Below are 144,179 nucleotides of genomic sequence, written 5' to 3' on the forward strand. Positions count from 1 at the left end.
TCCCTGCAAGTGATATACTTTGGTAACCTGAACATTCTTTTACAGGATGATTTTTAAACTTGCTTACTTGAATAATGAAATCTGGAAATGCCTAAGACTGGCATTTGGGAAAACAAGGACAATGTAATATAAGTCATGACACTGTAGCTAGCCCCCCCAAACCATCAAGCAGATCTTTTATCAATAAAATGTGAAGCCCAGGGCTTTAAGCTTTATCCGCAAAATAAATCAACTCTATAATCTCTTTTGAGTCCATAATCAAATAATTTGATTTTATAAACCAGGCACTTGAAACTGAAATAAAAAAATTTAACAGTCTTTTTAGTTACAAAAAAAAAAAAAAAGACCACATTGTTTTTTTTTTTTCAGTCAGTGGTCTGAACTCGGAAGTTCTCTGGTGGAACCAGCCTGGGCTCTATACAAAGGGAGTTTACTTAACTAAAGTAGTATAAACATTTTTAAGGCAGTCTCATTTTTAGGACACTGCCAAGCAGAGATTCCAATAACATCACCTGGCATCATCTCTGGTACATTACTACCTGTAAAAACACGGAAGTATTATTATTTTTTTCTATCATAAAAATATAATTACTATGATATAGTGGAAATGTCTAACTGTATTAGTTTAGTAAAAAGAAAGTATGACAAATGTAGCAGTGGCATTGCGTCGCATCATCCCACAATCTGACATGGGCTTAACTCTCCCCATGAAGAGAATAGATTAACATATTTATAATCTAAAACGAAACATCTAGAGTGGGTGTTCCTTAGTTGAATCTGGAAATTAGTTAATTCCAATTCCTTGTTTACTCCAAACCATTATTGCTTTTGGCAAATTTGTCTCGGTGAGGAACTTCCCAAATAAGAATATCACCACATGCTGTCAAGCAAAAATGACACTGAAAGAGAAAAATGGCTATAGGCAAAATAAGGGATAACTTAAATTTTGATGATTTTAGCTTAAAGCCTGTGGGAATATGCTTAGCTATAAATATTCCTCATAGATGTGTCCACCAAATACTGTTCCACTGCTTCAGAAAAGAAAATCGCGTTCTACACAATCTCTCTCAATAACTTTCCAGATTTAAATATATGATTACTTAGGTATCTTACGTCAACAGCGGACAGTAAAAACCTCACTTACTCTCTTTTAACAACTTGGTACCTGTTTCTTCCAAATGCCAATTTCACTAATTGTTTTTCCTCACTTAATATCCAGAAACTTATTATTCCTCATTTGGATCTATATTTCAGTTATAGTTTCACGTTTTGCACATGTGTGAAAACAGTAAGAGCTACATGAAAATGTTTCTAATTCTCTTGTTCAACAGTTCCTCAAACCCCTAGCTCCTTTCAGTTAAAGTGTTAAAATTTTAGGACTGTTTTCTCTGTGTGCTATACTAGAAAAGAATGGCTGTGGCATTGTATAGTAATGCATTTTTCAGGGCCTACAAAGCTACAGGAGACTAAAACAGGATCTGAGAATCTTCAAAATGAGAGCCATTAAACAGATAACTGACCTCTATGTGGATTAAGATACGTAAGAGAATAAACTAATGAGATAAAGACAAAAAGACAGATTTAATACAGCTCCCAAAAGCTCCCAGGAACAGTTTAGATATTTTGGGAGAGTCTGGCTCAGTAGTGAGAATGTAACCAAGTTACCAACGTAAGTACACTTGGATATGGAAGATTTTGCCATTTGTTTTGAAAACCAAAGGGCATGTGTCATAACATGGAACAAAATTACTGTAAACCAGAAAGGTTGCCAAAATATTAAAATCTAAGACTGAATGAGGCTATGTAAAATTTTAGAACACTTTGTCTCACTGAAATTGAGAACTTTAAAAACTGGCAATGTAACTAACTGCATAACCAACTGCTTAAAATAAAAATTAAGAAAATCACTTCTAATTCAAATGACAAAACCATTTATATATATTTGTGGGTGATAACCTCCATCTGCACCCATTTCTAGAAAATGTAAAATGTAAAAAAATAGAAACCAATATTAATCCCTTTGTTTCTGAAAATCATTGGTGTGCTAGATGTTTCCATTGTTAGTAGAACACCATTAGAAATGCAAAGAACGACTGCAGGAGCTCTAACATGCAGCACATAGGAAAATATCTTTGTTCACTTCTAAAGTATGTCACCTCCATTGGCAGAATAAAAAAAAGTTTTTCTAGTATAAAATGTTTAGTTTAAAAAAAGGCAATTTATCCTGCATCCTAAAATTTAAGCCCTTTAAAATACCAAAAAATTACCCTTAGAATTATTATTCTAAACTGAAATATTTTTATGGTTAGTCATACTAATAATTATAATCGATGGGGTATTATAACTGGCTTTCGTCTTTTTGCAATGTTTTCCATATATTCTGGTAAAAACTATACATCCAGGGAGCCCTCACACAGATGAATTTTAAATAAATCTAATTAAATACTATGTACAATTATTCCTTGCACCTTAGTTTCCTAAAACAGACCTATAAGCTAAATATTCTTAAACCATGTATCAAGAAAAATGCAGAGCCTCACTGAAATAGGAAATACAAGGCCTTTGTAGCAGTTTATGTTAAATACTGGTTAATTACCTGTGTTGATACGATTTGAGCAGGAGACAATTAGCCACGTATGCATTTTCACAGTATATTCAAATTTCCCATAGAACTTGGGAATCTGTACAATTTGTAATTACCAACGAGAATCTAGAATTTCCACTTGGGAAGGAATAGGCAGTGCTGGCCATCCTTTATCCTGAGAACACGGTCAGAGTGCCTGAGAGCTGCCAGAATTGTGCAAGGCTCTCTTATCTTAATGGAGAGCTCTCAGGATAGGGGATGTGGTAACCTTCTTTCAACCAACAAATCCTGAAATGATTCGTACACATTTCTTTTTTGCAAGCCTAATCTTTCCTTCCTTTTTTTTAAAAAATTTCTTAAGTTTTCAGAACTGAGGGCAATGACAAAAATTTCTGGCCATAATTACCCCTATTCTTTGTCTTGCTAACATGGGATTTTAAAATTGACTTTGAGATTTATCTCCTGGTAGGTTGAACAGTTTTCAAAGATCATAGGACATTAAAAATAAAAATTCCTGACCTTTCCAGTTGAGACACAGTAGTACTGTAATAAGTATCACAGTCTGGTAGAAAGCAATTCAACTCTTTCAGTAAAGAAGCATAAATGGTGGAAGCCCATCATAACCTGTATATGTTGATTTTCCCAAAAAATTAATGTATACTACTACCTATGTTTGGGAGCAAAGGGGAAAACAACAGGTTCAGGAGTGAGGTAAAGAGTTGGAAACAAGGACAACAGGATATGGGAAGAGACAGAATCTTAGCCTACAAGAATCTTAATGAGTTTACTTTCCCTTCCTTTACATTTGTGAGGGTAAAAAAATACAGAATCAGCCAATTTTAAAAAATGAAACAATTAAATCACATTATAATTTAAAAATATATTTTATTATTAAGGTCTAGTACCTGAACAAAGTTCAGACTTGTGTTTTGACTAAGGAACTGTATTTTGTTTCTCTTTTCTAATCCAAATGGGTGCTGTCATAATTACTAAACTGTGGGTATATACATAGAAAAAAAGTTACTCTGAGGTCATTATTCATGGACTCAAAAATACTCAGGGTCAGGGTCAGTGATGCTTTCATGGCATCAGATAAAAAGTATACTCCCGTCAAGAGCATCATATCAATGTCCACTATAAACTAAGATGTTGCACTTTTTAGCAGCAATATAGGTGATATTCATTAATTTAAGGTTTTTAGTTTTTCTTTAGTCTTAACAATTCTTTTGTTTTAACCCCAACAGTTTTATGAATCATAGATCATTTTATAATCTTATATTTTACATTATTGCTTACATTGTGTAGATAACTATAGTAACTGCCTTTAATAAACCTGGAAATATCTAAAAATATTTTGGAACAAGGACAGTGCATCACTGTCATAGGGGATTTTGTAAACAATCTTAGTTGGGGTAAGAACATAGGTTTAACAGAGAATTCTTTATTTTGTCCAAAACAGCACAACAAAAACATCTCAAACAGTACATAAACCCATATATAAAATATAGACTATCTCCAATATTTTTCTTTTGTAAGGGAGCTAGCCAGTATATGCAAGAGAAAGTATTGTTGATGGGGCAAGAGGAAAACTGATTGGGCAATGAACTGATCAGCCAGACACTAACATTCAAAGACCAGGTAAACATCAATTTTAATCAGAAAAGCAGTATTAAAGAGAGTCCCTATGAGCTGGGATTTAGGCTCCTCCCACGGCAGGCCTCTAGGCCTGGTCATTTTGTGCACAGCCTGACTCTTTTCAGTTACGATTTTTTGCCTTCTTTCATGGATGAAGGGAAGACGATCTGGAAGAGTGGTACTGTAAAGGTTCAAGGACTGTCTAGCCTGACACCAATTTCTCACCCAAAAAAATCATAATAGAAATAAGAAAGCTTAAAAGAGTATGTTGGATTCCAGAAGTATTTACTGTAATAATTTTAAAGAAAGCTATACCATAAATACTTCCCCAAATCACAGGCTTTACAAACTATTGTACACTATCCTGAGTATAGAAGTAAGCGTCTACTCAGGTCACTTGTCAGATTCCATTAGAAACTTGTTTCTGGTGTCCCTTTCACATCAGGAAGGTCAACAGTCACCTGACTTCCTCTTGACCTAATGATCTGTTATCAGCCTACTTTTAACAACAGAAGAAGAAACTGATATGTTTTAAGTCAACTGTTTCTCCTTAAGTCTTATAGTTTCTATTATGTTTCAACGTCATGTTTTTGTGTACTTACAGAAGCAATCTCTCAGTCATGAAAAAACATCAGTTGCAAGGCTTACAAAGTAAAAAGGGAAATTCTTTCCCAAACCCTTTTTTTGTTTAAAAAATTAAAATTAAATATACAAGACCAAGCACAGGCACTTTCCAAAAAACCAAAAATGAAACCAAACCACGAAATCACTCAATAGTTATAGAAGACAGCTCCGATTTCGGGGGGTCGTCTCTGGCTGCCTCGACACAGGCACTGGTCTTTGGCTGCTCCGGCAGTTCTTCCTCCTTGTCTGCCAGCCCACCAAGAGACCCCAAAGGAAAAGTGCTTTCGCAATTCTGGGTTGAAGAAACCTGTGAAATGACAGGCATTTGGACAGAGGAGTTGCTTTCAAAACTGTGTTCTCCAAGATCATACTGAACGAGTGTCTCTTCTTGCTCCTGGTTTAAGTAGTCCGGTACTAGGAAATCACTAGATAAGAGCAAAGGAGGAAATAGAGTTAATTTTCACAGCAGCAGTAGATAAGATACAGTAAAAAGACGTGATTTGTAAAACAAGATCAGGATTTTTTCATTTCACTGATTCTTGAATGGAAGTCTGTTGTATGAAGATGAAAACTCAGGAACATTCAGCTTACATACTTTCCTAAATATGAGCCAAAGCCATCCAGCAGAACCAAAGTATGTCAGCTCTTCCTCCCACCAATAGATAAGATTTGTGATCAGTTTCAGCATCACTATGGACACCTGAACAGTCTTTCTTATTCTGTGGAGCGGAGCTTCTGTTTATAAAACAAATGCAAGTAGCATGTTCACTTACGTAACGGTCACTGGATTAAGTTAGGCTTGACTTTTCTTGGCTTACTCATAGGGTAAGCAGCTTTGTTACTTCCTGGATAAAAGCTGGTTAACTAACTCATTGTACATCAATGACCTTATACATGAAATTTTCAATATATGTGAAAATATACAAACTATATCATATTAAACTATGTTGAATATGATATGCATAATCTAGGTTTAGGAACAGGACAACCAGATGTTCAGAATTAGGAATGATCACATTAAAATCAGTGCCTGGTTTGAAGGGAAAAACAAAATCTATGCAGGAATAACCCACAATGTACTGGAAAATAAGTCTTTAAAAATAAAGATGATTTAAAATGGAAAGGATTTAGAAAGATTTCAATTTATAAGAAACTAAGGATTCCCACAGATGTCCAATTCTGATAAAACATTAAAAATAAACAATGGAATTTTACATCTAGGGGAGACCTTAGGGATCATCTTGTTTAAAGCTTTCATTTTATCTTCTCTAAGTTTCAAACTTTCTCACCCATAAAGAGACATGTTCAATAACAAAAGCAGTTGGTGGCAGAACCAGAACAAGAAACAGGTTTCCCGATTTCCCAGGATATCCTGTAGTTCAGAATGGTTAACTCTATTGTAAGTTATTAACATTAAAAGCATGGAGCTCTAAATTGAAAGAAAAAAGGAAAAAATTTCATTTGATCTAAGACACGCCTGTCCATTAGAGTTGCTGTTAATGTCTTATATGTTCTTATTGGTAAATGTATTTTTCTTTATATAGAATTTAGAAAAAATGAGAAATGGTCAAGAGGTTAACATTCAGAGTCTGAAATAATCCAACATCACCAAGTATAGTCGATAAATTCTACAATAAGCTCTACTTAAGATCCACTGCAGAATTACTTCAGCCTTTATATTATGGGGGAAAAAATCAAGAGGGTAGGCAGTCTACATCTGTAGGAAAAAGAGTTTCAATACCAACTATAAGAATATTTATAACTTTATATATACAGAAGATTCAGCAAAATTTCATCAGATCAGGAGATCAGAGTATGGATAGTGGGACTTATAAATGAATGTGATCAATTAATGGGCAACCTGATTAAACCCATAGCAGGCTGCCCTACAAGCAGGAAAAGAGAATGTAGAAAGCAGTTTTCCTGGTAGGTTTCTGCCGTGCACCTCACCTGCTCTGGAAGTAGTTTGCTAGCTCTGACGCTTCATGGTTCAGACTCCGCAGGTGCACGATTAAATTTCCAGAGTTGGTGAACATGGCGCCACATGTTTTGCACTCGTAAATCCGAGGCTTGCGGATAATATGCCGGGAAACCCTCATGTGGTGTTTATATTCCCCGAAGGAAGTGAAAGTGGCACTACATATCTGGCACCGGAAACAGCGTTTACCTTCATGCTTTAGGCGATGCATCTTTAGCGAGTAAGCCCTGGTGAACTTTTTCCCACAGCGGTCACACTGAAAGGGTTTAATTCCTAGAAAATAAAGCAAAGCAAGATAGCATTTAAAAACAAAATAAAATAAAAGGCCATAAACTTAACAAATTTCTGAACTATAATTCTGTAGCAATAGATAATTTGAAAAGACAAAAATTACTAGCAAGAAAGAATTCTAATTCAGTATTTCAGAAAAGGAACCAGAACATTTGACAAGTTACTAATGCATTAAAAACAAAAAAAGACAAAGGAAAAAAGAAAGAAAAAGGGAAAAAAAAAAGGCCTGGGGAGGGTAAGCCAGGTAATGTATACTCAAGCTGGTTTTTGAATACCCTTCTAAATCATCTGTTTTACAGACTTTTAAATACATTTAAACCAGAGCATTTAACAGAACCAGAATCTCCATGTAAAAGCATTTATCATTTCATTTCACTGAAGTAGTGAGGTTTATATTGAAAAGAGGTGAAAATGATCAGAACCTACTTTCTATTCCCTATCTCAAAAATGAGAAGAAAAAAGGAAAATTTGAGTATCTCTGGTCATAATGATCATGACAGAACCATCATTTCATGAATTGGCTTTCTGAGTATTTAATATAATACTGATAGGAAAAAATATGTAGAATCCACTTGCCCATCAGAGGTCAGTGTTTTACTTATAGGAATTTGTTAAGCCTTTATGCAATCACTGAATTTAAGTTTCAAATCTGTTTTACACATCATTTATTGTCTTATACTAAAAAATACTACAAAGCTGACTAAGAAGGGTATAAAGAAATTTAGGGTTGCAGAAGTAACCTATTATTAATTTTTTAGCTTTTCATTTACTAATAACTTCAAACTTACAGAAAAGTTACACGAACAGTACAAAGAATACCCACAAATGTCCTTTTAACCCCATCTGCTTTACCATCTATGCTCATGTTCCATCACACATAAAACACACCTAATATTTCCACTATCTTATCTCTCTATGATTACACACACGGGCACACCTCTATTAAATTTTAATCAGAAAGCTAATGCCGTGGCAAAAGGCTTTTGGACACTGCACCATTTCAGCATCAGACCCACACTAATCTGTTCTCAACTGACTTCCCAAGTTTTTTTTTGTTTGTTTCTTTAACTCGAAAGCACCGTTTTCTATTTTAACTGGGATTCCAAAAGGCCAGGTTTTTGTGCACCGGGGAGATGGCATTACCTGAGTGGATGAGCATGTGCTGCTTTAGGTTCTGAATGCGGGTAAATCGCACCCCACAAGTTGGACACTGAAAAGGTCTGTCTGGACCATTCGGGCTCGGCCGTTCTGTACTGCTGGTAGAAGGAGCAATGTAGAGTTGGTAGGGATACTGAACATTTTCCAATCTAAAAAAAACAAGCCAAAGAAGGCAACCAGGCTCTGATTTTAAAGTTGAATGAACATTTCTGTAGATCAACTTTAAATAAACAAAAGAAAAAAAATGTATTTAAAGATCTTTTGAAACAGGTTCATTGTTAGGTCAAGTTTCTATCACATTATGAAAAACAACGTTATCCAGAATGTCCAGCATCTTAATTTTAGCATGGACATAAGACTACGGAACGTATAAAACTATTTGACCTTAGAGATCCTTTACCTCTCTAATCCTTTCCTTCCCACTACTGTTTTAATTTAGGTCTTCATCAGTACAACCCTGAATTACTATTTCCCTCTCTCTAGCGCCACACCCTTCTTTATCCTCCTCCTCACTGTACCCGTCGTATCTGATTAAATCACCCATCTGCTTTAAATCCCACAACAGCTCACTGTTATCTCCAGAATAAAGTCTAAACCCCTTTCGCAAGTCATAAGACTCCTCAAGATCTGGGCTCTGTGTTCTTTTTCAATCGCATTGCTGACACATTCCCCAAACATACCCTGTTTCAAGTGTTCCTCCAATGTGCCATTATCTCTCAATGCTGGGCTTTTGGACATTTAACTTCCTTTCCTTGCTTACTTTCTTTGCATAGATAACTACTACTCACTTTCTGAAATGTACCTTCCTCCAGAAAGTCTTCTTTGATTTACTGGTGGTTTAAGTGGGTGCCCTACTATGTCGAGTAACAGAACTCTCTGCAGATCACTTCCGATGATCTGTTTACTTGTCTATCTTTGACCTATAGTGACGTAATCTGATTTACTTAAACTGTAAACAAGATCATTCTGGCTATTCTGTGAGAATGGGTTGGATTAGGGAAAGAATGCAATCAAAGGCAAAAGATGGTGGTGACTTGGATGGGGGTGGGTGTAGACGAGATGGAGGAAGAATGGACAGATCAGGGATATATTCTGCAGGGAGAGTTGACAGGACTTGCTGAAGGACTAAATATGGGGGTGGGGAATGAGTGCTGAGCAAAAGAAGGATCAAGAATAATTCCTAGACAGATGAGAAATAAAATAAAGAAAAAACATAATAGGGGAAATGGGATGTTTTGGGTGTCCTTTTTCACAACTATATGATACTGTGAGCCACTGACTGAATACTTTGGATGGTGTGTGAGTATATCACAATAAAATTGCATTTTTCTATTAAAAAAAAAAAAGATTCTCAGAGATTTTGCCTAAAAGATTGTGGGGGAGGATGATGCTGTTTACTGAAATGGGAAAGAAGGGAGGAGCAGGGTTTAGACGGGGAGTTGGAAGTAAGAGTCCTGTTTTGGCTGTATTAAGTCTGAAAAAATTCCCTTTATACATCTATGTGGAAATATCAAGCAGTGAGGGTCAGTGCTGGAGCTAACGACTTGGGAATTATGGGGCTTTACATCAGGGTCCAGCACACTGTTCTCACAGCAGACCTGATGGTAAGTATCTTTGGCTTTGCAGGCCATATGTTTTCTGGTGTAACTATTCAAGTATGCCATTGTAGTGTAAAAGCACCCACGTCAAGATGTAAACAAATCAGCAGGGCTGTGTTCCAATAAAATTTCATTTACAAATACAGGTGTTGGGTTAGAATTGGCCTGTGGGACCTAGTTTGCAAACCCCCGATACAGACAATATTTAAAGCAATAGAATGGGGTAGTTTTGGAAATCCTCTCGCAAAAAGCGTATAGTGGCCTAATTTCTAATTTGATAATATCACCTTATTACTCTAAAAAATACATTCAAGTAATGGTCCAAAATAAAATGGCTCAATTTAGTCGTAAGCACAAGCCTTACAAGAAAACTATGTACTAACCGATCATCGTCATCCGCGTGGGCATTAGTGCCAGAAGTGCTTTGCAGCGAGGGTAAGCCCTCTGTGACCCCTTCATCTACTGAGCCTGTGAACAAAGAAAGAAAAGAGGGTATCTGTCAATATTTTGGCATAAAGAAAGCCAAGATACTAACTGCGAGGTATGTCTCCAAACTGCCAACATATATTATCTAATGTATAGCTCACTGTTAATCAAAGTAGGAGTGTTATATGGTATTTTAATCTTTTACTTTAAGTGTTTATGTGATTTAAAAAGAAATCATAGGTAATAGCCTTCCATTACTACTTAAAATTCTTTTCTTTGATACAAATTTCAGAAAACAAGCAGAGCAATTCAAAGTCAAACTGAACAAAAGTCCACATAAAATTAAATGTTATAACAACTCTTTAAAGAAGCCCTGACACTTTTTACTTTTTAAAACTAGTTTTATTATGAAATGTAATTTACATACAACTCTGATGGACATTTAAAAGATGGTTCTAAAGCCAAAAACTGTGCAACACTGCCAGTATCCCAGTGCTGCCCATTAGTCTTTGCCTGTCACCAGCCTGCCTTTCCTTCCTCCCTCCAAGTGGTGACTGTTAGCCTGCCTTTTATGGTCATTGTTTCTTTCCATTTAAAATAGTTTTATCTCAAATGCATGGATCCATAAATGAGGGAGCGGTTCTTGTTGCCCGGCCACGTCCTGTTGAGGGCTGCTTTGCACTATTGTGGCAGCGCTGAGTAGCAGGGTTGCAATAGAGCCCCTCTGGCAGGTAAGCCTGAGAGATTTACACTGCCATGTAAGGGAAAGCCTGTCCATCTCTGCCATAAACAAAAGTTTAGAGCTGTCTCTTTTAAACTTTATATATATTGAGTCATACTGCATGATTTTTGTCTTCTTGCCTTCAACACTGTGGAATAATTCATATCACCTGTAGCTGTATGATATTGCAATTTATCTATTTTCCTCTTGATGGACTTGACTTGCAGGTTGTTTTCAGTTCTGTGCTTTTTACGATCAATGTTGTTGTGAATGTTTGCATACAAGCGATTTAGTGTGTGCATGCTTTTTTTGAGGCTATGTACTGCTGGGACTGCGTATCTTCAGCTTTACCAGAAAATGTTCAACTATTTTCCAAAGTGACTGTACTAAACGTGTTTACCAGCAGCATGTACAAGTTGTGCTGATCTACATCCTCACTTGTATTATTGGATTTTTACATTTCTGCCAATTTTGTGGGTCTGTAGTAACATTTCACTGTGGTATGAATTTCATTTCCCTTATTACTGAGGTTGTGCCACTTTATGTATTGATTGAACTTCTTCAATATATGTGAAATGCTCATTCAGGTCTTTTGCAGTTGAGTTGTCCACCTATCCATCAGAAGAGTCCTTTTCACATTACAGATAAAGCCATTTGTTCATTATCTGTTACAAGTATCTCTCTCCCTCTGTGGCTTGCTTGTATTTTTAACTCTCTATGGTTTATTTTGATGACCTAAAATTTTAAGTTTTAATTTAATTGAACTTACTAATCTTTTCCTTTACAGTTACTGCTTTTTGATCTTTTTAAAAAACCATTCCCTATCCCAAATTATCTTATGAAAGATTTTTGTTTTGCTTTTACTTTCTTTTTTCTTTTGGTTTGTTTTCTATTTTATTTTATTTTTTTGCTTTTTCTATTTAGGTCTTTTCTTTATCCATCTGGAAGTAATTTCGTGATCCAGTAGACCCAACACATTTATCGAAGTCTGTTTTTTCTCCTCTACTCTGCCACCTCTATCATAAATCAAGTGTACACAAATGCATGGGTTTGTTTCCAGGTTTTATCAGTTCCATTTGTCTGTCCTTGTATTAATGCCAATCTTTAGTTACTACAGGTTTATTATAAATACTGACAGCAAGTAGAGCAATCCTTTTCTAGCTCTTTTGCTGCAATCTGTTCCTATTCTTTTTTAATGGTTACCTTGGAAATTATAATACATGTACTTAACTTATAAAAGTCTAAAGTTAATCAAAACCTTTTCGTACTCCTGGATAACATAAGGCTCTTCAACCACTTTAACTTCATTTCCAACCAACTCCCACCCTGCAACTTACAGATTACTACTGTCTGCAATTTTACTTCTTGTGTTTTGATTAACCCCACTAGGCATTATTACTCTTTTCTACAAGCAATGTTTATTCATATCTGTTCAGTTTCCCTCTTTCTATGCTCTTCACTCCTTCTGGTATATGAGACCTGCCCTCTGTGCTCATTTACTTCTGCTTGAAGCCCATCCTTAAGAATTTTCTTTGTGTGTGTCTGAAAATGTCTATCTTGTCTTCATTCTTGAAAGATATTTTCACTGTGTAGAAATCTAGATCAACAGTTATTTTCTTTCAGCACATTCAGGATATCATTCTACTTGGTTTCTGAAGTTACTAAAAAGTCAGACCTTGTTTTGAAGGTATTCTGCTATGTTTCTCTGGCTGCTTTTAGGATTTGGTTCCTTTTTTTCTGAATTTTTCTCTAGAACGTCTAGGTTCATATTTTCTTGTCCTAGTCCTGCTTGGGGTTGTGGGCCACTTACCTGTGGACTAGTGTCTTTCATACCCTGCAGTTTTCCCTATTATTAATATTTTGCATTAGTGTGGTAACTTTGTTACAATTGATGAAACATTATAACATTCCACTGTAGCCTCCACTATTGTGTCTCTCTCAGCAGCATTCATGTAATTTATTTCTCTTCTATTCACTAGTTCTCTCTTCGACTAGGCCCAATATGCTGCCAAAATGTTCAATGAATTTTTAATTTTAGTTATTTTATTTTCTGGGCTTCATTTTATTTTTAATTAGAGAAACTGCAGAAAATAGAGTTCCCATATATCCCTTATCCCCTGCAGTTTTCCCTATTATTAATATTTCGCATTAGTGTGGTAACTTTATTACAATTGATGAAACATTATCATAATTATAGTATTAACTATGGTCTGTAGTTTACATTAGGGTCCAATGTACATTCTTAAGGTGTTAAAAAATTGTTTTTCTTGTACATTACGTACAACCAGAAATTTCCCCTTCTAACCGCATTCAAATATAATTCCGTGGCATTAATTACATTCACAGTGTTGTGCTACTATGACCACTATCCAGCACCAAAATTTTTCCATCACTCCAAACAGAAACTCAGTACCAATAAAAGCATTAACTCCCTATTCTCTACCTCCACCATGGCCCCTTGTAACCTGTCCTCTAGTTTCTGACTCTATGAATGTACTTATTCTACTTATCTCATATAAGTGAGGTCATACAGGATTTGTCATTGGTTGTCTGGTTTATTTCACTCAATTTGATATCTTCAAGGTTCATCCATGTTTGTCACATGCATAAAAGAACTTCATTCCTTTTTACTTCTGAATGATATTCCATTGTATGCATATACCATATTTGCTTTAACCATTCATTTGTTGATGGATACTTGGGTTGTTCTCAGCTTTTGACAATAGTCAACGATAACACTGGTGTGCAAACCTCTGTTCGAATTCCTACTTTAAGTTCTTTTGGGTACACACTTACAAGTGGGATTACTGGTCATATGGTAATTGTATACTTAGGCTTTCAAAGGAACCACTAAACTGTCTTCCACAGTTGCTGAGCCAATTTACATTCCCAGCAACAACGAACCAGTGTTCCTATTTTTCCACAACCTCTCCAACACTTATTTTCCATTTTTTAAAAATTAGGAGCCATTCTAATGGGTGTGAAATGTATCTTATTGTGGTTTTCACCTGCCTAATGGGTGATAATACTGAACATTTTTCCATGTTTTTTGGTCATTTGTATATTTTTGAAGTGTCTATTCAAGTCTTTTGCCATTTTCAAATTGGGTGGTTTGTCTTTGTATATACATAAATCTTTACATATTGTGGGTATTAAACCCTTACTGGATATGTGGTTTCCTAATATTTTCTTCCATTATGTAGGCTGCCTTTTTACTTACATGGTAAAGTCCTATACGCAAAAGTTCTAAATTCTGATGAAATTCCATTTATCTATTTTTTCTTTTATTGTTTGTGCTTTTGGTGTAAAATCTATGAAACTTGCCTAACAAAAAGTCCTGAAGATGCTAACCCGTGTATACTTCTAGGGGTTTCAAGTTTTGGTTTTTATATTTAGGTCTTTGACCATTTTGAGTAAATTTTTGTACATCGTGTGAGGGAGGGGTCCACCTTTCTTCTTTTTTTAAAAAATCTTTTCCTGGTATTTAATTAATTAAATTTTTTACTTTTTATTTTGAAATAAATTCAACCTTACAGTAACAGTTGCAAAAATAATACAACCCCCCCCCACACAACTCCAGCCTACCCCAACCCCCTCCACCAATACCCAGATCTACCAACTTTAATATTTTGACACTTTACCATTTTTCTTTCCCTCCCTCCCTCCCTATCTCCATCATCTATTGCTCTGTCTTCTGAAAATATGAGCACGTTGCACACGTCCTTGAACAAATAATTCACATATACATTTCCTATGAACAAGAATATTCATTTATGTAATCACATTAAGTGTAGTTAAGAAATTCAAGAAATTTAACATTGATATAAAGCTTACATTCTATATTTCATTTTTTTCTTATGTCCCAATTGTTTCCTTTTGAACCTTTTCTCCTCTATTCTTAGATCTCATCCAGGATCATCTATGGCATTTAATTGCCATTATCTATTTAGACTGTCTTTTTTTCAATTGTGGAAACATATATACAGCATAAATCTTTCCATTCCAACCCCTCCCAAGCATTCCATTTAGTGGGATTAATCACATTCACAATGTTGCAATGCTATCACCTTCCCACCATCCATTACTAGAAATTTCCCTTCACCCCAAACAGAAACCCTATACTTATTTCTTATTAACTCCCCACTGCCCCTTCCCCCACTTCTCTTAACCCATACTCTACTTTCTATCTCTATGATTATATTCTCTGATACTTTCTTTGTGTTTACTGTGGGGCTTAAATTTAACATTCTAAATCTATAACAATCTTGTTTTCTTTGATATCAACTTAACTTCAATAGGACACATAAACTATGTTCCTATACTCCTGTTCCCCCACCTTTATGTAGTTCTTGTCAAAAATTACATATTTTCCATTGAGTCCAAAACCACTGATTTATCACTATACTTTATGTATTTTAGATCCTATAGAAAGTAAATAGTGGAGTTACAAATCAACAATACAGTAGTATTGGTATTTATATTTACCAGGTGATCTTTGCTGGAAATCTTTATTTCTCCATGTGGTTTCAGTCAATTGTTTAGTATCCCTTCCTTTCAGCCTGTGCAATTCCCTTTATCATTTCTTATAGGACTGATCTACTGGTGATGAAGTCCCTCAGCTTTTGATTATCTGGGAATGTTTTCATCTCCCCTCATTTTTAACCTCCAGATGTTTGTGAATTTTCTAAGTCTCTGATGGTTTATTGGCTTCTAATTGTATTCCATTGTGGTCAGAGAATGTACTTTGAATAATTTCATTTTTTTTTTTTTTAATTTATTGATGCTTGTTTTATGTTCCACTGGAGAAAGTTCTGTGGTCACTAGAGAAGAATGTGTATCCTGGTGATTTGGGATGTAATGTTCTATATATGTCTGTTAAATCCAATTCATTTATCAGATTGTTTAGGTTATCAATTTCCTTATTGGTCTTCCGTCTGGTTGATCTATCTACAGGAGAGAGTGATGTGTTGAAGTCTCCTACAATTATTGTGGAACCATCCATTGTTTCCTTTAGTTTTGCCAGTGTTTGTCTCATGTATTTTGTGGTACCATGATTGGGTGCATAAACATTTATGATTGTTATTTCTTCTTGTTGAATTGCCCCTTTTTTAGTATGTAGTGGCCTTCTTTGACTCATAACATCCTTGCATTTAAAGTCTATTTTATCTGAGATTAATATTGCTACTCCTGCTTTCTTTTGGCTGTAGCTTGCATGAAATATTTCTTCCATCAGTTCACTTTCAATTTCTTTGTGTCCCTGTGTCTACGATGTCTCTTGCATACAACATATTGATTGTTCATAATTTTTGATCCATTCTGCCAATCTATATCTTTTAATTGGGGAGTTGAATCCATTTACATTCAACGTTATTACCATGAAGGCATTTCTTGAATCAGCCATCCTATCCTTTGGTTTATGTTTGTCAGATATATTTTTTCCCTGTCTCTCTTATTGTCCTTTAATGAACCAATACTGAATCTCTTTAGTACTGAACCTTTCTCTATATCTCTCTCTTTCCTTTCTCTGTTTCTCTGTTGGTAGGGCTCCCTTTAGTATCCCCAGTAGGGCAGGTCTTTTATTAGCAAAAGCTCTCAGCATTTGTTTGTCTGTGAAAAATTTAAGCTCTCCCTCAAACAAGAAGGAGAGCTTTGCTGGATAAAGTATTCTTGGTTGGAAATTTTTCTTTCTCAGAATTTTACATATGTCATGCCACTGCCTTCTCGCCTCCATGGTGGTCGCTGAGTAGTCACTACTTAGTCTTATGTTGTTTCCTTTGTATGTGGTGAATTGCCTTTCTCTTGCTGCTTTCAGAACTTGCTCCGTCTCTTCAGTATTTGACAGTCTAATCAGAATATGTCTCAGAGTGGGTTTATTTGGATTTATTCTATTTGGAGTTCGCTGGGCATTTATGCTTTGTGTATTTATACTGTGGAGAAGGTTTGGTAAGTTCTCCCCAGTAATTTCTTTAAATACTCTTTCTAGACCTTTATCCTTCTCTTCTCCTTCTGGGACACCAATGAGTCTTAAATTTGGATGTTTTATTTTATCTATCATATCCCTGAGGTCCATTTCTAGTTTTTCAATTTTTCCCCATTCTTTCTTTTGTTCTTTCATTTTTCATTCTGTGGTCCTCGAGGTCGTTGATTAGTTGTTCAGCTTCCTCTAGTCTTGTACTATGAGTATCCAGAATCTTTTTAATTTGGTCAACAGTTTCTTTTATTTCCATAAGACCATCTATTTTTTTATTTACTCCTGCAACTTCTTCATGCTCTTCTAGGGTCTTCTTCATGTCCTTTATATCCTGTGCCATGCTCTTGTTGTTTGTCTTTACTTCTTTCATTAATTGCTCCAAGTACTGTGTCTCCTCTGATCTTTTGATTTGGGTGTTTGGGTTTGGGTTATCGATATCGTCTGTTTATTTCATATGCTTTAAAATTTTCTGTTGTTTTTGGCCTCTTGGCATTTGCTTTACTTCATAGGGTTCTTTTAGGATATGTAGAATTATTCAAAGACTAATCTCTAAGTTTTCAAATCTATAGCTTGGTGGTGTACACTTTCTCTAACTAACCAGCAGATGGTGTCCATGAGTCACCTATTCCCTCAAGTCAGTTCTCCCCAACTTTGTCTTCGTGGTGTGTAGCGGTCTGATTCTTGTGGGGTTCAATTGGCGCATCAAGTTTGGGTGTGTTGTTGCTGCTGTCTGCCTTGAATGTGGGGCGTGTGTCTGAACGGTTAGGGAGGCAGGGCAGCTTTAATAATCAAACCTCCCAGGTGTTCCTGGAGATTAAAGGCTGTTGCAAGAGTCTAAACCTTCCTTTCAGTCTCGCCACAGATCGTCTCTGCCACTGACCCACAAGTCCTTGGTATTGATGTATGGTCCCTGGGATTTCCAAGTGGGTCCCTCTTCCAAGCCGCGCCCTTCTGCCCTTCTAGGACCTCTGCTGAGGGAAGGCTATGCTACATCACAAGAGCACGCTGTCCCTCAGGGGAAGTTCTGGGCTGCCAGGCTGTGTAGGTGCATTCCCAGCCTGCTGTAAGGATGGCTGAATGCGGTGTGTTAATTTCCCCCTTTTGGCACAGCCCCGCTACCCGAGCTCTGGGACAATTACCTGTGGGTGCACGAAAGGCTATTGTCTGCGCCTGATATTGTGGTGTGTTCATGTGTTGCTGGAAACCCTTCCTGTCACCCTGGGTTTTTTGGCGTGGCTCTGGGCTGTGGCGCCTGCACCAGGCAGGTGTGTTCCCAGCCCGCCGGGAAGATGGCTGCAAGGGGCGTGGCTTTTTTTCCCCTTTTGGCTCACCTATGCCTGCCTCACTCCAAGACAATTAGCAGTGGGTGTGTGAAAGGCTATCTTCCACGCCAGATATTGAGGTGTTTGCACAGCCCATTCCTGCCATGCTTCACTGTGCAGTTCTTGCTGCTCTATCTGCAGCCACTTTTGGGTTTTTTGAAAAAGAACTAGTCTGCCTCCAAATGCCAACCCACAGTTTCCCCACACTGCAGCGTGGCTGCCGGATATTCAGCAAGCTTACTCACTTGTTTCAGAATGCACACTCCCGGTTTCACAAAGTGCACGGTCCCTGTGGATTTAGTAGACCTTGTCCGGCTGAGCATCGCTGGAATTGTGTTCTGGGTCACTTTCTGGCATTTATCTAGTATTTTTCATGGAGGCGTTTTTTTGCCGTCTCTCCTAGCCGCCATCTTAGTTTCTCCCCATCTTTACTCTTTTGCATATGGATAGCCAGTTGTCCCAGCACCCTTCACCAAAGACACCCTCGTCAAAAATCATTTGGTCACAGATGTGAGGGTTTATTTCTGAACTCAGTTCAATTCCATTGGTCTACACATTAATCCTTATGCAGTCTTGACTACCATGGCTTTGTAAAAAGCTTTAAATAGGGATGTATACGTCCTCCAACTTTTTCTTTTTCAAGATGGTTTTGGCTATTTGAGGTCTGTTATCCTTCTATATAAATTTGATGATTGGCTTTTCCATTTCTGCAAAGAAGGCTGTTGGAATTTTGATTGGGATTGCACTGAATTTGTAAATCGTTTTGGATAGAACTGACATTTTACCAGTATTTAGTCTTCAAATCCCTGAATACAAAATGTCCTCGTGTTTTATTTATGTCACCTTTGATTTCTTTTAGCAATGTTTTGTAACTTTCATCCTTGGTTAAATTTATTCCTAGATATTTGATTCTTTCAGTTGCTATTGTAAATGGACTTTGTTCTTGATTTCTCCTTCATATTATTACTAGTGTACAGAAGTGATATTGATTTTGCACATTGATCATCTGCCTCATCACTTTGTTGAATTTATTTATTAGCTTTAGGAGCTTTGTTGTGAACTTTTCAGGATTTTCTCTAGGATTGTGTCACCTGCAAAGAATGCAATGTTCCAGTACAATGTTGAATCAGTGGTAACAGTGAGCATCCTTGTCTTGTTCCAGATCTTTTGCCAATTTGGTGGGTCTGCAGTAATATTTCACTGTGGTTTGAATTTCACTTCCATTATTATTAATGCGGTTGGCACCCCTTTCTGTCTATTTACTGAACCTCCTCAAAAATGTGAAATGCCCATTCCAGTCTTATGATGTTAGGTGTTATGCTCTGGGTATGGTGTAAACTGTGGGTTTTTCATATATGCCTTTATCATGTTAAGGAAGTTTCCTTCTCTAGTTTTCTAAGTGTTTTTCTCTAGAAGGGGTGCTGGATTTTGTCAAATGCCTTTTCTGAATCAATTGAGATGATAATGTGGTTTTTCTCCAATTCATTATTGTACTGTATTACATTAATTGATTTTGGAATAAATCCCACTTGATCATGGTTTAGAATTCTTTTAATGTGTTGTTGGACGCTGTCTGCTAGTATTTTGTTGAGGATATCTGCATCTATAGGGCAGGGGGTTGAGGGAGGTGAAAGAGTTTGAGAAGGATTGGTGTTAATTCTTCTTGGAATGTTTGGCAAAATTCACTAGTGAAGCCATCTGGTCCTGGGTTTTTATTTGTTAGGATTTTGATTACTCATTTAATGTCTTTATTGGTTACTGGTCTGTTGAGATCTTCTATTTCTTCTTGAGATATTAAGTAGTTTGTGTGTTTCTGGCAATTTGCCCATTTCACCTATTTTGTTGGCATATAGCTGTTCGTAGTATCCTCTTATGGTCTCTTATTTCAGTGGGGTTTGTAGTAATGTCCCCCTTTTCATTTCCGATTTTATAGTCTTTTGTGTCCTCTCTTTTTAAATTTGTCAGTCTAGCTAAATGTTTGTCAATTTTATTGATCTTTTTAAAGAACCAACTTTTGGTTTTGTTGATTCTATTGTTTTGTCTGTCTTCTGTTTCATTTATCTCCACTCTAATCTTTGTTATTTCCTTTCTTCTGCTCATTCCTGGGTTTAGTTTGCTCTTCTTTTTTTGTTCTTCCAGTTTTGAGGTAAGGTATCTTGATTTGAAATCTTTCTTCTTTTTTAATGTAAGCATTTAGAGCTACGAATTTCCCTCTCAGCACTGTCTTTGCGTCCTCCCATAAGTTTTTAATTTTTTTCTTAAAAAGTTTTTTTAAAATTGAAATATACTCATATACCATATAATCATCCAAAGTGTAAAACAACTGTTCACAGTATCATCATATAGTTGTGCAATCATCACCACAATCAATTTTTGAACATTTTCATTACTCCAAAAAATAAGAATAAAAATAAAAGTAAAACGAACACCCAAAACATCCCATACTACTCCTCCCCCGTATTATTTACTTTTTAAAAATTTTTTTATTGAGATTGTTCACATACCATACAACTATGCAAAGATCCAAAAGTGTACAATCAATTGCCCATGGTACCATCATACAGTTGTGCATCTATCACCACAATTACTATATTTTTTTCAATTTTTAGAACATTTTCATTACTCCAGATAAGAAAGACAAAAAAAAGGAAACTCCAATCCTCCCATACCCCTAACCATATCCCCTCTATTACTGATGCATAGTTTTGGTATAGTACATTTGTTACTGTTGATGAAAGAATGTTAAAATACTACTAACTGTAGTATATAGTTTGCAATAGGTATATAAATATTTTCCTATATGCCCCTCTATTATTAACTTCTATTTATAGTGTCATACATTTGTTCTAGTTCATGAGAGGGATTTCTAATATTTGTACAGTTAATCACAGACACTGTCCACCACAAGATTCACTGTTCTATGCATTCCCATCTTTTAACCTCCAACTTTCCTTCTGGTGACATACGTGACTGAGCTTACCCTTTCCATCATATTCACACACCATTCAGCACTGTTATTTATTCTCACAATGCTACCATCACTTCTGTGCATTTCCAAACATTTAAGTTCACCCTTGTTGAACATTCTGCTCATAATAAGCAACTGCTCCCCATTCTTTAGCCTCGTTCTATATCCTGGCAACCCATTTTTTTAAAAGATGGTTTTGTTTACACACCATAGGTTCTGTCCTAAGTAAACAACCACTGGTTCCCTGTATAGTCACATATTTATGTATTCAGCACCATCACCACTATCTATATAAGGACATCTCCATTTCTTCCACAAAGGAGGAAGAGTCAAAGAAGGTAGAGAGACAAAAGAAAAAGAAAAGAGAGAGACAAAAACATTTGACAGCTAGAAAGCAACAAAAGGAAAGATAGTATTAAGCCAAAGTAGAATAAAGAGTCAGACCACATCACCAATGCCAGGAGTCCCATACCCTTCCCCTATGTCTTCCCCCACCCATTTGAATTTAACTTTGCTATATTGCCTTTGTGTGTGTAGGCTTTCAGGTGCCTTGTTCTCCAGTTCCTGAGTGTTTTCTTCTGCCTCTTGAGATCTGCTGTTGTATGCTTCCATTTGTGTCTTTCATCTCGTGTTGTGCCTTTCATTTCCATAGATTCTGCCAGTTTTTTTGAACTTTCGATTTCTACCTTATGTATACGCAGTGTTCTCATTATACGTTTCATCTCTTTTGCCATATCTTCTCTGAACTTTTTGAATTGATTTAGTATTAGTTGTTTGAATTCCTGTATCTCAGGTGAAGTGTAAGTTTGTTCCTTTGACTGGGCCATAACTTCATTTTGCTTAGTGTAGGTTGTAGTTTTCTGTTTTCTAGGCATTTGATTTCCTTGTTACCCTATCAGGTTTTCCCAGACCAGAAAAGGCTCAGGTCTCACAAGGAGGCAATAGTATCACATCTCCCTGAGGGTGTGTCTTAGAAGATTGATACACCCTGTGAGGTCTCAAGTCACTGTGCTTTTCCGCCCAGCAGGTGGCGCCTGTCAGCCTGTAGCGCCAGAATGGTGTAAGGAGGTGTGGTCCGTGGCTGTTTTCCCCCAGGCTCTGGGGTCTGGTTCTGAATGGAAGGCGGGTAGTAGAGCTTGGCACCACCTTCTTCTTCTTAGGGAAAATACACCCCCTAGGGAGACATCATTTACATTTGAATAGTCTCTCTGACTCTGCTATCTTCACCCTTGTCTGGCTCAGAGCGCTGGAACTGAAAATGGCTGAGGCTTTCTCCACTGTGCAGAAAAAGGGACAGAAAGCCCCCTTCAGGGCCAGTCCGCGGCCACCCTCCGGCTCTCCAAGGTCAGTCATCACCAAAAGCCTCTGCCTGCTTGTTGGAAAATCGTATCTTGTATTAAGCAGTCTGTGTTTGTCAATTAAAACACCAGTTGGAGCTCAGCTGAGCTACATTCGCTTGCTCAGAGAGTGCTGCGCTCTAGCACCGCCAGGCTTTGCAGTTTGGGCCGAGGAAGGGGGTGGGGGTGGGGCTCCTGGCTTGGATCTGCAGTTTTTACTTACAGATTTTATGCTGCAATCTCGGGCATTCCTCCCAATTCAGGTTGGTGTATTATGAGTGGACAGTCACATTTGCCCCCCTTTAGTTACTCCAGATTATTTATTAGTTGTTCCTGGTTGTTTATTAGGTGTTCCAGGGGTACAAACTAGCTTCCACTCCTCTCTATGCTGACATCTTCTTCCGTCTCCTCATTTACTTCTTGTCACCATTTGAATACTCATTTGTCCATACACTGGGTAAAGGGAGTGTGAGCCATAAGGTTTTCACAATCACACATTCACATCATATAAGCTATATGGTTATATGATTGCCTTCAAGAATCAAAGATACTGGACTGCAGTTCAACAGTTTCAGATGTTTCCTTCTAACCATACTAATAAACTAAAAACTAAAAGGGGATATCTATATAACACTTAAGAGTTACCTCCAGAATGACCTCTTGACTCCACTTGAAATCTCTTAGCCACTGAAACTTAATTTTGTTTCATTTCTCTTTCCCCTTTTGGTCCAGAAGGCTTTCTTAATCACACAATGCAGGGTCCAGGCTCATCTCCAGGAGTCATGTCCCACATTGCCAGGGAGATTTATACCCCTGGGAATCATGTCCCATGTAGGGGGGAGGGCTGAGTTGGCCTAGGGAGAGAGGCCACATCTGAGCAACAAAAGAGGTTCTCTGGGGGTGACTCTTAGGCACAATTACAAGTAGGCTTAGCTTCTCCTTTGCAGCAACAAGCTTCATAAGGGCAAGCCCCAAGATCGAGGGCTCGGCCCACTAAGCTCGTAGTCCCCAATGCTTGCAAGAATATCAGGAATTTCACAGCTGGGGAAATTTTCCCCCAGTCCCTCAAGAGGGCTTTGTAAATACTTTTTATTCTCTGCTCAAATTACTCTGGGTTGTATCAGGGCTTTGTGCTAACCTGTACAAACCAACCAGGTCTCACTTCCTAGTCAAGGTTCCATGTAATTAGGGTATTTGAGTAAACTGACCATATAAATTAAATTATATACTGTACTACAGAAAAAATATATTTTGCACCATATAAACATCTCTTCCTTTGGTCTCACACAGAAGCCAAAGTTTTAAAACACAGCTGATATCCTCTATCCTTTAGTCTGATCTACCCCAATCTCAACCAAGTCCACTTCGTTCATACCTCCAATCAAAGTCTAAACTTCTTTTCACCCTGTTTAACAAATGACTTGTGGGGCAATACCAACTCACAGCTGCTCAACTCTGGCTCTGAATCCCAGGTGAGACACAGACACCAGAAGGTCCAGAGACTGGCCACGTCACACCCAAACAGCTCAGAATCTCAAAATTTAGAAGTAACTGTTACTACTCATGAATAGATGCAACTGCTGCAAGAGCTTACAATCTAGGAACCTTTACACAAGCCTTCCCCTTATAACCCATGCTCCTAGATAAAATTCTCAGAGTTTGCACATTATTATTAGTCCATATTAATGAGGCATTATAATGTCTGTCTTTTCATTTCTGGCTTATTTCACTGAACGTACTGTCCTCATAGTCCATTCACTTCGTTGTATACCTCACAACTTCATTCCTTCTTGCTGCTCCTTCATGCAAAAACACTTCATACATTTAATCACACTTGATGACCATTCTACGTTTCGCTAAGGTATACAGTCCCAGTCTTCATCTTTTATCTTTCCACCTGGTGTCATACATACCCAACCTTCCTCTTTCAACTGTAGTCACAGTCCTCTTTTTTCAGTGTACTTACAATATTGTGCTACCATCACACAATACTATACTACCCATTTCTAGAACTACACAACCAGTCCTCTAGAACATTCTATATTCCTTCAACATCAAATGCCCAATCTCTACCCTGTCTTCTGATATCTTCATTTCTACACTCTTTTCCAGACCTCTCTCTCCTGTCTTTTCCTGTGTGTCTGTAGCACACCTTTTAATATTACCTGTAGAGGAGGTCTCCTGTTCATGAACTCTCTCAGTGAGAGAGTAAATATTTTAAATTCTCCCTCATTTTTGAAGGAGTTTTGCTGGATATAGGATTCTTGGTTGGCAGTTTCTCTCTTTCAGTATCTTGAATATATCATACCACTGCCTTCTTGCCTCCATGGTTTCTGCTTTGAGATCTGCACTTAGTCTCATCGAGCTTTCCTTGTATGTGATGGATTGTTTTTCTCTTGCTGCTTTCAGAATCCTCTCTTTGCCTCTGACATTTGAAAATCTGATTAGTGTTCTGGAGTAGGTCTGTTTGGATCAATTTTGTTTGGGGTATGCTGTGCTTCTCGGACCTGTAATTTTATGTCTTTCATAAGAGTTGGGAATTTTTACTGATTATTTCCTCTACTATTCTTTCTCCCGCTTTTCCCTTCTCTTCTTCTCCTGGGACACCTGTAACACATAAATTCATGTACTTTGTGTTGTTGTTCAGTTCCCTGAGATCCTGCTCATATTTTTCCATTCTTTTTCCTATCTGTTCTTTTCTGTGCAGGATTTCAGATGTTCTGTCCTCCATCTCATGATCCTTTCTTCTGCCTCTCCAAGTCTGTTGTTGCATGTCTCCATTGTGTTTTTCATTTCTTTTACTGTGCCTTTCATTCCCATAAGTTCTGCCATTTGTTTTTTCAAGCTTACAAATTCTTCCTTATGATCACCCAGTGTCTTCTTTATATCCTTCATCTCTTTAGTCACATTCTCTCTCAACTCACTGATTTGATTTAAAAGATTTGTTTGAACATCTACAATTAGTTGTTTCAACTCCTGAATCTCTGTTGAGATGTTAGTTTCTTCCTTTAACTGGGACATATCTTTCCGTTTCTTAATGTGGCTCGTGATTTTTTGTTGGTGTCTCAATATCTGATTTTCTTGGTTTATTCTGGAGGTTGTTTTCTCTCTTTCACCTTAGGTTTTCTTGTTGGCTGACGCTGATCTCTATCTTTTCTTTTTTCTCTCCCTGGACAGTTGTCAGATTGGCTCTGCCCCCAGGTCTTCCCCCCAAATCATGCGCCTGCCGTGGCCTGCCACAGGGTTGGGAGGTAGGCCCTGGGCGCCCCAGCAAGTTCAGAGTGTGGTAATACAAATCTGCTAGCTTCCAGTGGTGCTCTATTTTCTACCAGCTAGCAAGACCTGGGTTTATTTTGGGGCCCTGCTTTAACAGTTGGGTCTTCCCTATTTCTCAGCCAAAACAGGGCTGGGTTTTCATACAGGGTGTGTAGACCAACTCCTGTGCTCCTAAGAAAGGGTCTGAAGCTTCTTTTAAGAAGTATTTTCTTCCCTTCCACATTCTGGACTATCCAGCAGATGCTGCTGTTCAGTAACTTAATCGTTCTGAGGCTGTTTTTTTTTTTTTTTCTTTTTTTTCCTTCATTTTATTGAGATATATTCACATACCACGCAGTCATACAAAATAAATCGTACATTCGATTGTTCACAGTACCATTACATAGTTGTACATTCATCACCTAAACCACTCCCTGACACCTTCATTAGCACACACACACAAAAATAACAATAATAATTAAAGTGAAAAAAGAGTAATTAAAGTAAAAAAGAACACTGAGTGCCTTTGTCTGTCTGTTTGTTTTGCTCCCCTATTTTTCTACTCATCCATCCATAAACTAGACAAAGGGGAGTGTGGTCCTTATGGCTTTCCCAATCCCATTGTCACCCCTCATAAGCTACATTTTTATACAATTGTCTTCAAGATTCATGGGTTCTGGGTTGTAGTTTGATAGTTTCAGGTATCTACCACCAGCTACCCCAATTCATTAGAACCTAAAAAGGGTTGTCTAAATTGTGTGTAAGAGTGCCCACCAAAGTGACCTCTCAGCTCCTTTTGGAATCTCTCTGCCACTGAAGCTTATTTCATTTCCTTTCACATCCCCCTTTTGGTCAAGGAGATGTTCTCCATCCCACGATGCTGGGTCTACATTCCTCCCTGGGAGTCATATTCCACGTTGCCAGAGAGATTCACTCCCCTGGGTGTCTGATCCCACGTAGAGGGGAGGGCAGTGATTTCACCTTTCAAGTCGGCTTAGCTAGAGAGAGAGGGCCACATCTGAGCAACAAAGAGGCATTTGGGAGGAGGCTCTTAGGCACAATTATAGGGAGGCCTAGCCTCTCCTTTGCAGCAACAGTCTTCCCAAGGGTAAATCCTGTGGTAGAGAGCTCAACCCATCAAACCACCAGTCCCCTATGTCTGTGGTCATGTTAGCAACCATTGAGGTGGGGTATCTGAGGCTGTTTAGCCTCCCAGCACAGGCTGTGTCTGACTCAGAGGAGTGAAACTGCAGGATTCCTATGCCCTCACTTTGCCAGCCAAAATCTGGCTCGATGTGGTGCTCCCCCTGTGGCAAAGTACTCCTCAGCCGACCCAGGACTCCAGCTGCCTCCAAAGCAAGGAAACAGTCAGCTGCTTGCTGCTGCTTCCCTAAATGGTGGGGAAGGGCTTTCAGATCCAGGGCTAGAATCAGTCTTTCCACATTTTCTCAGTCTCTTTGTCCTTCACTGATCTGTGCCTTGAAATGTCCTCCCCGTCCACCCAGTCTTCAAACAGGGTATTTTTCACTGCAGTGAGATTTTAAAATCTGTATCGCTGGTAGAAGGGTTCCGGTCTGCTGTTTCTATGCCTTTCCCACACGAAGACCAAGTGAGGGGGAGGGGAGAGGACTGGCTCGTCTGGGACAGAAAATTCCTACCTGATTATTTCTTCTCTTTCTTCAATTTGGCATTTGCAGGGTCTTTCTCCAGTCTATATCCTCCTCCACAGTTTCAAACAATTCATAATTGTAATTTTTTTCTGTTGAATCTCTGGAGAGTTTTCAGTAGCTGTTTATGTTGCCATGTTGATGATGTCACCGCTGTCCCACAAGTTTTTGTATGTTATTTTCTTTGTCATTTGCCTTAAGATATTTCCCAACTTAGTTTGTGATTTCTTCGACCCATTGGTTTTTTGAGTGTGCTGTTTATTTCCATATATTTGTGAATTTTCCTTTTCTCTGTTACTGATTTCTAGCTTCATTCCACTGTGGTTGGAAAAGATATGTTGTATTATTTCAATATTTTTGAATTTGAGATTGTTTTGTGACCTAATATATGGGCCATCCTGGAGAATGATTCATGTACACTCATAAAGAAGGTGTATTCTGCTGCTGTTGGGTGAAGTGTTCTATATATGTCTGTTAAATCCAGTTAGTTACAGTATCATGCAGGTTTTCTATTTCTTTACTGATCTTCTGTCTAGATGTTCTATCCATTATTGAAAGTGGTATACTGAAGTCTCCTACTAATAATGCAGAACTATTTCTTCATTTAAATCTGTCAATATTTGCTTCATATATTTTGGGGCTCTGCCTTTAGTTGCATATATACTTATTAGTTGTTATGCCTTCTTTCTTAATTGACCCCTTTATTAGTATATAGTGACCATCTTTGTCCCTCATACAAGTTATTGACTTAAGAGTCTATTTTATCTGATGTATAGCTACTCCAGCTCTATTTTGGTTACAATTTGCATGGTATATCTTTTTTCCATCCTTTCACTTTCAACTTACTTGCATACGTGAATTTAAGGTAAGTCTCTTGTAAACAGTATATAGTTGGGCCATGCTTTTTTATCTATTCTGCCAACTTTTGTCCTTTGACTGGAGAAATTAATCCATTTATATTTAAAGTAACTACTGATAATGTAGGACTTGCATCTGACATTCTGTTATTTGTTCCTTAATTCTTCTCTTAATGCCTACTTTCATATTTAATTTTTTGTACTGTACCATTTTTGAGTCCCTTCTCATTTCTTTATATTTGAAAATATATTTTCTTTGTGGGCTTAAATTTAACATCGTAAACCTATTTACGATGTTTAATTTGAAAGCAACATCAACAGCATACACATACATACACTGTTCCTGTACCCCTCCATCCCACCTTTTTGCTGTACTTGTTACAAATCATGTATTTATACACCATATGTCTGAAATCATAGATGTATCATTACTTTTGATGCTTTTACATTTTAGAACTATACCAAATTATTCCACACAATAATCCTGGCATTTATAATTACCCTTATGGTTACCTTTTTCAGAGGTCTTTACTTACTTACACTGTTGTGATCCACTCTATATTTTCCTTTCCTTTCAGTGTGAAGGACTACTGTTAGCACTGCTTGTAGGGCAAGTCTTGTGGTGACGAACTCCCTCAGCTTTTGCTTATCTGGGAATGTCTTCATTCTCCCTTATTTTGAAAGACATTCTCTCTGGATATAAAATCCTCGGTTGGCAATCATTTTCCTTCAGCATTTTAAATATTTTGTCCCACTGCCTTCTTGCCATGATGAGATAGCAGCACTTAATCTTATTGGGATTCTCTTGCCCATAATTTCTTCCTTTTTCTCTTGCAATTTTCAAAACTTGTTCCTTGTCCTTAGCTTTCGTCAATTTGACAACATGTCTGAGCATGATTCTCTTCAAGTTTATACTGTTGGGGGTTCACTGGGCTTCTTGGATGTGCTCATTCATGTCTTTTATTAAATTTGGGAAGTTTTCTGCCATTATTTCTTTGAATATTCCTTCTGTGCCTTCTCTTTTTTCTCCTTCTGGGATTTCCATAATGCAAATACTGGTAAGCTTAATGGTGTCCCACAAGTTTCTTAGGTTCTGTTCAATTTTTAAAAAATTATTCTTTTTTTCTTTCTGCTCCTTAGTCTGAATCATTTCAACTGTCTTGTCTTCAAGTTCACTGATTCTTTCTTCTGCCAGCTCTGATCTGTTGAAACCACTGGGGAAATTTTCATTTCAGTTATTGTGGTCTTCAACTCCAATATCTGTTTGGTTCCTTTTTAAAAATTTCTGACATTCTCATAATACGCATTGTTTTCCTAATATCCTTTAGTTCTCTCTCTCTGTCTTCCTTTATCTCCTTGAACATATAGAGGATCATTTTTTTTTAATCATCATTTTATTGAGATATATTCACATACCACGCAGTCATACAAAACAAATCGTACTTTCGATTGTTTACAGTACCATTACATAGTTGTACATTCATCACCTAAATCAATCCTTGACACCTTCATTAGCACACACACAAAAATAACAAGAATAATAATTAGAGTGAAAAAGAGCAATTGAAGTAAAAAAGAACACTGGGTACCTTTGTCTGTTTGTTTCCTTCCCCTATTTTTCTACTCATCCATCCATAAACTAGACAAAGTGGAGTGTGGTCCTTATGGCTTTCCCAATCCCATTGTCACCACTCATAAGCTACATTTTTATACAACTGTCTTTGAGATTCATGGGTTCTGGGTTTTAGCTTGATAGTTTCAGGTATCCACCACCAGCTACCCCAATTCTTTAGAACCTAAAAAGGGTTGAGAAGATCATTTTTTAGAAGTCTTTGTCCAGTATGTTCAAAGTCTGGTCTTCCTAGTTAATGGTTTCTGGATTTTTATCTTGTTCCTTTGGACTGATCATCATTTCCTGTTTCTTTGTCTTGGAATCTTTTGTTGCGTGATGTACATTTTAACATTTTAAAGTGTTAATATTGGATTTTAGTCCCTGAGCTGTTGGTTCCTTAAGTTTGTATGCAACTATTGATCAGACATAGATTTCCTTGAGTGTCAGGAGCTAACAAAAAACAAACACCTTTTACAGTCCTTGAAAATTGGCTCTGCCTTGGCTGGTGCCCTCCTTTGGAGTTCAGCCCTCATGTGTTTCCTCTTGTCCCAGGCTCGTGCAGGCTCACGATCTTAGGAATTCTCTCATATACAGGAATTCCAATGCCCTTCTACCCCCATGAAATAGACTTTCTCCCCCTCCCAGGTGCTCTATTGTATGACTTAGAACAGGTAATCCTTTGCCACAGGCTGCTTTGACTTAATTGTTTCTTACATGGCTTTATAGTTGTTTGCAAGCTGCTTCTGCCAGCAAGGCAAATCCTGGGAGGGCAAGCCAGAGAGGAGTTCCCTGCTTCAGTCTTTCAGTATGTTCTTCCCTCTAGAACAGGGCCAGGGACCCACAATGGGAGAGTAGGCTGGCTTCATAATGGGTAGGGAGGGGCCAGCAAGGATGCCATGACCTTCTCCTACCATTTTTAAACCTGTTTTTTTTTTTTTTTTTTTGATCCAGCATTTGTCTAGTTACTGCAACCCTTTTAACTGTTTTCTGGAGTTTAGAGGAAGACGGCTCTGCCAGTTTTTGCTAGTTGTTCAGATTCTGTGGGGGAAGAGCACCAAGAGCATCTTACACTGCCATTTTGGTTGACTACTGGCTCCTCTTGTTATTTTTTTATTTCTAACTTTCTAGTTAGAATTTTCTCAAATCTGCTGTCATTTTTTTACAGTGTTCTGTTCTCTGCAATTATTGTTCAAGTGTTTTGTTTATTTCTTTAAATATAGTAAGCATATCTGTTTTATATCTGTGTCAAAAAACTATGCCAATTGACTAGGCCAGTTTGTTTCTGCTTGTCATTTTTTTCTTTCCCTTTGCCTTGTTTCCTTGTATGTCCTGGTTATTTTTGACAGTGGTTACTGCCCTTGAAAATTATTAGCAAGGAATTTACTGAGGTTACAACAAATATGCCCTCTTCCAGAGAAGCTTACTGTTTGCTTCAACTAAGCCCCTGGGGTGCACTACCAGTCAGGGACCAATCTAAACCAAATTCACTCTTTCAGAGTCCTTGGCTTACCCCATGATAGGCATAACCAGGAGGTAAATCTGCAAGAGGTGGTTTCCATGGCCACCGCTCCTCAGGGAAGTGTTTTCTGTCCTTTCTCTTTTACTTTGCCCGGTCTATCCACTGCCATGGCATCTTTTTCTAAAGTCCCTTGGAGTTTGGAGGAAGGGGAGCTGGTTTAGTTCTGGTTCAACCTTAATCTGTGGTATATTTGGGGTCCCTACTTATGTGTGGAGCAACCTCTCTATGACTACACAACCTTCATATACCTGGGCCTTGGTTTCCCTTCCCCTGGCCCTCTGATTGGTGAAGCAAAGCCCAAGCTACGTTTTGGCAAATGTCCTAAAGGTAAAACTGGTTTCAGTGCTTTGATAATCTTTTATCTCTCTGGGTTCACGCTTTTGCTCCAAATTTAACCTGGAAGTTCCTTTACCATCCTTTTACCTTTTCAAACACTTTTAAGATGGCTTTTTAAAATCCAGAATTTCTGGTTGTTTTTAGTGGACGCGTAGATCCAAAGAACCTGGTCTGTCTGCAAATACTGTGTGCAAATAAGCTGTGTTGCACTAAATGAACAAATCTCAGCTTCTAAAGCTACTCAGTCCCTTTAACAGCAAGCTAGCTTATAGCTACAATATTTTAGTGAAAATTAAAATGTGTTAATTTTAACTGTATAAAAGTTTGTCTACAAAAGGGGGATGTGAAAGGAAATGAAATAAGCTTCAGTGGCAGAGAGATTCCAAAACGAGCCGAGAGATCACTCTGGTGGGCACTCTTACGCACACTTTAGACAACCTTTTTTAGGTTCTAAAGAATTGGGGTAGCTGGTGGTGGATACCTGAAACTATTAAACTACAACCCAGAACCCATGAATCTCGAAGACAGTTGTATAAAAATGTAGCTTATGAGGGGTGACAGTGGGATTGGGAATGCCATAAGGACCAAACTCCACTTTGTCTAGTTTATGGATGGATGTGTAGAAAAGTAGGGAAAGCAAACAAACGGACGGGGGTGCCCAGTGTTCTTTTTTACTTCAATTGCTCTTTTTCACTCTAATTATTATTCTTGTTATTTTTGTGTGTGTGCTAATGAAGGTGTCAGGGATTGATTTAGGTGATGAATGTACAACTATGTAATGGTACTGTAAACAATCGAAAGTACGATTTGTTTTGTATGACTGCGTGGTATGTGAATATATCTCAATAAAATGATGATTAAAAAAAAAAAAAAAAAAAAAAAAAAAGTTTGTCTAACACCATGTCCATATGAACACTTCAGAAATATCAACTTCTGAAAGACACATAGCATGAAATTTCCTTCTGATGAAAATTTATAGAATCCAGTATTTTGGTTATCCCCTTTGGAACACTTGAATTAGCTGATATTATTAGGAAACAAATTTTCCACAGAAATAAAACTTTCCATAAAACTAACCTAGTTCCTTTTAAGGCATCCAAACTTATTTGTGCTGGAAAATGTTTGATGGGATTATTACATTTTGCCTTGACTTCTTAAGAATACTAAATATTTTTTCTTATATCTTGATGACTCATGGTAATCATCAAGAACACCAATTACTATACTATGTTCTAATATACTGATGTATTTAGAGGCTTTTAAAAGTAGGCAGAACTATGTGTGTTTACATTTATCTCTAACTGTACCCCCTTTTTTCCTTACCTGTTTCTCCCCAGTCCCATCCCTTCTGGTATGTTTAGCATTTCTGTGCCTGCTTTTCCTCTTTTTCATCCTGTCACTATCAGATGACACATGCTTTTCCCTGTGTCTACTCCTGAACTTCTATTTTTAATCTAGATGTGGGACTGGGAACTCGATAGTGAAGCATTCCATTTAAAAAACAACTGTTTACTTGTCAGTATGTTCCTGTTACCACTTTTTTTTTTTTTTTAAAGAAAAAGGAACCAAACACTAATATTTCTATCTGACCTACGATTAAAATGAGAAACATTCTGATACTTAGACCTAGTCACCCTGGACAGAAAAATCTACTTTAAAATGTAACCATACTGTGAACTTCTTATTCAGAGTGCAGACGTTATAAAGTTACAGGCAAAGACTTGACAAAAAGGGCTGGAGGTATGATCAAGGGAGGCCATACTACTTAGGAGAGGGTGGAGTCTTGGTTAGGTGGAAATAAAAACCCCTCTTAGATTGATTCTAGTATTATCAAGGGTTTGTTTAAACAGCTGATCAAAAAGAAGTTAAGAGTACAAGATACATCTAGCAGATGGTCCCTCTTAAAACAAATCCACCCTTATATTCTAAAATGTCATCTAAACCTCAGCCTCTCAATCCCTAATTTGATGGACAGTGACAATGGAAAATAAAACAAAGGCCCTTTCCCCCAGCACACGGCTACTAAATGCAGCAAAAGTTAAAAGTAAAAAGCACTCGAAGCTAAATTAAGAGTTAAAACAAAATACATTTTTAGAATTCTGTCCATACTGTGGATGTTATAACATGTAAAGTAGTGCTATATCACTTATGCAACTATTGGCAACAATAAAACTTGTAAACTTTGGCCTGAGATGATGGTTTTTGCTACTGATAACACAAGTAATCATATCAACTGGAATGTGAATTCAACTGGTTTAACAGCAGGATAAAGGCAATATTAATTCCCTGAGGTGATAGTGATGCTTCTGAAATTATTAAAATGAAGTACTCTTTATACTTTAGAGATCCTGCCCTCAGTGCTAGTGAAACTAAGAATTCAGGACAGAACCTTTCAACTTGTGGAATTTATAGAGACAATCAGCTTTTTATGGTAAGGGCTAGGTTATGAAGAGAGAGGACACTCTCCTACTATCTCCTACTGAGCATTTACCACATGCCAGGACCTGTTCTCAATGTTTTAAATATAGTATCTTATTTCATGCTTAAGAGAAACAGCACCTGGCCTTCATACACTGTCCTGGCACTTACACACAGGGGCAGGCTGGTGCTTAGACTAGGCCATGGGGTTCTCAGATGGACATAAAACAATCTCACAGATCACCACCATATTTTATTTAATATGATGGTAATTATATTTTAAATCAATAGTTAAAATTTCAAAATTTATTACCTATTTGTATATTTACGTATCTGTATATAGCTAAATGCACACATAAGGGTATATTAATAAATCCTTACTATAGATAGTAACATGAGCAATGGAACAAAATTAGAACTGGAGTCTTTTAAAATTAAATTTTAACTTTAATGACTAAATTATTTTATAATTAGATTAGAGGAGGTCCCTTTTGGTCACCAAAATAGTCTGTCAATTCTTGGTGCTTTTGGACATACTTATATGATTTTTAAAAAGATTTCTTACTTTTGAAAAAGAGTTAGGTTCCTAATCACCACTGTTTATTGCTGTGTGTTTTTACAATGTTGCCTATAATTATGTCTTATCTACAGATACTTATGACTTACACCTTGTCTAACAACTGTTGTTGGTTTTGCTTTTTCTAAATCCAGAATAATAGAACTGTTGAGAAGTCTTTTATGCCAAAAGTTTGGTTTTCCTAAAATGGTCATTAGGTAACAAAGATTTGCTTCTTTACTCTATAAATGGAAAGACAGTAGGAATAATTTGGTTTTTCTAAAATTCTCCAAATTTTACTTAATCCTAAACTGCTATGAGAACTCTTATCAAACCTAGGATGATATTTTTCCTAGATTTATTATACATACATAAGCACATAATATGCTAATATAAATATATTTCAAGAAATATATACTCTTCAAGTTAAAAGAAATATACCTGTGTTTAAGCACAAAGATATAGTAATGTTCTACAACAGATTTTTCCAATCCTCCTTTTCCCTTTTTGTTCACAAAAGGTCTGGATAGGAACTAGGGTTACTGACTCAGTTCCATGAGGATCATTGGTGTTCTGTTTATTTGAGTCTTTTGTTAGATACAATAGCTAAGACATATCTACCTTGTTTAAGAGTTATAGCAATAATAGTGAAACTTGTTAAAACTTCAGATGATTTAATTTACAGTCTCCATGAAACTAATGGTTTTGCCATGCTGTACAAACTCTTCCATTGACAAAAAAAATGCTTACCACTTGTATCTAGTGCCTAGTCCCATGAACTATTGTTGCTTTCCCCTTCTTATATCACCTTCATCTTCAACACTCTAAACCCAACCATCCTCCTTCCTTTGCCTGAAGGAGAGTTCCATGACTGCTTAATCTCTATTATGGAATTATCCATGCCTAACCCTAACCTTCTACAGTTGCCCTTAAATATCCCTGATTTAATTAAGTTTGTTGATGGTTCATAATTAACAAGAAAAAATAAAAGCACTGAGGTCCCTTTAGACACCTCCAAATGGGCTATGAGTATGTTCTGGTTAATGTTTATTCTCAGATGGATTGAAGCTTTTTCTTGTTCATGAGTTATGGCTATAATACAAGGAAAAAGTTACTTGATTTTATATTCCTGACTAGGGGAATCCCAAGTTGCTTCTCCAATAACAAGACCAGACATCACATTAATATTATTATTAAAGAACTCTTAAGCATTATCATTTACTCAGACTCACCACTGTCTTTATCATCCACAAACTTTTCAAGAAAAATAAAGAGGAAAAAATGGAATTTTAAAGCTATAAGTATCAAAGCACTTAAAAACCCTCGAACTTCCAATGTTGTCCAAAGTATTTCCAGGAGCCTTAATGATAATAAGATAAATCTCTAGAACCCACAAGTTATCTCCTTATGAGTTAATACTAGGTGTGCTGGTTTGAATATATTATGTCCCCCAAAACTCCATTATCTCTGATGTAATCTTGTGTGGGCAGACATATCAGTGTTGATTAGACTGTAATTCTTTGAATGTTTCTGTGGAGATGTGCCCCACCCAACTGAAGGTGATGACTCTGATTGGATAATTTCCATGGAAGTGTTACCCCACCCATTCAGGGAGGGTCTAAATTAAATCACTGGAGCCATATAAATGAGTTGACAAACAAAAGGAACTCAGTGCAGCTGCGAGTGACATTCTGAAGAGGAGCTACAGCCAAGAGGGACACTTTGAAGAATGCACAGAAGCTGAGAGAGTAGCTGCAGACGAGAGACAGTTTGAAGATGACCATTGAAAGCAGACTCTTGCTCCAAAGAAGCTAAGAGAGGACAAACACCCCAAGAGAAACTAAGAGTGACATTTTTGAGGAACTGCAGCGTAGAAGAGGAATGTCCTGAAAGAAAGCCATTTTGAAACCAGAACTTTGGAGCAGACACCAGCCATGTGCCTTCCCAGCTAACAGAGATTTTCCGGACACCATTGGTCATCCTCCAGTGAAGGTACCCTTTGTTGATGGACACTTTATGGCCTTAAAACTGTAACCCTGTAACCAAATACACCCCCTTTTATAAAAGCCAATCCATTTCTGGTGTTTTGCATTCTGGCAGCATTAGCAAACTAGAGCACTAAGCTACCTTTTACATTTGGGAATTTTATTTTAATCTTAGATTCTATCCTATTAAAAGCCGATATGACTGAATACTGCAAAAGATTCATATGAATTACCACTTAGAGGTATAAACTACATTTTGAAAACATAAGCGGCCTCTGAATGACTGAAAATCTGGAGTTGGGTCTTCTGGAAAAGACACTAGAGAAAAACTGGCCTTGAGTATTGGTGGAAACGACCTTATCCGGTAATGTTTACACCTGACTCAGTAGTAAAACTCTAAGGTATTGATCCCTGGATTTGTTTCCCAACTTAACATACATCACATCCTCCTAACTACTGAACATTCTTTCCACTGGGAGACCTTAAACTAATGAGAGCCTGAGGGATTCTGTACAAGATATGACTTCAAAAGTGGACAGCTTCTATCCACAATGATGAAACAACATTATTTTTCTGATTCTTCAGTACTCTTTTCCGTCCCTTTGCTTTTTTGGTTGTAATCTTGCCAATTACAACCAAGAAGATTGCTCATTTTCATCTTATAATTTTTAACTCCCTAAGATCTCCTTCTGCCACATAAGGAAAAACAAAATTCTTATATATTTTTTCTCAGACCACAGCTACTGCTCTGAATTTAACAGATAACTGGATTTATTACTCCCCATTTGACCTAGCTGACAAAAACTTAATAGCTGCTCCTTTAAACACTTCAGAAGATAGATTCCCTTTATAGGAGCATTCTGGTATTGAAGTTTCCCTCACATCATTAATCCCAGTGCTCAGTCTTGTAAAAACTGGACCTTGACCTCACATTACCAAAATGCTTCTGCTGAAGTCATTATAATCCTATCTGAAAGACCCGGACAATTAAAAACACACTAATATTGGGACTCTTCTGACGATGAGAGTCCATTTGTTCTCCCTGGAGACACTTTAGCCTGCTTTGCAGTAACTGTTTTAACTCCACTCAAGGAATATGTCTATCTTAAGAGACACAAAATTGGCTAACTCCTGTTGTGATAAGTGATACTTACACTGCCACCACTAGTGTACTACTACTTATATGGACATTAGAGTTCCATGTACCTGCTGCTGCTAACTTAGCCTGCGTTATCTGGGTGACTGTGAGAAATTTTTAGATCTTAAGGTACCACCCCAACTACAGGTGCGTTCACAGTGGTTTCTGGCTGGAGGGCACTGACATACTTAATAGATAGGTACCAATACCCTCATTTTATGGGTATGGAACTCAAGTGAGGTTAAGTAATGTGCTCAAAGTCACATATCTAGTGTCAGAAATATAGTAGAATCCTCACCTGTTGGACTCCAAGGCCTGAACTGTTAGACTATACTGCTTCTCCAGATGAACAATGGTGCAATTCCAGCTTTCTCCCATTATTACCCTAGCTGCCCACCACAAGTTTATATATTCACTACTGCCACTGAAAAAAACTGTCAAATTATTTCTTTGCCGCTTTTTTTTTCTTTCCCTTTTATGGCAGAGATTGTAGAGTCTTAAAAACTGAAATGCAGTGTTTCTTTGTTAGCACAGTAGATGACATTATCTTGAACTATTATATTTGTATTTGGTGTATATAGATTATTGAATACTTCAAGATAAATAATGAAGCCATACCATGAAACGCTTCTCACATAAAAATTTTCCTTAAACTCTATCAGAAATTGATGGCCTATTCTTTTTGAGTAACTAAGACCCAACCCAAATGTAGCAGTCATTTTTTTCCCCTCTAAATTTGCTTTATTACTTTTATTTGCCCTCAGTGAGGGTGGGGGGAGGAGGCGGGGAGTCTGCTTTTATAACCTTCTGCTGGAAAACTGGCCACAAAGGGAACTTAAAAATAATAGGCAAAATACTATGGCTAACCAAATTATTGTTATTTCAGAATTCATAATGAATATATTAGACATTATATTCTCAGTCCCTAGAATAACTACCTCTTAGATATTTTCTTTAATAAATTAGTAAGTGAAATCAAGTACTCTCTATTCAATATGAAAAAAAAAATACCATGCACATCTTCCTTTTCTCCCTCCCACATGTACTGACTGTCTAGTATATCCCAGTAACATACTCCTTTTGTATGGTTTTGTTTTAGTCTGAAGATTTAGAGTTAAGATAGATTTATTGCTGGTGACAAGCAACTGACATGAAAACAAGGGGAAAAGTCCCCCTTTGGATTATTTAATTATATGACATTTGGATCAGAGAAGTTGTTCCTATGTCCACTTTATATGTTCTACATTTAAAATATCATATACTATAAATTGTATTTATGTGAATGAAAGGTTTATTTTACTTATGTTCCTTCTCTAGCTATGATCTCCTGCCAAATATTTTATTGGATGTGTGGCTGCTTGAGTTTTCAGAAGTATCGTAACCCATATTTAAGAATATGATCTATAGTGGGTAATTCCTGGTTCTCCAATCATTTAGAGAAATCCTCTTTATTATTCTTTCCTGGCTTTTCTTCTTTCCATTCCCAATGATTAACACAGATATTTCCAAAGGAAGAGTCCTTTAGTTTTGGCTCTTAGGTATATATTTCTCGTTGAGATTTAATCTGTCATGGCTAAAATAAAAAAACCCAAAGAGTAATCTTCAGTTTTGATCTCACCAATCTGCATTTTCAACTGTTTCATGGCATGATATTGCTTGGTCACTGAATTGACCTTGCTGATTTTCTCTTAAAACTGGGTTTTCGCCTCCTTGCACTGATTTTCTACACTGTAATTACCATATTTAATGGGTTCTAAAATGCCACCCATTATATGGTTACCATTATTTTTTGTACCACTAAGAAAAAAGTAACTGTAAGTGATCAACTGTAAGACAAACATGGATTTCAGAGATAATAAAACATGAAAAATTGTGAGTTAGAGTCAATGAATATAGTAAAATGTTATCACTGTTTTCCTAGTCATCCAGAGTACTTGACCCCCTCCTACTCCTTTAATCCACATATTCAATATCACCAGGTAGTATTGAATTTTCCTTTATAAAGTCTCTTAATATCCATTTTCTTTTCAGTTCTCCTCTAAACATCTCCATTCATAATGAAACAACCGTGTTGCAAATGGTTTCTGAGTCTCTTGTCTCTGCTGAGCCAAACCCCTGCATACCAATACCAAATAAATCTTCCTAAAATATCTATAAATGTTTTATTTTTAATTCCCCTTAAAGTAGGCTTGCTTCCCTTACTCACTAGGATAAAATCCATGTTTACTTGGCCTAGCTGTGGCAGGCACTGCCAACTGCATAACCAGTATCTACTCTCCTCTAATTTTGTTTGAGGCAGTTATATTCCCAACTAGTATACATGGCTTCCTGGGTTCTCTTGCAGCTAAGAAAGATCAGGTGACATGATCTGGCAGAAGTCTTACAGGGATTTCTGGGAATATTTGTGCTTTCCTAAGTGCTGTACCTTTTTAGAATGACAGGATGAAATGAAGTGAGCATTTTATAACCATGTCACAACAAGCATATGGATGAAACTGACAAAGTGAGAATAGTGGATTATAAACAAACAAGGAGCCTGAATCACTGATCACACTGGACAGCCACTGTACTTCCCTATTTATGGACATTTTATGTGATAGAAGTAAAATCCTTTTTGGTTTAAATGACTACAGAAGGGATTCTCTTATATGCGGCTTAATGCAATCTTAACTGAAACTAGCGTCCCAGGCTCCTCACAACCTGCTCTCAAGGTGTTTTTTCTGTCTCATGTCCCATTCCTCCCCACACTTTCAGGCATCCATGCTTTATTCACAACATTCTGCACTGAACTGGCTGCTTATAAACATGCAATGACCTTCCACACCTCTGTGCTTTTGCTTTTACACATGCTAGTTTTTTTTTTTTTTTTTTTTTTTTTTTCATCTTCACAAAAGTGCCATTCCCTCCCCTGGGCAAATTCCTACTTACTGAGTACGACCTATAATAAAAAACTCAAACATACAATGTTAACTTGTTCTTTGTGAACCCTTAACACTCTGTTCATATCTCTAGCTTAGCACTTCTAATATTTCATTTCAACCATTTATTTATGCATCTGCTTTGTCAATTAGTCTAATAACTCCTCAGCTGCAAGGACTGTTTTTTTTCATCTTGCATCCCCACTGTATGGCACATGGTAAGTTTTCACTGAATATTGTAATAAAAAAAGATTAACTGGATTTTCTTAAACTTTTTTTTTTTTTTTTTTTGCATTTTCAATTTTGATTGTGATTCACAATTTATACCTTCTGCTTTTGCCACATCAGATACTATTTAACTATATTCTTTCTTTCCCAATCTGGAACTTAATAAAAAAATTGTAACGCTAATAGCATTAAAGAAAATCCAATTTTTGTGTTTTGCCCTTTTTTATACTTCCTATAGGTATCTAACAGGCACTTAAAAGTTTGCTGAATTGACTTCATAGTATCATGAAAAACACAGAAGACATTATACCTATGGAGGAAGACTGTGGACTGATCAGAAGGTCCTCTTGAACTTGCTCACTTCCCGGTACTGTCTGCTGATCACTGAGTGAACTCTGAGATGCACTGACAGGCTGGGACACTTCCTCATGGACCTCCTCATCACTTAACCTTTCTACTTTGACCTGGACATCTTCGTCAGTACCCAGAGGCAAGCTAGATTTTGTGCTTTCACAAGTCACATAATCAGCCACTCTTCTACCTGGCTCCGATGGGCCAGGTAATTCTAAAGTCCGGGTATTTTCTGCCTGCTTAACCTTTTCAGGCTGAATCCTTCGATCAATTCCAAAAGGAAAAGTCCAGGGAAAAGCTAAAGAAGAGTCAACTGGTTGATTTCTATTTTCTGAGTAGGAAGCTGAAGAATTTAATACCTGGGGAGAACTTGTTTGTGTGCTACACTTTACGGGACTTTCAGGAGACATAACTATGTAGCTTTTGCGCTTTCTCCGGGACTCCCGGCAAACAGGAATGGTTCGTTCTACCACACTGCACTCTGAAGACACTGGAGAAATGCTTCCATCTCGAGAAGTAAAATTGCAGTTGGAATTATTTTCTTGTCCAGCATCTAGACCCTTTTCTGGTTGGCTGTTGGGTGTATTCCATAAAATGCTTGATTTCATGAACTCTGAGCAGGTGCTAGCAACACTGAACATTTGCATGTAGCTGGCGGCAGCGAGAACATCAATAATATTTTCTGTGTTAATGGACAGAGTGGCTGTGTAAGCATATTCTAAAAGGGGTATAAAGCCAGTCACTGTAACATGATGTAAATCCAAGACGTTCTTGTTCTCATCCTCAGCTTGGCCCACAAGTTTGGTGCGAAAGAAATCACTGCAAGCTGCTAAGACCACCTTATGTGCCCGGAAGATTTTGTCCTGGACACGTATAGTGATATCACAAAAATGTCCATCATTTCGTAGCATATTTAGCTTTCCAAGCATTTCCTGGCTGTGGGAAGAGGAGCTATGAGTAAATGTTTTCACACCCATCTTCTCCTTTCTCTTCTACAGATGCTCTTCAAGGATGCAAATGAATCAGAAGTGTCCTAAAAAAAAAATACATACAGTAAAGCATTAATTGATGGTGCAGTAGTTAAAAATGGAAAGTTATTTAGATTGTTTTCTTGAGGCCACTGAGCTAAATAAAAATGCTGAAAGATGGCAGTGAGAGAAAATTCAAGGTAGAGAATGTATTAAAATACATTCCCCTTACCTGCCCCCCAAACTATCAAATCAGTGGAGTTTCTGAGTTCATGTTTTTAAAGAGTTGCATAGTTTGACTAATAATAGTTTATAAATAATGACAATTAAAGAGTGCTTTCTATGTGCCCGACACTGTTCTAAATGCTTCCCCTTTGATAATTTATTTGATCATTACGGTATCCCTGTCAGGTAGGTACATTATTCTCCCCACTTAAAAACAAAGGGTTAAATACCAACAATAGCATGCAGCACAGACTTCTAACAAAGTGCTCTCTGAGAGCAAATAATGGAATGCCTAATTTTGATGTTCAAGGTGGAATAGACATCACAGGGGAGATGCTATTTGGACAGGGCCTAATGAAAGTAGATTGAAGCTGTATATACTCCAGAAAAACACGTTCTTAAATTTAATCCATTCCTGTGGGTGTGAGACCATTGTAAGCAGGACATTTTGATGAGGTTACTTCAGTCAGGATGGGTCTTAATCCTATTATAACTAGGGTCCTTTATAAGCAGAGTGAAATTCAGACAGAGAGAAGCAAGGGGCTGGACATCGACGGAACCCGGAAGAGAAGGGAGAGATCAGGTGACACCTCCATGTGCCTTGCCATGTGACAGAGGAGCCAAGGCTTGCTGGCAGCCAGCTCCAGAATGTCAGTCAGTCATCAGTCGTTGGGAAGAAAGCGTTACCTGATGACACTGATACGGACTTTCTTTAAGCCTCAAAACCTTGAGCAAATAAATTCCCATTGTTTAACCTGACCCATTTCATGGTATTTGCTTCAATGGCCTAGGAAACTAAAACACCACCCATTACATTAGTATTCCTTGGAATGTTCTATGCAAGTAAAGGAACATGGGAAAAAAGAACAGCAACAAGTAAACATTTCAACCGAATAAATATAAACAGGCCACTGAATATTCTAATCTGGTAGATAAAATGATCAGTCTGGGACTGTGCCCTGTCTGATATCATAGTGGAAAGGGTAAAAGGCAAAAAGCACTGTGCTAAGGCAGCCAAGTAAGGCCACTCAAATAATTATTTTGACCATAATGAGAGACAAAATATAAACCTGCTCCTTCCTCATACCCTTCCCCAAGACAAGTAATCACAAAGAGACATGAGTAGCTAGGACTGGCCTAAGCAAATCATCATTTAATATACTTGCTGATTTATCTATCACAGGAATGAGAGGAGGATGAAAAAAACGGAAAGGCTATATATCAAGTTTTTTCTTTTTCATTTGCTTCATCCCAGTAAACTGGCTTCTGCCTGAAGACTGTGTTTAATTTGACTGGGATTGTGATTCAGTGAAGAAACATGCCTTCAGAGCAAGTGCATGAACAAAGGTGTGAAGGCATGACATGAAATCACATATTTGGAGAACATGTGCTAAAGAGTGTTAAAAGGGAACCACCTCGATCAGACACCCAGGGGAGTGAATCTCCCTGGCAACGTGGAATATGACTCCCGGGGAGGAATGCAGACCTGGCATCGTGGGACGGAGAACATCTTCTTGACCAAAAGGGGGATGTGAAAGGAAATGAAATAAGCTTCAGTGGCAGAGAGATTCCAAAAGGAGCTGAGAGGTCACTCTGGTGGGCACTCTTATGCACACTTTAGACAACCCTTTTTAGGCTCTAAAGAATTGGGGTAGCTGGTGGTGGATACCTGAAACTATCAAACTACAACCCAGAACCCATGAATCTCGAAGACAGTTGTATAAAAATGGAGCTTATGAGGGGTGACAATGGGATTGGGAAAGCCATAAGGACCACACTCCACTTTGTCTAGTTTATGGATGGATGAGTAGAAAAATAGGGGAAGGAAACAAACAGACAAAGGTACCCAGTGTTCTTTTTTACTTCAATTGCTCTTTTTCACTCTAATTATTATTCTTGTTATTTTTGTGTGTGTGCTAATGAAGGTGTCAGGGATTGATTTAGGTGATGAATGTACAACTATGTAATGGTACTGTAAAAATCGAAAGTACGATTTGTTTTGTATGACTGCGTGGTATGTGAATATATCTCAATAAAATGAAGATTAAAAAAAAAAAAAAAAAGGGAACCACCTCAATCTCGGTTTCAGTGGAGGCCTCAAACAACAGTACTACTTCCAAAGTTGAGGTGCAAGATCTCCTCGCCAAGGAGATAGTGGAAAATTACTTTCAACCTTGAGTTACAACCACCCATCTTCGACCTTCTAAGAGTTAAAGATCAGGAAAAGGTTTCTGGTGAGAGAGATCACTGTGTTGTGAGTTTCAAACCCCACTCCACTCTGTCCTACTCCTCTGCAAGGGAAAGGCGTTCCAGGTCTATAGCAAGGTGGGCCACATTTGAAAAAAATCTAAAGGGCAATTCTGATTTAAACACTGGTGAAGAAAGTAGTACAGGGTTAAAAGCACAGACTCTGGAGCCAGTATGCTCTGCATCCTGGTTCTACCATTTATAGCTATGGGACCTTAGGCAGGTCACTTAAACTCTCTGTACTATAGTTTCTTCAGCAGTAAAACAGGGATAATAGAATCTATCTCATAGAGTTCTGAGGATTAAGTGACCTAATACATACAAAGTGCTTAGAACAGTGCCTGGCAGGCAATAAATGCTATATGCTATATAAGGGTTAGTAGCTGCTGCTGCTTCTAAATACTATTCAAGACCTTTTCTTCTTATTCGGCTCTTGTCTCTCCCAATCCTGGAGGGGCCAGAAACCATAGCAAATAGGAAGAAGTAAAAGGTCAAAGTTGGGAAACACAGAAGCCAGCCAAACCCCACTCTTCACTGCAGCTTGTAGTTGGCCTGAGGTGGAAAAGGAGGAAAAGTTTTGACTTTGAATAGTTCATTAGTTCTTGGACAGATTATTTTTATTTCCTGCAAGTGACCAGAAAAGTTATTAAGATTTGCCCTCCAGGGAGACGGGAAGAACTAACCCCACAAATTAAATTTTGATGGAGAGTGGAAGACAAAAATAAAGACTGATTATGAGGAACATCCTGCAAATCATACTTATTCAATGCAGTGGTTACAAATACACTGCACAAACTCTGACAGAGCTGGAGATAGACGACAGAGGTTAGAAAGGAAGATTAGGATTAGACTGTGATATGCCTTGCATGTCACATATTTGCTACATGCATTTTTCAACACATCTGTGGAAACTTAGTCCCATGATGTGCTCTAATAAAAAATTACATAGACAAACACATTTTCGAAATACTGAAATATCATAATGCAGCCATACTTGGAAAAGATGAAATTATGTGATCTGAAGAAGTCTTAACATAATACTGAACAATTCAGAATGCTGAGTGGAACTTGAAATATTATAAATTAGTTAATTCTGTTAAAAACATATCTCACGTATCTCCATGGCTGTAGATGAATATTTAAGTGTGTAATTATATAACTAATCTGGAGCTCATCTAAAATTCTCAAGTAAAGATACATACTACTTAAAACAGTGACTACTTTAGAATTTATACAGCAAATAAATGTTTGCAATTTGAACTGTTTAGTAATTCAGAAATAGTTTCCTTCCTACCCTTTTTAATTCCAAACTACTGATGAAATATTATACATGTTTTTGAAAGTGACAGTTGCTGAATAATACAGATTAGGGGAAAAAAAAAAACCCTATGATTTTGATTTGTAGTTGGGCTGAAAAATTCTTTACCAAATAGTGGTAAAGCCTAGTGCCTAGTTGTTAAAGTGGAATGGTTTAAACTGGACAAATCATGGGTTTTGAATTGACTCCTCCATTTATCAGCTAGGCATTAGAGCTTAGTCAAGTTACTTTTCCTTACTATGCTTTACTTTTTTCAACTGTAAACAGAAATAATGGAAATTGTGCTTCCAGGGTATCAACAGGATTAAATGAGCAAATTCTTACATGAAGTAAGTATTCAATAAATGTTAGCTATTACTAACCCAAAAAAAGTATGACTAAAAATGAAATTGGGATCAAATTTCAAAAGGTCTGTATCTACTTATATGAAAAAGCAAATTTTGTATATGTATATTGTGATATAAAGATTAGCTGATAAAAAGGAGAAGATCTGAGATTCAAATGGAGTAGCTGTTAGCATGTAAAGTGAGGTGGCTGCCTAAAAGGAGTAAGGAGAAAGTAATGAGACAGCTAATCTCAAAAATAATTTGGGAGGATAGAAAAGCTTGATATTTAATAAGAATTTCCATGTTTAAATATCCAGCCTCACCTCAAGACCAAATGCTAACTTTCCAAGCTATATAAACAAGGTTTTACTTATGTTAAAACTGCCAACTGATATCAATTCATTCCCACCCCATATTGTAATGAAAATCAAACAAGGACAGAAAAGAAGGGTAAGAAGAGGGACATACTAAGTTTAAGATGCCTCTTAAAGGAACATCCAGGTGGACATTTGCATGTGAAGTTTTCTGTACTAGCTGACTATTTTCCATGTGCCAGATGAAACACTAGGGGCTTCAGATGTTATGTAACATGAGGTGGATGATAATGCTCTCTCATTTGACAGATGTAGAAAGTGATTCCAACAAATCATTTCAACAAATTAACTGGAAAATTAATTTGTTCAAGTTTACCATGTTTATGTCATACTGAGGTCCCAGAACCTTATTTCAATAGATATGGGTAGCCTCTGGGGAGCAGTATAGTTGGATTTACATTTTAGAAAGAGTAGGCTGGTGGTAGTATAGCGAGGAGATTAGAGAGTGATTCTTACAACAGTACAGGTATGACACAGAATAAAAGTGAACTGAGTTAGCAGCAGTGTGGATTGAGAAAACGCATCTGAGAAGTATTTATCAGGGCAAGATTTTGTGCTACGGGTGGGGTGGGGTGATGGGGTTGGAGAGTAGCGAAGGGTAAGATCCAAGTCTGACCTGAGATTCAACATGTATGATTGAGTGGATGGCATTTTCACAAAATAAGTTAGGAAATACAGGAGCAAGAGCTGGTTTTGGCAGGGGTTAATGATAGAGGGGAAAAAATACTTCTATTTTAGGCATGTTGTGTTAGTGATACCTCCAAGGGGAATAACCAGGTGTAAATTTGTATATGAAGTTGTCCATTCTAGTCTGGAATTCAGGGAAGAAGTTAGAGCTGGACCTAAACATTGGATTTTACATGAGTCACTGATAAATTCCTTTCTGTTGGATTTGTTAGAGCTTAAGACTTCTGTACTGTTTTGAAGCTGCTTTGTACCCCAGAAAAGGCCACTTTTTTTTAATCCATTCTTTTGGGTGCAGACCTGTTGTGAGTGGGACCTTTTGGTTAGGTTAACTCAACTGAGATGTGACCCAGCCCAATCAAGGTGGGTCTCAATCCTTTTACTGGAGTCTTTTATGAGAGGGTAAAGGACAGAAAAAGCAGAGAGAAAAAGCTCCCAGAAGAGCTGAGAGAGGAAGCCACTGAAGCCAGAAGCTGAAAGCAACAGAACCCAGAAAGAAGGACCAGCAGACACCAGCCATGTGCCTTCCCATGTGACAGAGGTGTCCAGATGCTGGCAGCCTTTCTTCAGAGAACGTATCTTCCTATTGATGCTTTAATTTGGACATTTTCATGGACTTAGAACTGCAAATTTGTAAGCTAATAAATCCCCATTGTAAAAGCCAACCCATTTTTGGGAAATTACATTCCAACAGCTTTAGCAAACCAAAAAAACTTCTAAAGAATGAATGCAGGGAGGAGCAGACAACTAAGTTTTGAGGAGCCTGGAGCAGGCAAAGGAAAAGGATTCTGTGAAAATGTTTTAGGGCATCTACTTTGATCTGTTCCATATTTTAGCATAATAATATTATGAATGGATAAATATATGTCATGAAATTTATATCTGGTTTGGCTGTATGAATTGCTCCCATCTATCCCTCATCAGTGCTTAAAAGTTGAAGAAACAGTTGCAGTTCGAATTTATAGTCCTGAATTTAAAACAAAAGCATTGATATGAATTCATGATATAATCTTAATAATGAATATCTGTAGCATCCTTACAGGAATGGCCAATTCCAGATCTGGAGCAGTAAATGTCTAATATAACCTTGCAACATCTTACCATATAGGAAAGAAGCTATCAAAGGTTACTAGGGGTGTGTCAGGATGCAAATCATTTGAGAAGGCTCCCACTGGCTAAAAATGGGACAATGAACCAACACAAATATGGTTACACCTATGAGTTCATGACACTAGAAACAAACAAAAAAAGCTAATTTGTCACCTTTAAAAGATGCTACTGAACCAAATAACTATTTTGAAAGCAGTTTTTTTTTTAAAGGGAAAGAATAAAGCATTTATTCTGCCTTTCTAACACAAATGGTATCACCAGATAATTAAAGAGATTATTATGAAGGAGAATTCTCTTTATAGAAATATTCCAGGTAATATAATGAAGGATATCAGAATTCGAATGTCACCATTTTGCAAGCACCGCCCCCCCCTCCCCAATGAATAGGCATTGCTCATCAATGATTAATAACTTCACAAAAACACAGAAAGGAGGCATGGCAAACAGACTGAATTAAATTAGATCAAACGTCTAAATCCAGTTCCCAATTCACAGGCAACAGAGGTGACAGGAACATGATAAACTATACCACTGGGATGCGAACAACAAAATCTAGTGTGTGAGAAACTCTACAGGATAGTTTTTTCAATTAATAAAAAAAGGACAAAGGGGGAACTTACAGACGAAAGGATTTTATGAACCAATCAACTGCACTCTGTGTTGATTTGAAATTATATTAAAGTTTAAAAAACATTTATGAGATAATTCAGAATTTGTTTACTATTTGATAATATCAAGAAATTACTGATATTTAATTTTTTGATAAAGTTAAAAAAACATTGAATGATTGTGGAAAAAAAGGTAAATGAACAATGGGGGGAGGAAGGGAATGGAATGTTTTGGATGTTCTTTTTTATTTTAATTTTTATTTAATTTTTTGGAGTAATGAAAATGTTCAAAGATTGATTGTGGTGATCAATGCACAACTATGAACAACTGATTGTACACCCTGAACAACTGTATGTTATGTAAATATATCTCAATAAAAATGCAATTAAAAAATGTTGTAGGGTTAAAGGAGATTTTTCAGAGATAAAGAAAGTAGAGAAAATTCAATAGGGTAGGAGCATTTGAGTAGAATGTTAGTAGATGCAGTCAAATTAAATACTCTAAGTAAGATCTCGCAATAGATGCTAAGAATATGTTACTTTCCTCCTTCTTCCTTTTAACAGAAAAACCAAATCCATCTAGTTTGTGTTTTTGTTCTGTTGAATCACTCCTACCAAATGCTCTATTCTAAGCACATTTAGAATGTGGTCTAGAGTGGAGAACAAGGTTTTTACACTCATCTGCTTAAAGATGAACATTGAGATTGCAAGCAAGTTACTTCTGTGTCCCAGTGATAAAACTACTATACTAAAACATTTCACATGTACCTGAACAATCACCTAACCTCTGTAGACCTTCATTTCCGTATCTGTAAAATAAAGAGATGAAAGTAGATAATTCAGATAGTCTATGAAAAGAAAAAAAAAATACTGATAATTTTCTCAATGTGACAATACTGTGATTATGTTTTTTAAAAGGTCTTACCTTTTAGAGAGAAATAATGAAATGTTTACGGATAAAATAATATGACAACTGGTATGGAAGGGGCCAGCCCAAGTGCACCCTGTAGCCTTTCCCTGTGACCCACAATAAACCTTGTGCTCAGGATCAGATGTGTCAGCCTGGTGCCTAGGGTGGATGATGAATGTACAGTGACTCACTCCTTGGGGTGTCTTGTAAAACAATCCTTAGCAGATGGTGGTCTGCTGGTACATTCCTACCCCTTTTGTCTTGAATACATGTAAACATTCATGGAGACTGCTTGGCTAAGTGTGTGCATTTATGGCACTTGGCCAGCCCCACTGCTATATCTGGTCTTAGTGGGGACAGTATGGAATCCATCACCTTTAGCATGAGAGGGGTGTGTGCAGACCATCTCCCTATGTAGGCTGTGAGGGGAGACTTTGCTATCCATGGAGGACCAACATCCACCAGTGAAACTGATCCTGCTGTCTCTTATCTATATGAGCAAAGTCTTGTTCTATCCAGTGCCTGTGTAAGTCATGCTTTTGTTGGTGAACTTGACCCATGCAAACCGTGGCCTGGGTTGAGAACATGCTGACTGGCACCATTATGTTCTTGCCATCCTCCATCAGTAGTACTCCTCCCCTGGAGGTGGTAACAAGTGCTTATTTCCCAACAACTGGGATTTGCTTCAACTATTGGAGGACACTGAAAAGTAAACAGTAGCAGGCAGACTGGAGAAGACAACCAGAATTTGAAATACTACCAAACTGGCAATGAGTTTATCACTTTATTTCCTTCTGGTAAATTCCAGCCTAAACCCATTACGTGGACACTGGTCAGAACAGAAAGAGTAAGAGGCCTTCAGCTCTGGCTCAGGGAGTAGGAAAAGAGTCTTCCAAAGGTCAGAGAGAATGGAGGAAATCTCCTGTTCGACTTTGTTTTTCTTTTCTCTATTTTCTCACATCTTGACTTCCAGACAATTCCGTCATGGGGGCAGTGGTGTCAGTGATAGCAGCTACAGTGAAAACCTATAGCCCTAAAATGTTGAGGGAAGGGAATCTTTTCCGATTGTAAGAGCTGAGGATAGGGTGAACCCCAGTTGCTTTTTGTCCTCTTCTGCCCTCATGCTGCTGGGCTCAGGATATGGGTGCAGTTGCAAGGAAGTGTGCAGCACAGTGGAGTGAACAAATCCCCAGCTTTCTGGCCAGAGGACTGAAAAGGGAGGCTCAGGAAAGCAACCCCATAAAGCTGTTTACGAATTTCTAGGCCTACCTCCAAACTGGACTTGCATGGATCTGATCCTGAACAGGATACCAAAGATTTTGAGAACACAACTAAAGGACAGACCACTATCCAAATCCCAGACTGGTCACTGGCTGGTACACACATGGAACAGAGCCAGGGAGCAACGAAAAGCCTTTGAAAACAGAAATGACTTTGAGACTACAATCCACAGAGGGCTGGTTAAAACTTGTGACCTGAACCCAATCAGGCTGACTGCCTTATAGAAAAAGTTATCAACTTTCTCCATATGACTTAAAGAGGACTCAGAGTCTCATACAATATTCACAACATACAGAATACAACCCAAAATTACGTGGCATATGAAGAACTAGGAAAATCTTAACTCACACAAGAAAAGATAGGTGACAATGCAGACATGATAGAGACTATCTGACAAAGACTTCAAAGCAACTTTTAAAAAAATGCTCCAAGAAGAAGAATAATCTTGAAACAAATGTATAGACAGAAGTCTCAGTAAACAGATAAAAGAAATAAAGAATAAACAAATGGAAATTTTAGAACTGAAAAATACTATAGCTGAAATAAAAAATTCACTGAATGGACTCACTAGCAAAATAAATGGAGGTGACAAGAGGAAACAGTCATTGAACTTAACGACCCATAAAAAAAACTACACTCTGGATAACAGAAAAAATAAAAAGATTGAGCATCAGAGATAATACCAAAAGGCGTAAGTGGTGCTGAACGAATATACAAAAGAATCATGGTTGAAAGCTTCCCAAATTTGGCAAACATCATGCAACTACAGAGTCAAGAAACTCAGTGAACCCCAAACACAATAAATTAAAAGAAATACATGCCCAGGCACATCAGAATCAAACTGCTGAAATCTAAAGACAAAGAAAAAATCTTTAAAGCAGATAAGAAAAATGATGCATTAATTGGAGGGAGACAACACTTCAAATGATTGTAAATTTTTTTTTATCAGAAACTACATAAGCCTGAAGAAATAGCACATTTTCAAGTGTTGAAAGAAAAGAACTGTCAACCCAAGATTCCATATCCAGTGAAAATATCTTTCAGAAATGAACATGAAATAAAGACATTCCTGGATGGAGGACAACTAAGAGAACTATTTGTTTCCAACAGACATGTTCTAAAAGAATTGCTAAAGGAAAATTTCCAGACAGAAGGCAAATGAAACCAGAAGAAAATTAGGAATATTAGTAATGAAGGAAGAGCACAAGAAATAGTAAATACTTGGGTAAATAAATGTGGTGGAAAAAATCTATCCTGGATTTCTCAGTGTTCCTCTAAAGTTTCAACCTCCTGAGCCACAGAAATTGATATACTATGAAGAGAAATAATTTTTGCCTTTATTTCTCCCAGAAATATTTTAGTTTTCACATGCCACAAGCATTAGATCTATAGCCATTTATTTCCCTAATGGTGGAAGTAACTGCTTCTATCTAAAGGATAATAAACCATCTCTTGCCTCCCTGGAACCAAATGGCTACATTCAAAGGTAGGAACCTGCATTAAGGGAAAAGGTGATTTAATAGCCCCAAGACCTCCTGAAGGACTTAGAACACTATCTTCCTATATGTTTACATTTCAAAAAGGAGAAGACCCTGGATTGTAACTTGGAGACACTATTATTATTTTTCTTCAGGAGAGGTTTATTTAGATTCCAAAGGGGAAAGACCCAGGATCCTTCCCTCTCTCTGAGGAAAAACTATCTCATTTCTATAAAAATGGAGAAACTCACATTTTTTGGGTGACTTCCCTTCAGTGAAATCTCACTGCGTGTGTAGGTTTTATCAATCTGGCTTTTGTCACACTGTTTGCAAGTCTAGGTGTGATGGGACTAATGCTGCCAATGTTAGGTCTGGCTGCCAATTTTTGTTAAGTAAAAGTTGTGATCTCTAACAAAGATGCCTGGTGTTTCTGTGTGTGCACTTGTGTTTGTTGTGTGTATCTGTGAAAGTAAGGTAACATCTCAGACTCTTCAGTTTCTGACTTAACAAAGTAAGACTCCTTCTTTTACAGAGTTCTTTGAAATAAGTTTAACTGTTGAAAATAAAATTTGTATCAGCGTCTAATGAGGTTTCAACATACGTAGATGAAAGCAAAAGACAACGAAAACATAATGGGGGAAGGTTAAAGGATCCACTTGAAGTGGAGAAATACTGATTTTAAGTAGATTAAGAAAAGTTAAGTATGTATAAAGTAAATTCCCAGAGTAACCAAACAAAAACAAAACAAAACAAAAACAAAAACCTGATACAAAGAGACTGTCAAAAACAACAGAAATTAAAAGGGAATACTCAAATATGTTTTTATAACCAAGAAGGAAGCAGAAAGGGGGAAACAAGAATAGAAAACAGAAGGAATGAGTGGGAAAAAAGTAATAAAATGTAAACCTAAACCCAAATATAACAATAACTACATTAACTATAAACAGCCTGAACAAACCAATTAAAAACTATCAGAGTGGATGAAAAAAAGAAAAAAACAATGTGCCAGGTATATTATGTCTATAAGAAACTCACTATAAATACATTTTACGTAAGTTAAAAGCAAAAGCCTGGAAAAAGAGCATGCAAAAGAAAGGCGGAGTGGGTCAATTCACTAAGAATTTAAGCAATTCTAAATGTCTACTTACATTAGAAGACAGCTTCAAAATACGTGATGCACAAAAACTGACAGGAGGAGGCTGCTTTGGAGAAGATGGTGGAATAGGGAGCTACAAGAAACAGTCTTCCTGTGCACAGGCAGAACCATCCAAATCAACTGTTCTGGGACTCCAGAGTCCAGGGGAGCAGTGTACAGCATCCAGGAAAGAGTGGTTCAGGGAGACTGAGAAGCTGCGGCAAGAACTGTGTGCATCACTCCCGCAGTGTTGGCCAGCTCCCATACCCCATCCTCAAGGCAAACAGCCTCAGGTATGGTCAGTGGCTGGCTGCTGTGGATGGAGCGGGGAGTGAAGGCTTTCCTACCCTGGAAGGAGGGTTAGTGAACAACAGGGTTAAGTGGTGAGCATGGCTTCTGACTGGTGAGTTTGGACTGCTGGGTTCTGGCTCTCAACACCAGTTCTAGCCTGCCTGGAACAGGGATCTCTGCAGCCATTGTTTCAACACAACCTAGTAGACACTGAAAAAATACAGTCCTTCCTTAGGGACGCTGGGAAAGGCTTGCCAAAGAGTGCCATCTTCTGGAAAGGTCAGGAAAGTGCAGCTTTGGGGAGAGGACGAGGAGGAGGAGGAGGAGGAGGAGGAGAAAGAAGAAGGAGGGAGAAGGGAGAAGGAAGGGAGGAAGAAGAAGGGAGGAGGGGGAGGGGGAGAAGTAGTAGTAGTCAACATTGTCATTCCTGATCCTCTCCACATGGCTCTCTGGTACTGGTCTGTGCTCCCTTTGTGGGTCCCTGGCCTTGTTTTGATCAGTTAAACATGGGGAAGTCTAAAGAACTAGAATAAATTGAACCAAGTGTCAAAGAGAGCCTTAACACAAAGCCAATCAACAAAACCCTAGGCAAGAAAGAGAAACTGACCATCAAGATAATCTGATGCCTAGACATCAGCAAAAAATTACAAGCCATACAAAGAAACAGGACGATACAGCCAATCAAGGAACGAATTAAGTTGGAGACACAGAATTTGGAACAAATAATCAAAGATGTTCAAACAAATCTCCTAAATCAATTCAAGGAGATGAAGGAAAATACGGCTAAAGAGATAAGTGATATTAAGACAACACTGGGTGAGCATAAAGAGGAATTTGAAACCATGCAAAGAAAAATAACAAAACTTATGGGAATGAATGGCACAATAGATGAGATTAAACATACACTAAAGGCATACAATAGCAGATTTTAACAGGCAGAAGAAAGGATCAGCAAACTAGAAGACAGGAATCCGAAATCTTATAGATAAAACAGATAGAGAAAAGAATGGAAAAAACTGAGTGGTCACAGGGAGTTGAATGACAACACAGAGTGTGCAAACACATGTATTGTGGGTGTCCCAGAAGAAGAAGAGAAAGGAAAATGGGCAGAAAGAATACCTGAGGATATAATGGCCCAAAATTTCCCAACTCTTAAGAAAGACAAATACATGCCCAAGAAGCACAACATACTCCAAACAGAATAAATCTAAACAGTTCTACTCTGAGATACATACTAATCAGAATGTCAAATTCCAAAGATAAAGAGAGAATTCAGAAAGAAGCAAGAGAAAAGCGATTCATCACATACAAGGGATGTTCAGTAAGACAAAGCGCCAATTTTTCATCAGAAATCATGAAGGTAAGAAGGCAGCGATATGATATATTTAAGATACTGAAAGAGAAAAACTGCCAGTCAAGCATTCTTTTTTTTTTATCATATATTTTCATTGTAGAATAAAACACATATACATAAAAGTGATAGCTTTCCAAGTGCGATTTAACAAATAGAGAGTAAATTTCAAAGAATATTATAGGTTACAATTCCACAGTTTCAGTTAATTCCTTATTATGAAACATAACATATATAAAAAAAGGTATTATCTTTCAAAGTATGATTTAACAGGTAGATACATAAGAAATTTCTAAAGTTATTACGAGTTATAGTACCATAGTTTCAGTTATTTCCTTAGTGTGAAATATAACCTATATACAAACAGGTATAGCTTTCAAATTAAAATGTAACAAGTAGCTATAGAACAAATTTCAAAGGATGCTATGGGTTACAGTTCCACCATTTCAATTCTTTCCTTCTAACTATACTAATACCCTAGCAACAAAGAAAAATAAATTTATATATAAAGTAGCCAAGGATTCTTTATTCAACAAAACTGACCTTCAAAAATGAGGGAGAATTTAAACTATTCACAGATAAACAGAGACTAAGAGAGTTAGTCAGCAAGAGATCTGCCCTATAAGAAATAATAAAGGGAGTTTAGCAGCATGAAAGGAAAAGACAGGAGAGACACTTGCAGGAGAGTACGGAAATGAAGATTATCAGTGAGGGTAACTAAAACAGTAACAAGAGAGACAAAAACAACATATAACATATAAAAGGCAAAGGATACATAAAAGGCAGTTGAAGAAAGTACAATAACACTGAATGTTAATGGATTAAACTCCCCAATCAAAAGATTCAGGTTTTGGCAGAATGGATTTAAAAAAATATATCCATTTATATGCTGACTACAAAAGACTCCCTTTAGACCCAGAGACACAAATAGGTTGAAAGGATGGAAATAGATATTCAATGCAAACAGCAGGCAGAAAAGAGTTGAAGCTATACCAAGATCAGCCAAAACAGACTTTAAATGCAAAACTGTTAAAAGAGACAAAGAAAGACATCATATTTTAATAAAAGGGACAATCCATCAAGAAGAAATAACAATCATAAATATTTATGCATCTAATCCAGGGTGCTCAAAACACATGAGGCAAGCACTGGCAAAACTGAAGGGAGAAATAGCTGTCTCTACAATAATAGTTGGAGACTTCAATATACCACTCTCATTAATAGAACATCTAGACAGAGAATCAATAAGGAAACAGAATTTGAAACAATCTTGGTGGATTGTCCCTTTTATTAAAATATAATGTCTTTCTTTGTCTCTTTTAACAGTTTTGCATTTAAAGTCTGTTTTGGCTGATCTTAGCATAGCTCCCTCAGCTCTTTTCTGGTGTGATAAATGAACTAGATCTAACTGATATGTACAGAACATCCTACCCCCAAGTAGTAGGATATACATTCGTCTCAAGTGCTCATGGATCATTCTCCAAGATAAACCACACACTGGGTCACAAAATAGGCGTCAATAAATTTTAAAAGACTGAAATTATACAAAGCACTTTCTCTGATCATAATGGAATGAAGCTGGAAATAAAAAACAGGCAGAGACCTGGAAAATTCACAAATACATGCACGTTAAACAGCACACATAATGAGTGGGTCAAAGAAGAAACTGCAAGAGAAATCTGTAAGTATCTTGAGATGAATGAAAATGAGAACACAACATATCAAAACTTATGGAATGCACTGAAGGCTGTGCTAAGAGGGAAATTTATAGCCTTAAAATGCCTACATTCAAAAAGAAGAGCTAAAATCAAAGACCTAATTACACACCTGCAGGAACTAGAAAAAGAACATCAAACTAATCCCAAAGCAAGCAGAAGGAAAGAAATAACGAAGATTAGAGAAATAAATGAAACTGAGAACAACAACAACAACAATAAAAAACAATAGGGGGAATGAACAAAACCAAAAGTTGTTTCTTTGAGAAGATCAATAAAATTGACAAACCCTTAGTTAGGTTGACAAAGACAAAAAGAGAGAAGATGCAAATAAATAAATAAATCAGAAACAAAAGGGGGGAAATTACCCCACAGAAATAAAAGATACAAGAGGATATATGACAACTGTATGTCAACAAATTAGACAACTTAGATGACAGGGACAATTTTCCAGAGACACACAAACAACCTATGCTGACTCTAGAAGAGATAAAAGACCTCAACAAACCAATCACAAGTAAAAAGAATGAATCAGTCATCAAAAACACCCCAACAAAGAAAAGTGCAGGACCAGACAGACGGCTTCACAGGTGAATTCCACCAATCATTCCAAGAAGAATTAACACCAATCCTACTCAAACTCTTCCAAAAATTTGGAGAGGAGGGAACACTACCTATCTCATTCTATTAGGAATTCACCCTAATACCAATGTCAGATAAAGTAACTATAAGAAAAGAAAATTACAGCCCAATCTAATTAATATAAAAGTAAAAAAACCTCAACAAAATACTTGCAAATTGAATCCAACAGCACATTGAAAGAAATAAACACCATGATCAAGGTATACAAGAGTGGTTCAACACAAGAAAATCAATTAATGTAATACACTACATTAACAAATCAAAGGGGAAAACCACATGATCATCTTGATTGATGCAGAAAGGGCATTTGGCAAAATCCAGCATCCTTTATTGATAAAAACATTTCAAAAGATAGGAATAGAAGGAAACTTCCTCAACATGATAAAGAGCATATATGAAAAACCCACAGCTAATGTTGTACTCAATGGGGAAAGACTGAAAGCCTTCCCTGTAAGATCAGGAACAAGGCAAGGATGTCCATTGTCACCACTGTTACTCAACACTGTGCTAGAAGTTCTAACTAGGGCAGATAGGCAAGAAAAAGAAATAGAAGGCAACCAAATCAGAAAGAAAGAAGTAAAACTTTCACTATTTGCAGCTGACATGATCCTATCTGTAAAAAGTCCTGAAAAATCTACAACAAAGCTACTAGAGGTCAAAGATGAATTCAGCAAAGTAATGGGATACAAGATCAACACACAAAAATCAGTAGTGTTCCTATACACTAGTAATGGGCAATCTGAGGAGGAAATCAAGAAAAAAAATTCCATTTACAACAGCAGCTAAAAAAAAAAAAAAAAAAAAAAAGATCAAATATCTAGGAATAAATTAAAGCAACAATGTAAAAGACCTGAATACAAAAAACTACAAAACATTGCTAAAAGAAATCAAAGACCTAAATAAATACAGGGACATTCTGTATTCATGGATTAGAAGACTAAATATCATTAAGATGTCAATTCTACCCAAACTGATTTACAGATTCAATGCAATCCCAATCAAAATTCCAACAGCCTACTTTGCAGAAATGAAAAAGCCAATTATCAAATTTATTTGGAAGGGTAAGGGGCCCCGAATAGCCAAAAACATCTTGAAAAGAAGGAAAAGAAGTTGGAGGACTTATACTTCCTGAGTTTAAAAACTTATTACAAAGTGACAGTGGTCAAACTTCTGGGTACTGACATAAAGACAGACATATTGATCAATGGAACTGAATTGAAGGTTCAGAAACAGACCCTCATATCTAAGATCAAATGATTTTCGACAAGACTGCCAAGTCCACTCCACTGGGCCAGAACAGTCTTCAATAAATGGTTCTTGAAGAACTGGATATCCATATCCAGAAGAATGAAAGAGGACCCCTATCTCACACCTTAAACAAAAATTAACTCAAAATGGATCAAATACCTAAATGTTTGGTATCAAATGGTCAAACCCTAAATATTTGGCCATGACCATAAAACTCCTAAATGAAAATGTAGGGAAGCATCTTTAAGATCTTGTAGTAGGTGGTGCTTTCTTAGACTTTACACCCAAAGCACAAGTAATGTAAGAAAAAATAGATAAATGGGACCGCCTCAAAAGTGAGTATTTTTGTGCTTTAAAGGACTTTGTCAAGAAGGAGAAAAGTAGCCTCCTCAACGGGAGAAAATAGTTGGAAACCACATATCTGATAAGGGTTTAATACCCAGAACATATAAAGAAATCCTATAACTCATCAATAAAAAGACAAACAACCCAATTTAAAAATGGACAAAAGACTTGAATAGAAATTTATCCAAAGAGGAAATACAAATAGCTAAAAAGCACATGCAAAGTTATTCAACATCACTAGCTATTAGGGAAATGCAAATCAAAGCCACAATGAGGTATCATTCTGTACCTACTAGAGAGGACACTATAAAAAAAAAAAACAAAAAAAAAACAGAAAACTACAAGTGTGGGAGAGCATGTGGAAAAACAGAAACATTTATTCACTGCTAGTAGGAATATAGTGATACACAGCCTCTTCGGTAGACAGTTTGGTGGTTCCTCAGGAAGCTAAGTAGAGAATTCCATATGATATGGCAATCATGCTACTAAGTATAACACTCAAAAGAACTGAAAGCAGAACAGACATTTGCATACCAATATTCATAGTGGCATTATTCACAATTGCCAAAAGATGGAAACAACACAAGTGTCCATCAACCGATGAGTGTATAAACAAAATGTGGTACATATATACAATGGAATATTATTCAGCTCTAAGAAGAAATGAAGTCCTAATGCATGTGACAACATGGATGAACCTTGAGGACATTATGATGAATGAAATAAGCCATACCCAAAAGGACAAATATTATATGATTTCAATGATACGAACTAATTACAATGAGCAAACTCAAGTTGATATCTAGAATATAGGTTACCAGGAGATAGAATGAGGGTTGAGAATGGGGAGTTGATGTTAATTTGTGCAGAGTTTTTAATAAGGTTGATTGTAAATATTTGAAAATGGATAGAGGTGATGGTATAGCACATTATCATGAGTGTAATTAACAGCGCTGAAAGGTGCGTGTGATTGTTGTTCAAAGGGGAAGTTTAGGGTAGTGTAGTCCCTAGAGGGAAAGCTAGAGGGTGAAACATGGAACCTGTTGTGGCAACGAATGTGGTTACTAGTACAAATATAAAAATTTTTTTCCATGTAAACACTGGACAAACGTATGTCACTACTACAAGGTGTTAATAACAGGGTGGCATATGGAAAAAAATACACAATATAAACTATGGACCTTAGTTAATAGTAATATTTTAATATTCTTTCATCAAGTATAACCAAGGTAGGACACCAATGCTAAGTATGAATAACAGGGTGATATAAGGGATATGGGGATTTTCTTTTTTGGAGCAATGAAAATGTCCTAAAATTGATTGTGGTGATGAAAACACAACTCTGTGATAATACCAAGAGCTCCTGATTGTACTTCTGGATGGACCGTATGGTGTGTGAATAAAACTGCTTAAAAAGAATATATATATGTGTGTATATATAGATAGATAAAGAAGGAGAGAGAGAAATACTTGACAATAAACAGCAAAGAAAGAAAGAACAGAAAAAGAAAAATGAAGCTACAGAAGGCCATGGTGAGTTCTTAAAAGAGGATAGAGGGCTATGTGCTTAATTATGGAAAGTCAGTTTTTACACATGCTCCCAAGATAAAATAAGATTTATATGTTTTTGCAATGCTATTATCTATAAAGAAAAATCCAGAGAGGCAATTACAAATAAAAATATCTGACTAAATAAAACAAAAAGAGTTGACAGAAGAGAAAACGGCTTCCAGCATGACAGTGTGAGGGGCAGTCACTGATCTCCTCACCAGTGAAACTGGTGAAAATTATTATTATTATTTTTTAAAACAAAACAAAAACCCAACCATTTAAAGCCTCTGTTACTGGATCAAGGTGCTAATTCTTTGCCTGATGCACTCAAATGACCAGTTCCTGAGACACTGGGGTTTAAAAGAAAGAAAGAGGCTATAGCTGTGCATGAAGAAGGAAAGCAGATGGCCTATCAGACCCAAAACCTGTCTTTCTAAACTGCAGTAATTTTGATAGTTTTATAGTATCAAAACATGGGCAGGTTTTAGGATTATAAGCACACTGGCCCCAAATGATGTAATCAGAGCTGATTTAATTATTGAGTATGCACAGACTGATTACATGCTTAGTTACAAAACATATGTAAGAAAATGGTGGCCTTAGTATGATGATGGGTATGATTTTTAGTATTATAATGAGGTATAGGTAATCGAAGGTTAAAGTCTAAGCTACTGCACATGTCAGGCAGGCCCACTTTGGTTAGATCCAGCTTCTGTTATCAAGATAACTTTGGACTCTGGGTTGCCCCAAGACCCTTCATTAATAAACATTAGGGGCTGTCTTTAGTGATCCTAAAACTTTAAAGTCGAAAAACTGGATAAATGGGTACAAGTGAAGGTTAGTCACAAGGTTTTTGCAATTGCAAGGGCACAAGGTAAAGGCTATACAATCATTATCAAAGATCAAGGCAGCTGCATTACAGTTCAGATTTCAGATATTTCCCTCTGTCTACTCTGATACACCTGAAAGTAAAGAGGAATATCTATATAATGGTTCAATAATCATAATCAGCCCTTAAATCCTGACTTCTCAGTTACATGACAATGGTCTTAAGGATAATCAACAAATTAAAAAAAAAAAACCTAAGAAAATCAATGAAAATGCAGTTATAAGAAAGGTGAAATCTGTGGCATTTTAATTCCTCACTCCTGTCACATTCTCAGCTCAACAAAGCTGAGTGGCATAGAAGCCTCCACTCCAGACAACTGCAGTCAAGAATACAGGACTCCCTCCCCTCCCAGTTCCCAGCCATAGGGCTTTTTTCCTGGAAGGAACAGGATATCAGTATTTCTCATCTTGTCTCCAGCTACCTGTTCCTGAGGATAAGGCCCACGTTTGAAGGGTGGGGCTCTCTTCTTCCATATAGCTCCCGCTGAGGTAATGGAGGCTCTACTTTGGGTGCAGCATGCAAAGAATACTGAGCCCCTGATCAACCTTGCCCTGGCTCATGAGGTGGTGATTCCAGGCCAGCAGAGGCATGCTGAGAGGACCTCAGAGTGCTGCCCTCTCCTCCACTAAGTGCTCAGCTACTAGTGCTGGGCTGTCACTCCGAGAGCAGCATGCCACTGTCCTGGTTTCAGAGCCCTGGCACAGAGATTTTGCCTGGAGGGAGAAGCAGGACATAAAACAGACAGCTCCTCGTCTCTTCCCAAAGAACTGACTTCATTTGCAGTGGAGCATGGAGAGGTTCATGCCTAAGGGCACTCTGAATAACAGTGGAGGTAGTGGTAAAAGACAAATAGGAGGAGACTCAAGATACAGGCTAAACTGTAGGCTGGTCAGTTTATAGGAGAGCACTAGAGAATAAGACAGTTGGAAGAAGCCCTCCTAGGGTCAGAACAAATAAACACTGGACTCAGAAACTATTCCTTCAAAGGAGACAGAATTTGGTTGGGCTAATTTGTAGAGTAATTTATTCCCCAGGACAATGTTAAAATTAATAATGCAATCAGCTGGCAATTAGAGGAGTTCAACAGCTGGGTGTGGCCAGGGAAAGACAGGAAGACAGCCCTACCAAAAGCACCGCATCCTAGCATGAGTCTGGGCATACCCAAAGCTGCAATTCCCTGAAGATCAACATCAGAGGCCTAACGGTGTTGTGGGAAATAAATGTGAGTAAAATAATGCAGCCATTTACTAAATAAATAAGCAAATAATAACAAGCAAAGGTGGGGGTCAGGGGTGGGGAGGTAACCAGTTCTCAGGGTTGCTACAATATATTATCTAAAGTGTCCAGTTTGCAACAAAAATCATAAGGCATGCGAAGAAACAGGAAAGTATGACTCATCCAGCCAGGAAAAAAAGGTAGGCAACAGGAACTGCTTGTGAGAGTGTAAAGATGACAGACTTATCAGAAAAAGACTTCAAAGTAGCTATTTAAACAGGTTCTCAGAACTAAAGGAAACCATGATTAAATAAATAAAAGAAGGGTGGATGACAATGTTGCATCAAATAGAGAATTTCAATAGAGACAGAAATTATAAGAACAAACCGAAAATTCTGGAGTGGAAAAGTACAATAACTGAAATGAACAACTCAGAAGAGGGGCTCAGCAGATTTAAACTGGCAAAAGAAAGAATAAGCAAATTTGAAGACAGACTGATAGCGATAGAGACCATGTAAACCAAAGAACAGAGAGAAAAATGAAAAGCCTCAGAGAAATGTGGGGTACATTAAGTGTAATGATATATGTACAGCAGCAGTTCCAGAAAGAGTTAACAGAAAGGATGGAAAAAATATCTGAAGAAATAATGGCTGAAAACACCCCAATATTATTGAAATACAATATCCTACACATCCAGGAAGCTGAACGAACTCCAAGCAGGATTAACACACAGAGATTCACAAACAGATCACAGTAAAAATGCTGAAAGTCAAAAAATAAGGAGAAAATTTTGAAAGCAGTAACAGAAATATGACTTGTTATTTACAAGGAAATCTCAATAAGATTAACAACTAACTTCTCAGCAGAAACAGTAGAGGCCAATGGGACAACATATGTCAAGCACTCAAGGAAAACTATCACTCAAGAATCCTATACTCAGCAAAAGCTATCTTTAAAAGTGAAGGCAAAAATACCAATTTTCCCAGATAAACAATAACAATTGAGAGAATTCATTGCTAGCTCATCTGCCTTATAAGAAATACTAGAAGTTCTTCAATCTGAAAGGAAGTAACCCCAGACATAAACTAACTGAAATGCACACAAAAAATAAAGAGCACCAATAAAATTATGTAACTATAAATTTTTTTTAAAAAATTAGCTTCGATGTAGTTATTTTAGGCTATTTATTTGGTTTTTCTTTTGCCTTTGATTATGGTTTGTTAATTTTCTTGGGGTATGGTAGGAACATGTTGGAAGCAAAGTAGTTATTTTAGGTTATTTGTTTTTCTTAATCCTTTGCTTTGTTTGAAATGTGGAGTTTTTTGTTGTCTGTATGTTTTTTTTAATTTTTCGATAAAGTTAAAAAAAAATGGGTGAGTACAAAGGGCCTTGAATACAACAAGCCCCGTGAAAGGGGCTCAAGCAGTGTGGATCCCGTGAACTTGGAAAGACAACCAGGCAAAGCTGTCTTTCAAGAGAAAGTTCCATACTGAAGGGCAAACTTCAGGGAGTGGATTCAAAATTAAGCAGGTCAGGAACAACAAAGATGAAGAAAAAGAAGACCAGGAAAAGTGAGGAAGGGGAACAGAACCAGAAAATTTTAACCACCATAGTTTCAAACACTTAAACAACATAGGAGAGGCCAAATTGTTTCTATGCCAGATAAGCCCTGAAACTTAGAGGTACCAGTCTCTCCCAGAACAACCAGTTGCATTCCCCTACCCCACAATGTTAACACCCCTTTTCAACATGAAGAAGTTAGAATAGTTATTGCCGAAATATCCCTGAAGACCGAGAAAAGGATCAATGAAAAGGAGGAGCTGTAACAGAAAAGTTAGGATTTAACAAATGATTGTAACTACTGAATCACTGTATAGACACTTCTTTTTAGTTTCTAATGTATTGGAACAGCCAAAAGGAAATACCTGAAATTGTGGAGCTGTAACCCATACTATGCTTTGAAATTTGCTCTATAACTACCTGTTGAGCTGTACTTTGAAATTTATCACTTTTCTGTATGTATATTTCACAATAAAAAATGTTTAAAAAAAAGTATATAAATGCATATTCCCCCTTTTTTCTCTTAAATGACTTAAAAAGCAATTGTACAAGATAATATGCCCACAATGTATTGCTGGGCCTATAAAATATACAGAAATGTAAGATATGTGTGATATAGTTGCCAAGAACAGCACAAGGGAAGAGTGTGAGGCAAAGCTTTACTGGGCTAAGGAAACAACTACCGATGGTAAAGTACTGATTATAACAATGTATTGTTGGGTTTGTAACTTTAACAGATGTAGCATGTATAGCAATAATACCATAAAAGGAGGGACAAAGGAATAGAGCCATATAAGGGTAACATTCCCATATGTCATTGGAATTAAACTACAGTAGTACAAAGATGAAACTGATTCTGTTAAGTTAAAATATATATGGTAAACCCTAGAGCGACCACTAAAAGGTAACTAAAAAATAGTGAAAAAATAAAGACATTAAAAAGTTACATTAGGAAATATTCACTTAATGCTAAAGAAAGCAGTAAACGAGGAACAGAGGAACAAAATAAGACATGAGATATACAAAATAAAAAGTAAAATGACAGGCACAAATCCAACTATATTATTAATAACAATAAATGTGAACTGATGAAAGAATCCAATCAGAAGGCAGAGAATGTCAGATTAGATAGAGAAAACGTGTTCCTCATCAAAATATCTACTAACAATGGTTTCACACCCACAGGAATGGATTAGATTTAAGAACGTGTTTTTCTGGGGTACATACAGCTTCAAACCAACAGTTACTATGAATGTTGATGTGTAAGTATCTGTTTGAGATATCTAAGAAATCATTGCCAAATCCAAGGTCCTAAAGATTTTCCCCTATGTTTTCCTCTAAGAGTTTTATGGGTTTTACTCTGACATAATTGAAGTAAAAAATCATAAGAATCTGATACAGTTCTCAAAGTGTGCGTAGGAAATATTTAAGACAACTATATTATAAATGGGGTGGGGGGTAAAGAGAGTTAAGGTCTCAACACTTCAGTCAAAATGGTAAAATGTTGGTAGAAGGAGACTGTGATAAGTTATATATGTATAATGTACTACCTAAAGCAAATTCTAACTAATCTATAGGAAGAGATAAACTCAAAAACACTATGGATAAATCAAAATTGAATGCTAAAAAAGTTACAAGTAGTCCACAGGAAGTCAGAAAAAAGAAAACAGAAAAAACAATGGAACAGAAAAACAAAAATAAAATGGCAGACAGGTCCTTAATCTATCAATAATTACATTGAATGTAAATATTCTAAATATACTAATAAGATAAAGATTAGCAAAGTGGATTAAAAAACAAACATTTATATCCTGTCTAAAACTCACTCCAAACATAATGATAAAGATAGGCTGAAAGGAAAAGGATGAAAAATTCAAATCGTACTGCATTAGCTACTAGCTCCAGGAGGGTAGTTTAACCTAAATTAAACAAGCAGATATCTAGTATTGGTGAAGTGCCCTTATTGACTTATAACAAAAAATTTTCCTGGTTCTCTACTCCATGGATGGTATTAACAAGAGCAAGCAAACATGTAGGTAAAATTTTTCACAAATTTAATATTAGAATGAATGAAATTTGTAGAATTACATGTGATTGCATGTGACGCAACTACAAATTTTATTTCTATGTGTCATTTTTGCTTATAAGGAAATGTGGATGTACAACTCTCACACTGTTTTCTCATCCTTCTCTTATCTTATCCATTGATGAAACACAAATACTTCAATAATTTATTATTGGCAAAACCACTAATGATGCTGAACCTTAGAAAGGGTTCTTTACAATAGGCTATGGCTACTAAGCTATGGAAGCCCAATTCCTGAAGCTCCAGCTTTAACTCACAACTGATCAAGAGGAGTCACAAAACTTCTGATAAGGTCTGCTCCTTGGAGGACCCTAACTAAAGGTGATCAAGGTGCTGGAAATTAGCACAGAAGATTCAGACAGCTATGGAAAAACATTCCACTTTGATACAGTCCATACTATGTCAATTGTTCCTAAAGAAACCATATGCCAGACTGTGGTGTGTGACTCTGGACTGATGTTTTTATTCTCTACTCTACAGATATACTATTCATGGCTTCAACATTATCTTAAGAGATCGAAAAGAAGAAGGATGAAGGATGATGGAATGGATTGAAAAGAGGCACTGTCTCCTCAGATGGGAAAAAAATCCTCAGAAATAGAATGAAAGAATTTGATCTTAGAACTAAAAGGTCTATGAGTTTATTTTAATAGTTTAGGAGAGGAAATTTAAGTTCAACAAACATCAGGTGCCAGATGCTTGTGCTAAAGCCAGAAAGGTTAACTAAGTCAGTAAACTTAACAGGAGAGCTGGAAGTGGAACCCAGCTTGGACTCTGATTCTTGGACTCTGATTCCTTGGACTCTGATGCTTTGTACAAATAATCACAGTTAAAGCCCAAAACAGACCTGGACCCAGTCCTCCTGAATTATGAGTACTTTATCACTGATTTGATAATAGTTGTACGAATTATTACATGTCACATACAGGAATAACTGTTTTTAGAAAAAATTTTTTATCTTATTACTTCTAGAACACATTAAATTTGTTAAACCAGCATATTAACTATTCTGAAAGTGATAAACTGCTTTAAATAACTAAAAAAAAAACAGACTGGCTGGTGGGAAAAGTTGACTTATGGTAAAAAGCTACCTAAACTGTTGAACTGTAAAAAATCTACAAAGTCTTTTAAACACCTATTAATTTGAATTTTCTTAGAACTTACTAGCCCAAATCTTCCAATGAACTATACAACACATCATCATCATCAGTAACTACTCAACTCCTATCGAGGGTTCTAATTCTAGATCTGCCTTAGACACAGTTTAGTACCCTTGCTCCTTTGAACTACAGAAGATCCACTGTAAGGATATACACTTTGGTCTTTTAACACATTACTATACATTAATTAAAAGAGTTCAAGTCTTTCATGAACCAAATCCAATAACAAATTTTTTCACTTCATGTATAATTAAGCTTTATTCAAGTTATCTCACTGTATTTAATTCACTTATCAGTAATACACTTATGTTGCCTGGAGGAACCATGCATACTGGAATTGTAAGGGCTTTGTAGTTCGACAGACCTGGATATTAGTCATGGCTGGCTGTGAACCGGCTGGCCTTAAACAAGGTAAGTGAGCTTCCTGAGGTCTGTTGTAAGGATGAGATGGGAGGTGTAAAGAAAGTGTCCAGTGCAGGGTTTAGCACACAGTGCACATACAGGAATAGAGGATAGTACTGGGCCATATATGAGCTATCATGATTGAGGTCCCATTTCCATCACCTCTGACTGAACTATTTCTAAATCTACCACCCCCATAAAGACAAGACTGTGGACATACCAAAGACCTAAAAAAATGATCTTCAATATGCTAAGGAGATGAAAGAAAATACAGAAAAATAACTAAAGGATATCCGGTCAACAAAGAATGAACAATATAAGAATCTCAATAAAGAGTCAGAAATTTTGAAATGGAACCAAACAGAACTACTAAATTTGAAGACCACAATAACAGAAATGAAAAATTCCCAGAAGGGTTTCAACAGCAGACTGAGTTGGCAGAAGAAAGAAATGGTGAACCTGAAGACAAGAAAACTGAAATGAGTCAGGCTGAGGAGCAAAAGAAAAGAAAGAATTGTAAAAAGTGACTACAGCCTAAGAGACCTCTGGGACACCATCAAGTACACCAATATATGCACCATCGGAGTCCCAGAAGGGGAAGAAAGTGAAAGGGGCAGAAGGAATATTCAAAGAAATAATGACAATAAACTTTCCAAACATAGCAAAAGGTGTGAATATGCACATCCAAGAAGTCCAGAAAAAAATAAACAGGATGAACTTGAAGAAAAATGTCACGTCTCATACTGATCAAACTGTCTAACGCAAAGGACAAAACAGAGTGTCCTGAAAGAAGCAAGAGATAAACAACTGGTTATGTACAAGGGAGTTCCAATTAGATTAAGTGCCAATTTCTCTTTAGAAAACACGGAGGCAAGAAGGTACTGGTTTGAAATACTTAAAGTACTGAAAGAAAACAATTCCCAACCAAGATTTTTGTATCTGGCAAGACTTGCTTTCAAAAATGAAGGGGAGATTAAGACATTCCCAGGTGAATAAAGCTGAGGAAGTTCATCACCTCTAGACCTGCCCTACAAGCAATGCTAAATGGAGTTCTTCACACTGAAAGGAAAGGACACTGGACAGTGGTTCCAAGTGGCATAAATAAAAACCTCCAGTAAAGGTAACTATTTGGGTAATTATAAATTCCAGTAATATAGTATCGTATTCCTTGGTATGTACCTCTTAAACTTCTTACTTCCTACAGGTATTAAATGCAAATGCATAAAAAGTAATGTTACATCTATGGTGTTGGATATACAACGCACAAACACTGAATTTGTAATAAGTACAAAAAAAGATGGGGCAATGGAGGGACATACAAACAAGGTACGTGTATGCTACAGAAGTTAAGAGGGTATAAAATCAAATACGAATATTATATATTTAGGATGTCAAATTTTTTTAAATTAAATTCAGTTTTATTGAGATATATTCACACACCATACAATCACCTATGGTGTACAATCAACTGTTCACAGTACCATCATATAGTTATGCATTCATCACCCTAACCTATTTTTGAACATTTTCCTTAAACCAGAAAGAATCAGAACATCAGCAACAATCCAGGTGAGGAAGTCCAATACTTCTGCATTTTCCCCAGCTGCTCAGGGGGTCCTACATATATATTTTTATTCTATGCCCAAATTACTTTAGGATGTGTTGCTATTTCACTCTAACCTATACAAACCTACCATATCTCACTTCCAATTCAAATTGCGGTGTTTGAATAAATTGACCGCAGAAGTTACACTGTTTAGAAAATACAGACCCCACACCAAATAAACATTCTTCCTTTGGTCTCACATGGAAGTTGAAGTTTTAACACACAGTCAGTTTCATCCCTTACCCTTTGGCCTGATTTGCCCTAGTCTTAACCAGATCTGCTTCATTCATATCTCTAATTCAAGCCTGGGCTCTTTTTCAGCCTTTTTTTTTTTTTTTTTTTTTTAAACAGTTGCTGTATGAGTTAATACTGACATTCATATCTGCCGACCTCTAGTTCTGAGTTTCAGGTATCACACAGATACCCAATGTTCCAGAGACCAATCAGGTTATACACAACGAGATCAGCATCTCAGAGTTTGGAAATAGCCATTACAATTCAGGAATAGATTTGACTGCTGTAAGAGCTTACAATCTAGGGAACATTACAATAATCATTTCCCTGTTAGGCTGTGCTGTAAGATTCAATTCTGAGTTTACACATTGTAGTTGGTCCATATTGGTGAGGCATAATAGTGTTTGCTTTTGTTTCTGGCATACTTCACTCAAAATGCAGTCTACAGGATCCATTCATCTCCTTGCATGTCTCTCAGCTTCACTCCTTGTAGTTGCTCAGTATTCCATTATATGCATATACCACAGTTCACCATTCTGTTCTTTAGTCAGTGTACCCTTAGGTCACCTCCACTCATTGCAAATCACGAATACTGCCTCCATAAACACCAGTGTGCAAATGTCCATTCATGTCTCTGCTCTCAGGTCTTCCAAGTACATACACCATAATGAGGCTGCCCCCACATACTTAGCTTCTTGTGGAACCACCACACTGACCTTCAGGAAGGCTACAACATTCTGCCTCCTCATCAACAGTAAACAGGTACACAGGACGTTAAATTTTAACACCATGGTAACCACAAAGAAAGCATATGAAAAATATATTTAGATAGAAATGAGAAGATACTCAATATGGCATGACACAAAAAAATAAAGAGGGAACTAGGCATTAACAGAAGCATCAAGGGACAAAAACAGGTATATGACTTACAAAAACTAAATAGTAAATTGGCAGAAGTTCTGCATTATCAGAAATGACTTTAAATGTAAATGGATTAAACTCTCTCCAGTCAAAAGGCAGAGACTGGCAGTATGGATTAAAAAAAAACATGACTCAACTATATACCGTCTACAAGAGACTAACCTTAAAGTCAAAGACATAGTAGGCTGGACATAAAGGATGGGAAAAATATACAATGCAAGTAGTCACAAAAAGAAACCTCTGGTAGTTATACTAATATCAGATAAAATAGACTTTAAGACAAAAACAGTTATATGAGAGAAAGATAGTCATCATATAGTGATAGAGGGGTCAATTCAACAAGAAAAACTAACAATTATAAATACATATGCATCTAACAGTGGAGCCTCAAAATATATGAAACAATTACTGACAGATTTGAAGAGAGAAACTGACAGTTCTACATTAATAGGAGAGTTTAATATATCACTATCAATAATGGATAGAACATCTAGACATATTATCAATAAGGAAATACAAGATTCAAATGATACTCTAAACCAACTAGACCTAACACATATATATAGAACACTTCACTCAGTAACAGTATACACAGTCTTTTCGAGTATGCATGGGTCATTCTCCAGGACAGACTGTATCTTAGGTCTAAAAACAACTCTCAATAAATTAAAATATATTGAAATCATACAACGTATCTTCTCTGACCACAATGGAATGATACCAGAAAACAGTAACTGAGGGAAAAATGGAAAATTTACAAATCTGTGGAAATTAAACAAGCAATAGTTAAAGAGAAAATCACAAGGAAAATAAGGAAATATCTTGAGGCAAATGAAAAAGAAAACACAATATACCAAAACGTTTGGGATGCAGCAAACACATTGCCAAGAGGAAAATTCGTAGCTCTAAATGCTTATATTAAAAAAGAAGAAAGACTTCAAATCAGAGACCTAACTTCAAAACTAGAAGAAACTGAAAAAGAAGAGCAAACTAAAGTCGAGGTGAACAGAAGGAAGGAAATAAAGATTAGAGCTGAGATAAATGAAATAGAGAATTAAAAAAATAGAGAATCAATGAAACAAAAAGTTGGATCTTTTAAAAAGATACATAAAATTGACAAACATTTAGCTATACAGATGAAGGAAAAAGAGAGAGGACACAAAGGACTAAAATCAGAAATAAAAGAGGGAGCATTACTACCCATCCCACTGAAATAAAAAGGACCTTCAGGGGATACCATGGACAAATGTATGCCAAGAAATCAATTAACCTAGATGAAATGGACAAATTCCTAGAAACACACAAATTACCTACACTAACTCAAGAATAAATAGAAGATCTCAACAAACCAATAACTAGAAATGCGATTGAATCAATAATTAAAAACCTCCCTAAAATGAAAAGCCCAGGACCAGACGGCTTCACAGGAGAATATGACCAAACATTTCAAGAAGAATTAACACCAATCTTGCTCAAACTCTTCCAAAAAATTGAAGAGGGCATACTCCTTAACTCTTCTATGAGGTCAACATCACCATCATACCAAAGCCAAATGAAGATACCACACGAGAAAAGAAAACTACAGACCAGTATCTCTTATGAATATGATGCAAAAAATCAACAAAATACTAGTAAAACAAATCTAATCACACATTACAAGAATTATACACCATGGCCAAGTGAGATGTATCCCTGGTATGCAAGACTCGTTCAACAAAGAAAATCACAGCGTAATACACCACATTAACAGAATGAAGGAGGGAAAAAAACATGATGATTGCTAGCAAGGCGGAAAAGGAATTTGACATGATACAGCATCCTTTTTGACAAAAACACTTGGAATACTAAGATTAGAAGGAAACTTCCTCAACATGATAAAGAGCACATATGAAAAGACCACATCTAATACACTACTTGATAGTGAAAAACTGAAAGCTTTCCCTCTAAGATCAGGAACAAGACAAGGATGCCCACTGTTACCACTGCTATTCAATATTGTACTGGAAGTTCTTGCCAGAGCAATGAAGCAAAAAAGTGAAATAAAAGGCATTCAAATTGGAAAGGCAGAAGTAAAACTTTCCCTATTTGCAGATAATATGATCCAATATACAGAAAATCCTGAAAAACCCACAACAAGCTCCTAGAGCTAATAAATGAATTCAACAAAATCACTGAGCACAATAACACCACCCCAAAATCAGTAGTAACTCACAATGAACAACTGAAAGAAGAAATTAAGAAAAAACTTCAATTTACAAGAGCAACTAACAGAATTAGAAATAGAATCTAGGAATAAATCTAACCAAGGATGTAAAGGACTTGTACACAGACAACTACAAAACAGTGCTGAAAGAAATCAAAGACCTAAATAAATGGAAGGACAATCTGAATATATCTATTGGAAAACAAAATTTTAAGACGTCAATTCTACTCAAAGTAATTTATAGACTCAATGCAATCCCAATTAAAATTCTATCAACCTCCTTTGCAGATATGGAAAAGCCAATTATCAAATTTATACAGAACAGTAAGGGACCTGAATAGACAAAGCTATCTTGAAAAAGAAAGACAAAATGGGGGGACTCACACTTCCAGTCTTAAAACTTATTACAAAGATACAGTAATCAAAACAGCATGGTACTGGCACAAGGACAGACACAGACCAATGGAATAGAATTGAGAGCTCAGAAGACAACCCTCACATTTATGGCCCTGTGATTTATGACAAGGGGACAAAGACTACTCAAATGGGAAAGAATAGTCTTTTCAACAAATGGTGCTGGGGAAACTGGATCTCCACTTGCAAAAGAATGAAGATGGAGCCCTGCCTCACACCATACACAAAATTCAAATGAAAATGGATTAAAGACCTAAATATGAAAGTCAGAACCATAAAACTCCTTGAAGAAAATGTAGGGAAACACCTCAGGAACTTGTGTTAGGCAATGGTTTCTTAAGAGTTTATACCCAAAGCAAAAGAAGCAAAAGAAAAAACCAGATAAATGAGACTTCTTCAAAATTAAAAGCTTTTGTGCCTCAAGGGTCTTTATCATGAAAGTGAAAGGACAACCTACACAATGGGAGAAAATATTTGGAAATCACATATCCGGTAAGGGTTTAACATTCCAAATGTACAGAGAAATCCTTCAAGTCCACAACAAAAAAGACAAAAAACCCTATTACAAAATGGGCAAAAGACTTGAGTAGATATTTCTCCAAAGAAGTACACAAATGGCCAAAAAGCACATGAATAGATGCTCAACATAGTTATCAGTGAAATGCAAATCAAAAGCACAATGGGATACCATTTCACACCCAACTAGAATAGTTGCTATTAAAAAAAAAAACAAACAGAAAATTACAAGCATTGGAAAGGATGTGGAGCTGCTGTGGAAGAGAGTTTAGCAGTTCCACAGAAAGTTCAGTGTAGACTTATCAGATGGCCTGATGACTGCACTTCTAGAAATATATGCAAAACAGTTGAAAGCAGGGACTCAAACAAATATTTACATACCAATGTTCATACTGGCATTATTCACAATTGCCAAAAGATGGAAGCAACCCAAGTGTCCATCAACCAATGAATGGCTAAATAAAATGTGGTATATACTACAATGGAATATCATTCAGCTGTAAAAAGGAATGAAGTTCTGATAGATGCAGCAACATGGATGAACCTTGAAGAAATCTTGTTGAGTGAAATAAGCCAGATGCAAAAGAACAAATAGTATATGATCTCACTGATATGAAATAGAATAAGCAAACTCATGGAGTCAGAATATAGAATATGGTTAACCAGGGGATGGGTTTGGAGTAGGTAATACGGAGTAAAGGTTTAAAATATGCAAAATTTCTATTTGGGATGAAGGGAAAGTTTTGGTAATGAATGGCAGTGAGGGTAACAGAACATTGTGAATGTAATTACATCACTGAATTATATATTTGAATGTGGTTAAAAGGGGAACTTTTTGGTTATATATGTGTTACTAGAATAAAAATGAAAAAAAAAAAAAAAATCCATGGAACTGCACAACACAATGACCCTAAGTTAAACCATGGATTATAGTTAATAGTACAATTATAAAAATATGATTTTATTAATTGTAACAAATGTATCACACCACTGCAGTGTTAATGATAGGGTGGTATATGGGAATCCTTTATTTTATGCATGATTGTTCTGTAAACCTACAACCTTTCCAATAATTAAAAAAAAAAACCCTCAGGAAAATTCTTTTTAAATACATATATTTTTAAATGTAGAAAGGAAAAAAAGTTAACAGTGGAAGAAAGAAAACAAAGACACACACACACTCTCCAGTAAGTAACATCAGTGAAGAGAAAAAATGAAAGGAAGCCAAATAAGAATGTCTCAAACTCTTACACTGTTTTCTTTGGGCCAAAGAATATCCCAATTTTATCAATCAAATAGCATAAATAAATCATTTAACAATGTGCAGCACTGAATATGCTGGCTTGCCAAGAGTAGGTGAGGATCAGATACTTAGTGGGTTAAGATCTGAGTAAGAGAAAATAATTCTAAAAAGGAATTATCTAAAGTCTCAGAAGCTAAGAAGTGAATAGTTCCACAATGACCTGAATTCCAGAAACTCAGGCTTGGTTACATGCCACCCTGAGATGTTTGTAGTTATGCTGATGATATCAAACATATTAAAACCAAGTCAATTCAGATCACTTCGACGTAAAGAAACATATACCATTTAATGCCTTTTTTAAAGGATAGCAATATCCTGAAAGGAAGACTGAAACTGCAAAAAGATTGGGTATCAAATATTTTATAATTTTCATATTTTTGTGAGCTATCTGAAACAATTATTAAAATGGAAGAGCATTCAATTTGGAGATAAGGAAGAGTGAGGCATTATTAGAAGCTTCATCTCCCAATTTTCACTCCTGTAAAACAAAGCAATACCATCATGATCCAAGACAGGGCTTTCCTCCAGGGCCAGTTACGTACAAATGCCCCGGCCAAGTTCACCCTTGGCAGTCACACGAACAATGTTCAGTGAAGAAACTGATGTAATATTCATTGTGGCCTTCTAGCAGGAATGTAATATTAATCTAATGGATCTTCATATTTTTAAAGGCACATATACTATTTTAGCTCCTATGACTAAGAAGCTAAAGATTTCCAGTCCATTGTCTAAAATTGGGTAAAGTATTTCTAATATACAGAACAAAGAAAAATGAACGTGGCTTTCAGCTTAACAGGAGACAAATTTCAAGTAGTCATTCTGAGGTGCATTCAAAACTATCTGTTTCAGTCATGAATGTTGTGGCATTTAAAATAAAAACACCCCATAAAGCTATGTAAAGCATATACTCAATAGCAGTTTACAAAATGTCAGGGAAAAAAACTATATTTGATAAATGTACATCTAAAAGGGCATAAAAAATTATGGCTGGAAAGAGCCTCCAAACTAATGAAGAAAACCCCTTTACAATAATAATCTTTGATGTTTGACCATTTTCAGTTTCAAAGCATTTTACCCTTCCCAAGGCTAAGATGATTCAGTAAAAGTTTAAGTGAATCACCATAGACATGGAGGCTATCGTGTTATTGGTTTTTACACAGCTGTCAATGACTTGTTAAATTTAATTGTGGAGCAGGGCAGAACAGTTAAAAACTAACTCTGAAGACAGACTTGAGTTTGAAACCTGGTCGGCCAGTGACTAACTGTGCCACCCCAGGCAAGTCATTTAGCTCTTGTAAGTATGTTTCCTCACTTGCAAAATATGATAGTAGTCATACGATAGAGTTCATGTGAGATTTAAACAAGAATGATTAATACGATCTCTGGCACGGTGCTGGCATGCAGAAAGGCTCCAAAATCTTAGCAATGACCAACATTGTACTAGGCCAGTCAGCCTATCTAACAGGCTAAAGAAGTGTAGGCAATTGTTTGTAGAATTTCTCACAGCACTTAATGTGTTCTAATCAACTTGGGTAGTCTACTTTACTGGTATTAAAGACAGAAGGAGAGCAAATGGATCCAAACCCACATGCACTCTTCATCTTCCCACTCCAGTACCTGAAGGAAACAGATGTTCACCTTATTACCAAAAGCAGTGGCGGTAAACACAGAGAACAAACACACTGTGGCACATCTTTTGCCTTCTCAGCACCCAGTTGATGGGTGGCTGATAAACTGCCTAGTTATGCTCTCCCTCCTTTAGAAAACCACTGCTCCCCCTTAAAACCTCATTTGAACATGATCTTTAAAATCACACAATTATGAATTTCCACCAAATTATGTCCAATACAAATGTGTTGTCTTCACTGATGACATGTCCAAATGCCTCTGTAGCTGCAGTCAGCATATATACACCAGTTTCGTCATGTGGCCTACAAGTAGATAGAATAATGAAACCTCTACCAACTACCTGTCTCTTAAAAGACATTGATTTTCAAGTAAAAGTTGCAGTTCTAGTTTTATGCAATTTGTTATTTAAAAATATAATATGCAAAAACAAGCTTGAAAACTACTTCTCTGCTAACCTCTAAAAATTGTTTTTACTATTTTCTCTGTCAGAGGAATCAGAATCCAGCAAAATTTAAAAGTACTCCTACATCACTTTGAGTGACACATCTTGTCCAGTGCTAATCCTTCTGTAATTAGGATACATGAGTATAACAGACATTAAAAGGAGTATGGAAAAGGTAAAAAATACTTCATCTTAAAAAACTAATTTGGGTGAGCCTTTTTATAGCATACTTTTAAACATTTTTCTGATTTTTGAACTATGTATACATCTACATTCAAAAATAAAGTAAAAGAAAAAAAGTCTTAAAATAAAAGTGTTTCAAGTGACTTCTCAACACAGTACTCTTGATTATACATCTTTCATGTAATACATTTTAAGGACCCAAATAAATGCAAAGAAATCAAATGCCACTCAAGTTTGACAGTAGTAATATTGGCTTAGTAATTCTGAAATAATATCATGTAGAAAGGATAAAGCAAATAAATACGTTAATTTTTATTAGGTATCAAGATTTTCACTTACAACAAAAGAGACACTTCAGAATCAAAGAAGAAAACAATCTGCCGTGACCAATTTGAATTGGCTATACTGCTATGAACTCAGGACTAAATAAGCAAAACACCATCTTCTAGTTCTTGCCTCTGAAAGGGCACTGACACCACATCCAGTGTTGGTTTCTACATACCTTTTCTCACTAAAAAGAACCAGGACTTCTTGGATAAACAATCCATTCCAGATCCAGAGCAAAGAAACCACAAAGCAAGCCTGGGAAACCTCATGCCAGAAAGTGCTCCAAGACCAATGGAGATTGGAGGTATGGAAGACACAGGAGCCAGCTTGAACAGGGCTCTCCCGGCAAACTTTGGAGCAATGTAATCACCAAAAAGAACCATGACTATGAATGGCTATACAACAATGAATAAACAAAAATCTGTGAGTCCACAGTGATATGCACCCCCAAAAAGAAAGGAAAAGAAATTCACTTGCCACCATTGGGGTGACTATTACCCCACTCTTTACTCTGAATTTTCACGATTAAAGGGAAGAAATTAAGCATGGAATCTGCATTTCTAGGAGGACCTTTAGTGTATCCCCAGTTAATGAAGGAAAGCTCCTCCATACAGAGAACCTCCAATAAAATAACTGATTCAAGCAAGGGTCATCAATGGGTACTCAAATCATTAAGAAAAAGGTAGCTAGAAACAGGCTATTTGCTTGGTGTAAAGATTACACACTAATCACATGGGGGTAAACCACACCCTTATAACAGGAAATTCAGGGGACAGAGGAAAAAGTTAAATGACACTAACCAGACCAGAACATGGGAGTATCAGGGTATTCAGAAGACAACTGGTTTGGTCTCTCAGACGTCAGGGAAGGGAAAAGAAAAAAATAGTAACAGTGGGGAGTGGGTATGTTCATTTTAAAAAGAGACCAAAGGCCTAATACCAAATATAATACATGAATCTCAACTGAATCCAGCTGGGGGCAAAAATTCAAACATTTTGCAATGAGGAAATCTGAATACAGATTGGAATTGTTAATGCTGATAGGTGTGATAATGATATTGGGGTTAGTAAAAGAACAGCCTTATGTTTTGGAAATGCATGCTGAAATATTTGTGTCATGATGTTTGCAACTTACTTTCAAATGGTTACACATACACAGAAAGAAAGAGGGGGGAAAATATGGCAAAATTAAATGATTCCATAAGTAAAATGCCTAGCACAGTGTTGCACACAATAAGTAAACCAGATTTTCATAATCAATGAATGTAATCATCCTAAAATACAAGAATAAAGGAAAATATTCCTTTCATTATTTTCACATTCCAGGATAAGGAAACCACATAAGGTAAAATGAAATATTATTAACCCACTGGAAGTCAGAGTGAAATAACAGGGGTAATGGAGATTTATATAATTTTTTTAAAATCCCAGAATTCCAACTGATACCATGGCAAAAAGGAAGTCACCAAAATCTTCGTCTACCTAAAGTATGTGACATCAAGTTGTGTAGTTTGCTTTTGGCAGTGGCCTACATCCGAATAAAACACTAAGAAAATAAGTGAAGTTAAAGAGCTTCCTGACTCCAACGCATTATCTACCCCATGTTGAAAAAAAATTTAAGTTTTTGTCTTCATTTGAATAAATCAATTCCAATAAAATACACAATTATTGGGTTTCAGTCTAAATTCTGGTATGGTTCATATAACTCACACGGATGCAATTTCATAATTTCTAACGTACTTATCACTTGACTGGCAGGTAACCCCTTATTCTGATTAGGCCGGCAGTAAAATAACTAGATGGAGAGTGTTCCTCAGATAGAGAAGAAAAAGAGGTGTGATTAAAAAAAAAAAAAAAATACCTGCCATCCACTTCTTTCTATACCAGAGAAGAAGCGTGGCAGAGTAGAGGGGAAAACTCAGGTCTGGGGCTCCTAGGTCCCACTAGGAAATCCTCCCAGGTGAGCGGCGGTAACACCTTCTTTGGGTCAGGGTGTGCAGATTAAAGGAAGATCGGGATAAATTCTCCCGGACCGCGGGGCCCAAGACCAGTCTCCAGCCTGAAAGGTAAGAGGCCATCGAGGGGAGCCTGTGGGGGGACAGACATGGCTCCCCCGCCCCTCCAGCGCCCGGACTGGGGCCGCGCGGTGCCAGCCCCGCCGAGGGCGCGCCCGAGGGTCCGGGCGCTGAGAGAGGCCAGTCGCCCGTGCTCGCCAGCCCTCCCGTTACCTGCGGCGGCGGTACCAGGCCCGAAGGCCTGCTGCTGCTGCTCCTCCTCCCGCCAGGCCGGGGCGGCAGCGGCGGCCCGGGGGAGGGCGGGGCGCGCGGCTGGCTCCTGGTCCCCCCCGAGGGCCGAGGCCCTATCTCGGGCCGCCGCGCCGAGGCCGGTGTGCGGCCTGGGGCATGGCGGCGGGGACGCCCGGCGCGTCCCCGCGGGGAGTGCGCGCGGCGGCCGGAGGGCCCGAGGGGAGGAGCGAGGGCCCCGGGGGCCGCGGCCGGCGGCCGAGGAGGCGGGTGGCCGCGGGGAGCGCGGCGACGGCTCGCGTGGTCTCGGCGGGGCGGGGTGGGGAGGGGGAAAGGGAGAGAGGGGAGGGGAGGAGGGGAGGTTGGGGAGGGGGAGCCGCCGCCGCGCGTGCGGGCCCCGCGCCGCCGCTGCTGCCGACCGGCTCCCTCCAGCCTGTTTGGGGGGCACTTTGTTTGTGTCCCAGAATGCTCTGCGCCGGCGGCCAGGCGGGCGGGGCGGGCGCAAGGGCCCACCACGCAGGCGCAGAAGGGCTGCCCGCGGGCGGCGGGCCTCGCTGGCTGGCCAAGGAAACCAGCTGTGCGCGTCTGCTTGGGTGCACGCGCGCACATTGGCCTCCACGTGCTACAGGAGCGCCCCCCAACTCGTTCCGCCTCCCGTCGGCCTCTCTTCCACTTAGTAACAGCCGCCTCCTCGGCGCGATTTCTGCTGCTCGCACTTCTCCCATTTGAATTAAGGAATGAGAGGCCCGTTTCCTCCAGTGGTTTCTGCAGCGGGGCCGAACCCGGAACAGCACAGCCCATTCCTACGGGCGAAGTAAAGCCTCTTGTAGGGAAACAGGCCAGTGCAGAGGCGGCCCTGTAGACGCAGGAAAGGCCAGAGAAGCGGGGATCACCGCGCCAGGGGTGGCCCTCGTGCCTTCCAACACTGCGCCTTCATCCTCGGATGACATCGGCACTTGCTTGCTGGGCATCCCCGACCTTGCAGCGGAGGGACTGTGGGGGCCCACCCCGAAGTGGCGAGTACCGCTTGGGGAGGACTCGGGGCGCGGGTACCGTGTTCAGACCCCCCCAGTACCCTGGACCATAGCTTCCCCATCTGGCCGGCGCCCCGGGTCCGGACCCAGCAGGGAAGAGGAGCGCCCGGGCCTTTTGCCTGACCCTCTGGGCTGTCTTCATTTGCATCCTTTGTATTTCCCAGCCTCTGGCTTTTAAACCGAAAGGCTTCTTTCCTAGAGCTTTATGCCAGGTAGGTTGACATCCCGCTGAAGTCAGAGTGAATTATTCTTCTGAAACCTTTGGCGACATCTCACATAAATCCTCTTCCTGAGAGACGAGTCACCAAGTATCCTAACACCCTAATTGTGGTATTTGAAATCTGCTTTAGAAATAAAGATAATAAAAACAATTTGTATAGTCTTTTGAAGTTTCCAACAAGTTTTCAAGTAGATAGGACATTTAATCTTCCCAGCAACGCTGATACATAGATTTTACTATCGTTCCCACAGTCATTTTTATTATTCCCATTTCACAGATGAGGAAAATCAGAAAGATCCGATTTAGGCCCAGACAGTTGTGGGCTGAGTTTTGAAAAAGGGAAATGTAAAGAAGGCTGAGTGCCTACCGAGGGAGAGGAATAGCAGCTGGCAGAGGAAGGAGCAGGTGCTTGAGTCCTTATGGGTGTGTGTGACAGTGTGTACAAGGTGAACAACTAGAGAAGAATCAGCGTGGGAATGAAGTAGCCAAACCAACCCACAGCCCGACTCTACAAGGGTGGTCAACAACAGCCTGTTAGGCAAGTCTTTATTGTGTTTCCCAAGGGACTGAGGTGGCAGCTGTCTTTCAAAACGTAATTTTTTTAGAATATACTCTGATCCCCTCACCCTTTTCCTCCCTTTTGTGCTTTTCTCTTTTTTTTTTCGTTTTACGTTTAAAATTGGTATCATACTGTCACCCCACCGCCAGATCTGGGAAATTAATTAAGAGACACATGGCAGTGGAGCCGTTAAGGGCCCAATCAATGTTAGATACTTGGAGAGGGTGTGAGAAAATAAACAAAGATTATCACAGGCGCCCTTACCTCTGTTTTGGCTTTGGACAGGGTCAGTTTCTGGAGCTTCTGCCTGCTGCCTGCCACATTTTTCTTTTCCCAGCTAGTAGAGACTTGCCTATCGGCCACTGAAATACATTCACCTTTCTTTGGCACTAGGTTAAATAATACTTCTGGGAGGAGTTTATGAAACCAGAATCCTGTACACAGGTGATATAAACAAATGTTGAGAGTATGAGGAAACTTTAGTTATGAACCTGGTATGGATGATTGGGAGGAATTCAAATTCCAGTCAAACACGACTGTAGCTGTTTTGAGGACCAAGTTTTGGGAAAGATGGCACTTTCTTCTGGTAGACCATTACAGCTGATTGGAAACTTACTTAGTCCAAATTTTCTTCCGGAGAAAGAATGCTTTTTCCTCATCAGGAAGATCTCCAGTTTGACTTGAGTAATTCCAATGGGGGTGGGGAGAGCGTCTCATGCTATACAAATCAGCCTTGCTCAATTATCTGATTTTTCCAACAGTATTAAAGAAATTACTCTCACTTCCCTATCCTCAATTTTTTTTTTTACCTCTTCTAGTATTCCTCTTTCATCCCCCACTCAGTTGAGCAAATCAACTCACTGCTTTGCTCATCTACTTTACTACAGCTCACGCTCAATCCGTCACCAAGTCCTGTTGAATTTGTCCATTCCAACCCCACCATCATACTCTAGGATGCCAATAGCCTGTTCCTGGAGAATTGTAAATCCACTTACCTGGTTTCCAAATATGCTCTCCCTTCTCTGTGTTCTCTACACTGCCCTGTGTCATAATGTGTCACCCAATAATGACTTCCTCTTGTTCTTAGGAAAAAGCCCCAAACCCTGGAATGGCTTTCACAACACTCCACAATCAGGGACCTTTCAATGTCTGCAGCTTCATGTCTCACTGTGCTCCTTTTAGGAATATGAAGTTGCACAGCTTTGGTTTTTTTCCCCCTCTCTATCTTCAGATCTCTCCATATATATCAGTTTTATCGCTACATAATGCACATACCATTTACAGCAGGGTACAAGTCAATGATTGTTAGTATATTTAAGAGTTGTGCAACCATCACCACAATCAATTTTAGAACTTTTTTTATCACCCACAAAGAAACCCCATAGCCATTAGCAGTCCTTCCCATTCTCTCCTGAACCCCCAGTCCTTGGCCCAATCTATTTGCTTTCTCTATAGATTGGCTGATTCTGAATATGTCATGTAAAAGAAATTCAGATCTCTTCCTGACCATCTCTCCTTCAGGGAGGTCTCCCCTGATTCCCCAAATTATGGTATCCCCAGATTATCCCCATTTTATTTACTCTTAGAACTTCCTGCTTTTCTCTAACATCTTTTACTCTTGTAATTACTTGCTCATTCACCACCATAATCCCAGAGCCTAGCATAGCATCTAGCATATAATAGGTAATTGAGAAATATTTAATGAAAGAATAAATGAATGATGAAATAAATGAATGTTGAGGCCATTTTATCAGCCACTACAATGGTAGCTTCTCAGGACCAAGGATGTAAGGGAAAAAGCTTGAGCTCCAATATAACTTATGCATTCTTCAGCAAGGTGCCAGAATAGCCATGCTTCAAGTCCATTCTTTTGATTTTTGAAGGCTCTTCGGGTCTTTAAGGTGCACCAACTCATCCTCAGAAGGGGAAAATCTTTTTTCTTTTTCATTTAAGGAAGAGAGCAGTGGTTTGTTCTTAGTGACTTGACCTTTTTTTTTTTTTAATCTTCATTTTATTGAGATATATTCACATACCACGCAGTCATACAAAACAAATCATACATTTGATTGTTCACAGTACCATTACATAGTTGTACATTCATCACCTAAATCAATCCCTGACACCTTCATTAGCACACACACAAAAATAACAAGAATAATAATTAAAGTGAAAAAGAGCAATTAAAGTAAAAAAGAACACTGGGTACCTTTGTCTGTTTGTTTGTTTGTTTCCTTCCCCTATTTTTCTACTCATCCATCCATAAACTAGACAAAGGGGAGTGTGGTCCTTATGGCTTTCCCAATCCCATTGTCACCCCTCATAAGCTACATTTGTATACAATTGTCTTTGAGATTCATGGGTTCTGGGTTGTAGTTTGATAGTTTCAGGTATCTACCACCAGCTACCCCAATTCTTTAGAACCTAAAAAGGGTTGTCTAAATTGTGCGTAAGAGTGCCCACCAGAGTGACCTCTCGGCTCCTTTTGGAATCTCTCTGCCACTGAAGCTTATTTCATTTCCTTTCGCATCCCCCTTTTGGTCAAGAAGATGTGCTCCATCCCACGATGCCGGGTCTACATTCCTCCCCGGGAGTCATATTCCATATTGCCAGGGAGATTCACTCCCCTGGGTGTCTAATCCCACATAGGGGGGAGGGCAGTGACTTGACCTTAATGCTTTTGTCTCCCCTCTGCCGCACCCTGTTTTTCTTCCCCTTCGTGGGAACACTTGTTGTTCTTCAGTTTTCCTCTGCCTTAACTTCCCAGCCCCACTGTCACTTGGTTTCTCCTTCACTCCACCAAAACGAATCTCTTCAAAGTCCCCGATTATTCCTATGTTGCTAATCCAAATTGCATTTGTCACCCTCATTTTACTGGAACAGCCTTTGGTCTTGTTGGTCACTCCCCCAACGTGAAGCACTCTCTGTACTTGTCTTCTTTGACACTCTACCCTCCAGGTGTTCTGGCTCTTAACCTCTGGCAGCTGCTTCTCAGTCTCTATTTGGAGTGGGAGGGAAGGCTGGGAGGCACTCACCCTCTTCCACTGGCCTTTAAAGGTTGAAACTCCTCCAAACTTGGGACCTCTTCTCTTCTTATATTTAACAAATGGTCTTGGATGCATATTATAATCACAGAGCCTTAAAAAAATCCCAATGCCTAATTATGTTTAACTAATTAAATGGAACCGCTGGTGATGAGGCCCAGGTGTGACTTTTTTAAAAAATTTAGTTTGATAGAGCTAATTTTTTAAATGAAATTGTGTGTGTGTGTGTGTGTGTGTGTGTGTGTGTGTGTGTGTGTGTTAAAAAAAGTCAATCTAATTTATTTTCTCCAGCCCAGGGACATTGATTTTTTTTTCTGTTGTAATGCAATTTTGAGATATAGTCACATACCATACAATCCATCCAAGCATACAATCAATGGCTCACAGTGTTGTCACAAAGATGTGCATTTATCACCATAATCAGTTTTAGAACATTTTCATTAATCCAAAAAAGAAAACAAAACAAAACACAAACATCCCAAATCCCTTATCCACCCTATTATTGACCCCTAGCACTGATGTAGTACATTTGTTATTGTCTATGAAAGAATATTACAATAACAGTGTTAACTGTAGTTCATAGTTTGCAATAAGTGCATTTTCCCCCATTTACCCCTCTATTATTAATTCCTTGTAATCATGACAAGAAGTGACTATGTTTTAAAGTTCCTCAGGTGATGCCAGTGTGCATTCAAGGTTGAGAACCACTGTTTATACCATCTCCCGAGACTGATGGCATCAGCATCGCCTGTCAACCTGCTAGAAATGCAAATTCTCAAGTCCTACTCCAGGCCTACTGAATCAGAAGGCTCTGGGGTTGAGACCCAGTGATCTGGATCATTCTGATGCATGCTCAAACGTGAGGACCCCTGCCCAGGTGACCTGGTTCACTCACAGAAACATCTTTGAGTCACCAATTCTTAAGTGTGTACCTCCAGCTTCAGGTCTAACTGCCTACTATTTCCACCCTGTTTGGTTACCTCAGATACCACACACTCAACAGGTCCTAAACTGATCAGTGATCTTCTGTAAACGTGATGCTGGCTTATTGATTATTTTTTTTAAATTCAGTTTTATTGAGATATATTCACATATCATACAATCATTTGTGGCATACACAATCAATTGTTCACAGCACCATCATATAGTTGTGCATTCATCACCCCAGTCTATTTTTGAATATATTCCTTACACCAGAAAGAATAAAAATAAGAATAAAAAATAAAAGTAAAAAAGAACACCCAAATCATCCCCCTCATCCCACCCTATTTTTCATTTAGTTTTTGTCTCCAATTTTCTACTCATCCACCCATACACTAGAAAAAGGGAGTGTGATCCACAAGGTTTTTACAATCACACTGTCACCACTTGTAAGCTCCATTGTTATACAATCATCTTCAAGAGTCAAGGCTACTGAGTTGGAGTTCGATGGTTTCAGGTATTTCCTTCTAGCTATTCCAATATGCTAAAACTTTAAAAGGGATATCTATATAGTGCATAAGAATGCACACTGTGTGACCTTTCATGGCTTATTTTTTAAATCACTGAAAGGCTAGATGCAAAATCAGAAAACTGGGCCTACTCCTTGACACCTTTCTCACATTCATCCTGTCAAATATCCAAATTTTAATTAACAGATGTCAACTTTATTTTTCAAAATTTTTTTCTAACTTTTGAAAAACTTTCTACTGTGGAAAATTTCAAACACATAAAAAAATAGAAAGAAGAATGTAAAATGGCACGAAGGCAGGTACTGATCCCCCAGACCCCCAAGTCACCCACCCATGGCCGTTCCTGCCTCACCCATCCATTTCCCCTCCACTTCCCATATTATTTTGAAGCAAACACTAGATATCATATCATTTCCCAAGTAAATATTTTATTCTACATCGCTAAAAGTCTAAAAGACTTGAAAAAAAAAACCCCACAATTTATCATACTTAAAAAACTAACAATATTTCTTAATATAAAAAAAATCCAAATTGTGATGGTTATATTTTGTCTTTTTTTTTAATCAATAGAATTCGTCTGCATTTTTTCCCCTCTCTTTTCTTACCCAGCAATTATTATTATTGTTTTTTAAAGAAACTAGGTTGTTTATCCTGTAGCATTCACCCACCTGGACCTTGTCCATAGCATCCCCATGGTGCACTTTATCATGTTCCCCTTTCCTCTGTATTTTCTGTAAATTGGTAGTGGGATCCAGATGTTTTATCAGATTTAAGTTTCACTTTTTGGCAAGATTACTTCATGGGTGATGGTGTATTTTTCCATTAGGAGACACAAAATGTGTGTCTGTCTTTGTCATGTTGGCAGTCAATAGTGTGGAACACCTAGATCAATTCATTCCTCAGGAGTTTTTAAATGGTGATATAATTCTATCATTGTTCATTTATATCTAGAATGTTGCTATAAAGAGAAAGTGCCCCTTTTGGTTATTTGATTACCTAGGGGTACCATTCATATTAAAAAGCAGGATATGCAGCCAAAAAAAAAAAAGGAAAAATTTTTCATGGCAATGGGCCAGGCAATCAATTAATAAAAATATTTTGTTTCAGGTCACTACTGCCCCCTCTTCCTTCAGAAAAGGCTTTCAGAACTGCAGATACTCCAGGTTATGCCCGCTAGTGTGCTGCAGTGGGTCTTAGCCTGCAACCCCATCCCCACTCCCACACTTTATCACCTTTCATCTTTGTCTTTGTAGGTCAGAATCTTGTCTCTCCCCAGCCTTTCTTTGTGTTTCAGAAGCAGCTGTATTCACTCAAGAGAATTTCTAAGACTCTGAAATCATTCTTGGGAACATTTCCCAGTCTTGGAGGTTTGGGGCCCATTACTCTTCTGCTACAAGAGTTGATTTCTATTGCCACACTGAGGGATTTACACTTTCTTTGTTTCCTGGTGTCCTGCATAGGACAATGAGAATGGAATGAAGTTTGCAAAGATATCTTTACAAGGACATTTATTTCGATGATGTTTATGATACCTACAATGGGCAATGCCTAACCATAGAGTATTGGTTAAATAAATTTCAGCATATCTATTCAATGGGATATCACATAGCTTTTTAAAAAGGTTGAAGTAGCTTTACATATGATGGTAGGAAACTGCTCATGACATAGTATGTGAAAGAAGCAGGTTGCAGATTAATAGTTGAATGATTTATTTATGAAAAAAAGTCTAAATGTTAATAAAAACTTTCAAAGCTGGTGATCTCTTAGAAATGAGTAATTATATGACTTACACACACATATATGTAGACATATATCATATATATCACATATATATAACAATCTCCCTACTGTTTGAATATATACAGACCTAATAACTGTGTGTAAGCAGAAAAAGGAATAATAAAAATATATTAAAAAGTGAAAAAAAAAAAAAGGAAATCAGAATATATGCTTTGTGTTTCAGGAGCAGCTGTATTCACTCAAGAGAATTTCTAAGACTCTGAAATCACTAAATATTTCTTAACGCTGTCCACTTCTCTCATTTTCAACCACTACTTTCCTAATCTGAAGTCCCTAACCTTCCTTGTAAAACCTCTAATGTCCTAGGGCTGCCACAACAAAGTGTCACAAACCGGGTGGATTAAAACAGTAGAAATTCGTTATCTCATGGTTATGGAAGCTGGAAGTCCAAGATCAAAGAGTTGGCCGGGCCATGCTTGCCCCGAAACCTGCAGGGGAGACCTGCCTTGCCTCCTGCAGCCTCTGATGTGTGCGGCTTTTCTTGGCATTCTTTGGCTTGTACGGCTCCATTCTCTGCCTCACTTGTCACCTGACCTTCTCCCCTGTGCCTGTCTTTGTGTCCAAGTTTCCCCTTCTTATAAGGACACCAGTCTTGTTGAATTCGTAATCCAGTATGACCTCATTTTAACTATTCCCATCTCAAGACCCTCCTTCCAAATAGGGTCCCATTCATGAGACTGGGGGTTAGAACTTGACGATGTCTTTCTGTGGGACATAGTTCAAACCATAACAGGAATGCTACTCATCTAGCAAGGTTGGAATGAGTGGGTCCCTGCCTGTCTCTCCAGCCTCATTTCGTGCCACTTTCCTTCTTTCTCACTACATCCAAGCCACACTGCCTTCTTTCATTTCCTAAGTCACCAAGGTCTTTCCCATTTCCAAGCTTTTGCATATGCCTCCTCTGCTGGAAATCTTTCCCCAACTCTTCTCTCCTTTCTTAATTAACCCTTACTTACCTTTAAACGTTGCTTTCTTAGGGAAGACTAGTTTGGTATTACAATTATATCCCCTCAGATACCCTTTTCCTTTCCTTCATAGCATTTCTTATAGTTTTCTTTATGATTATTTATGTGATTATTTGTTTAATATCATCCTCCTGATATCGATCAGAAGCAGTGGGTTCTCTGCCTGATGCACCCAAACGACCAGTTTCTGAGACACCGGGGTTTCAAAGAGAGAGTTTATTGCTAGGTGCAAAACAGGAGATCAGGTGGCCTACTGGCCTAAAAATATGACTCCCTGAGCTGCAGTAATTCTGATAATTTTACAGTATCAAAAGATGGGCAGGTTTTAGGATAATGAGCACAATGGCTCTAAATGATGCAATTAGAGGTGATCTAATTATTGAGCATTCACTGATTGATTACATGCTTAGTCACAGAACATATGTGAGAAAGTGGCAGACTTAATATAATGATAGGCATGATTTTTAGTTTTATAATGAGGTATAAGTCACTTATACATTAAAGTTTAAGCTACTGTGCATGTCAGGTGGGCCAATTTTGTTTAGACCCAGCTCCATCTATCAAGAAAGCTTTGGATTTTGGGTGGGTTAGTTCTGGGCTGACTCAAAGCCCTTCATTAATAAACATTTGGATCTGTCTTTAGTGATCATAAGACTCTAAAGGTGAAAAACAGTTTAAGGGGGTTCAAGTGAGTCAAGAGAGTCAGTCACAAGGTTTTTACAATCATGAGATAAAGGCTATGTAAGTTATACAGTCATTCTCAAAGATCAACGCAGCTGGATTAGAGTTCAGAGATTTTAGGTATTTCCCTCTGTCTATTCAAATATACCAGAAAGTAAAACAAAATATCTATATAATGATTCAGTAATCATAATCATCCCTTGAATCCTAACTTCTTGGTTATACTCCCCCACTAAACTCTAAGTTTAACATAATGATTGGAATATAGTATGTACTTTAAAAATAAATGTTGAGTTGAATTGACTAACATTGACTGAAGTCAGATTTGGGAGGAATAAAATACTTGGTCTCAATTTGTGAAGAGTAAAAATAGTTAACATCTATTGAATGCAAAGCTCTAGTCTAAGTTCTAATATTTACTATAACCGCATGAAGTAGATATAAGTATCTCTATTTGACAGGTGAGAACACTGAAAAGAGGGTAAGCCATTTGACTAAGTCCACACAGGTAGCAAAAAGCAGACTCAGGTTTCAAATCTAAGAAACCTGGCCCCATAACCCAAGGTTAAAATGCTCATATACCACAATCTGTATGAATACACCAAGCAAACATGTTTGCTAGAGGGTAACTGACCTCAATACTTTGAGTCCTAAATTCAAAAATCCTAAGGAGGAAACTTATTAGCTTAGCTTAGATTGGATACTCAGCCCTAACCCAATCAACTGTGAACTCAAGGCAATGAGGTTCTGTAAGAACATGGAAGCTTCCAAGACAGACGTGTGGATGCTGGCGAGGGGGATAGTTTCCAGGAGAAGGGGGTATGCCACACATACCTTTATGTCCAACATAAAGCAGCTGACCCACATAGGACTTTGAAGATCTTATTTAGATGGGGCCAAATTGAATCAGGATAGGACTTAACCCAATATGACTGGAATCTTTATAAACAAAAGAAATTTGGATCCAGAAGTAGAAGTCACAGGAGGAGACAGAAAGAGACAGATCACCATGTAAATGAGGCAGAGATTGATTGTCAGCAAGTCACCACCAGAATGCTGCTGACTTTGGAGAAGGCATGTCTTGCCACCACCTTGATTTTGGACCTCTAACCTCCAAAACTGTGAACAATAAGTGCCTGTTTTTTAAGCCAACCATTTTGTGATATTTTGTTATAGCAGCCCTGGAAAACCAAGACACTCTTACTCCTTCATGAGAAACAATTCAAAGGCATGATTAGCTACTGTATACATCTCTGATTCCCAGAATCTGAGGATCGGGTCTAGATGTGGTTTCACACAATTTTGCAACCTGTGGACTAAACAACAAGTTGAACAACTCTCAAACCAGTTGTTCTGGTTTGCTGAAGCTGCTGTTATGCAAAATACCAGAAGGGATTGGATTTTATAAAGGGGATTTATTAGGTTACAAGTTTACAGTTCTAAAGCCATAAAAGTGTCCAAACTAAGGCATCAACATGAGTATGCCTTCACTGAAGAAAGGCTGATGGTGTCTGGAAAACCTCTGTCAGCTGGGAAGGCACGTGGCTGGCATCTGCTGGTCTTTTGCTCCCAGGTTCTGGTTTCAAAATGGCTTTCTCCAAAATGTCTCCGGGCTTCTGTCTCTCTTAGCTTCTCTCTCTCAGCTCCTGTGCATCCTTGCTTGGTCTCCCAGGGTGTTTCTCTCTAAGTGTCTGGGGTCCTCTCTTTTCTGGGGCAAACTCTGGGCTTTGTCTCTTAGCTGAGCATCTCCAAACATCTAGTTTCAATGACTGTCTCCAAAATGTCTCTCAGTGTTTTCTCTCTAAGCGTCTCTCTGAGCTCTCTTAGCTTTTCTTGGGCACAAATGCTGGATTACATATTTTAGCTTCTCTCCAAACTGTCTCTCAGTTTCTCCAAATGTCTCTGCCTTTTATCCTCTCATAGAGGATGCCAGTAAACTAATTAAGATCCACCCTGAATGGTTGGGGTCACATCTCATTGGAAATAATCTAACCAAAGTTCCCACCCACAATTGGGCGAGTCACATCTCCAAGGAAACAACCAATCAAAAGATCTCACCATTGATAGGTCTGCCTCCATAAGATTGCATTAAAGAATGTGACTCTTCATGTGGTACATAACAGATTCAAACCAGCACACCAGTAGAAATATGTCTTTTGTAATGGTTCTACACTTAGCTGATGTCATGTGAGAAATTGTCTTGGTGCAATGCTAACCTTCAAGATCCTTATCAGACAAAATTTTCCCAGAGGTCATAGAACAGAAAGGTGCACAGACCAAACTAAGGAGCTTGACTCACACAGTTAATTAAAAAAAATTAAAACACATAGCAAAAAGCAAGGAGAAAGTAGTGGTGTGGTGTGGTAGTTTGGAGCTGTTCTGTACCCCAGAAAAGGCCATTTTCTTTTAATCCATCCCTATGGGGGCAGACATATTATGGGTGGGAACTTTTGGTTAAGTTTTTTCAATTGAGATGTGACCCCGTCCTTTCAAGGTGAGTCTTAATCCTTTAGTAGAGACTTTTATTAGGATAAAAGGATAAAAGAGAGAAGAGAGAGAGAGAGAGAGAGAGAGAGAGAGAGAGAGAGAGAGAGAGAGAGAGAGAGAGAGAGAGAAACTCCACAGAATCCAAAAGAGCCACTGAAGCCAGAACCTGAAGGCAACAAAATCTGGGAGAGAAGGACTAGCAGATGCCAGCCATGTGCCTTCCCATGTGACAGACGTGTCCCAGATGCCAGCAGCCTTTTTTTCAGAGAAGGTATCCTCTTGTTGATGCCTTAATTTGGACATTTTCACTGCCTTAGACTTGTAAAATTGTAAGCTAACAAACCCCCTTGATAAAATGCCAAACCATTTCTGGCATATTGCACTTTGGCAGCTTTAGCAAACTGAAACAGGTAGGTTAACACATTTTGGATAAGGGCCAAGTGAGGTGGAAGAGTCATATTACCTGAATCTGGATTACACAATATTCATATTCCTGTTTTTATTCTGCTGTGTCAGTGTTGCTCTCTGATGGTGTTGTTTTGAGACTTAAAGTTGAGTTTTGAGCAAGGATGTTCAGCAGACAGAAAGTGCATGGAGCCAACATACACATTGTCTATTGCAAAGACACAGGGTCTAGTAAGCCTGGCCAATGGCTGTAACTCATCATTTAGCCTGATGTGTAGCTATGGATTTCACTTGCATTTCTTGGGCAGAGGACAAGTGGGGTAAGAATGGTATCATTTATGGGTGGCTGACTTAAGACTTCACAAATATTGAATACTCAACGTGCCTCATATATGTTTAAGTGAATCATGAATATTTGGTATGGCTAGGTTTTCCCTTCTCTTCCTATTCTGTTCAAAACACATATGCCTACTTATTTTTATATCTTTCTAACATGCCTCACATGCCATATTCTTCTATACTCAGTTTCATCTAGCTTCCTTATTTTTTCATTAATCTTATTTTCTATAGTAAATTGAAAATACTTAATACAAGTACATGGTACAAATAAAAAGTCATGTATAGTCAAACTTTTTAAAAAAATTTTATTTTGAAATAAATTCAAATGTACAGTAACAGTTGCAAAAATAATACAAACTCCATAAACAGAACTCCAGCATACCCCAACCCCCCCTCCACTGATACCCTGATCTACCAACTTTAATATTTTTCACTTTACCATTTCTTTCTTTCTCTCCCTCCCTCCCTGTCTATCATCCATCATCTATTGCTCTGTCTTCTGAACATATGAGAGCAAGTTGCACACATCCTTGAACAAATAATATAATTCACATGTACATTTCCTATGAATAAGAATATTCATTTATGTAATCACATTAAGTGTAGTTAAGAACTTCAAGAAGTTTAACATTGATGTAAAGCTTACATTCTATATTTCATTTTTTTCTTATGCCCAGTTGTGTCCTTTTGAGCCTTTTCTCCTCTATTCTTAGATCTCATCCAGGATCATTTATGGCATTTAATTGTCATTATCTATTTAGGCTGTCTTTTATTTCCATTGTGGAAACATATATACAGCATAAATCTTTCCATTCCAACCCCTCCCAAGCATTCCTTTTAGTGGGATTAATCACATTCACAGTGTTGCAATGCCATCAACTTCCCACCATCCATTACTAGAAATTTCCCTTCACCCCAAACAGAAACCTTACACTCATTTCTTATTAACTCCCCATTGCCCCTTCCCCCACTTCTTGTAACCCATACTCTATTTTTCATCCCTATGATCATATTCTCTGATACTTTCTTTGTGTTTACCATGGGGCTTAAATTTAACATCCTAAATCTATAACAATCTTGTTTTCTTTGATACCAACTTAACTTCAATAGGACACATAAACTATGCTCCTTTACTCCTCCATTCTCCCACCTTTATATAGATCTTGTCAAAAATTACATATTTTACATTGAGTCCAAAACCGCTGATTTATCATACACTTCATGTATTTTAGATCCTGTAGGAAGTAAATAGTGGAGTTACAAATCAAAAATACAGTAGCATTGCTATTTTTTTTTTTTCTTTCTTTAAAAATTATTTAATGTTTTACTTTAGAACCCTCAAAGTTGATTCAAAATTAATATCAAGAAAACAGATACTTTACAAGGATTGGAAGCAAATATAGAAATTTACACATACAGAAATTAAAATCTAAACATTAGTCAAAATTTAATTACAAATGTGAAGGTAATATAAAACTTGAAGGAAAAGTTTATACTGTTTTTTTTTTTTTTCATTTTATTGAGATTTATTCACATACCACGCAGTCATACAAAACAAATTGTACTTTCGATTGTTTACAGTACCATTACATAGTTGTACATTCATCACCTAAATCAATCCCTGACACCTTCATTAGCACACACACAAAAATAACAAGAATAATAATTAGAGTGAAAAAGAGCAATTGAAGTAAAAAAGAACACTAGGTACCTTTGTCTGTTTGTTTGCTTCCCCTACTTTTCTACACATCCATCCATAAACTAGACAAAGTGGAGTTTGGTCCTTATGGCATTCCCAATCCCACTGTCACCCCTCATAAGCTACATTTTTATACAACTGTCTTCGAGATTCATGGGTTCTGGGTTGTAGTTTAATAGTTTCAGGTATCCACCACCAGCTACCCCCAATTCTTTAGAACCTAAAAAAGGTTGTCTAAAGTGTGCGTAAGAGTGCCCACCAGAGTGATCTCTCGGCTCGTTTTGGAATCTCTCTGCCACTGAAGCTTATTTCATTTCCTTTCACATCCCCCTTTTGGTCAAGAAGATGTTCTCCATCCCACAATGCCGGGTCTACATTCCTCCCCGGGAGTCATATTCCACGTTGCCAGGGAGATTCACTTCCCTGGGTGTCTGATCCCACGTAGGGGGGAGGGCAGTGATTTCACCTTTCAAGTTGGCTTAGCCAGAGAGAGAGGGCCACATCTGAGCAACAAAGAGGCATTCAGGAGGAGACTCTTAGGCACAAATACAGGGAGGCCTAGCCTCTCCTTTGCAGCAACCGTCTTCCCAAGGGTAAAACTTATGGTAGAGGGCTCAACCCATCAAACCACCAGTCCCCTATGTCTGTGGTCATGTTAGCAACCATGGAGGTGGGGTAGGCGAATACCCCTGCATTCTCCACAGGCTCCTCAAGGGGGCACTACATCTTTTTTTTTTTTTTTCCTTGTTTGTCTTTTTTCTTTTTTTTAACTTTCCCTTCTTTTTTCAAATCAACTGTATGAAAAAAAAAGTTAAAAAGAAAACAAACATACAATAAAAGAACATTTCAAAGAGACCATAGCAAGGGAGTAAGAAAAAGACAACTAACCTAAGATAACTGCTTAACTTCCAACATGTTCCTACTTTACCCCAAGAAAGTTACATAATATAGCAACATTTCAGTGAACTTGTTCCTACTACATCCATCAGAAATTAACAGACCATAGTCATTTCTGGGCATCCCCAGAACGTTAAATAGCTTATCTGTTCTTCTTGGATTATTGTTCCCCCTTCCTTAATTGCTCTCTACTGCTAGTTCCCCTACATTCTACATTATAAACCATTTGTTTTACATTTTTCAAAGTTCACATTAGTGGTAGCATATAATATTTCTCTTTTTGTGCCTGGCTTATTTCGCTCAGCATTATGTCTTCAAGGTTCATCCATGTTGTCATATGTTTCACCAGATCGTTCCTTCTTACTGCCGTGTAGTATTCCATCGTGTGTATATACCACATTTTATTTATCCACTCATCTGTTGAAGGACATTTGGGTTGTTTCCATCTCTTGGCAATTGTGAATAATGCTGCTATGAACATTGGCGTGCAGATATCTGTTCGTGTCACTGCTTTCCGATCTTCCGGGTATATACCGAGAAGTGCAATCGCTGGATCGAATGGTAGCTCTATATCTAGTTTTCTAAGGAACTGCCAGACTGACTTCCAGAGTGGCTGAACCATTATACAGTCCCACCAACAATGAATAAGAGTTCCAATTTCTCCACATCCCCTCCAGCATTTGTAGTTTCCTGTTTGTTTAATGGCAGCCATTCTAACCGGTGTTAGATGGTATCTCATTGTGGTCTTAATTTGCATCTCTCTAATAGCTAGTGAAGCTGAACATTTTTTCATGTGTTTCTTGGCCATTTGTATTTCCTCTTCAGAGAACTGTCTTTTCATATCTTTTGCCCATTTTATAATTGGGCTGTCTGTACTATTGTCATTGAGTTGTAGGATTTCTTTGTATATGCAAGATATCAGTCTTTTGTCAGATACATGGTTTCCAAAAATTTTTTCCCATTGAGTTGGCTGCCTCTTTACCTTTTTGAGAAATTCCTTTGAGGTGCAGAAACTTCTAAGCTTGAGGAGTTCCCATTTATCTATTTTCTCTTTTGTTGCTTGTGCTTTCGGTGTAAAGTCTAGGAAGTGGCCTCCTAATACAAGGTCTTGAAGATGTTTTCCTACATTATCTTCTAGGAGTTTTATGGTACTTTCTTTTATATTGAGATCTTTGGTCCATTTTGAGTTAATTTTTGTGTAGGGGGTGAGGTAGGGGTCCTCTTTCATTCTTTTGGATATGGATATCCAACTCTCCCAGCCCCATTTGTTGAAAAGACCATTATGGCTCAGTTCGGTGACTTTGGGGGCCTTATCAAAGATCAGTCGGCCATAGATCTGAGGGTCTATCTCTGAATTCTCAATTCGATTCCATTGATCTATATGTCTATCTTTGTGCCAGTACCATGCTGTTTTGGCAACTGTGGCTTTATAATAAGCTTCAAAGTCAGGGAGTGTAAGTCCTCCCACTTCGTTTTTCTTTTTTAGAGTGTCTTTAGCAATTCGAGGCATCTTCCCTTTCCAAATAAATTTGATAACTAGCTTTTCCAAGTCTGCAAAGTAGGTTGTTGGAATTTTGATTGGGATTGCATTGAATCTGTAGATGAGTTTGGGTAGAATTGACATCTTAATGACATTTAGCCTTCCTATCCATGAACATGGAATATTTTTCCATCTTTTAAGGTCCCCTTCTATTTCTTTTAGTAGAGTTATGTAGTTTTCTTTGTATAGGTCTTTTACATCTTTGGTTAAGTTTATTCCTAGGTACTTGATTTTTTTAGTTGCTATTGAAAATGGTATCTTTTTCTTGAGTGTCTCTTCAGTTTGTTCATTTCTAGCATATAGAAACATTACTGACTTATGTGCATTAATCTTGTATCCCGCTACTTTGCTAAATTTGTTTATTAGCTCTAGTAGCTGTATCGTCGATTTCTCAGGGTTTTCTAGATATAAGATCATATTATCTGCAAACAATGACAGTTTTACTTCTTCTTTTCCAATTTGGATGCCTTTTATTTCTTTGTCTTGCCGGATTGCCCTGGCTAGCACTTCCAGCACAATGTTGAATAACAGTGGTGACAGCGGGCATCCTTGTCTTGTTCCTGATCTTAGAGGGAAGGCTTTCAGTCTCTCACCATTGAGTACTATGCTGGCTGTGGGTTTTTCATATATGCTCTTTATCATGTTGAGGAAGTTTCCTTCAATTCCTACCTTTTGAAGTGTTTTTATCAAAAAGGGATGTTGGATTTTGTCAAATGCTTTTTCAGCATCTACTGAGATGATCAATTGATTTTTCCCTTTCGAGTTTTTAATGTGTTGTAATACATTGATTGTTTTTCTTATGTTGAACCATCCTTGCATGCCTGGAATGAACCCCACTTGGTCATGGTGTATGATTTTTTAATGTGTCTTTGGATTCGATTTGCAAGTATTTTGTTGAGGATTTTTGCATCTATATTCATTAGGGAGATTGGCCGGTAGTTTTCCTTTTTTGTAGCATCTTTGCCTGGTTTTGGTATTAGATTGATGTTAGCTTCATAAAATGAGTTAGGTAGTGTTCCATTTTCTTCAATGTTTTGAAAGAGTTTGAGTAAGATTGGTGTCAGTTCTTTCTGGAAAGTTTGGTAGAATTCCCCTGTGAAGCCATCTGGCCCTGGGCATTTATTTGTGGGAAGATTTTTGATGACTGATTGGATCTCTTTGCTTGTGATGGGTTGGTTGAGGTCTTCTATTTCTTCTCTGGTCAGTCTAGGTTGTTCATATGTTTCCAGGAAATTGTCCATTTCTTCTACATTATCCAGTTTGTTGCCATACAGTTGTTCATAATATCCTCTTATAATTTTTTTAATTTCTTCAGGATCTGCAGTTATGTCACCTTTTTCATTCATTATTTTGTTTATATGGGTCTTCTCTCTTTTTGATTTTGTCAGTCTAGCTAGGGGCTTGTCAATCTTGTTGATCTTCTCAAAGAACCAACTTTTGGTGATATTTATCCTTTCTATTGTTTTTTTGTTCTCTATGTCATTTATTTCTGCTTTAATCCTTGTTATTTCTTTTCTTGTACTTGGTTTAGGATTGGTTTGCTGTTCATTTTCTAGCTTCTTCAGTTGATCCATTAGTTCTTTGATTTTGGCTCTTTCTTCCTTTTTAATATATGCGTTTAGTGCTATAAATTTCCCCCTTAGTACTGCTTTTGCTGCATCCCATAGGTTTTGGTATGTTGTGTTCTCATTTTCATTCGTCTCTATATATTTAGCAATTTCTCTTGCTATTTCTTCTTTAACCCACTGATTGTTTAGGAGTGTGTTGTTTAACCTCCAGGTATTTGTGAATTTTCTAAGTCTCTGATGGTTATTGACTTCTAATTGTATTCCATTGTGGTCAGAGAATGTGCTTTGAATGATTTCAATCTTTTTAAATTTATTGAGGCTTGTTTTATGTCCCAGCATATGATCTATTCTGGAGAAAGTTCCGTGAGCACTAGAAAAGTATGTGTATCCTGGTGATTTGGGATGTAATGTCCTGTAGATGTCTGTTAAATCTAATTCATTTATCAGATTGTTTAGGTTTTCAATTTCCTTATTGGTCTTCTGTCTGGTTGATCTATCTATAGGAGAGAGTGATGTGTTGAAGTCTCCCACAATTATTGTGGAAACATCAATTGCTTCCTTTAGTTTTGCCAATGTTTCTCTCATGTATTTTGTGGCACCTTGATTGGGTGCATAGACATTTACGATTGTTATTTCTTCTTGCTGAATTGCCCCTTTTATTAGTATGTAGTGGCCTTCTTTGTCTCTCAAAACATCCCTGCATTTGAAGTCTATTTTATCTGAGATTAATATTGCTACACCTGCTTTCTTTTGGCTGTAGCTTGCATGAAATATTTTTTTCCATCCTTTCACTTTCAGTTTCTTTGTGTCCCTGTGTCTAAGATGAGTCTCTTGTATGCAACATATTGATGGTTCATTTTTTTTGATCCATTCTGCGAATCTATATCTTTTAATTGGGGAGTTTAATCCATTTACATTCAACGTTACAACCGTGAAGGCATTTCTTGAATCGGCCATCTTATCCTTTGGATTATGTTTGCCATATTTTTCCCTCTCTCTATTAATATCCTTTATTGTACCCATACCGAATCTCTTTAGTACTGAACCTTTCTCCAAGTCTCTCTGTCCTGTCTTTGTTTCTCTGTCTGTAGGGCTCCCTTTAGTATCTCCAGTAGGGCAGGTCTCTTGTTAGCAAATTCTCTCAGCATTTCTTTGTCTGTGAAAAATTTAAGCTCTCCCTCAAATTTGAAGGAGAGCTTTGCTGGATAAAGTATTCTTGGCTGGAAATTCCTCTCACTCAGAATTTTAAATATATCGTGCCACTGCCTTCTCGCCTCCATGGTGGCTGCTGAGTAGTCACTACTTAGTCTTATGCTGTTTCCTTTGTATGTGGTGAATTGCTTTTCTCTTGCTGCTTTCAGAACTTGCTCCTTCTCTTCTATGTTTGACAGTGTGATCAGTATATGTCTCGGAGTGGGTTTTTTTGGATTTATTCTATTTGGAGTTCGCTGAGCATTTATGATTTGTGTATTTATGTTGTTTAGAAGATTTGGGAAGTTTTCCCCAACAATTTCTTTGAATACTCTTCCTAGACCTTTACCCTTTTCTTCCCCTTCTGGGACACCAATGAGTCTTATATTCGGACGTTTCATATTATCTATCATATCCCTGAGGTCCATTTTGATTTTTTCAATTTTTTTCCCCATTCTTTCTTTTATGCTTTCATTTTCCATTCTGTCATCTTCCAGGTCACTGATTCGTTGTTCAACTTCCTCTAGTCTTGTACTATGAGTGTCCAGAATATTTTTAATTTGGTGAACAGTTTCTTTAATTTCCATAAGATCATCCATTTTTTTATTTAGTCTTGCAATGTCTTCTTTATGCTCTTCTAGGGTCTTCTTGATTTCCTTCATATCCCGTACTATGGTCTCATTGTTCATCTTTAGTTCTTTGAGTAGCTGCTCTAGGTGTGTCTCTTCTGGTCTTTTGATTTGGGTGCTTGGGCTTGGGTTATCCATATCGTCTGGTTTTTTCATATGCTTTATAATTTTCTGTTGTTTTTGGCCTCGTGGCATTTGCTGAACTTGATAGGGTTCTTTTAGGGTTTGTAGACCAGTTGAAGTCCTTATCTCTAATTTATCAGATCTACAGCTTCGTGGAGTACACTTTCTCTAACTAACCAGCAGGTGGCGTCCACGAGCCACCTGTTCTCCACAAGCCAGATCTCCCCTGCTTAGCCTTTTTGGTGAGTGGGGGAGTGAGTCTTGTGGGGCCCAATTGGTGTACCAAGCTTGCGTGTGTAGTTGGTGTTGCCTGCCCTGTAGGTGGGGCGTGTTTCTGGGCAGTCGGGGAGGGGGGGGTGGCCCTAACAATCAAATCTCCCTGATGATCCTAGAGTTTTAAAGCTACTGCAATAGTCTAATCCTTCAGTTCAGTCCTGCCACAGTTTGTCTCTGCCACTGACCCACAAGTCTTTGGTATTGGCGTATGGCTCCTGAGACTTGCAAGTGGGCCCCTCTTCCAGGCTGTGCACCCCGGGTCCTCTGTTGAGGGATGACTGTGCTATGTCACAGGTGAGTGCCGTCCCCCCAGGGCAGTTCTGGGCTGCTGGGCTGTGTTGGGAGGCTCCCAGTCTGCTCAAATGATGGCTGAATGGGGCTCTGTCAATTCACACTGCTCCCCCTTCCCAGCTCTGGGACATTCAGCTGAGGTTGCAGGGAAGGCTAATGTCCACGCCCAGTTTTGTGGTGTGTGCCTGTTATTTGAAGCACTTCCGTCACACTGGGTTGTCTGGGGCAGCTCTGGGCTATGGGGCTGGCGATGGGCAGGAGTGTTTCCTGTCCACCAGGATGGTGGCTGTGAGCGGACACCCCCCTTTCCTTGGGAAGTTGTGTTGTTTAGTGAATTTTCTCAGCCACTGGATTATTGCCTTTTGTCTCAGAGCTCTCTTAGTTCTGCTCTTGACTTGACGTGCCCAAATTTCAATTCTTTGAAGCTTTCTGTATTGAGCTTCTTAGAGTAATTGTTTTAGAAAAAGCAAAAAGGATTTAAAAAAAAAAACAAAAAACAAAAAACGGCCCTCCTCAGAGATCTAATGGGTTATTGAAATGCTAATAGACAAAGCAACCAGGGCCATTAAGGAAAGGTGCACAGGGCAGAGAGATCAGCCTTGCTTCGGGATTTGCATATGCGCCTCAAGGCCTGATCTCCGCCCTTCCCCTTTCTGTGTTCACCAGAACTCCAAAAATCCTCTGCTTTTATTTTGGAGTTTTTCGTGTTGTTTTTTTTCTATGCCTGTCTCCTCTCTGCTGGGCTGGCTGCTCTCAGAGTCTCTGGTGTCTGGTCTCAGTCTATCTATTGTTGGAGTTTGAATCAGTAGAATGAGTTTCCGATAAGAGCAGCCACTGCAATTCTCCCTTCTCCTTCCTGGAGCTGACAGCCCCTCCTCCCCCGGGACTGAGCCTGGCAGGGAGGGGCGCGGGTCCCCTGGCCGCAAAAACTTACAGATTTCGCTGATCTCAGCAGTTCCACGTTTTCATGAGTGTTGTATGAAGTATGCCCAAAGACAGATTGCTCTGTGGTGTCCAGTCCACGCAGTTCCTGGCTTTTTACCTACTTTCCTGGAGGAGTAACTAAAGCATACAGCTCACCAGTCTGCCATCTTGCCCCGCCTCCTATACTCAGCATTGCTATTTATATTTACCATGTGAACTTTACTGGAAATCTTTATTTCTTCATGTGGTTTCAGTCAATTGTTTAGTGTCCCTTCCTTTCAGCCTGCACAATTACCTTTATCATTTCTTATAGGACTGATCTACTGATGATGAAGTTCCTCAGCTTTTGATTATCTGGGAATGTTTTCATCTCCCCCTCATTTTTAACCTCCAGGTGTTTGTGAATTCTCTAAGTCTGATGGTTATTGACTTCTATTTATATTCCATTGTGGTCAGAGAATGTGCTTTGAATAATTTCAATTTTTTTTAAATTTATTGAGGCTTCCTTTATGTCCCAGCCTATGGTCTATTCTGGAGAAAGTTCCGTGATCACTAGAGAAGAATGTGTATCCTTGTGATTTGGGATGTAATGTTCTATATATGTCTGTTAAATTTCTCTATCTCTCTCTCTCATTTCTTTGTTTCTCTGTCAGTAGGGCTCCCTTTAGTATCTGACGTAGGGCAGATCTTTTATTAGCAAAATCTATCAGCATTTGTTTGTCTGTGAAAAATTTAAGCTCTCCCTCAAATTTGAAGGAGAGTTTTGCTGGATAAAGTATTCTTGGTTGGAAATTTTTCTCTCTCAGAATTTTAAATATGTCATGCTACTGCCTTCTCACCTACATGGTGGCCGATGAGTAGTCACTACTTAGTCTTATGTTGTTTCCTTTATATGTGGTGAATTGCTTTTCTCTTGCTGCTTTCAGAATTTGCTCCTTCTTTTCAGTATTTGAAAGTCTAATTAGAATATGTCTTGGAGTGGGTTTATTTGGATTTATTCTATTTGGAGTTCACTGGGCATTTATGCTTATTGTATTTATATTGTGTAGAAGGTTTGGGAAGTTTTCCCCAACAATTTCTTTGAATACTTTTGCTAGACTTTTACCCTTCTCTTCCCCTTCTGGGACACCAATGAGTCTTATATTTGGACGTTTTATTTTATCTATCATATCCCTGAGATCCATTTCGAGTTTTTCAATTTTTTTCCCCATTCTTTCTTTTCTTCTTTCATTTTCCACTCTGTGGTTCTCGAGGTTGCTGAGTCGTTGTTCAGCTTCCTTTAGTCTTGTACTATGAGCATCCAGAATCTTTTTAATTTGGTCAACAGTTTCTTTTATTTCCATAAGATCTTCTATTTTTTTATTTACTCTTGTGATTTCTTCTTTATGCTCTTCTAGGGTCTTCTTCATGTCCTTTATGTCCTGTGACGTGCTCTTCTTCATGTCCTTTATATCCTGTGCCATGCTCTCATTATTTGTGTTTAGTTCTTTGATTAATTGCTCCAAGTACTGTGTCTCCTCTGATCTTTTGATTTGGGCATTTGGGTTTGGGTTATCCATATTGTCTGTTTTTTACATATGCTTTAAAATTTTCTGTTGTTTTTGGCCTCTTGTCATTTGCTTTACTTGATAGGGTTCTTTTAGAATATGAAGGATTATTCAGACACCATTCTCTAATTTGTCATATCTACTGCTTGGTGGCATACACTTTCTCTAACCAGCAGATGGCATCCGCGAGTCACCTATTACCCTCAAGTCAGTTCTCCCCAACTTTGTCTTTGTGGTGTGTAGGGGTCTGGTTCTTGTGGGGTCCAATTGGTGCACCAAGTTTGGGTGTGTTGTTCATGCTGTCCACCCTGAATGTGGGGCATGTGTCTGAGCAGTTAGGGAGGCAGGGCAGCTTTAATAATCAAACCTCCCAGGTGTTCTTGGAGATTTAAGGCTGTTGCAAGAGTCTAAACCTTCCTTTCAGTCTCGCCACAGATTGTCTCTGCCACTGACCCATGAGTCCTTGGTATTGGTGTAGGGTCCCTGGGATTTCCAGGTGGGTCCCTCTTCCAAGCCATGCCCTTCTAGAGCCTCTGCTGAGGGAAGGCTGTGCTGCATCACAAGTGCGCACCGTCCTTCAAGGGAAGCCCTGGGCCGCCAGGCTGTGCGTTCTCAGCCTGCTGTAAAGATGGCTGAATGGGGTGTGTTAATTTCTCCCTTTTTGCATAGCTCCGCCTTTCCAACTCTGGAACAATTAGTTGTGGGTATGAGAAAGGCTATTGTCCATGCCCGATACTGTGGCTAGTGCACGGTGTTGCTGGAAACACTTCCCTTCACATTTGGTCCCTTGGCGTGGCTCTGGGCTGTGGTTCAGGTGCTGGGCAGGAGCGTTCCCAGCCTGCCGGAAGATGGCTGTAAGGGGTGTGGTTTTCTCCCCTTTTGGCTACCTCTGCCTGCCTCGCTCCGAGACAATTAGCAGTGGGTGCATGGAAGGCTATCTTCCACACCAGATATTGAGGCATTTGCACAGCCCTTTCCTGCTGTGCTTCACTGTATGGTTCTCGCTGCTGTATCTGCAGTTGCTTTGGGTTTTTTAAAAAAGAACTAGTCCACTTCCAAATGCCAAAACACGGTTTCCCCACACTGCAGTGTGGCTGCTGGACATTCAGTGGCTTACTCACTCTTTTCAGAATGCAGACTCCTGGTTACACCAAATGCACAGTCCCTGTGGATTTAGCAGACCTTGTCCAGCTGGTGCATCACTGGAATTTGTGTTCTGGGTCACTTTCTGGCTTTTTTCTCAAACTCATTTTTGAAGGTCTCTTCAATCACCCATAAAGCACAATATGTTACATTTATGAACCAGTCCAAACCAGTGGATTTTTCCTCCAATGTTGGGACAGGTTTTGCCTTCTTCTATTGAGCACTAGAGAAAGTAGTTGGTATGCTTTTGAGGAACCTAGAATCGCACTTTGGCTGCTGGATTCCCACATTATGAGAGGTACATGGACAGAGATCCTGTGAGGGAAATACAGATCCATGTCTTCATCTTCTGCTACTCCAGGTATTCACTCAATGAGTGGAATGATGGTTATTCTTCTTTCTCTCTCAAGCCCATTTGAAGTCATCTGAATTGTGGGTATGTTGCAACTCTAGAGTACAACAAATATAAAACGATGAAAGGCAAACAGAATATCCACAATTAAAAAAATCCTTAGGAAAGAAGGGGAAAGCAGCTTATAGTGTTTGCTGGTCCAGATATTTTATCACATTTTGCTAAGTTCAGTGAAGCAGATCATAGGATCTACTATTTATCTGTATGAATTTGCTTATTCTGGATGTTTCATATGAATCAAATATTACAATATGTTGTCTATGGTGACCAGCTTCTTTCACTTAGCATAATATTTTCACAGTTCTTCCATGTTGTAGCATGGATCAGTATTTCATTCCCCTCTTCACTTTCAAGGACTCATGCTATTAGATTGGGTCCATAAAGATAATGTGGCATCGTTCCCCACCCCCACCCTCATATCAAGATCTTTACCCTTGATCATTTCTGCAAATTCCTTTTTTCCATGTAAGGTAACATGTTCACAGGTTCTGGGGATTAGAATGTAGACATCTTTTGAGGCCATCAATCTGCCCACCACGGTGACCATCCTTCCTGTTTCAGAGAGAAAATTAAAGCACTCAGAAGAGAGTTTGACAAACTTTTTATTACCACAACTACCCACTCACTTAGCAGTGCATGAATCCACACACTGTGACTTCCTTCCTGTTGAAACTCCCATGCTCCTTCCACATCCCTCTCCAGAGACTGCCCCTTCCTCTGTTACCAGCAAAGGCAAACACTGCCACTTGGCACCGGCCCCACCTCTTCCTGCTAACTCAGTGACATAGCTTTAGCCCCTTTCTCTCTTCTGCATTATCATTTCCCCCCTTTCCTAGATCATTCCAACCAGCATAAAAACATCTTGTAATTTCTCCCTTAAAACAAAATCCTCTCTTGACTACTCTTCCCTCTCCTGCTGTTGCCCACTTATCTGCTCCCTTTACAACAAAACTTCCTGAAATATTTGTCTATGTTATTTCTAGTTCTTCCATTTCAATTTTCTTTTAAATCCTATCTAGTTAGGCTTTTGCTTCAACTATTCTATGCAGACTGTTCTTGACAAGGTCAACAGTTTCCTCCATGTTGCTATAGTCAATGGTCAATTTTCCATCTTCAACTTACTCATTAGCAGCATTTGAGTGAGTTAATCATTGCCTCCTCTTTGAAATATTTTATTCACTTGACATCCAGGACACTGCCCCAGGTTCCCAGTTTCCTCCCACCTCACTAGGCACTTCTTTGTGGTCTCCTTTGCTGATCCCTCCTCAGTGCCGTCTCCTCGGTCCTTGGACCCATTGTCTTTTCTATCTTCTCCTATTCTCTTGGTGAATTCCCTGTCTCATGGCTTTAAATATGCTGGCACTCCCAAATTTTATCTCTCCAGCCTGAAATTCTTCCTGGAACTTTAAACTCCAACTATATACTTGATATCTCCATCTGGATATCAAAAGGGCATCTGTCTTAGTTTCCTAGGGCTGCTGTAACAAATTACCACAAACTGCATGAATTAAACAACAGAAATTTATGCTCTCACAGTTCTGGAGGCTAGAAGTCTGAAATCAAGGTGTCATCAGGGCCATGCTCCCTCTGAAACCAATAGGGGAGAATCCTTCTGTGCTGGTTCGAAGCTGTTATGTGCCCTAGAAAATGCCATTTCTTTTAATCCATCCCTGTGGGGGTAACCTATTGTGGGTGGGACCTTTTGGTTAGGTTGTTTCAATTGAGATGTGACCCTGCCCGTTCAAGGTGGGCCTTAATACTTTAGTAGAGTCCTTTAAGAGAAGATAAAAGGCATAGACATTTGATCAGAGCTTAGAGAGAGCCCTAGAGCCTAGAGAGAGCTTAGAGAGAGTTCTGGAGATGCTCAGAGAGGAAGCCAATGGAATCAGAAGCTGAGAGCAATGAAACCTGGGAGTGAAGGACTGACAGACAATGGCCATGTGCATTCCCATGTGACAGAGGAACACAGATACCAGAGGCCTTTCTTCAGAGAAAGTATCCTGTTGTGGATGCCTTAATTTGGACATTTTCATGGCCTTAGAATTTTAACTTGTAACTTAATAAATCCCCATTGTTAAAAGTCAACCCAGGAGGAGGGGCAAGATGGTGGCATAGAGAGGTGTGGCATTTTGTTAGTCCCCTGGAGTGACTAATAAACAACCAGGAGCAATTAGTAAATAATCTGGAACAACTGTTGGGTGACAATCGTGACTGTCCATACATCGTACACCAACCTGGATTGGGTGAAATGGCTGAGATCGCAGCATAAAAGGTGTAAGTAAAAACTGTGGAACTGTGCTGGGAGCCCCTCTCCCAAGGCAGGCTGAACTGCAAGACCTCGCTGTGGGAGAAAGCAGCATTCCCAGAGCAAGTGAATGTAGCACAACCTAGCTCCAGCTGGGGTTTTAATTAACAAATGTGGACTGCTGAATACAAGCTACAAACATAGATAAACCCCTAACAAGCAGCAAAGTACCCTGAGGTGGCTTCCAGTGGAGAGGAGGTGGGGCTGATGGAAAAAAAATAATTAAAAAAAAATACAGAGGCTTTTGGAGATGACTGTCCTTAGAGAGCCAGAAAACACCTATGCCCCAAGATAGGGATCCCAGAAGACGGGGTGCTCTCTGACTGACAGGTGAAAGTGGGGGGCTGTGGATTGGCTCTGAAAAGGGGCTTTCTTTCCTTTTTTCTCTTTCTCAACCTGAGTGGTTCAGTAGAGAAAGCCCCAGCCATGTTCAGTTCTTAGCACTCTGACCCACACAGGGGTGGAGTTAACAGAGTTAGAGAGACAAAGGAGTAATTCAAATGCAGAAGATAACTCTCTGGGGGGGGGGGCGTATCTTCTCTAAGAGGAAGGAGGTGGGGCCCAGCTCTAGTGCCTGCCCTCCCTTCAGAACTCAGACCCCAGGGCCTAGGGGAAAACAGTCAAAACAGAAACAACCTAAGCTGAGAACCAAAGGGACCACACCTCTTTACACCAGTCACCAGTGGGGAGTGACAGGCTGACAGGTGCCACCTGTTGTGCAGGTTAAGAAAAGCACAGCAGCTAGAGGCCTCACAGGAACATCTGTCACTCTTTTAAGACATACCCTCAGGGAAACTTGATATTGAATATAGCCCCATTCTGAGACCTGAAACCATTGTGTTCTGGGAAAATCTGATTGGGGTAACCAAGGAAACCAGATGTCTAGACAACAGAAAACAAAATTACAGTAGGAAAAATGAAGATATGACCCAGTAAAAGAAACAAACTTAACCTCAATTGAGATACAATTGAGATATAGTTTGAGATATTGTTTCACTTTAATGAAACAATCAATTAAAGATTTTCAAATAAATATGCTAAATAAATTCAAAAACCAAGTCAATGGGTTCAGGGAAGATATGGCAAAAGAGATAAAGGATATAAAGAAAACACTGGGTGAAATAAGGTAGAAATCAAAAGTTTGAAAAAACAACTGGCGGGGTCTATGGAAATGAAAGGCCCAACACAAGAGAAGAAAAACACAATGGAGGCATACAATAGCAGATTTCAAGAGGTAGAAGAAAACACTCAGGAACTGGAGAACAAGACACCTGAAATCCTACACACAAAAGAACAGATAGGGAAAAGAATGGAAAAATATGAGCAACATCTCATGGAATTGAATGACAACATGAAGCACATGAATGTACGTGTCGTGGGTGTCCAAGAAGGAGAAGAGAAGGGAAAGGGGGCAGAGGCAATAATAGAGGAAATGATCAATGAGAATTTCCCATCTCTTATGAAAGATATAAAATTACAGATCCAAGAAGCACAGCATACCCCAAACAGAATAGATCTGAATAGACCTACACCAAGACACTTAATAATCAGATTATCAAATGTCAAAGTCAAAGAGAGAATCCTGAAAGCAGCAAGAGAAAAGTGATCCATCACATACAAAGGAAACTTGATAAGACTATGTGTAGATTTCTCAGTAGAAACCATGGAGGCAAGAAGGAAGTGATGTGATATATTTAAGATGCTGAAAGAGAAAAACTGCCAACCAAGTATCCTATATCTGGCAAAACTGTCCTTCAAATATGAGGGAGAGTTTAAAATATTCTCTGAAAAACAGACAATGAGAGAGTTTGTGAACAAGATACCTGCTCTATAGGAAATACTAAAGGGAGCACTACAGACAGACAAATAAGAAAAGACAGGAGTGAGAGGTTTGGAACACAATTTGGGGTGATGGTAGCACAACAATATAAGTACACTGAACAAAGATGACTGTGAGTATTATTGAAAGAGGAAAGTTAGGAGCATGTGGGACACCAGAAGGAAAGAGGAAAGATAAAGGCTGGGACTGTATACCCCAGTGAAACCTAGGGTGCTCAATGACTGGGATAAAAGGTACAAATATGTTTTTACATGATGGAGAAAAAATGAATGTCAACCTTGCAAGGTGTTAAAAATGGGGTGGTATTGGGGGAAAAATACAATCAATGCAAACTAGAAAAAAACATCAACGCATTTCTGGTATATTGCTTTCTGTCAGCTTTAGCAAACTGAAACTTTGACTCTTCTAACTTCTGGTGATTTGCCAGCAATCCTTGGCATTCCTTGACTTGTAGATGCTTCACTGCAGTCTCTGCCTCCATCTTCCCATGGCCTTGTCCATGTGTGTCTGTGTCTCTGTGTCTTTTTACTTCCTATAAGGACACCAACCATAATGGATTGGGGCCCATTTTAACTGATTATGACCTCATCTTCACTAGATTACATCTGCCAAGACCTGTTTCCAAGAAAGGAACATTCACAGCTACCATAGATTAAGACTTCGACATATATTTTTGGGGGGCACAATTCAAGTCTTAATAGCATGTTACATTTAACATGCCCAAAATGAAATTCCTGAACACCCCCCATCCCCACGATCAAAACCTGCTCCTCTCAGTCTTATGTAATTTTATGGGATCTCTAACCTTCTAGTTGCTTAGGCAAAAATCTTGCAATCATCTTTGTTTCCTCTATTTCTCTCCCAGCCCACATCCAATCCATTAGCAAATGCTGTTGGCACGTCCCTCAAAATGTATACATTCATGACCATTTCTCATCACTTCTACTACTGCCTTGAGAAAAGTTACCCATATTTCTTGCCTGGATAGCCTCCTATCTAGTCTCCTCACTTCTGCTTTTGTCTCTCTACAGTCATTCTTTTTTTTTTTTATTCATTTTTTTATTGAGATATATTCACATACCATGCAGTCATACAAAATGTACATTCAATTGTTCACAGTACCATTATAAAGTTGTGCATTCATCACCAAAATTAATTTTTGAACATTTTCATTACCACACACACACAAATAATAAGAATAAAAATTAAAGTGAAAAACAACAATTAAAGTAAAAAAGAACACTGGGTGCCTTTTTTTTTTTTTGCCCCCATTTTTCTACTCATCCATCCATACATCTACAGTCATTCTTGAGACAGAAGCAGAATGAAGCTATCAAAATACAAGTTAGCTTGTGTCACTACTCTACTCGAACTCCCCAAAAGCTTTCCATCTCACTTGGAGCATAAGTCAAGGTCCTGTAATGGCCTACCAGGACCTACATGGTCTGGTCACTCATTAGTTCTCTGACCTCACCCCCTACAGCTCTCTCCTTGGCTCACCCCTTTTCTGCCCCTTGCCCTCTTGCCTTTCTCAAACATGCAAAACACATTTCCACAAAGGGCTCTGCACTTGCTATTTCCTCACTTTGCTAGCCACTTTACACAAATGCCCCCTTCTCAGTGAGAACTTTCCTGATGACTCTTGAAATTGTATCCCTGCATAGCATTTTACTTTTCTTCATTGCATTTATCATTTTCTAAGGCACAATACAATTGACTTATTTTATTGTTTGTCTCTCCCTGTAGAATGTAAGCTATATAAGACAGGGAGTTTTGTTCCTTTTGTTCGTTGATGAATCCCCAGGACCTAGAACCCTGCCTGGCACATAGCATGTACTGAAAAAAAAATTTGTGAGATGAAATACGTTGAAAGAGATATGTTGAAGTCCTAATCCCCAGTACCTCAGCATGGGAATTTATTTGGAAATAGGATCACTACACATGGAATTAGGCAGGTTAAAATGAGATCATCTGGAGTAGGGCAGCCCCTTAATCCAATACAACTCATTCCTTTATAAGTAGAGGAAATTTGGAGACTGACGGACACCATGTGACAACTGAGGCAGAGAATGTGATGGCTTTCTGGCAAGTCATCACCCAAAGCCAGGAGAGAGGCATGGAACCAATTATTACCTATGAAATGTAGAGGAAACATGGCCCTGCCAACACCTTGACTTCAAATCTGGCCTCCAAAACTGTGAGACAATAAATTTCTGTTGGTTTAAGCCACTATGTTTGTAGTGCTTTGTTACAGTGGCCCTAAGAAACTAAGACAATAGTGAAGGCACCTAGTGCTCGCAATACTTTCATTGAAATAGGAAGCAGTTACTTGCTGGGAGTGGGGTCAGAGCTACAGTACAAAGCTTGAAGAGAATGTTGCACATCTGCAAACGCAGTTGTGGGGAACAAAAATGTGCCGGTTTGTATATTTATGTCCCCCAGAAAAAGCCATATTCTTTAATGCATTCTTGTGGGGGCAGACATTAGTTTGGATTGGATTGGAACCTGTTGGTTCAGTGTCCATGGAGGTATGACCCACCCAACTATAGGTGATAACTCTGATTGGATAATTTCCATGGAGGCATGGCCCCTCCCATTCAGTGTGGGCCTTGTTTAGTTTACTGGAGCATTATATAAGCTCAGACAGAAGGAGCTCATAGCAAGCTGGAACTGAGACAGACATTTTGAAGACAGCTGTTGGAAGCTGATGCAGACATTTTGGAGAACGTCATTTTGAAACGCCACCTTGGAGCAAGCACACACCAGCCATGTGCCTTCCCAGCTAACAGAGGTTTTCTGGATGCTAATGGCCTTTCTCCAGTGAAGATATGCTTTGTTGATGGACACTTTCTGGCCTTAAGACTGTAACGTTGTAACCAAATAAACCCCCTTTTATAAAAGTCAATCCATTTCTGGTGTTTTGCATTCTGGCAGCATTAGCAAGCTACAACAAAAAGGCAGTACTTAAAAGCCTCTCGGTCTCTTGCTGAAATTGAAGAAAATATGTTTGTGAGTTATCAGTCTGGAGATTTTCTCCAGTATCCAATAATAGCTACCATTTATTGAACATTCCCGAGCTATGCTAAGTGCATTGCCTTCACTATTTTAGTTTATCCTCACAATAACTCTGAGACAGATATTGTTCTAGTTTGCTAATGCTACAGAGTGCAAAACACCAGAGATGGATTGGCTTTTATAAAAAGGGGGTTTATTTGGCTACACAGTTACAGTCTTAAGGCCATAAAGGGTCCAAGGTAACACATCAGTAATTGGGTACCTTCACTGGAGGATGGCCAATGGCGTCCAGAAAACCTCTGTTAGCTGGGAAGGCACGTGGCTGGTGTCTGCTCCAAAGTTCTTGTTTCAAAATGGCTTCCTCCCAGGAAGTTCCTCTCTAGGCTGCAGTTCCTCAAAAATGTCACTCTTAGTTGCACTTGGGATATTTGTCCTCTCTCAGCTTCTCCAGAGCAAGAGTCTGCTTTCAACGGCCGTCTTCAAACTGTCTCTCATCTGCAGCTCCTGTGCTTTCTTCAAAGTGTCCCCCTTGGCTGTAGCTCCTCGTCAAAACATCACTCACAGCTGCACTGAATTCCTTCTGTTATGTCAGCTCATTTATATAGTTCCACTGATCAAGGCCCACCCTGAAAGGGTGGGGCCATGACTCCATGGAAATATCCCATCAGAGTCATCACCCACAGCTGGGTGGGGTGCATTCCAAAGAAACACTCAAAGAAATCTAATCAAAACTGATAACGTCTTCCCACACAAGATTACATCAAAGATAATGGCTTTGGGGGACACAATACATTCAAACTGGCACAGATATTATTACCCACATTTAACAGAAGAGAAAATGGAGGCTTAGATAAGCTAAATGAGTTGCCCAAAGTTAATCAGCTGGTAAATGGCAGAGCTTGGATTCAGATTCAGCTCTATTTTACTCCAGAGTCTGTGCTTACAACACACACTATGCCTTTCATGGGTGAAATATAAAGAGATGGTGAATGGATAGTTTCAACCTGGAGTGTTTGCAAGGTGGGCTAGGTAAAATAAAAGAGGTCTACAATGTTAGGTTGTAGGCAAAAGAGAAGTTGAATGGTGTACAGTGGATTTTAGGCTGGATAGGATGGCATCATAGCCATGAATAGGAAAAGATTCATGGAAGAAAATGGGGAAATAAGGAATTAGAGATATAAATCAGATAGCAATACAGGGAAACTGCCAGTTTGAGCATCATGGCAAAATGAGCCAAGGCCTTTGCTCTTCCACTGTGAAGACATGGAAATGGGATACTTGGATACCAAAAGTAGACAAGGAACTAAATGTTGGATCTATAAACCTACTGCATCTGCTAGGGAAATATTAAAGCAGGATATATACTCTAGAGACTAGGGGATGGGCTTCTAACAGCTGCCTAAGAATAAAATATACAATCTTAAGGTAGAACAATGCAGGAAACTGGAATTAAGATCCCTGAATAAAGCCAGGACTCTGGTAGAGCTGCCCTTCAGTGAAAGGGCAGGGTGGGAGGTGGGGGCTACAAAATCCAAGAGAAGTAAGGAAATGCATTTTTGACCCATGTTCAGATTTTGAATCTTAATTTACCCTATTCTTATAAATGTGAATCCTGCAGAGGAGATATTAGCATAAAGTCTGATCTTTGACAGTGAAATCCTTTTTGTGCCAGGCAGATGCAAATATAAAGCCATTCTGTAACATACTTCCATAACTCAGGAGACTCATAAGAGGAAAACAATCCCTGTTGAAAATGAGCTCATCTTCAAAATTCTGGACCTGGAGACCACAATAACTGAAATTAAAAAAAAATCCTTAATGTGGTTCAACAGCAGATTGGCATGGGCAGAAGAAAGAACTAGTGAACTTGAATACAGGACAATTGAAATGATCTAGTTTGAGGAGCATAAATAAAAAAGAATGAAGAAAAGTGAACAGAGACTAAGAGAAGTATGGGACACCAACAAGTGTACCAATACATGCATTTTGGGAATTCCAGAAGGAGAAGAAAAAAGAAAGTGGCAGAAATAATATTGGAAGAAATAATGGCTGAAAACTCCTCAAATTTAATGAAAGACATGCATATACACACACAAGAAGCTCAATGAACTTCAAACAGGATAAACTCAAAGAGATCCACACTGTGACATATTATAATCAAACTGTTGAATTCCAACTATAAAGAAGAGAATCTGAAAGCTACCAGAGAGAAACAAGGCATCATGTGCAAGGGAGCCTCAATCATATTAAATGCCTGTTTCTCGTCAGAAATGATGAGGGGCAAAAAATTAGTGGAATGACATACTGAAAGTGCTGGAAGAAAAAAGTTGTCAATCAGGAATTTTATATCCGGTGAAGATGTCTTTCAAAAAATAAGGGAGAGATTAAAAAATTCCAAGACAAACAAAAGCTGAGGGAGCTTGTCACCACTAGACCTGCTCTAAAAGCAATGCTAAAGGGAATTCTTCAGGTTGAAAGGAAAGGAAACTAGACAGCAGACTGAAGCCATGAAAAAGAAATGAAGGTCTCTGGTAAAGATGACTACATGAGTAGTTATAAATGCCAGTGTTATTGTATTTTTACTTTGTAACTCCACCTTTTATTTCTGGCAGGATATATTCCAATTATTATGTGGGGGACATAATATATCCAAACCTGTGCCATGATCTTTTAATCCAATCTTCTGGGTATTTGGATTAGGTTGTTTTCATGGAGATGTGACTCACCCAACTGTAGGTGATACTTTTGATTAGGTTATTTCCATGGAGGTGTGGCTCCATCCATTCATCATGGGTCTTGATTAGTTCACTGGAGTCCTTTAAAAAAAGCTGTCACAGGCCCAGATTGCTGCAGCTGAGAGAAACATCTTGGAGACGGCCGTTGAAAGTAGACTTTTGCTAGCCCAGAGTTTGCCTGGGAAAAATTAAGAGAACATCCCCAGATGCTTAGAGAAAACATCCTGGGAGGAAGCTATTTTGAAACCAGAGCCCTAGAGCAGACACTAGTCACATGCCTTCCCAGCTGACAGAGGTTTTCTGGATGCCATCGGTTGTTCTTTGGTGAACGTACCCTATTGTTGGTGCCTTAGTTTGGACACTTTTATGGCCTTAGGACTGTAACTTCATGTTCCGGTTTGCTAATGCCGCCATTAAGCAAAATACCAGAAATGAATTGGCTTTTATAAAGGGAATTTATTTTGTTACAAAGTTACAGTCTTAAGGCCATAAAGTGTCCAAGCTAAGGCAACAACAATAGGGTGCCTTCACAGTGGAATGGCCAATGGCATCTGGAACACCTCTATTGTCTGGGAAGGCACGTGGCTGGCATCTTTGTCCTTTGTTCCCAGGTTGTGTTTCAAAATGGCTTTCTCTGAGGATGTTTCTCTCTGGGCATCTGGGATATTCTCTTAGTTTCTTCCAGGCAGACTCTGAAGTAGCAAAAGTCTACTTTCAATGGCCATCTTCAAAATGTCTCTCTTGGCTGCAGCGCTGAGCTCCTTCTGTCTGAGCTCTTTTATAGAACTCCAGTGATTCAATCAAGACCCATGCTGAGTGGGCAGGGCCTCACCTCCATGGAAATAATTCAGTCAAAGTTATCACCTACAGTTGGGTGGGTCACATCTCCAAGGAAACAACCAAATCTAAAGATTCCAACCTAATCAACACTAATAGGTCTGCTCCCACAAGATTATATTAAGGAACATGGCATTTTGGGGGACATAATACATCCAAACCAGAACACTTTGTAATCAAATAAACCCCCTGTATAAAATCCATTTCTGATATTTTGCGTAATGGCAGCATTAGCAAACTGGAACAATTACCCAAAAGAATTGAAAGTAGAGACTTGAACAGATAGTTGTAAACCAATGTGCATAGCAGCATTATTCACAATAGCCAAAAGGTGGAAGCAACCCACGTGTCCATTAACAGATGAATGGGTAAACAAATGTGGTGTATACATACAATGGTATATTATTCAGTCATAAAAAGGAATGAAGATCTGTTACATGCTTGATGGATGAGCCTTGAAGACATCCTATCAAGTGAAATAAGCCAGACATAAAAGGACAAATATTGCATGATATAGTTTATATGAAATAACCAGAATGTGCAAATTCATAGAGGCAGAAAGTAGATTATAGATTACCAGACATGGGGTGCACGGAATAGGGAGTTAATGCTTAATGGGTACAGAGTTTCTGGTTGGGATGACAGAAAAGTCTTGGTAACAGATGGTGGTGATGATAGCAAAACATTCTGAATGTGATTAATGCGACTGAATTGTTTACTTGGAAGTGGGTAAAATGGGAAATTTTATGTTGTATATATGTTCCCATAGTAGAATAACATATTAAAAATAAGAAAAAAAGATAAGGGTGAGACTATTGTAAGAATTATAAAAGACTTGAATACTCAAATTGAAGAAATCCAAGTTCTGAGAAAATATCATACATAGTTGAGAACAGGATAAAAAAAAAAAACACTTTAGACAGTCAAAAGACTGAGAGTCTTCCAAAAAGATTCTTTCTGAAATCAGTATTAAATTAATAAATCAATAAGAAGTAAATTGGATGTTTTATACTGTAGAATGTAGGGGACCTAGAGATACCAATTAGTGGAGGGGGAATGATAATCTAATAAGAACAGATAAACTATGGAGGGTAATCTCAATGTTATGGGAATGCTCAGGAATGATTATGGTTTGTAAACTTTCTTGGATATAGTAAGATCATGTTGGAAGCAATAGAGTTATTTTAGGTTTTTTTTTTTTCTCTTATTCCTTTGTTTTCTTAGGGGTTGTTAATTTTCTTGGGGTATGGTAGGAACATGTTGGAAGCAATGTAGTTATTTTAGATTATTTGTTTTTCTTACTCCTCTGTTTGGACATGGTTTATTAATTTTCTTGGGGTATGGTAGGAACATATTGGAAGCAAAGTAGTTATTTTAGGTTATTTGTTTTCCTTAATCCATTGCTTTGTTTGAAATGTTGTGGGGTTTTTTTGGTTGTTTGCCTGTTTGTTTTTAATTTTTTGATAAACAAAGTTAAAAAATTGAAAAAAAAAATCAGTAGAAAAATGGGAGTAAAAACTAAATGACAAATAGGGTGAGATGGGGGGATGGTTTGGGTATTCTCTTTTCACTTTTATTTTTTATTCTTATTCTGATTCTTTCTGATGTAAGGAAAATGTTCAGAAATAGATTGTGGTGATGAACGCATAACTATATGATCATACTGTGAACAGTTGATTGTATACCATGGATGACTGTATGGTTTGTGAATATATTTCAATAAAACTGAATTAAAAAAAAAAAAAAGAAGTAAATTGGAACCAGAAGGAAGTAAAATGGGAGAATCATTAGTGCTCAAATTAGTGTGACGCAGGTCTCCTGGTAAAAAGAGCCAGCTGGAAGTTTAGGAAGTTGTGGTCAGAAATTGGTATGCTGAGGATGAATGTTTCAGAGGTGGAAGAGTCCTGTATGTTGACAACTTCCATAGTCTTTGCGAATAGCACTGAAGTGGAGTGAGGGATGAATATCACTGAAGTCCAGAAAGTCAAGCTTGAAGCTAAGATGGATCATCTATTGTGCTGATTATTCTCCTTCACAACATCCCATGTAGATTCTGCATTCTTCTCCCAGTGCTTCTTTGAACACTTGGAGACTGAAGCCTGTCAGCTGTATCCTCCATGCTTTCTTGCTAGTTGGTTTCATTTTGGGTTTGGCCAATGGGAGTCACTGGCAGAAAATCAGAGACGGAGGGAGAGGGGGAGGGGAAGGGGGAGTATTTCTTTCCCACTTCCTCCCTGATTCACCATCTTTTTTCTAGTAGCAGCTGTGTCTTTCTATGACTGAAGCTTCTTCTGGGTGGTCCCTTCTCCACGTCTCTCTCACTAGGCTCAGATAACTATTTCTTCTTGTTGTATTTTGACCCTATGGGTAGTAAAAGCTTATCATCACAGGTTTTTAGGTACTGCTGGGAGATAGTTTTTCATGGTTCCCGTATGTTTTGTGAGCAAGGTACTAACTTGCCTTTATTTCAGACTATCTTTTCAAGGATGTTTGTAGTGAATAGCCTTGGAAAGTCAAGCTATTGTCTCCCTCTAGAGCAAAGGGTGGTCATACTTACTGTCCAGAATAATAAAGATAGCTTCTCTTGGGAGTAAATGGCAGACATGGTTACTGCCTATTTTACAAGAGTTGAGTTTCCTAAGCTCACTGTTATCTCCTGTAACTCAACCCACTGCATGCTCAGGTGTCATCTAGCTGTCTTCACATCTCCCGGGCAATAGGGGCTTGGATAACCAGAGCAAAAATATGTATTCTCTGGCTAATGCTATTGCCATGAGTACTAAGATGTCCTTCATCTTTGACCCAGAATCTTATGTCTTCTACTAGCACTTACCCCACTGTAACAGACTAACTTGTCAGTGTTCAACAAGTAAAATCTCACACCCTTCATAGTTCTTGACATGTACCTCAGCATCTCTTGTCTGTTCCTTTAACCCTGATGACACCTCTATAAATAGTCTTCATGAAATCCGTCTGAGCAAACTCTGTTTCCTGCTTGCCCTGCCTAATATATCCAGATAGTTTGAAATTTCAAAGGATGCCACAGAATTTACAGACAGGAGCTCATTAGCATAGGGTTCAAGTTCCCAATGAATGAGTGGAAGTTTCCCCCACTTCTACATGCCTACATGGAGAGTATCAGACAGCAACAGAATGGCAGAAGAAAAAGAGGTATTTATCTGAGAGAGGAGTGTTTATGATCTGGATGTCTAAGTGGGAGCGAAGAGAATGAATGCTCCTGGCAACAAAATTGTCAGAATGTAAGGGATCTGGCCCCTGCCTATGCCCTAAGCCTGATAACCCAGCTCTAATGCTCATGTTCCTACCCTATGTTCCCACTATAAAAATGCCCTGGAGCTCCTGGAACCCACTCTATGCTATCTTATGCCTCCTTGAGTTCAGTCATGAAGTTTCTTAAACTGGAATGTTCTCTTTCTCTCTATTTCTCCCAACCTGTGGGCCCTACACCTCTTTCTCCACCAAGACTCAGTAACGGTTTCTTAAAAAGCAGAGTTAGGGACACCATCTTCCCCACTCTTCAAGCCCTATGTTTTCCTGTAATTATGTGTTTGTATGCCTGCCTCCTCACTAGTTCATGAATAAGAACTGTGCATTTTTAGCCCAGTATCATATGTATGTTGGATAAGATCTGTCACATTCAATGTGCTCTGTTTGTATGTTTGTTGAGTGAATGAATGAATAAATGAATGAATCAGTGAAGAATTATATTTGTCCATAACCATGTAAATGGTGGAATGGGGATTCAAACTCAGGGTTTTCTTACTGCAAAGCCCAGTTATCTTCTTCCTCATATGATGTGATCCAGTTCCTTAGGAATTCTACAGGTAGGATCAACTTGCCAGGGAAAATTATTGCTGTCAGCATCAGAAGGAAAGAAGAAAAGATATAGAAAGACTCCATGACAAATGCCCATTAAAAAAAAAAGACTAATACACAATAACACTTGTTTTGTTTTTACTTTATCTTGTTTTGCTTTTTATTTGTTTAGCTACTATTTTCTCGTTGTTGAGAAGATTCCCAAAGGATTGATCTCAAATATAAAGAAAGATTTAGGATTTTGCTTTGCCACAGGCAAGACATATATTAGAAGTCCCTCTTGGCTTCAAAATGAAAACCAGTTTGGAAAGCTTCCAGGTTTATCCACAATCCATTTGTTCTCATAAGCCTTATTGCATACAAGGTTGAGTCAGGCAACTGCCCATATGGTTTGATTTTCTTTAAAAAATTCATGAAATAGTTTTATTCAGATTCTTCACATAAATTTTTAAAATTAGTGTGTTCTTCAAAGTTTTCCATAACATGTCATCTTCAGTTTCATTTAAGTTATTTGAGTTATAGCATGTTTTGAATTGACATTTGATACTACCACTTAAAATTTTATCACAGGACAAATCTACTTTCATAAGAGTAGGAGAATTGTTTTTTAACACTTGTCCCTTAGGTATATATTTATGACTATCATAATCTGACCATATAATCTTTCACTTTTCTAAGTGATCATTGACAGGCTTATTTACATTGGGCATCTATTACTTGGAATCGTGAATAAAATTGCCAAGAATAAACACTAAATATGGTTTGATTTTGATGTCATATAGAAGAGCAGCTCCATTCCTTAAATTACCCTGCTGCAGAGTATTTGCTTTAAAGATGGAATTCTACATTTAGACCTTCATTCCTTTAACTTAAGGCAAAAACTCTTTTCTATTCAGTTCGTTCCTCTATATCAAGAGTCCAGGAATTTCTGTATCTGTAGGTCAGGCATTTCTCCTACACCCAGCTAGTTATTCATTTCTGCTCCATAATCACCTCAGATGCTTCATTTTCAAACAGAACTCATCCCCTCTCTTGCCCCAGACCTACTTGTCCTTCTGATTTTCTCTTTTCAGTGAATTGTACGGCTATTCACCAAATTTCCCAAGCTAGAAACCCAAGAATCATCCCATCGCCCACATCTCACCAGTAATTGGGTCTTTTGCTCTTTATCATGAACATTTCTTGACTCGTCTACTGGTTTCCACAGCCATTTCCACGAGCTTAATTCAGAACTTTATGATTTCTCAGTTATATCATCTGCCTATTCTCCACCGTGTAGCAGAGAGGTCTATTTTAAATGGTGTAGCTATCACACTACTCCTCTTTGTGAAATCTTATACAATGATTACTCATTGCCCTTAGGAGAAAATACAGATTCCCATAGCATATAAAGTTTTCATTTTCTGAACTTTGTCCATTCCTTCAATATGCACTTTCCCCTGCTCCCGCCCCACAAATTTCACATAATATATTCTCACATTTTCCCAGTTTTGTCATCTTCTCTTTACTGTCTCTGTCTTTTTACTTATGGTTCCCCTTGCCTGGATGCCCTTTTCCCTTTTTGCCTGGCTAACTCATATTTGTTCTTTGAGGTTCAGCTTAGTCACTAATACCCTTTGAAAAGTGTTTTCAGATATTTCCAATCTGAGCTAAATGCCCCTCACCTATGTGCTTCCTAAGTTCTCTCTGTGTACTACTGTCATAGTACTTATCACTTGGTATTGTCTGCTAATTTTACTTTCATGCCTTTCCAACCAGATTTCAAGGTCCTTTATGACGGAGACTATTTTATGTATCTTTGAAACTGGAGCACCTACCAGAGAGCTGACATTTGGTTAGTAGTCAATAAATTTTGGTTGAGTAAAGAGAAAAAATGTTACATGACACTTGATGAGTGGTTTGAGAGGGATAGGAAAACACATTTTATCTTCAGCATAGCTTTGCTCTCACTTGGAGTTTCACAAAAGGGCCTTAGAGGACTTGGCATGTAACCTAAATGGTGGTGTGTGCAATCACAGAAGAATGGTGGGATCAAAGACATCTTAGCCACCATAAAGGAGCTTGGAATAGGAACTTGGCTGGGTAATTAAAATTTTACGATCAGGAATCCATGAGGATATTGGATGACAGTTGAGGACAGATAAGCTGATGAAATGAAGTTCTGTCCAGGTAGTAAATTGCTCAGGGACATTGTGGGACAGCTGCAATTACATGCTATGAGTGGCTCGGTCTGATTTCTGCATGCAAACTAATTCCAGCTCTTGAAGGGTCTTAAGCAAGTGGAGGACTGTGAGAAGAATGCAATGGTTGGTACTCAGGGCTCAGAGAACCTATTTAATGCATTTCATTCCTAATGGCAGCTGCCATATTAGCCTCTCCCACGCCTGACTGGTTCCCAGCTGTGTCTCAGGAGTGACCTGGGAAGGTAGGCCTTTGGCAACTAGCTCCATGTCTCCAGGTCTGCACTGTTTCCCACCAGCAATAACTATCCCCTGCCTCTCCTTGCAGTTTCTTCTCCTTCTACTTACCTTCCTTTGTCCCCTTCCCCACTCAGTGAAAATAAGCTCTGAAGAAATAATTTGATAAGCAAATTCACATGAGGGGCACATGGCCAGTAAAACTTGAGTATTAACCCTTTCAGGGTCTATTTGCATTTTAACAGAAGTTTGTATCTCAAGCGAAAAGAAAAAATTTCTAGTTGTGAAACTGTTAGCTATTCCATAGGAAAAAGAATTATTGTATAATAATTTATTATTATTTTTAGCAAGTGTTTGACATTTTCATCTCCTATTGGATAAGGCATTCTTTGCATCCCACTGTGACTAATAAAGTTGAGGAAATCCCAACCACACAAGGAATTTCAGATGCTAAGCAGACCAAAAAAAACACAAATGTCCAAAAGAAAAAAAGTCTATGAAATCAGGACTGGTGAATATCCCATGATTATAAAATTATCAGATTGATTTCCTTCTGTGTCTCAAATCCACAATACCAGAGGAAATTCCAAAAGAAAAATTACAAAAATGTTCCGTTATTTGTTCTTTTATAAAAATAATTTCAAATATTAATTTATTATTTTTCCAAACACTCCCTTTTCCCTTACCCCATCTTCTGTAACCTCTAATCCACTATCTCTGTGAATTTGCTATTTCTAGTCAGCTCTCATAATTGATGTCATATAGTATTTGTCCTTAGGTATCTTGCTTATTTCTCTGAGCATAATGTTTTCAAGTTCTTCCATGTTGCAGCACATCTCATAACTTTGTTCTTTCTTATGGCTGAATAATACTCCACTGTGTGTCTGTACCATATTTTGCTTATCCATTCATTTGTTGATGGACACTTGGGTTGTTTCTACCTTTTGTGTATTATGAATAATGCTTCTATAAACACTGGTGTACAAGTGACTGTTTGAGACCCTGTTTCTTCTTTGGACTGTTCAGTGCACTTCATTCCTAAAGGCAGCTGTCATGTCAGCTTGTCTGATCCCTGACTGTGTTTCCCAGCTGTATCTCAGGAATAACTTGGGGTTTCAGGGTAACTGTGACTCTGTAGAATGTATTAGGAAGTGCTCCCTCCTCCTGAATTCTTTGTAAGGGTTTGAGAAGGATTTGTGTTAATTGTTCTTTAACTGGTTGGTAGAATTTACCAGTGAAACTATCTGTTCCTGGACTTTTGGAAAAGAGAATTATTAAAGACCTGGACTCAACTCAGAATTTTTTTCTGTTTACCAGGTACAGTCTACATTCCAAATCATAAAAGGGCTTTAGAAAACCAAATTTCTCCTCCCAAAATGGAAAAAGCTCTGGGGCATATTTCAGCTGTGACCTCACTGGATAATGGCCTTTTACATTTTTCTGGCCAAAGACACTGGGGTAAAGCCCAAGACCTTAACTGTATGGCAGAAGTGACATCAGGGAGATTTTTTCATTTTGCTACAGTGAAAAGGCAGATGAGCAGTAATAGAACAGATCTAATTTAGGATCTTGGCTATTTTAGAAGATAATAAGCAGCCTCCAAGATAACTTTATATGGCCTTTCTTCCTAGATATAACAGAGTCTTCTCTGGGATACAACGTACAAAGTGGGGAGCTGCCTGTGCTTGAAAAAAGGGGTACTAGGAAATGAGAGCTAAGGGTGAGAAACACATCATTATGATTGAATTTAATGTCTCTGAATCTCTATTTCTTTATCTATATTGTGGGAACAAAAATATCCAATGAAGAGAATTTGAGCTCTTTTTATGGCAAATTATAAGAACCCATATTGAACTAGGTTAAATAAAAAAGTTATTTATAGGCTTTCTTAACTTGATGTACATGGGTAAATTGAATTTGGTCAAGGCTGGATGCAGATACCCAAAGGATGTTATCAGGACTTTCTGGCTTTTTATTTCTCAGCTCCATTCTTTGGCTTTCTTCTCAGACAGCTTTAATTTATGATTTAGGTAAGAAAGGCTAAGAAATTATCTCTTAGCTTATCAATTCCAACAGAAAATTTTTTTCTCTCGCACTGAAACATCATCTCAGAGAGAATTATATTGCCTTGCCGAGGTAAAATGTATTAGGCAGTCACTTTAATGAGATACTTTGATTGGTTAGGTTAAGTCATACGTATGCTTCTCTGACTTAGCTTCTGCAACATGACTGCCTCACCAGGATCACATGGCATTGAGGGAGAATTCCCTAAAAGATTCCCTAAAAGATTCAGGAGACAGGAGTTGGGAAAGTATGCTGCATAAAAATATTATAGCTATTACCACCCACCATTTTAAAGAATAAAATGACCAGGCACAGGAAAGCTGTTTATAAACTATAAAATATAACTCAAACTTATCAAATGTGACCAATACCATTATTAAAATCAAGAAACTGCATCGTATAAAGATGGCTGTACAAATCAGTGGGAAAAGATGGACTATTCAACAACTTGCGTAGGAGAACTAGATAGGCAACTGAAAAAAAAAATAAAAGTAGGAACCTATTAGGGATTGAATAATATACCCCACGAAAGACATAGTCAAGTCTCAATCCATGTTCTTGTGGGTATGAACCCATTTGTAAATAGTACCTTGGAAGATGTCATGAATAGTTAAGGCATGGCCAAACTGAATTAGGGTGGACCTTAGTCCCTCTTACTGGAGCCCTTGTAAAGAGAGATTTTGATGAAATCAGTCAGAAGAAGCCACAAGTCAGAAAAAGCCAGAGAGGAGAGAGAGAACACCATCTGATGGAGGACTGCCAACACTTGAATACTACTGACCCCAGTAGAAAGCATTGCCTTGCCTACATCTTGATTTTGGACTTCCAGCCTTCAAAACTGTGAGACCATAAATGCTTGTTGTTTAAACCCATCTATTGTGTGGAATTTGTCATAACCGGCCTGGAAAACTCATATAGTTTTTGCTACTGGAAAGTGGGCTGCTGCTATTACAAAAACCTAAAAATGTGGAACTGGCTTTGGAAATAGGTAATAGGTAGAGGCTGGAAGAATTTTGAGATGCTTGATACAAAAAGCCTAGATTGCTTTGAAGAAACTATTGGTCGAGACATGGGTATTAATGGTGATTCTGGTGAAGGCTCAGAAATAAGTGGGAACTGTAGAGAAAGTTTCTATCATCTTAGAGAATACATACATCATCACGAACAGAATGTTGGAAGAAATATGGACATTTAAGATGCTTCTGTTGAGGCCTTAGAAGAAAATTATATGTGTTATCAGAAACTGGAAGAAAGTAGGTCCTTGTTATAAAGTGGCAGAGAACTTGGCAAAATTGTTTTCTGATGTTTCATGGAAGTCAGAACTCATTAGTGATGAACTTGGGTATTCAGCTGAGGAGATTTCCAAGCTAAGAGTGGAAGGTGCAGCCTGGTTTCTCCTTGCCTCTTTTATAGTGAAATGAGAGAAGACAGTGACAAAATAAGGCCTGAACTGTTAAGCACAAAGGAACCAGAAATGGATGATTGGAAAATTCTCAGCCTATCTAGATAGTGTGCTCTGAGATGAGGGCCAGAAGTGGCTCTAATGAGGGCCCTCCTGCAGCTTACAGGAAGGGAGTCCTCAGAGAACGGGCCTCATGTGAGGGTGTAGCTGGACCAGCCTTTGATAAGCAGAGTAAGTGTATGACTCATGGATCCAGTCAGACATCCCAGAAGGAATCAGGATTAGAAATGCATTTATCCAGGAAGAATCTGTGGAAGATCTTTTGACCTGATGACTTGGAGCACCTTGAACTGCATATAAAACCAACAAGGTTTTTGAGAATTTCATATGAGCAGAAGCACTGCCAGCCTGGACTAAAAGGGACACAGATGGGATGAAATAAAGGAAAAATGGCTTTGAGGGCAGAATCATGGGAGCAGAAGTCTTGACCAAAGAGATCTCTTTGGGCCAAGAGAGAGGGCCCCTGCCCCTGCCTTTGGATAGGGAAGGGCTTCTACCCCAGTCCATGGAGGGGACAGGCCTTCTGCCCTGATAGTCAGGGAGAGCCTGGCTGCTGCTCCTGGACTTGGAAAAGATGGGGGCAACCACCCCAGCAGGGCTAGAGGACAAAGCATTGATCCACAGATGACTGTCAGACTTTGGAATCTAAGGGCATTTGCTCTGCTGCATTTCTGACTTGCTTGGGTTCTGCAGCCCCTGTTTTCCTTCCAATTTCTCTGTTCTGTAATGGTAATGTGTTTCCAATACCTGTTCCACCATTGCACTTTAGAAACAAATAATCTTGCTTTCTGAGTTTCACAGGTCCATAAAAAGAGAAGAATTTTGCTCCAGGATGGACTATACTCATAACTGGTTTTGATGAGAGTTTAGACTCAAAATTTTTTGCTGAAATTGCTTGAGGTTTTTGGGATATTGGGATGGGGTGAATGTATGTTGCATTTTGGAAGAAAATGTCTTTTTGGGGTCCAGAGGGTGGACTATTGGGGATTGAATCATGTACCCTGCAAAAATCATGCTCAGGTCTTAATCCATGTTCCTATGGGCATGAACCCATTTGTAAATAGAGCCTTTGATGATGTTATTATTATTTAATTTATGGCCAAACTGAATCAGCGTTGGACTTAATCCACATGACTGGTGGCCTTATAAAGAGAGGAAATTCCAACACATTCAGTTAGAATATGTCAGAAGAAGCCAGAGAAGAGGAAGAGATCACCATGTGACAGAGAACTGCTATCACTACCAACCCTGGGAGAAAACATAGCCTTGCTGACATCTTGATTTTGGACTGCTAGCCTTCAAAATCATGAGACAAAAAATTCTCATTGTTTAAACCAATTGATTACATGGTATTTGTTGTAGCAGCCCTGGCAAACTAAGACATAATCATGTACTATACTCTAAAAGTATTAAAGATTTAAATATACAAATGAAATAAAAAAGTATTGGAAGAAAACATGGGAGAATGCTTTTATAATCTAGGAATGGGGAAGGTCTTCTTGATCATTACTTGAAATTCAGAACTCATAAAAAATGATTGATAAATGCAACTCCATAAAAAGCAAAGCTTTTGTATGGTGAAAAACATCATTTGAAAAAAAGTCAAAAGGCAAACAACAAACTGAGAACAAGGTAATGGTGTGTTGGAGCTGGTGTGGACTGGCTCATAAAGGCTTATTGTTGAATTTTCAGTAATTTTGTGTAGTATATCCATACAATGGAATATTATTCAGCCCAAGAGAAGTGAAGTGCTGGTACATGCTACACAACATGGATGAAACTTCAAGATATTAGGTTGAAAGAAATAATCCAGACACAAAAGAACCAATATTGAATGATTTCTCTTATATGAAATATTTAGAACAAACAGATTCAAAGAGACGGAAAACAGGGGTGGCAGGCCTGGGGAATGGGGAGTTATTGTTAAATGAGTGCAAGTTTTGGTTTAGGATGATGAAAATACTCTGGAAATAGTGGTGAAAATTGCACAGTATTGTCAATGTATTTAATGTCAAAAAGTTCCACTAAAAATGGATAAAATTATTTTTATGTATAGCTTATTACAATTAAAAATATTTCCAGCCACTCCATGCTTGATGCAAGCTCCCGGGCTCCTGCCACGCCAGCGCCGCCACTGCCTCCCTCCAGCTGCCATCATGACCATCTACCCGGACCTCATCAGCCATGATGACATGTTCTCTGACATTTACAAGATCCGGGAGATCGTGGACCGGCTGTGCCTCGAGGTGGAGGGGAAGGTGGTCAGTAGGACAGATGGTAGCACTGATGACTCGCTCATTGGTGGAGATGCCTCTGCTGTAGTCCCTGAGGGTGAGGGTACGGAAAGCACAGTCTTCACCTGTGTCGATATTGTCATGAACCATCACTTGCAGGAAACCAGTTTTACAAAAGAAGCCCTATAAGAAGTACATCAAAGATTCCATGAAATCAATCAAAGGCAAACTTGAAGAACAGAGACCAGAAAGAGTAAAACCTTTTATGACACGGGCTGCAGAACAAATCAAGCACATCCTTGCTAATTTCAAAAACTACCAGTTCTATATTGGTGAAAACATGAACCCAGATCGTATGGTTGCTCTCCTGGACTACCGTGAGGGTGGTGTCACCCCATATATGATTTTCTTTAAGGATGGTTAGAAATGGAGAACTGTGAACAAATTTGGCAATTCCTTGGATCAATCACCTGTCATCATAACTGGCTGCTGCTTTTTATCCACACGATACCAGGAATTAGACAGATGGACTGATGCCATCTTATCTCTTCATTTATTTTGACCTTGATTTATTTGGAGTGGAGGCATTGTTTTTAAGAAAAACATGTCATGTAGGTTGTTTACAAATAAAAATGCACTTAAACGCACAAAAAAAAAAAAAATGACAAAGTCTGCATACAATATATACCAAGTAAAAAGTATTATTAACCTAATAGAAAAGAAAGATATGAATTCATAGAAATGAAGAGGTCCTCTCAGAAAAAGAGAAATGCAGATCAAAACTATACTGAGATATTATTTTTTACCCATAAGATAAGCAAACAAATCCAAATTTGATTAACATTCTGTTGACAAAGCTGTGGGGAACAGGCATTCTTATCCATTGCTGGTGAGGATATTAATTTATATAACCCTTCTGGAGGGCAATTTGGTAATAAAGAAATAAAATTACCAATACATAGATTCTTTGACCAGCAATCCCATTTTTGAGGTTTATCTTATTATGTGGCATGTAGTGCTGTTTTTAATAGCCAGAGATTGGAAACAATGTAACCGTCAATCCATATAGGCTGGTTTAATAAATTATAGAACATCCATACAATGGAATGGACTGGAACTGTGAAAAAAAAAAGAAGATACTTTCCAAAATTGGGTATGGAAAAATTTCAAGTTAACATTAAATGAAAAGAGCAAGGATAAAATTAGAATGTATAGAATGGTATCTTTTGCATAATAAAATAAAACATGTATGTTTGTATTTAATCTGTAGAAAGAACATCTGGAAGGATAAATAAGAAACTAATAAAAATTATTGGTGGTGATGGTGGGGTTCCTGTGCAGGATGTGGGAACTGGAAGGGTAAAGAATGGGGGAAAGACCAAGACTTTGCATTATCCATCTTCTTACCCTAAAAAATATTGACCTATGTCAACATATTACGTGCTTAAAGTTAAATGAAAAGAAAAATACAAGAAAACTTCATTGTAGAGCACCTGGTTGTTTACTAGATATTCAGTAAATAGTTACTGAGCATCTACCATGTAGCAAACCCTGTTCTGGGACCCAGAGGTATAGCAGTCAACAAAACAGAGACAATCCCTGTATGTTTACATTATAGTGGTGGTCAGGGAGAGCCATTCTCAGGAGATATTTGAGCATAGACACAAAAGAAGTAAGGGAATGTGCCTTGTCAGTAGCTGTCAGTTTATAGTGGTGGTTTCTGCTATGTCACTTTCTCTGCTGTGCCCAGGAGATTGCAAAATGTCACACATTCACTCAGACACACACATTTACTCTTATTTGTGAATATAACACCCTTGCCAAACTATCTAAAGGCTATGTCCTATTGATGGTATTTCAGGTAATGATGATAGGATTGAATGGAGTCAATCTATCTATGGTCTCCTGCCACAAACCTCTTTGATCAAGGACATGGGTTACATTTGCTAAGCCTCTGGCTCCAACGGATGGGTAAACCTCTAGTCATGGGAGCTTTATTGTCATTCCAAATGAAGCTAAATGGCCCATAAAATTAAAGCCCTGAGTTCTTAATATCATATTGTACCAACCAGATTAAATAACACACTCAAAAAGAAAGCCAAGATGTGAAAACATATCCAGAGAACATACAGAGAAGAATCAAACATTAAATGACAACTATACTTGAATGGCCTTGGGGATATTTTCACCAGGTCGAGGCCATGGATATGGGACTGGAAGGATGGAAAAGAAAACTGTTTGGTGAGCATAGTGGAAGGTGTGGCATTTGAAGAGTGGTTTAGTGATTGACCTGGCTCCTATCTTCTGGGCTTCCACATTGCCAGCATTCTCTTTTATCCCAGCTCCTACGGTATTTTTTTTCTTCTTGGCAATTGTTTATTAGATGGTGAGCTCCTCAGAGGGAAGTACTGCACATATTTTCTCCACATCCCCAGTACCTAGCATAGCGCTGACATTTAGAAGGCTCTTAATAAATGTTTGTTGAAAGACTGATAGACATACCCTACGAAGCAGGAAACTGGATAACTTGGTAGATATCTCTATGGTTTGGAGGACTTTCAGTCCAAACGAAATGCTTTGTGTTCTAATTGGATGGGCTGAGGGGCTGCTGGGTGTTTTGTGGAAATGTTATGATTTCCCCCTGCCCGGTGAGCCTGCACTCTGCATGCAAATACAAGGCAGCTGGCTCCCCACACCAGACTGTGACAGTTCTCAGCTCCCTGCCAAGCCGGTTAGATGCGCCCATCAATCTATCCCTGAGCTTCCCAGACCTCCCGATCTGATGGTAATCCGATCCCCTTCCTTGGATTCCTCTGACCACCCAGCCTATGTTCTCCTCTCTGTCCCTTGCTGTCTGAGCTGCTTAGACTTTGGCAGCCATGTGGGACTAAAGCAAAAGTGAGTTCATCTACAGAGCATGTGCCCGGGCAGCCAAGTACTCCAGGTTTGAATAAAATGACCCAAGCCATTTGGTATTTACTGGGCAGTCACACAGGGACATGTCCATTCTGGGATGCCCCTCACCGGGCCAGCTGCTGCCCTGGCCAGCTTTGCTGAAGGCCCTTCAATGGGACTCCTAGTGCGAGTTCCACATTCCACCCCCCCATCCCCCTTATTCTACCAACCACTGTTTTTGCCTTATTAATGAATTCCAGCAGGAATTTACAATCCTGGTTCCTTTTGAATTCTTCCCCAGTTGAAGTCCTTCACTAGTCATAGCTGCAAATGAAAAATTCTTGATTTGCAGCTTTCACCGATTATAGACTCTTTTATTTCTAAAGGGGTGAAGACATCACTGGCCAATGAGTTATATTCCAATGTACAATGCCCTCTGATTGTGTATTATGTATCAGCACTCTGATTTGAACAAGACAGTTATGTACTGTTTGCCCATCAATTGAGAATAACTGTCTCAGCTGCAAATTATTGCATACCATCTCAGCTAGTCATTCTCAGATCCAAAAGCTTTTAATTGTTGTGTTGCCCTTTAATGGTAACCTTTCTCCAGAGTTTGGAGAACAGAAAAAGAGACTTACCTAAATATTAACTCCTTCCCTATTCAAGAGAAAATAATTCATTTTGATTGAAAGGATTTGAGTTTTCTAATCCCTAGAGAATGATAATGCTACAGAAATATTTCCATTATCCATCAAGTCTAAATGCTAGGCCATGGGATTTCTTCTTCCTAATAAAGTTAGGAAATGTATCAGAGATGAAAAGGACTCTCATAAGCTGGAGACTAAAAATAGAAGAAATGCCTTAAAAATCATCATCAGAACTCTTTCAACTGCAAGTAAGAGAAAATTTAAATCAAATTGTTTTAAGTAAAAAATTTTATTAGCTCACATAACTGAAAGTCCGGGGTAGAATTGTTTCAGCATGACTAGATTCAAGGGCTCAAAAATTATGGGCAGGACTTGGTTTCCTGCTCTCCATATCAGGGATCTTTCCTCCCTGTTGCTGCCTCCCAGGCAGGCCCTGCTGGTGGCAAGATGGCAGCCTACACTCAGCTCTAGGCTCACAGCTCTAGGGGAAGTCCTGAGATTGAGTCTCATTGGACCAACTTGGGTCCTGATACTTATCCTGAACCAATCATAATGGCCAGGAGGAATGGAGTATACTGATTGGGCAGGTCCAGGTCACATGCTCACCTTTGGAAATGGAAAGCAAGGTTAAATCCATTGACTGGAACCACTAGGGAGTGGAGCTGTTCCAAGAAAATCTGGGGGTTCTTGCCAGAAAAATGGGGGACAGATGCCAAACAAACAAGAACAACTGAGATCCTACCTTCATCTCAACTTCAGCGATGATTGCGTTTTTAGGTTGGTAATTTGAGCCTCCACCTCTTCTCCCAGAACCCTGCCCATAAACATGTTCAATACAGATGACCATGTATTGAGTGCCAGGCATTGTGCCTAGTGTTGTACACACATCTCATTTAATCCTTATGATTACCCAATGAGATAGGTATGAGTAACCCCATTTTCTAAGTAAGGGAGCTATAGCGAGATTGAATAACATGTCCGAAGCCACACAGCTATTAAAGAGTGAGAGTCATTTTTCAATCCAGGCCTAACTCCAAAGCCCATGTTTATTCCCTTAACAGTGTGTGTGTTAACTTGCTAGGGCTGCCAGAATAAAGTACCATGAACTGGGTGGTTTAAAACAACAGAAATTTATTGTCTTGGTTCTGGAGGCTCGAAGTCCCAAATCAAGGTGTTGGCAGGGCCATGTTCCCTCTGAAACCTGTTGGCGAGGATGTTTCCTTGCCTCTTTCAGCTTCTGGTGATTGCTGGCAATCCTTGGTGCTGTTTGGCTTGCAGATACATCACTGCAATCTGGTTCTGTCTTTATGTAGATGTCTTCTCTCTGTGTCTATTTCTGTCTTCTCTTTTTATAAGGATGCTAGTTATCTTGGCGTAGGGGCCTACCCTACTCCAGTATGACCTCATCTTAATTTAACTGATTCCATCTGCAATGGCCTTATTTCTAAATAAATCACATTTGGAGAAACTGGGAGTTAGGACTTGAACGTATTTTTTATGGGGACCAAATTCAACCCATAATACTGTGTTTTCCAAACTTGCCCATGTACAAGACTCTCTAGGGTTTTTATTAAAAATACAGATCCTCAAGCACCCCTTCTGGGAGATTCTGATTCAGTAAGACTGGATTAAAGTCTGGGAAGCTTCTTTGTAATTCTTATAGTGAGACTAGTTGGAAAATGTATAATACCATGCTGCTTCCCAAAGGTTCAAAAATTCCTGAAAATAGCCACTGCCCAATCCTAGCCCCTTTTTCTGTCCTCTCCTTTTCTGCATGAGGGATCTCAAGGGATTGTTTTAGCTGCAGACCATGCTCGTCCCATTGGCCATTCCAAAATGGTCTTCCAGATAGATAAGCTTCTCTAGGGCAGTGGACTCCAAAGATGGGGGTGCAGAGGGAATCCAGCGGTATAAGGGGAGACACCATTTCTTCATTTCCTTCTATTTCTACTTAATTTATAACCTCCAAAAGAAAGATACTAAGCTTTACTAAGGTTTAATATCCAAATTGACACTGATGTGCTCATGCAACTGTAAGTCCTGGGCCACATATGGTGCGTGAGGTATCCTAAGGGTGGAGTGATGGTCCCACAATGCAGAGGGCAATGTGCTCCCACTCCCCTACTGGCTTCCATGCAACCATGACCTTATCTGTGCCTAACTGGGTAGAATTACAGATTATATTATCTGGTCTCTTGTCCCAAAGGCACCAGGCTCAGATGGTTTTAGAGACAGATTTTACAAAATTGTCAACAACCATTCCATCCTATCTTATACAAACTGCTTCAGACAATAGAAAAGGGGGAAAGCGTCCCAGTTTTTGTTTTTTTTTAAATGAGGTTAGCATAACCTTGATACTGAAACTGACAAGGATGAAAAAAGAAAAGAAAATTTTCTGTCAATTTCACTTGAGAGCATTGATGCAAAAATCCTAAATAAAACATTAGCAAATTTAATTCAGCAGTGTGTTAAATATAATATGTTGCTGAGATTTTAAAGAAATAGAATTCATGGGATATGATCATAAAATGGCATGGTTTTTCTTCTGCTATTGCCTTTGGGAGTCTGAACTGTGGGGCAACTTCTTTTTTTGCCCCTAGATGAAATCTCTGGCAGGTGTCATGGACTTTTCTGGTCTCTCCAAAAAAAAAAAAAAAAAAAAAATCCTTTGGTCATGAAAAACTGTTGCAGTTTATTAATTAAGATAGTCAATCCCATGTAATAGTAAAAAGAACATCACAATGTTAAAGCTTATCTCTGCCCTTGAACTGAGCCTGTAAGGGAAATGGAAGATATCTTAGTTGGCCAGTGTGCTGATTTGCATATATTATGTCCCCCAGAAACAGCCATATTCTTTAATGCAGTTTTGTGGGGGCAAATGTATTAGTGTTGATTAGACTGGAATTCTTTGATTGAGTGTTTCCATTGAGATGTGACTCGATCAACTGTGAGTGGAACGTTTGATTGGATAGTTTCCATGGAGATGTTACCCCGCCCATTCAGGGTGGGTCTGAATTAAATCACTGGAGCCATATAAAAAGCTGACAAACACAAGGAACTCAGACCAGCTGTGACATTTTGGAGAGCGACTGAGAGTGACATTTTGAAGAGGACCTGCATCTAAGAGAGGACAAAATGCCCCAAGAGCAACATTTTGGAGAATGCCATTTTGGAACACAACCTGAGATCAGCAGATGCCAGCCACGTGCCTTCCCCGCTAACAGGTTTTCTGGACGCCATTGGCCTTCCTTTGGTGAAGGTATACTTGTTGATGCCACAACTTGGACACTTTTATAGCCTTAAGACTGTAACTTTGTAACCAAATAAACCCTCTGTATAAAAGCCAATCTATTTCTGGTATTTTGCATAATGGGCAGCATTAGCAAAGTGGACAGCCAGGCTGCTATGGCAAATAGCTTTAACGATGGGAATTTATTGGCTTGTGGTTTAGAAGACAAGAAGTCCAAAATCAAGGCATTGATGAAGTGATCCTTTCTCTCCAAAGTCTGTAGTGTTCTGGTGCTGGCTTGCTGCAATCCTTGGGGCTCCTTGGCTTGCTTCTCTGCCTCCTGTCACATGTCAATCTTTTTCTTCTTATATCTGCTCTTCAGGTTTCCGTTGATTTCTGGCTTCTTCCTGTGTGGCTTCTGACTGACTGTGTCCGAATATCTTCTGCTCCTAAAGGACTCCAGTGCTATGTATTAAGGTCCACCCTGATTCAGTTGGTTCATATCTTAACTAAAAATAACATCTTTGAAAGGTCTTGTTTACATATGAGTTCACACCTGTGGTAACATGCATTAATATTAAGAACACATCTTTCATTGGGGTACATGATTCAACTACCACACTGGGTGCGGTGGGTGTCTCGTCTGTTTCCATCTATTAGATTTTACTCATCCATTGTACTTATTAGGCTGCTTCTGACTCCTCCAGGGTCAAAGGAGAAAGGAGAAGGGGATACTACTTGACCAGAACTGTTATGAGCTGGTTCTGCACTCCCTGGGCTGAACAGAAGTTCAAAGCTGACTTTTTCTACCATGGAATGCTTTTGTGGGCTTTTTTTTTTTTTTGAGGACCGACCCCCCCTCCTCATTTCCGGGAATCTCACCTGCAATCTCATTTATGCAAGAGAATGCATCTTTTCTACCTGGTTACTTCGACTCTTCCCTCAGCAATCAGTATTTGACTGTATACCTCAAGTTTCTTTATAGAAACTGGTCTTCTTGGCTGGATCTAAGACAACCCTATGCAGGCAAATATCATCTTTCTTATGGCCCACAACTGGCCCCAGGGAAATATCTTCCGGCTTTGCCGAGATAAATTCTGCCACCATGGGATCTTCTTAACGTCTCCCTTTTTCCTGCTGACAGAGAAGCTACCAGCCAGTCTCTTGATTCTAAGGAAAAGCAAGGGGTGAAGAACACCAGATTCTATATGTATTTTTTTTTTCAAAAAATCTTTAGGACCTGTAGTTGACAATGAATCTTAGATAAGACACCAAAAGCATAAGCAATGAGAAAAAACAGAAATTGAATTTCATCAAAATTAAAATCTTTTGTGCAGAGACAGTATCAAGAAAGCAAAAACACCTGCAGAATGGGAGAAAACAGTTACCAGATTCTATTTTTAAAAAGAAGATGGTGTTCTATGAGACATTAAGACATATTTAAAAGCTGTAGAAAGTAGGACATAGCGGCATGGTGCAAGAATTGGAAAATAGATCAGTGGCACAGGGTTAGAAGCCAGGAACACATTCACACACATATATGGGCACTTGATATATGACAGAAGTAGAATTGCAAATCAAAGGGAAAACAGTGGACTATTCAATAAATGGTGCTTGGACAATCGGCTATCTGCATGGAAAATTACCAATTGGGTCCCTATCTTATATTACAGGTGGGTTAAATTCCTAAATATTTCTTAGACCTAACACTGAAAACTCAAACCATGAAGGAAAAATAAGGAAGGATTTTTATATTAACATTAAATTTTCTTCACTAGTGAAGATGCAAAGTAAAAAGACAAGTACTGACATTTGGGAAAAGATATTTAAAATGAAAAAATCTGACAAAGAAATAGTATCCAGAATATAGAAAGAACACCTATGAACCGATGATGATGGTAATAATGATGATGATGGTGATGGTGATGATGGTGATGATGATGATGATGATGGTGATGATGATGGTGATGGTGGTGGTGATGATGGTGATGGTGATGATGATGGTGATAATGATGATGATGTTGATGATGTTGATGATGATGACGATGATGATGATGATGGTGATGATAATGATGGTGATGATGGTGATGATGATGATGGTGATGAAGTTGATGATAGCCAGGAAATGTCCCAAGCATTTTACATATATTAACTCATTTAATCTTTGCTACACCCGTATGAGATAAGTGCTATTATTATCCCCATTTTACAGATGGAGAAACAGGCACAGAAAGGGTTAGATAGCTCTCTGAAAGTCACACAGCTAGTAAGTGATGGAGCTGAGTTTGAACTTAGGAATTGGGCTCCAGTCCCTATGGTTTTAATCACTACCTTTGCCCTGAATCTCAACAGGAAAAGCTACCCAAGTAGCCAGCACATAAAACAAGAATCTCAACCTCATTAACAATCAGGTAAGTGCAAATTAAAATACCAAGGAGAAATCACCTCACACCCATGAGTCAACGAAAAGTCTGATAATTCCAACTTTGAGTAAGAGTACAGGAAAATGAAACTTTTGTACAAGTTTGTATGGATTTCTATAAATTTCACATAAATTTGCACAACCATGTTGGAGAGCAAATTGGCGATATCTAGTAAAGTTGATGATGCTCAAACCCTATGGGCCCGCTGTTCCACATCTGGGTATATATCCTAAGGAAACTCTCATACTGTGCACAGGGAGATGTGTTCGGGAATATCCACTGCAGTACTGTTTGTAATAGCAAAATTTGAAAACCTAAACATTCATCAACAGGAAAAAAATAAAAAGTTCTGTTATGTTCAGACAATGGAATACCTTACAGCAGTCAAAATGGACCAGCACTGTATCAATAAATATGGGTAAATACAAAAAACAGTCTTGTATGGGAAAAAAATCCCTCTGGTGATAATAAGAGACATATAGTATAATACTATTCCATAATATTTAACAACTGAAAAATAGTGCCATTTAATATGAATGTGCATAAAGTATGCAGTAAAAGAATTAAAACTTTAGCAAGACTGGTAAATAATAAATTCATGATAGTGTTTACCCCCAGCAGGGAAAGGAAGAGCAATAAGATTGGGGAGATGACTGCACAGGAAGCCTCAACTATGTTTGCAATGTTTAATTTAAAAAAATTGAAGCATATCTCTAAATACCATTTGCTTTGGTGAAATAACTTGTTCCAGGTCTAGGGCAAGGTACATACACAATGAGCCTTGGACAGCTTGTTTTGCCAGAAAGCTAGGATGCTATCCAAGTCTATTTGGGGTCATGTCAAAACAACAAAGGAACCACTTTGAAGGGCCTCCCATAAGACAGGACAACTTGTGCATCTAAAGGAATAATAATATAAATGGATTAAAGCCTGTCAAATATATAAAAATCATGAGTTCATAATGATACCTTAAAAAACCCCAAATGCTCACCATTGGAGGTTGGTAGGGTACTGATTTTTTTTTTTTTTACTCTGAAAAGTAATAAATAATGAGAAAGAATTTATTTTACCTTTCTGATGCCAACTATATTTCAGGGTATATTGATAAAAGTAGGTCCTATATAGAATAATTCCAACTCACAAATGCAGAAGGAATGATAGAATTTTTTAAGGTTCACCATTTTCAACCTCTAATGAAATAATCGATCTAGGCAATACTAATGGGGCTAAAGCTATTGACTGAAATGTCAATGTGGAACATGGTAACAGAAGTGTTGGACTGACCCCACTTATACCCTGTGATCAATCTTTTGCTACCTCCAAATGGGACAGCCCAAATAGTACATGCTTCATGATGTTTTCTTGCCTAAAATATTGAACCTGATTCCAACAAGGCTTATAACTAGCTACCAGTTTATAGGAAATATGGGGGCTCAAGAAGATCTAGTTAAATGGCAAAGACACAATCATTCAAATCCAAAATATGGAGGTTCTGTAGGAAAAATGACCCAATTTCTCCAAGAAATAGGTATTATTCTCCAACAAGATTGGTACTAGAGAAAAAGGGAAGGAGAATTATTATAGGATAAAATAGAACGAGGAGAGACAACAACCACATGCAATGTGAGGCTCTATTTTAGATCCTGTGTTGAACAAGTCAACAATAAAAAGGTGTATTTGAGACAGTCAGGGAAATATGAATATGGATTGGTTTTAGATGACATATGAGGCATTACTGTTGAAGGCACTGTGACTATTCAAAAAATGTCCTATAAAGGACCTAAATGTAAAAGCTAAAACCACAAAAAAAACTCATAGAAGAAAACGGGGAAATCTTCAGGATCTTGGATTTGGGAATAGAGTCTTAAATATGACACCCAAAGCACAAGCAACAAAAGAAAAAGTAAATAAAATGAACTTTATCCAAATTAAAACTTTTGTGCATCAAAGGTCATTATTAAGAAAGTGAAAAGACAATTGAGAAATGGGAGAAAATAGTTGCAGATCATATATCTGATAAGGGTTTAATATCCAGAATATATTAAAAACTTTTACAACGCAACAACAAAAAGATCCAATTAAGAAACCCATTTAAAAAATGGACAAAAGGACTTAAATAGACATTTCTCCAAAGAAGATATACAAAAGGCCAATAAGCCCATGAAAAGATAGTCAACATCCTAGTTATCAGGGAAATGCCAATCAAACCACAACGAGATACTATTTTACACCAATGGGGATGGGAAAATAGCAAGTGTTGGCAAAGATGTGGAGAAATAGGAAACGTTGTATATTGTTGAAGGAATGTAAAATGGTGCAGCCCCTGTGGAAAACAGTTTGACAGTTCTTCAAAAAGTTCAAAGATAGAACTACCACATGACCCAGCAATTCCACTTCTAGATATACCCAAAAGAATTGAAAACAGGGACTCAAACAGATATTTATTGTGGTTCTTTGAAGCTATAAGTAGCCCAGAAAAACATGTTCTTAAATTTAATCCATTTCTGTGGGTGTAAACCCATTGTAAGTAGAACCTTTTTTTTTTTTCCCCTGAGTTTGTTCTTTTACTAAAACCTAAAGCCAGGTCCATGACAATTATAATAGAAATTAGACAAAAAGCAAATAGAAATAATTGCTATTTCTTCTATATATAGGTACTTTGTTGGGTATAGAAGAAATACGTCAGCCAGAAACATTAATTTGAATTTGTTGGTAAAATGCAATTATTTTGGCATGCATTTTGCTTTTGTATAGACAGAGAGACTGTAGTTAAGTTGGCTTACCTCCTTCTTCTCATTTGTAATATAGTCATACAAACAAAAAGGTAAATACCACTGGAGGGGTCTCTTTATTAGGGGTTTGCCCCAAAGTAGTTAGGTGACAGAAACAAATTAATTTCCCATCCTGGGCCTCAGATTCTTCATTCAAAATCTTAGAAGACTGAATGAGATTATCTCTAAATGTCCATGATTCATGTACACACATCAATTTATACAAATTGTGACATGGGTAGGACTTGACTTCCTGGCACCATGAATTTAGGCTTGACCATGTGACTTGATAAAAACACACACACAAACAAAAAGTGATCCATGTGTCTTCTAAGAACCAGTCCATATGTCCTCCATCTCCTTCTTCCTCTGCTGTGTGAACAGCCATGGCCTGGAAAGGGCTGTTCCTAAAGCATGGATCCTGGAGTGAAGATGACATGGAGCAGAGTCATAGCAACCAAAGAGGTGACATGGAACAAATGAAAAATACACCTTTATTGTTGTTAATACAGCATAACCTAGTAACAGCTGATTAAATACAAGAATTTTCTGATAAATGAGTAACATTTCATAAACAGTTCATAAAAACTTTAAAACAAAAACAAATTAAATTTAATAGACAACTGATAATGTAAATTATGACATAATGAAAATAAAAAGCAAATTTTAAAAATAAAAATTATTAAAGTCATTGTATTAAAAGAAATGGACTTACTCATGTACATGGAAGTTTTCTTATGATTTCTGGCTTGAATCCTTGATGGACTATTCCAAATATGAATCAACATTTTTAAAGAACTGTTCCTCTTCATTAAGATATTCCAAGATAACTCTTCTACCATTGTATAAAGGAAAATCCTCTTATCAATCCATGTTTCCAAAGTATGATCCAAGGGTAAGGCTTCTCCTAATGTGACATAACCTTTAATTTCTTAGCAATTGATTTCTTATTTTCATTTTTAAGACTGGCTAAAGAAGTTGCAAAATCTGTGACCTTTCCAATGCTCCACTGGTGGCAAAAGAACATTGGTTTGTTCCTCTCTTTGCTTCCTTTAGGTTAATAAAACCTGAAAATAAATTCTTTCTATAAAAGAGATACTATCAAATTGGATTAAAAAACAAACAAACAAACAAAACACAAATCCAGCTATAGGCTGCTTACAAGAGACACCCTGTGGCCATGATTCATCCTGATCAGCATGCACCTTTAATTTCAGCAATGCAACCTCTGCAGCTGGTTCACTATTTTTTGCACCTTTTTGTCATTTACTCACTGTCTGTCCTGTCTTGGAATAAAAAATTTCTTTAACAGATTTCTGAGTGGCAGCCATATGAGGCTTCGAGATTTCCAGTTTTTCACATTCGCGATCTGACTGATGAGGGTGCCTCAGGCAAAATTCTTCCCACAATAAGGACATGTAACTGGCACAAGCTCTCTTTGAGCACAATCATTGAATGAGCATGGGTAACGTGTATACTTTTCTATCTTCAGTTTCTCACTGATTACGATTACCTCATAACAGACATGTGACGCCCTGCTTCTGTGTTCCAGGCAAAATATTCCTGAACAACCATCACATACAAATGGAAGAAAATTTTGCTGTCGACAGTGCTCCACCTGGCAATGCTGCCCAATATCCAGCTCCACCATTTCCCCTAAGTAGAATCTTTTGATGAGGCTACTTCAGTTATAGTATGACCTACCTCAATCAGGGTGGGTTTTAATCCTATTACTGGAGTCCTTACAAATGGAATGAAATTCACACACAGAGAGATAAAGCCATGGAAGCAAGTGAGCTGAAATCAACAGACCCTGGAAAAGAAGGGAGAGACCAGGAGACACTGCCACGTGCTTTGCTGTGTGACACAGGAGCCGAGGATTGCTGGCAGCTTGTCTTCGGGAAGAAAGCATCACCTTGATGACACCTTGATTTGGCCTTTATCCCAGCCTCAAATCATGAGTGAATAAATTCCCATTATTTAAGCCAACCCATTTCATGGTATTTGCTTAAGCAGCCTAGGAAACTAAAACATTTGTACACCAGTGTTTATAGCAGCTTTATTCACAATTGCCAAAAGGTGGAAACAACCCAAAGGGTCCATTAACTGATGCATGGATAAACAAAATGTGGCACATATTTGAAATGGAATATTATTCAGTTGTAAAAAGAAATAAAGTTCTGGTACATGCTACAACATGGATGAACCTTGAAAACATTGAAAATGGCTGCTCTTTCCGGTTTCCTGCACACCTCTGTGTAACGTGCAAGAAGGCTGTCAAAAGAGTTGCAGGCCTCAGAGGTGTTAATAGCTACTATCTGCTTTCTGAGCTGTTATCAGGAATTGCTGTTCTCACAAATCAAACTGTGAGAACATTTGCCAGAGCTTTCGCCAGAGCAGTCTTAACTCTTCCTGGACTAAGCATGTTTAGCTGGTTGTTGCATTCCCTGGGTCTGGGGTATCTGCTTGGTCCTGAACTTCTGGGGTTCTGCTCTTCCCATCCCATGCCTGCTTCTCTGGTGGAGCCCGTGTGGCTGGAATGTTCCTGTGGCCATTTGCCAGCAGCAAGAAGACTACACTTGGCCTGAGATTTCCATTTGTAGGCGCTGAGCAAACTCTGGGGAGCCAGCTCCCAAGGAGACAAGGAGAGCCGGGTGCTGCAGTGGCTCAGGGAGAGACAGGAGCCTTTGCAGGCATTTTCCTGACCCTGCCTGCCACTGGAGAGGCCTGTGATTTTCTCACATTCCCCACGATGAGGCTGTTTCTTTTGGTAAAATCCCCTCCCCCACTACTTGCATGGACTCTAATCTGGGAATTAGTTTTGATCTTGAAAGACTTTTGCTTTTTGGCCTTATTTAGATCATGTCTGCATTGTTGGTAAAGAGTAGGACTGCTTCCTAGGAGAAGCATATGTTTATCTGTATCTTCTATGGAGGCATGGGACTAAGGAAGGGCCAGTAAGAAGAAGATGGAAAGGACTAGAGTATCTTTACTGGCCTTTGTGCAGGTAATCTCAGCATATATGTGCCAGACACTGAAAAAAAAAACAAAACAGATTAATGTTGACTAATATGCTATTATTGGGGTAGACTGAAGCCCTCCACACTGGGAGATTGGCAGTAAGAATTTACAAGACCTTCAGTCTACCTTGTCCTCAGTTGCCTCATGTGTAAATGAGGCCGATCCTACTCAGTTGCCACCTGATAAATATCTGGAGTGACTTTCCCTTTCTTTAAATCTGGAAAATAGTGAGAATCCATTCATCCCTGTAATCATCTACTGTTGTTCCATATATTCATTAATTCCTACATCCTGTTCAGTTGACAATCGGTTGTTGAAGGCATAACACATGAAATTGACAATGCATGATGATAGTATGGGGGATAAGATTCAGATAAAATTTCTGTTCACAGGAATTTCTATTCTAGTTGGGGACAGAAGACGTGTGCACGGGAAACTAAAATATACAATGTGCTAAATATAGTGAGAAAGGTGTCAGGTGCTATGAAGGTTCAGAAGAAAAGAAATTACTTCCAGGAAATTCTTCCAATTTCAGGGAAGACTTATGGAAGGATATAGTGGTTGAACTTTATTTTAAAGAATAAATAACACTGGGCTAGGTGGATGTAGGGGAAGACTGCTCCATAGGCA

The 144,179-nt window shown here is 38.3% G+C and overlaps 1 protein-coding gene and 2 pseudogenes across 5 annotated transcripts; 1 reads left to right on the forward strand and 2 right to left on the reverse strand.

The window, feature by feature from the left end:
- Window positions 1-3,449: 3,449 nt before the first annotated feature.
- ZBTB44 (zinc finger and BTB domain containing 44) lies at window positions 3,450-80,853 on the reverse strand. 5 transcript variants are annotated; one of them, XM_037841966.1, is made up of 6 exons: window positions 80,578-80,853; window positions 41,413-42,486; window positions 10,252-10,336; window positions 8,256-8,368; window positions 6,794-7,094; window positions 3,450-5,268 (listed from the first exon to the last, which is right to left on the reverse strand). In XM_037841966.1, exons 2-6 carry the CDS (start codon window positions 42,428-42,430, stop codon window positions 4,986-4,988), a joined length of 1,800 nt encoding a protein of 599 aa, XP_037697894.1. In that variant the 5' UTR covers window positions 42,431-42,486; window positions 80,578-80,853; the 3' UTR covers window positions 3,450-4,985. The 5 variants fall into 5 exon arrangements, with proteins under 5 accessions (XP_037697894.1, XP_037697895.1, XP_037697892.1 ...); XM_037841967.1 differs by having other exon boundaries at window positions 8,256-8,365; window positions 80,578-80,851; XM_037841964.1 differs by having other exon boundaries at window positions 8,256-8,419; window positions 80,578-80,850.
- Window positions 80,854-128,482: 47,629 nt separating this feature from the next.
- On the forward strand, window positions 128,483-128,984 carry LOC119538795 (annotated as a pseudogene).
- Window positions 128,985-141,293: 12,309 nt separating this feature from the next.
- Window positions 141,294-142,179, reverse strand: LOC119538794 (annotated as a pseudogene).
- Window positions 142,180-144,179: the final 2,000 nt, after the last annotated feature.

This window comes from Choloepus didactylus, chromosome 6 (assembly GCF_015220235.1).
Source record: "Choloepus didactylus isolate mChoDid1 chromosome 6, mChoDid1.pri, whole genome shotgun sequence".
NCBI classification, from domain to species: domain Eukaryota; kingdom Metazoa; phylum Chordata; class Mammalia; order Pilosa; family Megalonychidae; genus Choloepus; species Choloepus didactylus.

Bases quoted from the DNA above. Each gene is read 5' to 3' on its own strand.
- ZBTB44 (XM_037841964.1), bottom strand. From the start codon at position 42,430: ATGGGTGTGAAAACATTTACTCATAGCTCCTCTTCCCACAGCCAGGAA. The intron at 8,420-10,251 runs GTTAGTACATAG...TGTTTTTTTTAG, and splicing joins CACGCGGATGACGATGATCG to ATTGGAAAATGTTCAGTATC. The intron at 7,095-8,255 runs GTAATGCCATCT...TTTATTTTCTAG, and splicing joins GCACATGCTCATCCACTCAG to GAATTAAACCCTTTCAGTGT.